General features: G+C 42.1%; 2 protein-coding genes across 3 annotated transcripts; both read left to right on the top strand.

Annotated features, from left to right (window-relative positions):
* Positions 1-8,791: 8,791 nt before the first annotated feature.
* UFL1 (UFM1 specific ligase 1) lies at positions 8,792-52,008 on the top strand. The gene is made up of 19 exons (XM_037894496.2): positions 8,792-9,095; positions 10,284-10,429; positions 17,967-17,995; positions 18,765-18,862; positions 20,416-20,530; positions 22,851-22,981; positions 23,699-23,757; positions 32,497-32,643; positions 33,465-33,640; positions 34,261-34,440; positions 39,051-39,171; positions 41,600-41,722; positions 44,326-44,446; positions 45,101-45,267; positions 46,422-46,552; positions 46,722-46,802; positions 47,521-47,606; positions 48,061-48,241; positions 49,673-52,008. Exons 1-19 carry the CDS (start codon positions 9,019-9,021, stop codon positions 49,886-49,888), a joined length of 2,385 nt encoding a protein of 794 aa, XP_037750424.1. The 5' UTR covers positions 8,792-9,018; the 3' UTR covers positions 49,889-52,008.
* Positions 52,009-53,234: 1,226 nt separating this feature from the next.
* Positions 53,235-100,813, top strand: FHL5 (four and a half LIM domains 5). 2 transcript variants are annotated; one of them, XM_007052793.4, is made up of 6 exons: positions 53,235-56,236; positions 81,273-81,445; positions 86,008-86,182; positions 89,719-89,888; positions 92,025-92,211; positions 98,481-100,813. In XM_007052793.4, the coding sequence occupies exons 2-6, from the start codon at positions 81,293-81,295 to the stop codon at positions 98,630-98,632; spliced, it is 837 nt and encodes a 278-aa protein (XP_007052855.1). In that variant the 5' UTR covers positions 53,235-56,236; positions 81,273-81,292; the 3' UTR covers positions 98,633-100,813. The 2 variants fall into 2 exon arrangements, with proteins under 2 accessions (XP_007052855.1, XP_043398603.1); XM_043542668.1 differs by having other exon boundaries at positions 81,278-81,445.
* The last annotated feature ends 43,366 nt before the right edge of the window (positions 100,814-144,179 follow it).

The raw sequence follows: 144,179 nt of genomic DNA on the forward strand, positions 1-144,179 counted from the left end.
CCTTTAGTGTACTCAAGGCCTCAGTTGACAAATCTGATCTGCTTTCTAATCCCTTTTCAAGAGACTGGCATTACAATGCTATGGTAATCCCAAGTCCACTGCTGGTCTAAGACTATAAATGACATTTCAACTGTAACACAAATTTAAAATCAAAACCAATGAACTGAAACAGCATTTAAAAACTATTGGGGAAAAGTATTCTTAGAACATAAATGTCTGAATTACATTGTGTGTGTGTGTGTGTGTGTGTGTGTAACTCAACTTTAAATTATATAAAAAAGAGAACCACACTTCTGTGTCATCTTTACAAGCTGCATGTATTTCTATTAGTTTTAGTTGCTACCCTAGTCCTTGCTTGATGTTGGATTTTGTGACTTTTACTTCTGAACATACCATTTTAAATAGTTGAACTATTACCTTCCATAGTATAAATGTATGTTCATTTCAGCAACAGCACACATATATTGTTTGTAATATTATCTGAATGCTTGTGTTTTGTGTGAATAAAGCCTTTATAAATTTTTCAATGCTCTGTTTCATTGCAGCTAGTATCTAAGGGTAAGAAATATTTGATGTTTGCTGTAATGTAATCAAAGTTGTATCTCACCATAGTGACATGTTATGCCACAAATGATAGACTGGTCTTGCTTCTTACATAAGTCAAATATTCAGTTGCATGGCACGATGTGGGTAGTGTTGTATTTGTTTTGATGGAACAAAGGGTTAAAGTGTTAACATGACCCAGTCACTGTCCAACGTTAGACAGAGTTAAGCAAAGCTTGGGGTTCAATGTACAGAGAACACAGCCTGCTCATTACCATGGCAAACACACCGTTAAAAATCTTTTAAAATTTTTAGTAAAGATACAGAAAAGAAGGAAAAACAGTAAAAGCATTTGAAATATAAAATGTTAAATAAGGCTTTAATTAGCTTAGGGAGTCTTTAAAAGAAAACAATTCTACTGTTTGGCAGCCTTTTAGATGATAATAACTGTCCCTTTGGGAAAGAGAGAAAAAGTTAGTTAAGAGAGGCTGGAGCTTCTTTTGTTGCTGTTCTTGTTAAAGACCAATCCTGTTGCCTAGAAGCCCGAACTAGACAAACATGCACAAAAGGGGAAAGCAAAGAACAGCAAAGACAAAAAATTCAACTTCTGTTTCTTGTGTTGACTTTCACTTGCAACTTCACAGATGGGAAAAAATAATGAAACCTGGCAAACTTGTACCAGTGTTGGGCTGTTTGGGCATTGCTTCCTGGTCACAGGTAGGGTTGCCAACTTTCTAATTGCACAAAATTGAACACCTTGCCCCATCCCTGCCCAGAGGCCCCACCCCTTCTCTGAGGCCCTGCTCCCCACTCATTCCAGCCCCCCTCCCTCCATCACTCACTTTCCCCCAGCCTCACTCACTTTCACTGGGCTGGGGCAGGGGGCTGGGATGCAGGAGGGGGTGCAGACTCTGGGGTGGGGCCAGAAATGAGGGTGTGTAAGGGGACTCCAGGCTGGGGCAGGAGGTTGGGCTGTGGGAGGGGGTGTGGGATGCAGGCTCCAGGAGGGAGTTTGGGTGCAGGAGGGAGTTCCAACCTGGGGCAGGGGGTTGGGGTGCAGGTGGGGGTGCAGGCTCTGGGAGGGAGTTAGGGTGCTGGAGCAGGTTCCGACCTGGGATAGGGAGTTCGAGGTGTGGGCTCTGCCTGGGCCGTGCTTACCTCAGGCGGTCCCCAGTTGGCAGTGCAGTGGGGCTAAGGCAGGGTTCTGCCTGCCCTGGCTCCGCGCTGCTCCTGGAAGCAGCCGGCATGTCTAGCTCCAGGCAGAGGCACCGTCAGGCAGCTCTGCGTGGTGGGACACTGCCCATGCCCACAGGCGCCACCCCCTCCCATTGTCCCCAACCAATGAGAGCTGTGGAAGCGGCTCTCAGGGTGGGGGCAGCGCGCAGAGCTTCCCTGATCGCCCCTGCCCCTAGGGGCCGATGAGACATGCTGGCCGCTTCTGGGAGCTGTGCAGAGCCAGGGCAGGTAGGGAGCCTGCCTTACCCAACCAGACTTTTAATGGCTCGGTCAGTGGTGCTGACTGGAGCCGCCAGGGTCCCTTTTGACCAGGCATCCTGGTCAAAAGCCAGATGCCTGGCAACCCTAGTCACAGGCTTACAGCAGCATTGCAAAATATACAACATTGGCCAGCTAAGAAAGACTCTTATTAGACAGAAGGCAAAAGGAGAGAGATAGGAAAAAAGAAAGAAAGTGGGAAAGAAAAAAGACACTTTGGCAGGTGGGAGATGGGGTTTGACCCAGTCTCACATCCCAGACGGGGCTGGATTTAGCTGGAGTCAGTGTAGGTGGAGGTAGTGATATCATCTAGGTTCCTCTCTTTCTGGCCTCCTGTGGTCAGGACATCTCTCAGGATCAGAATAATGAAGGCCTAACTTTGTTACAGTAGATCCCAGGGTGCCAGGAGATGATGAAGGTTGTAGCCATGATGGTAAAGCTTGCTGCAGCAGTTGTTGGCAGAGAGCTGTTGCTTCTTCTTGATTTTCTCTCAGTCTTTTCTTTTAAGACCCCAAAAGAGAGTGATGGGTGGAATAGCCCATCCCCTCATTATTTTGTTTATCAGTTAGGTCTAATTTTCAACACACCAATTTGGGTTAATTGATTTCAGGTCCCATACTTCTCTTGCTTACGAGGCAAGCTCTTAACACAGTCTTTGAGTTACATCAGTTGGCCTTTTGGGGGGACTAACTGAATCTTTGTCTCCCTTTTGCACCTTTTCCCTTCAACATTTGTTGTAAGTTATTGTAACGTTTTATGAACTTTCACTCACTTTTTACAATTAAGCTCACAATTAGAGTAAATTTGTAGGACCAATTATTACAACAGTAGCTAATCTTTGATTCTGTTCAATTTGTCGTACTAATATGTCAGTTCATTTGACTTAAAACTGAATAAGAGGCTGAAAATGTTCAAAAATATGTCTCTCCTCCCCTCACATATTTTGCATGATATTCAAAGATTGGGTGAAACAAATGATTATAGTAAACCCCAGGTAGTATATTTCATAGTCTTCCTGAAGGAAGATCAAAGAGGCTTAATTCAACATACAGTGTGGGAGTTTATTCATTAAAATGCTTCAATATATTCAGTTTTCCAATTCAAATGGAGAAAAACATCATTCGCAAACAGGATAGAATTTGGTCTTCAATATTTTGAGATAGAAAAGAATAAATAATCCCTATTAGATGTAGCTACAAAATAAATTAATTGTTTAAAATAGTCATAGAGATATAAATAGGGTTATACTTTCAATTATAGGTGTCTAAATTGCATACATAAACCATGTATTTGTGCACAAATCAGACTACTGCGCATGGAATTAGCATTTTACCCGGTACAATGTACAAATACAATTTCACATTTGTATGTGCTGTTGCAGGGATTGTACAATCATTAAAGCTTTGACCTAGAAAGGCATCATTATTAGAAAAGCCACATTCCCTGCTAAGGAAGGACTGAATCTGTTGTTGTTGTTTTTTTTTTTTTTTTCTATCCACAGATAGGTAGGAAATCTGACTAATTAATTGCAGGTTTGCTGTTTAGTAACCAAAGAAGTTATGTTGAAAAGGCTGCCCGAGGTTGAACTAAGTGCTGTCTCATTAGCATTCAGCACAGCTGCTAGCTCATGAACGAAAGAGAAAAGCCAGAACATAAGAGGGGAAAAGTACAGTGAAAAGGAAAACATATTATTTATAATTTTGCCTTGATGAAGAACAGTGATGAAGAAAGGGACTGCATCTATTCATGACACACTCAGCCAGTGGAGTATGGTTGCATTAGGTGGAGGTATTAATGCATGTTCCATATCCCAATTAATATTTTTAAAAGCCTACTCAGAGCACACATGAACACCATTTGTAGCACGCTCTGTATGCACAATCAGCACTGCCATCCTTTACATATTACGTTGACATTACTGATAAAATTTTTCCTTATCATCCTATGGACTTTTTCTTGCTAATGAATTAATCATCCATTTTACGACGTACAGTGGATATGTCAAGTCACACACAAACATTTCAGCTTATATTTCCTAGCTGTTCAACAGCCAAAATGTTACACACTAGTATTAATAACTCTTGTTCGTAACAGGTTCAATGCTTGGGTCAAGCTACTTCCTTTCCCTCCATATAACCGTAAGTAACTATTGTTACTTCTCATTTCTTGACAAATGAATGGCAGGATGGGTTGAAATTAGTTGAGCATAAGTGGTTTTGTGTTTGTTAGCTTTTGTGCATAAATTATTTTAGTAGCACCCACATTATGCTAGACACTGTCCATATACACACAGTCTGTCCTGAAGAGGTCTTTCCCCCTTCTTCATTCTTCCGAAAGCTCACACTCTTGGTCTTGTTTTCTAACAGTTTGCTCAGTGGAGAATGAGACATTGGGACATTCTTCTTGGATCATAAATTATCTCAAACAGCCCCTATGGTTTGTTTGCATCACTGTACTGCATCATTTTAATTATTTTTATGTAGTCCTTTTCAGTAATAAGAACATGAAAAAAGGGAACTACTCTGAGGAATATAAAAGCACAGCTAAAGTGTGTGTGAATGCAGCAAACAGAAGGGAAGGTGGAAGAATGCAAACACACCTGATTTTGGATAGCTTCTGCATGGGTGTGGAAGGAAGAAGTAGCTTCCTCCTATGTAAGGTTGGCCAGAATTATAGTGAATGTTCCCCTGTAAATCCAAGGACGCCTCCTAGTTGTCAAAGTATGGAAAATAGGGGCCATGATCCTGCCCCTCTTTCTATCCAACCCAGCACAGCTGGCCAACCATGAAGAGATGTGTACACTGCATCCCTTTAAGGAACACCACAATGGACAATTTTGGGTGTAGCATTAGTCTATCCCTGACTATTAGACTAGCTGTATGGTAATTAGTGTAGCAAGTGTTTTAGCTCTTTACAAGATGTGATTGTTCAATAGACTTATTATTGGCTATTAATTGTATAATTTCTTTTTCAGGTTGGCAGCCAGCAGTTACACTGTGCAGTTCTTCAGGGATTGTTCCTATGATAAATAATGCCTCAGTACCTCAGAGCAGCAGCAGCAGCAGCAAAAGTGATGACATGTTCCTTTAACTCATGCTTGGTTGATGAACTAGAAGAACTTTCAACTCCTATAAGAATGGAATTTAGAGTAGTCACTATGAACTTTTCTGGGTATTATAATACGAAACTTTCAAATGTATTTCATGTCACACGTATAGTATTGATTCATTTTGACAGCACTAATATCCCCCATCATTTGTTTTCATTGTTCATAATAAAGATGGGGATTTGATGCTCCCAAAGTGAATCAATAGGATACTGTTTGTGGATCACATAGCACATTACAAACTTGCATTCATCATGAAATATGACCATCAATCCATATTACAATATTAATATAAAGAACTTTGAATCAATTACTTCCATTAAATCCATATAAATCTTTGTTTTGAGTGTACATTGCCTGAAACAATTGAATAAGGCAAATTTTGTGACATTCATGACTCTGGAATCAGTAAAGCTCAGAATAATAGAGAGAAATGAAATGTGTACCCAATAAACATTATTTATATCCTGTGTACCTACTGATATGTCTCAGTTTCCAAGCAGCCTCTAATAATATCAGAGTTCAATTCACTGTGATTCTACTGTGTATATATGAGATAATTAAAGAAATTGTTTACTACTTTTTCTTAACCACAAATAATTTTACTTGATTTGAATAACACCTTGACTTGTATAGTAGAAATACCTATGTTTATATAAATAACATTTAAATGTAGAAACTGTCAGGGGACAAACTGTGTATACACAGAGTTGTTGTAGGCATGTTTATCCCAGGATATTAGAAAGACAAGGTAGGTGACCTAATATCTTTTACTGGACCAATTTCTGTTGGTGAGACAGAGATACTTTCGAGCTTACACAGAGTTCTTCTTCAGGTCTGGGAAACCTACTCAGCATGTCAGCTACATTTAAGGCATGCACACACATATACAAAAAGACATTTCTTGTTTAAAAAAAACTATCTTTGAGTGGCAAAGAGTCCTGTGGCACCTTATAGACTAACAGACTTATTGGAGCATAAGCTTTTGTGGGTGAATACCCACTTCGTCGGATGCATGTAGTGGAAATTTCCAGAGGCAGGTATAAATATGCAAGCAAGAATCAGGCTAGGGATAACCAGGTTAGTTCAATCAGGGAGGATGAGGCCCTCTTCTAGCAGTTGAGGTGTGAACACCAAGGGAGGAGAAACTGCTTTTGTTTGGTGAGCCATTCACAGTCTTTGTTTAATCCTGAGCTGATGGTGTCAAATTTGCAAATGAACTGAAGCTCAGCAGTTTCTCTTTGAAGTCTGGTCCTGAAGTTTTTTTGCTGCAGGACCGCTACCTTTAAATCTGCTATTGTGTGTCCAGGGAGGTTGAAGTGTTCTCCTACAGGTTTTTGTATATTGCCATTCCTAATATCTGATTTGTGTCCATTTATCCTTTTACGTAGGGACTGTCCAGTTTGGCCGATGTACATAGCAGAGGGGCATTGCTGGCACATGATGGCGTATAGTACATTGGTGGACGTGCGAAGAATGAACCGGTGATGGTGTGGCTGATCTGGTTAGGTCCTGTGATGGTGTCGCTGGTGTAGATATGTGGGCTGAGTTGGCATTGAGGTTTGTTGCATGGATTGGTTCCTGAGTTAGAGTTACTATGGTGTGGTGTGTAGTTGCTGGTGAGAATATGCTTCAGGTCCGCAGGTTGTCTGTGGGCGAGGACTGGCCTGCCTCCCAAAGCCTGTGAAAGTGAGGGATTGTTGTCCAGGATGGGTTGTAGATCACTGATGGTGCACTGGAGAGGTTTTAGCTGAGGACTGCATGTGATGGCCAGTGGAGTTCTGTTGGTTTCTTTCTTAGGCTTCTGGGTACATGTCTGGCTCTGTTGATCTGTTTCCTTATTTCCTCGTGTGGGTATTGTAGTTTTGAGAATGCTTGGTGAAGATCTTGTAAGTGTTGGTCTCTGTCTGAGGGGTTGGAGCAAATGCGGTTGTACCTCAGCGCTTGGCTGTAGACAATGGATCGTGTGGAGTGTCTGGGATGGAAGCTGGAGGCATGAAGGTAGGCATAGTGGTCGGTGGGTTTTTGATATAGGGTGGTGTTAACGTGACCATCACGGTGCAAATAAGTGATGGTCACGTTAACACCACCCTATACCGAAAACCCAGATCAGCCACACCATCACCGGTTCGTTCACCTGCACGTCCACCAATGTAATATAAGCCATCATGTGCCAGCAATGCCCCTCTGCTATGTACATTGGCCAAACTGGACAGTCCCTATGTAAATGGACACAAATCAGATATTAGGAATGGCAATATACAAAAACCTGTAGGAGAACACTTCAACCTCCCTGGACACACAATAGCAGATTTAAAGGTAGCGGTCCTGCAGCAAAAAAACTTCAGGACCAGACTTCAAAGAGAAATTGCGGAGCTTCAGTTCATTTGCAAATTTGACACCATCAGCTCAGGATTAAACAAAGACTGTGAATGGCTCACCAAACAAAAGCAGTTTCTCCTCCCTTGGTGTTCACACCTCAACTGCTAGAAGAGGGCCTCATCCTCCCTGATTGAACTAACCTGGTTATCCCTAGCCTGATTCTTGCTTGCATATTTATACCTGCCTCTGGAAATTTCCACTACATGCATCCGACGAAGTGGGTATTCACCCACAAAAGCTTATGCTCCAATACGTCTGTTAGTCTATAAGGTGCCACAGGACTCTTTGCCGCTTTTACAGATCCAGACTAACACGGCTACCCCTCTGATGCTATCTTTGAGTGCTGACTCAACTGTACAACCTGCTATTTAGGAATTTTTTAAAGTACTTATAAATCTCAATTATGTATGTTTATTTGCTTCCCCTGTCCCTCTCCTTATTTCCTCATTGCTTGGCATTTCTTCTTCTGCCTTTCCAAGACAGGGCTTGTTTGCACAGGGAAATTGACCAGCAAAGCTACAGGGACACAAGCTATACTGGAGCAAGTCACTTTCCCATACCTGAAGAAGTGTTCTGTGTAGTTCAAAAGCTTGCCTCTCTCACCAACAGAAGTTGGGCCAATAAATGATATTACTTCACCCACCTTGTCTCTCTGATATCCTGGGACCAACAAGGCCACAGCACCACTGCATACTTTTATTCCAGATACAAGGGGCAGTTCTGCTGGTCAATTTCTCAATGCAAACACACAGCCCAGTCCCACATCACCATGCTCTGAAGGGAGAGTACTCTTCCTACTGAGCCCAGACTGCTGCTCTCTGCGCTCAAGCCGAAGAAGCGAGCAAATCCCAATCGCTCAACCTGAGCCAAGGCTTTTCTAGACTAGGGGTAAATGTGGTTTCTTTAAATGGGCTAGGGTAAGGTTTGTCTACACTTGAAAGGTCATTCGGATTAAGGTGGGGCGTGAATTTAGCTATTCCTGGATGACTCCAGTTTAATTCCATCCTGCACCTGAGAAACCTTCCCCACCAAGTGGCATTTCCTTGCCAGCGCCACGTTCCTATGACAAGTGTCACCCGTGGCGGATGGTCGCCAGCCTGCAGGTACCGACGGGACGTGGCAGGTCGGGGGCTGGCAGCGGGGAGGAGGCTCCCACCTGGGGCCATGACTTGCCCCAGGCAAGCTGGATAGGAGCCGGCCCTAGGCTGAGGGCTGGAGGGTTTAGTGGGGGTGGGTATTTAACAAGGCTCCTGTCCCGTTTCAGGCCCACGCGGGATCGAAGCCCCGCAAGTCCAGGGCTGGGCGGGCGCAGGGGAGCCCGTCTCCCACTCGGGGTCAGGAAGGGGAGCCGCTTTCCCTGCGCAACTGCTTCTCCTCTCTAGGGGGCGCTGTGGGGAGGCGAAGGCGATCGTTGACGCGCCGCAGCGGTCTGTCCCTGCTCCCGGCCCGTAGCCCGGCGGCTAGGCTGACGTGTGGCGGCGGCGGCGGTAGCGATGGCGGCCGCCTGGGAGGAGATCCGGAGACTGGCTGCCGACTTCCAGCGGGCGCAGTTCGCCGAAGCAGCGCAGAGGTGACGGGACTGGGGTGCCTGCCCCCCCCCCCCCGCCGGGCAACCGAGAGGAGGCGCCCGGCCACGCCCCCCCCCGGAGGCGGCGGCCCGCGGAACCCCCGAGCGCTGGGAGGGGGCTGGGCAGCGCCGGGCGCTGCGTGTTGGACAGTTGTGGGGAGGTCCGGTGTCCAGGGCTCTGTGGGGCGCGGCGGCGGCGGCGGGGGTGGGGGATGCAGCACTCCGCCCGGTGGGGTGGGGGTGGCGAAGTGTCCAGCACGCCGCGGCCCGGATCCTAACAAGGTTGCTGTAGCTGAAAGTGGAGTAGAAAATACTTTTTCCTTTCTCTGATTTCAGAGTAGCAGCCGTGTTAGTCTGTAGCCGCAAAAAGAACAGGACGACTTGTGGCACCTTAGAGACTAACACATTTATTTGAGCATAAGCTTTCCTGAGCTGTAGCTCAAATAAATGTGTTAGTCTCTAAGGTGCCACAAGTCCTCCTGTTCTTTTTCCTTTCTCTGTGGCCAGTGGGCCCTGCGCAGTCACTGCAGAGTCAGGGGTTCTTTGGGCCTGGCACCTCGGAGGGGAGAAAACCCATTTTTGAAATAGGAAAGCAGTGATTGTAAAACTACAGAAATGGGCAAGTGAAAATGTTAACTCACATTTTAAAGTTGATGGGGTTTCAAACTGACAGCGCCCCTCTGAGTTCCTGCGTCCTATTTATCCACATTAGCAGATCAGCTAAATATTTAATCTTTTAGTAGTGCTTTGTCTTTATTTGTCTTGACAAACCATTTTACTTTGTATAAGGGGGGCAATCATTTACTCGTTTAACTAATTTTAAAAATCAAGTTCCAAAGTAACAAACTACACTCATAGGGCCTCATCCTGAAAAGCTGACAAAGAGTTTAACTTTGCTGATGTGAGTGGTCTCATTGAAACATTGACTATTCATGAGAGCAAGAAAAGTAACTTAATATTACTCACATGAATAAAGTTTAATCTTTTGTAGGAACGTATGCAGGTACTAAGACCATGTTTTTAAAATGAAAAGAGAATTAGGATTTTGTATGGAATTGACATTGAAAGTTGTGTGCAGAGAACAGCAAAATAATATTTCAGATTGTAAAACTTGAAAAGCTTCAGTTATTTATCCTAAAATTAGCAAATTCTCATTTTAAATGACCTTGTTACTCTTTATAATGTCCGCAGGCTGTCTGAACGTAACTGCATAGAGATTGTTGCTAAACTGATTGCTGAAAAGCAGCTGGACGTAGTGCATACGCTTGATGGAAAGGAGTATATCACTCCAGCACAGATTAGCAGAGAAATACAGGATGAGCTTCATGTTTGTGGTGGTAAGAGTTACATTTGTTTTTTTTCACTTCAAGTAAATTATTAGCAAGATCATAGAAAATAATTTGGGGATTTGAAGATTGCCGTTGTCCTTCAATAAACTTAATATGGCTTAAGTTTGCATTTCCCTGTTGCTTCATTGAGGATTAATTCCTCTACCCTTGTCTCCCTTCCAAACTCCGGCCACTGGCTGGTTGTGAACCTGAATTGTCAATGTTACCTTATTTTCTAGTATTAAGAATATAGGACAAGGATGTTACAACGCACAAAAAGAAATCTTTTAGCGCACTTAATATATTGCTAGTATTATGATATATATAGAATATAAGCCAAAATATGTGCTTTGATATTTTATGGGAATTAATATTGTTTGTATTTTGTATGTATAGTAAATAAAATAGTGATTTTTATAAATTCAATAAATGTAGTGCTCTGTTTAATGATTGTTAATGACTCTGTTGCTATCACATTAAAAGTGTGATTAAGACTGAAGAAATTCATTGTACTTTTGTAGGCATTTAAGGCCTGATCTTGTAGTACAAAATAAGCATGTGCATATGGGTGGTTTTGTTTTGTACTGAATATTATTGCTTTACAGTCAGAAATGATCTAAACATGATTGGTATATTTAGACAGTTTTCAAAGACAACTAAAAGAAGGTTGTTGAATCAGGCAAATCACTCAACTAACCAAACATTTTCCTCTGTGGAGGAATAAATGTATGTGCAGTTATAATCAGAAAAGTGGATCTAAAACATTCCATGATGAAGTTTGAGTCACCTCACAAGTAGATTATTTTTGAGAAGCGTGTATCTGTTAGAAAACCTACGGTAATATAACTATCAATTTAAAACCAATATAATTATACCAGTGAAAACCTCTAATATAGATGCATAATAGCCATGGGAATTGTAATTTAAACCAATTTAAGAACATCTGTATTGGACGTTTGCACTGGTGTAACTAGATTTGATGTTAAATTGACTTAGTTTCATCAGTGCAAATTTTCTGAAATAGAAGAGGCCTGAGAACGAGGCCTGCAACCTTGACTCAGAATCTGAAAATCGTATTTGTTTTTACCTCTTACAACATCGCTAGCAATAAAAATGTCTCAGTCAGAATTTAGAATCAATTTTGTTGATGTAGAAAGTAGAATCATATCCAGCATGTTCTTCCATGTCTATATGATATATCAACGAACAGTAGTAAAAGCTTTTCTGTATTAGGTATGGTTTAGATGCACAGGGAGCATATATGGCTTAAACTACCCATTTGTCTGTAGCAAATGGGTAATTTAACCTACAGATTTCTACTAACATAACTATCAGTCAGAGGTGCAAAGAGGCACAATCTCTGACCAACAGGTGTGTCAACATAAGCCACTAATGCAGACACAGTTATACCAGTAAAACTACACTTTTAAACAGTATAGCATGTTTTATCTGGGGGGAGTGGTTTTACTATTCCAATACAAAGCTTTGCTTTCCCAGTATAGCTGCGTCCACCCTAGGTGCTCTTTGCTGATTTAGTATACTCTGTTGGATAAGCATTCCTACTGTAGACATGGCCTAAATTAGAATGCGAAGAAACATATGGTACCTCTAGTTCAGGGGTGGCCAACCTGAGCCTGAGAAGGAGCCAGAAATTACCAATGTACATTGCCAAAGAGCCACAGTAATACGTCAGTAATACGCCACTCATCAGCTTCCCTCCCAACCCCCCCAGTGCTCCCAGCGCCTCCTTCCCACCCATCGGCAGCCCCACCGATCAGCGCCTCCCCCTCTGTCCCCATACCTGCCGATCAGCTGTTTCGTGGCGTGCAGGAGGCTCTGGGGTGGAGGGGGGGAGGAGCGAGGGCACGGCAGACTCGGGTGGGGGCGGGAAGGGGTGGGGTGGGGGCAGAGCCTGTGGCAGAGTTGTTGGATCATATTAAAGAAGTTCTGTATTAAAATCACAAATGAGTTTGATTCCCCATAGTTTAAATTCCAGGGTATTACTAATTAAGAGGTCTCTTGGTTTTTGGTACTGTTTCTCTCCCTCTGTGTATGAAACTTGCAAGCTGCTAATTGTGTTAGTACATTCTAAGACAGAGTCTGTTCTCAAAGCAATTCACAGAGACTCAAAGCAATACTCTAACAACAGAAACAGCACCCAGAGACTCCCCGCCCTTTTGTTGTATTAACAATTGTGATTAAAATAGAGATAGAGGATGTATGTGGATGGATGCTTGGTGTGGATAATAACTGAATGATCAGGGAGGTGCCAGCCTAAGAATGCAGTGTCCATCGGCTGAAGAAGGCGTCAAGTGGAAATAACCAGAGGACCCCCGGAGGGCAGACTGGAATCCACCCAACAGCCTCAAGAATGGGAGAACCAAAGAACAAGATAACATCTTGGAGCCGTCAGGAATGTGCTATCTGCTGATTGATTCAGCAACAGCATGATGCAGCAATTCCCATAGACTGGCATAGGAAGAAATTCCTATAAAAATAGACTCTAAAAAGTGAGAACTTTGGGGTCTGATTCTGCAAAGCAACTTCCAGGAGCATCACATGAGCATCTGACAAGGCCCTGCTCCCTCCTCATGTCCAGGCCACCTGGCCAGTGGCTTGGCATGAGCAACTCTAAGGCTGGTAACTGTGATAACAACTTTGCAGAATCTGTGTGTGTGTGTGTGTGTATGAATGAATGAATGAATGTGTGAATAAATATGAGATTGAATGGAATGTTATAGCTGTAACTAACTGCTTACTATGATTCTTTCTGTATTCACAATAAATGTGGTATTTTGCCTTTTTCCCTTTAATAAGATCCTGCTGGTTTTTATTTTATTGATATAACAGAGTCGGGGGTTGAGCAGTGAGCACCCCTCAGCACATTGGAAAGTTGGCGCCTGTAACTCCAGCCCCAGAGTCGGTGCCTATACAAGGAGCTACATACTAACTTCTGAAGGGCCACATGTGGCTCCAGAGCTACAGGTTGGCCATCCCTGCTCTAGTTAATCTAAAATCTTTCCCTCGTGTGTGAAGTTCATATCATCATATCGTTTGGAAAATAAGTTAACACACCTGCCACATTCATGCACTATAGCTGATTTTTTCCAAAGATTACCTTAATGTGTGCTGCATCAGTGTGTCCGCTTGGCAAAAGTTCAAAGTTGTTACTTTGATAGCAGTTTCTGGCACGTGTGGAAAGAATTGGTGGTTTCAAGTCCATCCCTAGTAGACTGGTGTTCCTCTTCTAGTAGTGTTCCTATGGGTGCTCCACTCTAGGTGCAGTTGCATCCCCTGCGTCTTTGATTAAAGATTTTTCTAATAGGGTCCATTTGGCCTGTGCATACATGTTACTCAGCCTCGTGCTCCATCCCGTTGCTATATGGCACTGTGCGGGCTAACCGTTCTCAGTTCTTTCTCAACTGTCCTGGCTTACGACAAAGCCTTAGCTAGTTGTTCAAGTTGAGTTTTGGCCGTGGGTGCTGGGAGTGCTGCTGCACCCCCTGGTTTGAAGTGGTTTCCACTATATACAGGGTTTACAGTTTGATTCAATGGCTCTTAGCACCCCCATTATACAAATTGTTCCAGCACCTCTGGTTTTGGCTCAGCTGTGTTCTCTTAGCTTTTGTACTTAGTCTATTAAAGTAATTAGTTGTATTTTAAAAAAAAAAAAAAAAAAAGGTGTTATATAGCTTTTAGATCATTCTCCTGCTCCCTGGGATCTTTTGCCCTTTCCAAGGTTATGCTTAGTTCTCCTGGATTCAGGGGTTGCCTGTCATGCTGGGAGGCAATCCCAGTGAGTGATGGACACTCCCGCTGCATCCATTGCCTTGGGGAATCTCATAATTCCCAAAAGTGCAACTTCTGTCTGGCATTAAAATCTAGAGCCAGAAAGAACAGGGAGATAAACTTTGACTCCTTATGATGGAGAACTTGCTGCGTCTGGCCTCTGACCCAGGTCAGGAGCTCTTCAACCTCCTCCCCCTTGCATAAACCAGTCTCCGAGTAAGTCGGGTGCCTCTTCTGTCTCTGAACTACACTCCTCGAGGGCATCTAAGAGGAAGACCCACGATTCCTCTCATAAGTCTTCCAATGACTGTGCTCCAAGTTCTCCAGGTAGGGAACCTACATCAAAGAAATCGAATACATCAGCTCCCTCGGATCCCATCAGTCTCAGACATGGTATCCCCGAGGCTGCTGATTTCTCAAGTACCGAGAGCTCCGCTAAGTGAAGAAACCCTAAAATATCGGGTTCCGAGAGACCTTTGATACTAGTAGGAGACCGCAGCGGCAAGAAGAGTTCTACAATGGTACTGGAAAAGATTGGTTGGGCTCTGTCTGGATTCCGCCCAGAGCATTTGATACTCACAGTACCATCACTACTGTTACTTCGGCACAAGCCCTGGACGCAATACCAACAATGCTGTCAGTACTGTAAGATACCTGGTTTCCCCAAGACCTCAGAGCGTCCAAGACTCCTGATTCACCGTTGCTCAACGCCGATATCTTTTTGGCACCAAGAACTTCCAGATCTCTGGACACCTACTCGGTACTGATGATGGTATCTCAAGCGGCTTCTGTTCTCTCACCATTACCAAGGACTTAAAGGAGGAGGATTCAGAGAAAAATTTTGCCTCAGCCTCCCAAATATCCGTTCAAGGCTCTCCACTCCGCCCCATGAGGATTCTTTTTCTGAGGAGCCTGAGCTCACTCATGACAGATGTCCACAGCTACTATCCCGCTGGGGTGAGCACCTGTGGATTCCACCACCCATGCCATATGTGCCACCCTTTTGGCCATACTGGAATCCCTGGGTGGCTTATTGCCACCAATTGTCTAGATCCTAAAGTTCAGCCCTTCATAGAGAGAGACAACCCTCCTATCCTCCCTTTACTGGTCTCAGGAAGAGACCTTTGAGGAATAGGAGGCCAGGGCTGATGATGAGGTTTCTCCAGCCGCGAACATCTTTCTTCATCCCAGGATGAAGCTCCAGCATCGCTGGCCAAAGATTTTTAAGCAGTTTCAGGATCTCATCAAGAGCATCGTGGATTCTTTACAGATCCCTCTTGAGGAGATTGAAGCAGTAGTTCTGAACCAGGGGTACACAGAGGTCTTCCAGGGGGTACAGTAACTCATCTAGAGATTTGCCTAGTTTTACAAGAGGCTACATAAAAAGCGCTAGCAAAATAGTGCAAACTAAAATTTCATACAGCAAATGACTTGTTTATCCTTTTCTGTATACTGTACACTGAAATGTAAGTACAATATTTATATTCCAATTGATTTATTTTATAATTATATGGTAAAAATGAGAAAGTAAGCAATTTTTCAGTAACTCTGTGCTGTGATACTCTTGTATTTTTGTCTGCTTTTGTAAGCAATTATTGTTTAAGTGAGGTGAAACTTGGGGGTACATTAGACAAATCAGACTCCTCAAAGTAGTCTGGAAAGGTTGAGGGTCGCTGCATTGAAGAACCACATCGGAAGCTGCTTGACGTCCTCCATATAGCCTCTTATGCCCACGTTGCCCTGCCAGTCAACAAGGCACTCCTGGATCCTACAAAGGTTATCTGGCATACTCTGGCCTCAGTTTCTCCCACGTGCAAAAGGGCAGTCAAAAAATATTTCCCTCTAAGGAGTCATATTTTTTTTTCTCACCCATCTCTTAATTCCTTGGCAGTTGAGGCAGTTAACAAACGTGGTAGGCAGAACTACACTAAATCTACACTCTATGATAAAAATCATAAGCATCTCAACCTTCTTTGTAGAAAATCTGATTCTTCGACTACTTTATAGTTTAGAATCGCCAACTACATCTACACAAATTATACCAAGCTAAACTCCTTTATTGACCATCTGCCGACAGAACACAGAGAGCAGTTCCAATCAATTATTGCAGAAAGCCAACTCCTCACAGGATATTTCTGGAGGTTTCTCTCAACGCTGCCAACACTGCTACTTATTCTATTTCTACAGCAATAGTTATGAGGAGGGTCCCTTGGCTTCCCAAAGGAGATCCAGAATACGATAGAAGACCTTCCTTTTGACGGCATTAAGTTGTTTGCTGGTAATACAGACGAATCCCTGCATACATTAAAAGATTGCAGAGCCACTTTACAATCTCCAGGGAGCTACACACCTGCTCTGAAGAGAAAATTTACTAGGTCCCAGAAAGCACAGAGATCCATCCTGCACAGTTCCTGAGTTAGCAGAGGCCATAAAACCTCACCACAAGAGGCAGAGATTTCAGAGACGGAAACCATCCACCTCCCAGCCTTCAACTTCACAACCATCCACTTCAAAGGATCAATTTTGATGGGATGGTTGAGGTCCTGAGCTGCCATCCTCTTTCTTTTCAGCTATAACGTTTCACGTGCTTTCCTCCTTTCGGCAACTCTTTTCACCATAACTACTGACAAGTGGGTTTTAGAGATCATTTACACAGGGTACTCCATCCACTTCAATTCTCTTCCACTCACAACCCTCCTTCCCTCTTCAGGGACTCCTCCCATGAGAACCTGCTATGGCAGGAAATAGACTCTCTTCTACACTTGTGTACTATAGAATCAGGTTTCACACAGCTCAGAGGGAAGGGGTTTTATTCCAGGTATTTCCTGGTTCTGATAAAAAATGATGGTTGGAGACCCATCCTAGATTTAAGACTACTCAACACATTTGTGAAGGCACAGAAATTCAGAATGGTGACACTTGCAGTGATGATCCTATCACTCCTATCGTAGTATGTAAAGGCACAACTTGGACTTCTATGCATACATTTGCTGTAATAATTTGTGACGCTGCTTCTGATACCGTGTTTGGCTCAGCTGTACTTTCTTCCGTACTGAATGAGACTCTGAAGCTCCCTCCTCCTTAAAGGGGAACTGCTTGGTGGTCAGCTAGAGTGGAGCATTCATGGGGACGCTACTCAAAGAAGAAGAAATGGTTATTCACCCTGTGCAGTAACTGTGGTTCTTTGAGGTGTGTGCTCCACTACCCATTCTCCTTCCCCTCTGTCATGGGGCTTTGTGGAGGTTAGCCTGAACAATGCTATATAGCAACAGCGTGGGGAATGAGGCTGAGTAACATGCATGTGCAGGCCGAATGGACACTGCTATGAGCAATCTCCTATCAAAAGCACAGGGTGCAAGTGCACCTAGAGTGGAGCACTCATAGAGGGACAGGACACATCTTGAAGAACCACAGTTACTGCACAGGGTGAGTAACCATTTCTTCATGTTTTGTTGGCATCATAACATGACAGTTTCAGCACAGAGGTAAAGGGGGGAGAGTCTCAACAATACTTCTACCTTTGTAGACTCTATGTTAACGTTGTCTTTAGGCATATAGGGTGTCATGGGGAATCTTGCACTGTTGCTGCCATTGTGTGGATTTTTTCCTCTGATTTAAACAGATTTCAGCTTTAAATGCTGTCAGTCACACTCCTTGTGATCACTTAAAAAAAATGAAATTGGCTGTGCTGCATTGTAAACCTGTTCAAAGCTTTTGATGTACTAAATACTTAAATTATATTTGTATTTTTTCAAAGGTCGAGTAAACATTGTTGACTTACAACAGGTAATTTTTTGTTATAAAAATACATATACTTTTTGTTTCTGTGTTTCTCTATTTATACTGCATCAGTCAGTCTCAAAGTAAGTTACTATGCTGATATTGAAGTGCTGTATAGCAGTGGTTGCAAAACTGGTGGCACTTCTCACTAACTTTGACTACTTTGTCCATATGTGTATCACTTCACAAATGTTGTATTCATGTTTACTCTGATTTTGAGATAAATAAGTACTCTGTAGTACTGTGACACTCTTTAAAATTGCCCCTAAAAAAAGAAGCAGGTTTTTTTTGATGATTTGAATATCTCTGCTTTCTTAAACTGAGAAGTACAGGCGGATAAGAAAGGTCTGCCTTTGCTAAAATTTAGAGCTATTGGGTCATGCAGTGAAATATAATAAACTTTGCATGCCTCTCTGGGTCCTCGCTCTTTCTTCCTTAATCGCTTGTCTCCACTAATCTCTATCCCCCAGTAATCTTCTGTGACTAATTTTTCCTTCTGTCTCAAGCAAAATTGCTTGAAATCAGAAAACTTTCTAGAAGACAAAGTGTTTCTTTACAGAGCTTTACAAAAATCTTACTTTTCTAGGACCCTTTAACCTAGTTATTGGAAGAGATGTTTTAAAAGCACAAACGCTTCTGTTCCAAGCCACAGACTTACTTGCACATAAATATGATAGAGCAAATAAAAAGCAGATATCCTTTTGAAAGTATGTCGTAATGTCTGAAAGTTAGTTTGAATTTAAGGGACTGATGGATTTTTTTTTTTTTTTTCCAGATAATAAATGTCGACCTGGTCCATATTGAAAGCCGAGCTAATGACATTGTTAAATCAGACAGAACTATTCAGCTGGTGCTGGGACAGTTTATAAATGAGTGAGTATCTTCAGGAGAAATGTACAGTAACTCCTCACTTAGTCATCCCGGTTAATGTTGTTTCGTTGTTACATTGCTGATCGATTAGGGAACATGCTCGTTTAAAGTTGCGAAATGCTCCCTTATATCGTCTTTGGCAGCTGCCTGCTTTGTCCACTGCTTGCAGAAAGAGCAGCCTGTTGCAGCTAGCTGGTGGGGGCTTGGAACCAGGGTGGACCGACAGCCTCCCTATCAACTCCCTCCTCCCCTAAGTTCCCTGTGCGGCAGCTACCCAGCAGGCTACCAATTGCCAGCAGTTCAGCTGTCCCTCCCCCCCACTGCCATGTGCTGTTCCTGCCCTCTGCCTTGGAGCTGCTCCCTGATCCTCCTGCTTTCTTCGGGGGGGCGAGGGGGGAAGAGGGGTCCTAATGTCAGGGTGTCCCCCTCTCCCTTGCTCCTGCACCCCGCTTACCCCATCTTAGGGGGACACAGGACAGGGCTCAGGATGGAGGGAGCTTCCTGGCAGCAGTTGTGGTCTTAGCTTACTCATTAACAAGGCAGTGTACTTAAGAGTGGTTCAGGTACTTAAAAGGGAAATGCGCATCTCTCTCTCAGGCACACACTGTGTCTCCCTCTCTGTCTGCTATGCTGTCTCCCCGCCCTCCATTCCTGCTGCCTTGTAGAGTGTGAGGCTACATTAACAACTAGTTAACCCCTTGAGGGCTCAGCCAATTGCTAGTTCATCATTTAGCAATATTCCCTGGGAAATATCCCATCCTCTGACTTCACTACCTCAACCAAGCTTCACAATCATCATTGCTGTGTACAGTATTAAATTGTTTGTTTAAAACTTATACTGTGTGTATACATATGTGCGTGTATATATTAAAAAAAAAAAAAACTACAGTCTTTTGCCTGGCAAAAAAAAAAATTCCCTGGAACCTAACCCCCCATTTACATTAATTCTTATGGGGAAATTGGATTCGCTTAACATTGTTCTGCTTAAAGTCGCATTTTTCAGGAACATAACTACAGCGTTAAGTGAGGAGTTACAGTATACAGTGGTCAAGAGATACAACTTTAGATGTTATAGGTGCAATATAACTATAGTCTTCTATTATTTATTATGCTTCAGAACTTATTTTTGGGGCAGAGAATAGACTTCCATGGACCAGAACCAATGACATGCTGTGGACCCTCGTCTCCCATAAAAATCCATGTTCAGGTTCCTTGGAGAGAAAAAAATGTGTGTGTTTGTTTTTTATGAGGGGGTTGTGAAATTACTTCTTATTGTTCCTTGTAAGGAAATAAATGAACAGGTTGCAAACTAGTGGGTTGGTTAGCAGAATTTTAAAAATACAACCTTTTCCCTGTAATAGTTGTATTGAGCAAGATGAATTACCACAGCCCATCTATTTCTGTTTTATAGTAAGTTCCCATGTATTTATGTATACCCTGGAAAAATGTTTACTCTGAACAAATAAATTTAATGAGGCAGGATAACTGTACGTAAAGAGATGCAAGTTGAATTGGGAATGTCATGCTAATGTCTTTTCTTCCTGGTTTTACATAAGGAGTTACCTAGACCAATTAGCAGAAGAAATAAACGATAAACTACAGGAAACTGGTCAGGTGACAATATCTGAACTCTGCAAGGCATACGACCTTCCAGGAGACTTCCTGATACAGGTTACTGCATGTTATCTACCCTTTCATATAGAAACATTGAATTCTGATTTGAAGAAATATTTCCCTTTTATAGCAACTTTATTATCCAGGCAACAAAGATGATAGTTATATGAAGTCTTGGGTAGTGTCCTAAGCGGGTTAGTATTAAATCTCTCAGGTTTGCATTTTAGCGGCTATGAACCGATTTAGGTTAAAATTTGCCAGTACAGATTTCAGTATCTGAACTGAGCTAGGTTTCCTCTCAGCCATTGTGATCCTTTAGGAAAAAGGAACGAACATACTTTAAGAGTGTAATCAAAGGATTTGAAAAACTGCCTTCAGGTGAAAGACTCAAGGGGATCAATCTAGTTAGCTTATAAAAGAGAAGATTCAGGGCTGAACTTGATCACAATCTATAAGTACCTACCTGGGGAACAGAAATATGATAATAGGAGTGCCCTTCAATCTAGAGGAGAAAAATATAACAAGAACCACGGGCTGGAAGTTGAAACTAGACAAATTTAGACGATATATTAAGATCCACGTTTTTCACTGTAAGAGTAATTCAGCATTGGAACAACTTACCAAGAGTTGTGCAGTATATCCTTTATCCCTGGAAATTTTTAAATTAAGAATTAGGATGTTTTTTCAACACAGGCATAGGACTTCCCTTTCAATGAGGACTTCCTTTGAACAAGAGCTTTTCTCATTGAAAGGGAAGTCCTATGGCCTGTGTTATGCAGGAATTCAGACTAGATGATCACAACCTTCATATCTTCATAAATGATCTGGAGGATGGTGTGGATTGCACTCTCAGCAAATTTGCGGATGATACTAAACTGGGAGGAGTGGTAGATACGCTGGAGGGGAGGGATAGGATACAGAAGGACCTAGACAAATTGGAGGTTTGGGCCAAAAGAAATCTGATGAGGTTCAATAAGGATAAGTGCAGGGTCCTGCACTTAGGATAGAAGAATCCAATGCACCGCTACAGACTAGGGACCGAATGGCTAGGCAGCAGTTCTGCGGAAAAGGACCTAAGGGTGACAGTGGACGAGAAGCTGGATATGAGTCAACAGTGTGCCCTTGTTGCCAAGAAGGCCAATGGCATTTTGGGATGTACAACTAGGGGCATAGCCAGTAGATCGAGGGACGTGATCGTTCCCCTCTATTCGACATTGGTGAGGCCTCATCTGGAGTACTGTGGCCAGTTTTGGGCCCCACACTACAAGAAGGATGTGGAAAAATTGGAGAGAGTCCAGCGAAGGGCAACAAAAATGATTAGGGGTCTGGAACACATGACTTATGAGGAGAGGCTGAGGGAACTGGGATTGTTTAGTCTGCAGAAGAGAAGAATGAGGGGGGATTTGATAGCTGCTTTCAGCTACCTGAGAAGGTGGTTCCAAAGAGGATCGTTCTAGACTATTCTCAGTGGTAGAAGAGGACAGGACAAGGAGTAATGGTCTCAAGTTGCAGTGGGGGAGGTTTAGGTTGGATATTAGGAAAAACTTTTTCACTAGGAGGGTGGTGAAACATTGGAATGCGTTACCTAGGGAGTAGGTAGAATCTCCTTCCTTAGAAGTTTTTAAGGTCAGGCTTGACAAAGCCCTGGCTGGGATGATTTAGTTGGGGATTGGTCCTGCTTTGAGCTGGGGGTTGAACTAGATGACCTCCTGAGGTCCCTTCCAATCCTGATATTCTATGATTCTAATGGTCCCTTCTGGCTTTAATGTCTCTGGCATGATGATCTTCTAAACACATTGTCCAGAATATATACACAGTTTCTTTTTTTGTCCCAGACAATCTGAATGTTTTAAGTTACTAATTTGAATGCAGATTCCAATCTCTTTTTTCTTTTGTCTGGGGTTTTTTATTTCTTGCTGTTAACTTATACTCTGACATCTCAGAAGAGTGGGTCAGGGACTTCCTTTGTCACAGACACAAAGGATTTAACATGAACGTGCAACCTTAGAAGTCCAAGGCCAAATGGGTTTCTTTCACAATGTGTTCGTTCTTCATTCACCTGTAAAGATTGTAATATGTGTGGGAGGGGGAACAGTCATTAAATAATTGAGGTCATTGTATGTATTATTGAGAAAGCTACTTTAACCTGGCGATTGCAGTTGGGTCAAAATAGCATGACCTCAAACATGCAATCTGTATGTTTTTTTATAGTATCTTAATATTCAGTAATTATTACCATTTTAAATACATTCTTATTTCTGAATATGTTGATTATTTAGACAAATTAACTTTCTAATCTACAGTTTAAATATATTTTCTTCTTTGCTGTGTAACTGTAAACTCTCGTCCCAGCATTTGTCATAACTTCTGTTCACAGGCATTGTCCCCCCGTCTCGGTAGAATTATTCATGGCCAGATAGATCAGGACAACAAAGGAGTGATTTTTACGGAGGCATTTGTAGCCCGGCATCGAGCACGCATTCGTGGTCTGTTCAGTGCAATTACTAGGTAAGCCCTAACACAAATATCTATATGTAGAAATGTGATTTACAGCATTATTTATGCATCTGATTTATTTGTAATATACAAAAAAGAAAATAAAGGCATATGTATGAGACTTTTGCAGTTACAATTCATTTTACAGTGAGAGAATTTTGTGTACTTTTTTGGAGAAACATGTAACGTGAGCCCAGTCCTCTGCTGATGTACAAAGGTACTTGAGCAAGAGGAAAGGCTTATCCCTAGAAAAGGGAAGACTAGTTAGCTAAAATGAGCTAAATTACAGTGGGAAAATATTTTGAAAAACTGGCTAACACTGCTGGTCATGAATTCACTGTGAATTCTTAATTTTCTGGAAAGTGTCCCCCTCTCTGACATAATTACAGATTAATATCCACCAACCACACTTCATTTTTCAGAAATTTGGGTATCCGTTCAATAGCTATCTTAATGCTCTATCTTGAGCATGAACTTAGTTAGCAGAAGTTTGTGTGTGTGTGTGTATGATATTTACAGTAGTACTAATACAGTTTTAAACCAATATGAATTTATTAATGTCATAAATTGTTTAAATATGGCAGTAACAGTCTGGCTAATACACTTTGATCGGTTTTTCGGAAAATTCCTTTCTTGGGGGAAAAGTCCAGAGGTACTTGTTTGTAGATTCTACTTCAATTTGGGAGTCTCCAGGCCTGTTTCCATGTTGATCCTTTTTATTCTTTATAGGCCTACTCCTGTAACTAACTTGATCACTCGGTATGGATTCCAGGAACAACTGCTTTACTGTGAGTTTTTCAGATTTTGTTTCATGTATTTAGATTCTTTATTGTTGGAATCAATCATTTCAATTAAACCTTTTAGTATTTAGTATTGTTTTTGAAATAAATAGCAATAGGTCTCCTTTCTAGTTTAACAAGTAGTAGACTTCTTGTGCTGTCTACAGCTCAGAAAAATGTCTATCTGCAGCAATGAAAGCTCATTGATGGAATACCTCTAAGGGAGTGGAATGATGCAAGAAGTGCAGTGTTCATTTTTGTCTTCTGTTTCATTATGTGCTCTCAGCTACTGGTATTTTTATCAATGGAGCATGCAAAAGGACACGGATTTCACATAGCTGAATGACTTTAACTGCACAGGATTTTTACTTATTGACTTTATTTTGATATTGCTGAGGCAGAGTTTTTGTTATGCTCATAACTAGGTCTTAATAAGCTGGGAGATAAATTGCACGCTTATTTGTTTATTTTTTCTTTTATTTAAAAAAGAGCCTTACAAAATTACAATCCATGAAGATTTCCTTTTGTAGTCCTTGATTTGCTCTCACCTCAACTACTGCAACTCTTTGACTATCCAGCTCTCATGTCTCCTCTATTCTATACAAAATGCTACCTCAAAGATCATCTGTCTTGTCTGTGGACTGACCACGTCCTCCTATGTTCATTTGCAGGCTTCTCATCTCTTATATAAAAGTTAATCTCCTTTTCTTTGCCTTCAGGGCCCCACATGACTTTGTTCTATTAATGTTCCTGTCTTCCCTTTCTTCTTTCATTCTACATGGTTAACTGCTCCTTTAGGCTCTCCCACTGACATCTGAATCTAATTCCCTTATGCCTGCAATCCTCTCGCTGACCCTGACCCCAGGATTCTTCCACTGTCTTTCCTTAAAACTAAACAAGCCAAATAACCTTAGCCCAGCCACAACAGAAAATGAGCAGCTCTAACTCTAGTGATAAACACTAAATGTACTGAAAAATGGGGGGGAGAGGGTGTTTATAAATAGCATTAGAAAGCCATGAGCTTGTTCATTGCCTTCCATTTCCTTTTACTTTGAATGCTGTCTTTTTAGGCCCCAGTTCTGCAATGAGAACCTGTGGGCCCAGAGCTTGACCTGTGTAGTTCCCTTTGCAGATTTGGAGCAGGGACTTTGTCTTCATACCTATGTGGAGATCAAAGTGGTATCTTAATGCAGGAATTAGGGTACCAAGCCCAAGTAATTTTATCCCAAAATTGCTAAGGCTTCTGTCTAGACCAGTGGTTCTCAAACTTTTGTACTGGTGACCCCTTTCAAATAGCAAGCCTCTGAGTGTGACCCCTCCTTATAAATTAAAAACTTTTTTAATATATTTAACACCATTATAAATGCTGGATGCAAAGCACGGTTTGGGGTGGAGGCTGACAGCTTGTGACTCCCCATGTAATAACCTCGCAACCCCCGAGGGGTCCCAACCCACAGTTTGAGAACCCCTAGTCTAGACTGAGAAAGAAAGGCTGAATTAATCATTATTTCTTGTGATATAATTCAGAAATTTGACAGTGTTGCCACATGAGGATTCTTACCATACAAAAGGTACTTCTGGGGCAATTCTGTGCCTAAAAATTCTGTGTGCAATATTTTAAAATTATGCATATTTTATTTGTCAGAATAACACAATATAATTACACCATTTTCCATTAATGTAGTAATTTATTTCAAAATACTTGTCAGCAAGTATGTCTAACAACACAGACAACAAAAAGTTTCCCTGAGGAGCAGAGAGTTAAAGAAACTCCTATGACAATCCAGTTCCTGCTTCTCAGACTTTTGTTGGGTGCCTCAGTCTGGGTGTGTCACATGTGTCAGCTAGGCACATCTTGGGGGGAAAACTCTGCCCCTTTGGTCTCAGACACCCACACCCCCTCCCCACCGGACCCCAGCTGCAGGGTGCCTCCCTAGCCCAGACACCACACCTCCTACCCCCCTCAGAGCCCAGCCGCAGGGCACCTCCCAATCCAGAGCCCTACCGTAGGGCAACCCCCAACGCTACAGCTGTGGGGTGTGCCCCTAGCCCATTCACCCACATCTCCAATCCCCCAGTGCCCTGCTGTATCCCTTTGACCCCAGAACCCAGGGATCTAGAGAGAGAAACAGCCTGATGCTGGGTCCTGGGCTTGTATGGAGTTTCCTACACACTGCCTTCTTCCTTCACAATGTGCTGGGAACTGCAGGTGCCTGGAACTCTTTCTCCTTGTCCCTCCTCCCTCCCCAGCAGTGTCCTGTATTTGTGAGCTGCAGAGCAGGGCTTTGCTGGGTCTAGTGACCCCTAGTGCTGGCAAGCAGCTCTGCAGCACCAGTTCTGCAAGGGAAAGTGAAATTCTGCACATAACATTAATTCTGCACAAATTCTGCATTGCGTGGTGGCACAGAATTCCCCCATGAATAATAAAGATGTCATAAGTTATACAAGCAAGAGAACTCGGTTATATAATTAGTCTATAAAGAAATTAAGAAAAACAATAAACAGTGTTTAGTTTAATTCGTTTCTTCAGTTGTGTCCTTTTTGAGAGTCTCCAACAGAGGATTGTATCTTCTATAACTGTCAGAGTGTAGGAGACACTCTCCTCTAGGCAAGCAAAAAGAGAAACTAATTAGTTCCAAAATGAATAGATGGAGCCTATCTAATTATCCTAGGTAATCCAGGTAGTTTATTGGTGGCAAAGGGCAAAGTTCAAAAGTAGGTGATGTGAGAGATGTGGCAGTGTCCTGCAATATCCTGAACAAACCTTTTTGAATTACATTGAAGTATTTAGGAGTTGATTGTATTAAAAATGAAAATGTTTATGTATTATAGTGGGCTGTATGTAACTTCTATGGGGGGGAGACATGACTAATGTAAACCCTTGGAAGTGTTATGTTCTTCAGAGGACTATTTGAAACAATGTACCAGAAAAGAATGAATTTTAAAAGTTGTGGGTTTCCCAGGAAATTTCTAGGGGCAGGTGTATGCAATTATACTCCTTTCAACTATGCAGGAGCTCAGCCTTTGGAAGCTTTGCCCTGAGGAGGGGACCTTTGCTGATTAATTAGCTTTTAACATGAGGACAAGATCGGAGGCCCAAACTGTATAAAGAAAGGACACTTAGATTCAAGGGCGTGCTGGTTCTGAGCCAAGGCGATTATAAACTTGTAACCACAGAAAGCGCCCTTGATGGGGCATGAAGGACTGACTGATACCAGAGTCCTTGTTAGAGTTGAGGTGATCTCTGGTAAACTTCTCTGTGTGTGTGTGTGGGTTCTTTTATTGTTTTCGTATGTTTTCTCTAACGCATTCACTTTAAGAATAAATGTTTATTTAGGAAAAACTGTGAGCAATTACACTGTTCGTTGACTCTGGGAAGAAAAGCAAAGCAGGCCTGCTTAAGCAGTCTGACTTGCTGGGGAATTCACATTATAGACAGGGAACTGTGAAGCCTGGAAACACCTCAGTCAGGAGGGAGTGAGATGTGTGTCTCTGCACGTAAGAGATGATGGCTGAGGAGCTGGGAGCCTGAGAGTAGGTGCCCTTGGTGGAGCATAGTGTGGGAATACAGGTGCAGTTTCCCTGAACTGTGGCAGGTAAATGCTGTTTAGATTATCATAGTGAGGGAAAAAATTATAATTGGAAAAAGGTGTAAGTGATCTTACAAATTCTGTGTATTTCAATAACTGGAAGAGACCTTTAGTTCAGTTGCTTAAAGAAGCCCCTCAGCTATTATTCACTCTAAATCTATATGTGGCTTTTTAGCCCACCAACTGACCCAAAGTGGTTTGAAGGAGGCAAATTAATAAAAATTAAAAATCTTAAATTCAAATTAAATCCCACAATCTCTGTTTTAACTTAGTCAATGTATATATGCTGTCCAGGAATGCATTGTCCATCTGTGCAGAGTTAAGCAGGAAAATCTGTTAAACCTTATGTTGCAATAATATTTGTATCCAATGCAATTTCATTATGTAGGTAAAATTGATTTCAATAATTGTTCATATAACACTTAGCAGCTGTTATGCAAGACTTTTTAGCCACTAAAGTTTGATTTTTGCTTCTGACAGCCACCTGCAGATCAACACTGGGGCTAACTGAGTTTGTTGCTGCTTCTCTCTTTGTTCAGTGAGCAGCATTTGTTCTTCATGTTGTTCCAATGTTCGTTCCTATACTCTGTTTCTTGGCTCATTTTCATGAATTTCAAAGAGCTTTTTATTCATTTTGATAATTTCTTTTAAACTTTAAAAGTAAAAGCTTTTTCTTTAATTTTGTCCATTTTCTGAATATCATTTCAGTTTCACAAATGTTTTAGTACTTGAAAACATTTTCCAAATTTAGTATAAATACAGGCTGTCTCAGTGATTAGGGCTGTCAATTAATCGCAGTTAATTCACACGATTAACTCAAAAAAATTAATCACAGTTTTAATCGCACTGTTAAACAATAGAATACCAATTCAAATTTATTAAATATTTTGGATGTTTTTCTATATTTTCATATATATCTTGTATTCTCTGTAGTAATTGAAATCAAAGTGTATATTTTGATTACAAATATTTTCACTGTAAAATGATGAACTGAAAAATACTATTTTTTGTTTATCTCATACAAGTGCTGCAATGCAATCTCTTTATCATGAAAGTGCAACTTACAAATGTACATGTTTTTTACATAACTGCACTCAAAAATAAAACAATGTAAAACTTCAGAGCCTACAAGTCCACTCAGTCCTACCTCTTGTTCAGCCAATCGCTAAGACAAACAAGTTTGTTTACATTTACAGGAAGTAGTGCTGCCCTCTTCTTATTTACAGTGTCACCAGAAAGTGAGAACAGTGCCTTCCAAAATCTGAGAGGGACCAGATAGGGAGCATGCTTTCAGAAGTCTTAAAAGAGCAACGCTCTGATGCGGAAACTACAGAATCCAAACCACCAAAAAAAGAAAATCAACCTTCTGCTGGTGGCATCTGACTCAAATGATGAAAATTCACATGTGTTGATCCTCACTGCTTTGTGTGGTTATTGAGCAGAACCTGTCGTCAGCATGGACGCATGTCCTGTGGAATGGTAGGTTGAAGCATGAAGGGACGTATGAATCTTTAGCGCATCTGGCATGTAAATTTCTTGTGACTCAGGCTACAACAGTGCTATGAGAGAGCCTGTTCTCACTTTCAGGTGACCTTGTAAACAAGAAGCAGGCAGCATTACCTCCTGCAAATGTAAACAAACTTGTTTGTCTGAGTGATTGGCTGAATAGGAAGTAGGACTGAGTGGACTTGCAAGCTCTAAAATTTTACTTTTTGTTTTTGAATGCTGTTTTTGTGCATAATTCTATATTCATAAGTTCTGCTTTCATGATAAAGAGATTGCACTACAGTACTTGTATTAAGTGAATTGAAAAATATTATTTCATTTGTTTTATTACAGTGCAAATACTTGTAATAAAAAATAAATATAAAGTGAGCACTGTACACTTTGTATTCCATGTTGTAATTGAAATCAATATATTTAAAATGTAGAAAACATCAAAAAATTTTAAATAAATGGTATTACTAATGTTTACCCTTGCGAATAATCGCTATTAATTTTTTTAATAGTTTGACAGCCCTAAATATGACCATATATTATAATTAATTATACTTAATTATATCTATTTTAATCAGTTTATGTACAGTTTAATTATTTTTATTTATATATAGTACCTGTAGCAATATAAACTTTAAAAGCTTGATGTGTTTAAATTTCCTGGCTTCTTTCATTAAAAATCCTTTAGAAATTTCCTTCATGTTTCTAAGTCTGGTGAATAAGTTGTATAATTCCCCATTTAATAATTAGTCCAGCAGACACTGAAGTATTAAATAATGAAAATAACCGTCTTTGATCCTATAATATTGCCATGCCATTGTTCACCTTAAGATGACATCAGGCTGTTTATAATAAGAATGCTTATATTTAGAAATGTAAAATAGTTTCAGTTAAGGAAGTAATAAATTTACAAAGCTTAATAGAAAGCATCAGGTTCCCTCACTTCTGAGCACTGTAGCCCTAATCGAAAGACCATTGCAGTCCATGGATAAACTCTCATTAACATCAGTGGTCTTTGGATAAGATCTTATGGGACCTAAATTATTTTCACTTTTATTTAAAACTCTTTTTTGTAAATATTTCATTGTTTTTGTTGTTCTAGCATCCAAAGGGTCCAAACAGGATGAAGGCTCTTTTGTGCTGTAAAATCTCCTATAAAGGCACAGTCCTTGTCCTGTAGGAATCTTGTAATTTTTAGAAATATCATTTTTAACCAGTAATTTTTACATCTATTTTGAGAGCTTCACTTCCACGCCTGTCTGTAAAGCACCTGGCACACTGTTAGTTTTCTACCAATAATAATACTTCTAGTTTGGCTATATTTTAATTTTTGTGTCAAAATCTTGTAAATAAAGCTTTCTTCCATGAACTTTGAATGGAAGTAAGATTGAGAATGTAAAATGAGTAATAAAATCAATGCAGTGCACATTCAATATGCTGTATTGTTTCTGTATGTTAGGTAGTATGGCTATGTAGAGTTTGTTTTCAAAAGTAGATAGTGTAAACCTCTGTTTTTTATGTTGTTATAAGTACTTACTTTTTTTATAATCTTCCAAAGTTGCCTGTTAAGCGCTGTCTAGACTAGGTAATTGAACCGTTGCTGAAAATGGTTTTTTGCAGTGTTTGTCCCTGCACCAGTATGGAAAACAGCCTAGACTGGCCAAAACTATTTCTTTGTTTTTTTTCTACAAAAATTTTCCACTGTTGCTACCAGTTGCTTAGCTTTATTCGTCTCAGTCCTAGCTGGTTGTGTATATGGTCTTGTGTAAATAGGGAAGTTATTCTGGAATATAATAGGGTGTGAATTTAAAGTGCAAGCTACTTCAGAATAATATCCCACATGGGCACTCGTATTTCAGAATAACGGTATCCACATAGGGAGTTACTCCCACATAGCTGTTGCAGACTAGGTTATTCTGCAATAGCTATTCCAGTCAATTTTGCCAGGTTCACAAGCTCTAAATGTCAAGATGCTGTCGTTCCCACTTTGGCAGTGTTTATTACTGCCCCTAATATTTTATTGTCCCATCCTGAGAGATTCAGTTCGCATGGCCACACACCCGTAGCTTATACTGTTGAGATGGGCATACCATGAGTACTTGCATGATGACGACTTTCTCAGATGGCAGTTTCTATAGTGTGTCCCCCAACCCTCTTTTCTGTTTCAGTCCTGCGGATGATACACATCACTTGTTTATCCTTTTTGTGGATGGAAGGGGAAAAGCAATTTATCACCTGTTTGCTCGCCTGTCCATTTCTGTATTGTAGAGCTCCTGTTACAAATTCCCTAGTCATGACTTAGATTTAGTGGGTTTTTGCCATAGGGAAGGGTCTCTCTGTTTCTTTCTGGTTGTGTTCCCCTTGCTTTCTGTTCCCGTTCTTGTTAGCCAGTTAATGAAGGAAGAGCTGTGATATGTGTTCCCACTTCGTGTTTTACTCCAGGGATAAACCCATGGCTAATCTGTCTTTTCTTTAATGAAGAACTCAACACATTCTGTAAAACAAAACCTAGGATAAAAAATTCCATTAGAACAGTGGTTCTCACACTCTGGGTCAGGACCTCCAAAGTCAGTTGCAGCCTTGTTTTAATGGGGTCGCCAGGGCTGGCATTAGACTTGCTGGGGGCCAAAGCCCAAACTTTACCACTTGGGGCCAAAGCCAAATCCCAAGGACTTCAGCCCTGGGTGGCAGGGCTCAGGTAACAGTTTTCCCCCACCTGGGGCTGAAGCCCTTGAGCTTCTGCTTTGGCCCCCCACCTCGGCCTGGGGCAGTGGGGCTTGGGCAGGCTCAGGCTTTGCCCCCCCCCCCCCCCCCCAGGATCGTGTAGTAATTTTTGTTGTCAGAGGGAGGTCGCGATGCAATAAAGTTTGAGAATCCCAGCAATAGAACCATAAAAAGCAGCAGAGCTTGATGCCTCCTTCATTTATAGAGTTTTATATAAGCAATGGCTTGTAAAGGGAGCAGTAACAGAATGCAGAAGGATTATGGGACCTGAACCTTTAATGCAACTTGAATATATTGAAAATAATATGTTTTGTGTTAAGTTGGCCATAATAATTTAGTACCAGTGGTTGCCAATGTGTCCTTTGTTAGCAGTGTGTATTCATATCAGTGGGCTGCTGATTCTTGGTGTCAAGGGGTTAATTGGAACTTTTGAAGATCAGGTATAGTCACCAACAGGGGGACAGGCTTTCGCATCTGACTTGTTATAGGCATCCATTGTTGCCATGATTTTAAAATGTTAAGATCACAACATTTTCAGCCTTGGTTCTGAAAAGTTAACACCCATCCAATGGGAAAGTTAGTAAAATCATAATGTATTTCATTTGCTACTAGAGAAGAGCAGCATTGTGACCAACTTTCTAGGTATGTTTTCAATAAAAAAAAGTAGTCTGATACTGTCACAGCAGCTTTCTCCCTTGGAACTGTACATTTGGCAGGAAATTATCAGAATTAAAAATTGTGGGAGCTTAGAATCGCTTCACTAAAACAAGTACTGGTAGTTTTGTGATTGGTTTCTTTCAGTTAGCAACTGGTAGTAAAAAGAGGCGGGGCGGAAATACAAGAAGAAAGAATGAAAATAGGAGGGAAATAATTCCAAAATTTTTGATGATGTATGTATTTTACTGAAGCTGTTGCTTCATTTATTTTATTCTTTCAGCTGTGTTAGAAGAACTTGTTAACACTGGACGTCTAAAAGGCACAGTGGTTGGTGGAAGGCAGGATAAGGCTGTGTTTGTTCCAGACATCTATGCCAGAACACAGAGCAACTGGGTGGACTCCTTTTTCAAGCAAAATGGTTACCTAGGTAACTGATCTTTATTCCTTATGAATAAAAGGTCGTTTTGGAAATTGATCTAGGTAACTAAAAGAGCCAAGAGAATCCAGTGTCTGAGACTTATAAGAATAATTGAAGTGCTACTACTGTAGTTAGTATTTCTTTGGTAAAGGCTTGTTACTGTCTTCCAAAATACATGCATACAGTATATATCTGCATAATTGCAGTGCCTAGATTTGCAAGCTGTTCTGTGTTTGTACTTTCCCACATAGAAAGCTCAGTTGAGCTAAAGTCCTGCACGTTACTTTAATTATGAGCGAACGCTTTGAATGTTTTAAACGCCAACAGATACATTTACAGGGTATCTTAATTTATCAGGGGGATAGTTGATGACACTTCTGTTGTTCTGATGACACAAATGTGGATCAAGTGTAAACCAGTGCATCTAGGTCTGCAGAAAGATTACCCCAGTGCCTCTGCCGCAGCTTGAAAAAGAAGCTGCAGAATGAAAACTGACCAGCTTTTATACCTTTAAATTGAATGAGTTGTGGCAACATGGGTATTTTTCACCCTGGCTGAGTAGACTTAGCCTATATGCTACTTATGTTTAGGTTACATTTCTCAGATACTCTCCTTACATGTACAAAGTAAGGTTTGAAATTGTATTACTGGGGTTCATGGGCATCCAATCAGTGGAATAGTTTCTAAGTACAATGTTTTTTTCATGAGGCACTGTTGTCTCTTCAAGACTTTTAGTATCTTCCCTGTGTGTGTATTTGTTCTTGGAAATGTTGATTTCTTGAAGGCCCAATGAATGCGTAAAACTTAACAAACTTCTTACGATTTTACAGAATTTGATGCGTTGTCCAGACTTGGCATCCCAGACCCTGTGAACTACATAAAGAAAAGATACAAGTCCACAAAACTCCTATTTCTGAAAGCAGCCTGTGTTGGTCAGGAAATTGTGGATCAGGTAGAGGCTTCGGTAGATGAAGCCATCAGCTCTGGAACATGGGTGGATATAGCGGTATGCTTCCCCCCCCACCCCCCAGTGGAATGTATTTCTTCCGTTTTTTGTCCGATGTTATCCAGTAATGTTACTTTAAAGCAGAATTTTCAATTCACTTAGATCTAATAACCAGGGAAACACACAACTGCTGCTTCACCATTTTTCTTAATCAGTACAGAGCCATTGCTCCAGTACTGTATTAGGGAACACTTTACTTCTGGAGGTGCTGTTTGTCAGATGAGATTTTTAAAACAGACTGTTTGTTATACTTTTCACCAAAATAGGGGGATGTTAGACATTGTGTTCTAGCTAAATTCTTATTTTAGCAATAATATGCTGCCTTATTTTCTGTCCTAGTCTATTGGGATGCACTTTTTAGTTGCCGTCTTCCATTACAGAGGCAGCTGTATATCATTGCTGGGTGAAATTAATTAGTGTTCGTAAACCACTTTGGGATCTTTCATGATTAAAGATCCATTTAAAATAGAAGGACACATCTAGCTCAGATGTAGCACAGTATATTTTAAACTGTTACCATATATTTGTAAGTCCTAATACATGTAAAAGTGGCCTTTTCTGTTCTTCATAATGTAATATTATGTGCAGTAGATATAAATGATTTTGTTTTTTAATCTTAGACTCTTCTGCCCAGTTCATTATCCATAGAAGATTCTGGAATTTTGCTTCAGCAAGTGATGAGATCTTTCAACAAACATTTGTCAACTATAATCTTCAGTGACACTATTGTAGTCAGCGAGAAATTTATAAACAGTTGTACTGATCTGTTCATGGAGCTGATGCACCACAAAGCCGAAAAGGTATATTGTCCTTGTCAAGGTTCCTTCCCCACTCTGAACTCTAGGGTACAAACGTGGGGACCTGCATGAAAACCTCCTAAGCTTACTTTTACCAGCTTAGGTGAAAACTTCCCCAAGGTACAAATTTAATTTTACCCTTTGCCCTTGGATTTCCACTGCCACCTCCAAACTTTATCTGGGTTTACTGGGAAACGTAGTTTAGACACGTCTTTTCCCCCCCAAAATCCTCCCAACCCTTGCACCCCACTTCCTGGGGAAGGTTTGGTAAAAATCCTCACCAATTTGCATAGGTGACCAGAGACCCAAACCCTTGGATCTTAGAACAATGAAAAAGCATTCAGTTTTCTTACAAGAAGACTTTTAATAGAAGTAAAGGAATCACCTCTGTAAAATCAGGATGGTAGATACCCTATAGGGTAATTAGATTTAAAACATAGAGAATCCCTCTAGGCAAAACCTTAAGTTACAAAAAAGACACACAGACAGGAATAGTCATTCTATTCAGCACAGTTCTTTTCTCAACCATTTAAAGAAATCATAATCTTAATACCTAGCTAGATTACTTACTAAAAGTTCTAAGACTCCATTCCTGTTCTGTCCCCGGCAAAAGCATCACCCAGACCTTTGTTTTTCTCCCTCCTCCCAGCTTTTGAAAGTATCTTGTCTCCTCATTGGTCATTTTGGTCAGGTGCCAGCGAGGTTACCTTTAGCTTCTTAACCCTTTATAGGTGAGAGGATTTTTCCTCTGGCCAGGAGGGATTTTAAAGGGGTTTACCCTTCCCTTTATATTTATGACAGTCCTGTATATCTGGATGTGTGTATATGTGTTTCTGTTTTTAACTATATTTGAATTTCCTAGTCTGCAATTTTTTATCCTTTATATTTCTTGTGATTTAGGTCTGAAAACTTATTCGTGTAAAAATGGCATCATCTGATTCCGTGTGTGTGTGTGTTGTCTTTCAAAGCAAATCTTGTGTAAAGTAAAAATGTTTTCTCCAGTGCGTTCTCTCTCAAGCTTCAGATCTGAAAGTGTGTTCTTTCTACCTAACATATCGCCAGTATAAAGAATTTAAGTTCTGTTGATGTTGTCAGTAAAGCATCTGGCTAATTTTGAGATCTGAAGTAATGACACGAGGAAAATTTATTTTAGGACCAGGTTCTGTTGTTGGATGCATTTGTGCAGCTCTCCCTGAAGTCCTAAGTGGTAAATTAAGTGGATATGATTAAGAATACATGCTGAAGGAAATCTCGGCAACTGAAGGTGCCATTTTTACATAGCCAGTTTTATGATCTTGACCACATAATGTTCCTAAAGCACTAGATAAATATAAAATTATCATTCATTATTGAACTTTTTGTAAGGGTGAGTTGAAAGATCTGTTACTCGACCTGATTTAAAGCATCTATCAGATCAGTCCATAGACATCAAAGTTGCACAGCTGCACTGTACATCTCAGCATGTTTTACAGCCTCAGCCTTATTCTGATATCACCCACATCCAGAGTAAATGAGAACTTCATTGAAATCACTGGCATAAAACTGGTATGTGGGATCAGGCCCTATTTTAGTTTTTGTTGAAATTTATATGGTTTATAAATAAAGGAAAATGACCACTTCCTTTGTTTAGAAATTCAAGTGTGTCCTTATTAATAAGTTGAGGAAATACAAGAAAAACCTGAAAACTATATTTTTACAGTGTTTCAAGGTCAGTAATTGATTTGTTTTTACTACACAAATTTGAGAAATACTTCCATGCACACTTAAAATATCAGATAATACCTAAATTCCTAGTTCTGCTAGTGTAAGATCAGGGAAATCAAAAGATGTTGACCAAGGCTGCTTTAGTGAATGATTTGTCTGGGAAATTTCTAAGTATCTCATACAATAATAAAGAGATGATTTTAAGTAGGGCTGACAAGCAATTACAAAAATTAATCTCACGATTAATTGCGCAATTAAACAATAATAGAATACCATTTATTTAAATATTTTTGGATGTTTTCTACATTTTCAAATATATTGATTTCAGTTACAACACAAAGTGTGCAGTTCTCACTTTATATTTATTTTTATTACAAATATTTGTACTGTAAAAGACAAGAATATTTTTCAATTCACCTAATACAAGTACTGTAGTGCAGTCTCTTTATCATGAATTTGAACTTACAAATGTAGAATTGTGTACAAAAAAACCTGCTTTTAAAAATAAAACAATGTAAAATTTTAGAGCCTACAAGTCTAATCATGCCTACTTCTTGTTCAACCAATCTCTTAGACAAACAAGTTTGTTTTATATTTGCAGAAGATAATGCTGCCCTCTTCTTGTTTACAGTGTCACCTGAAGATGAGAACAGACATTTGCATGGCACTGTTGTACCCAGCGTCACAAGATATTTACATGCCAGATGCGCTAAAGATTCATATGTCCTGTAATGCTTCAACCACCATTCCAGGGGACATGCGTCCATGCTGATGACAGGTTCTGCTCAATAACAATCCAAAGCAGTGCAGACTGATGCATGTTCATTTTCATCACCTGAGTCAGATGCCACCAGATTCTTCAATCTTGGGTCAAGTGCTGTAGCTCTCTTTAGAAATTTCACATTGGTATCTTCTTTGCATTTTGTCAAATTTCAAGCGAAAGTGTTCTTAAAACGAACATTTGCTGGGTCATCAGGTGAGACTACTATAACATGAAATATATGGCAAAATGCAGGAGAAACAGAGCAGGAGACTTACAAGTCTCCCCCAAGGAGTTCCATCATAAATGTAATTTAATGCATTATATTTTAACAAGAGTCATCAGCATGGACACGTGGAACCATGGCCGAAGCATGAAGAGCTATATGAATCTTTAGCACATCTGGCACATAAATATCTTGCAACGCCAGCTACAAAAGTGCCATGCAAATGCCTGTTCTCACTTTCAGGTGACGTAATTAAGAAGTGGTCATTGTTATCTCCCATAAATGTAAACAAACTTGTTTCTCTTAGCGATTGGCTGCACAAGAAGTAGGACCGAGTGGACTTGTAGGATCTAAAGTTTTACATTGTTTTGTTTTTGAGTGCAGTTATGTAACAAAAAATACTATATTTGTAAGTTGCACTTTCACGATAAAGAAATTGCACTACAGTACTTGTGTGAGGTGAATTGAAAAATACTATTTCTTTTATCATTTTACAGTGCAAATATTTGTAATCAAAAATAATATTAAGTGAGCACTGTACACTTGGTATTCTGTGTTGTAATTGAAATCAATATATTTTAAAATGTCGAAAAACATCCAAAATATTTAATAAATTTCAATTAGTATTCTATTGTTTAACAGTGCGATTAATCGTGATTGGTTTTTTTTGAGATAATCATGTGAGTTAACTGCAATTAATCGACAGCCCTAATTTTAAGTGACTTTTTGCCGTGTTACTTCAACACTCTGGTTTGTTTAATAGAAAGTTTCACTTTATGAAAAACTTCTTGTATTTTCCCATGCTATTTATTGACCAATTTTTAAAAAGTATGTTTGTTCTCAGTTTTGCTTGTGTAAGCGCTTATTTTTCCATAAGCAATTTTAACCACACAGAGAAAAGCAAGAGTAAATTGAAACCCTTCCAGCCATCCTGATTTGTCCAGGACTATCCCCATATTCTTAAATCAGTCTGAGTAAAAGAGTCCCAAACAGTGTCCCAGCTCCTCTGTTGGACCAGCATATACTCCCTTCCCCCCATTAATCTCTTACTTCTGGGGGCCCTCCTTCCCAGCTGCTGGGCTGGATGGCTGCTTGTTCCCTCCACCCGCTCTCAGTGCCTTGGACTGCCGTCTGCTTTCACCAGTGTCTCTTATAGCAAATCTTAGAGCAGCTGGTGCCAAGCAGCATCAGATCCCCCATCTTAATGCAGTGAAAAGCAGGATACTAAACCGAGAGGGTTTAGAAGGCCAGTTTTCCCATTGATCTTGTAACCACAAAAAGAGAAACCAGGGATTAGGGAGGCAGAGAGATGTCATGTGTTTTTTCCATGGTGTAAAGATGTGATGAGGAACCGGCCTCACCTATTGGGCAGATATAAAGAGTTCAGGATATTCATGTGCACTGTTACCTTAAATTCAGTAAAATGCACACACAAACCTCTGGTGACTGAGGACCCCTCCCCCCCCGTGAACCCCAGACTCTTTGGAGAGTTATGTTTTGGAAGATAATGTTGGTAATAGAATTAGGTTACAAAATTCAGTGCTGTAATTCTACCCAAACTATTTCAATAATTGTAGGTGACATACTTAAACACTGTTTAGGCTTCAGGATTTATGAAAATATTTGAGACGCGCACTGTCTTTAAGTTTCTTGACTGAATACATTACTGTAAAATAAATGTAATTTTTTACTCGATTTGTTTTACAGTTCTGTTGTTCATTGATTACCTTTGTCACATTAAGCTTGCAGGACAGGTTGTTGGGTTTGGAGGAGGAAAATAAGTGTCTTTTTCCTGTGCTGCATGTAGAACACATTCTGTGATTAAGACAATATGTTTTAAAATATCTAGACTGCATGAATGGTGCTTTATTAGTCACATTCTGCATTTATATTTTGAAATTAAATGAATTCTCTTCATTCCAGGAAATGAAAAATAACCCTGTTAATTTACTCACCGAAGAGGATCTGAAACAGGCTTCTATTTTAGAAAATTCATCTGCTAACAAAAAAGACAGAAAGGATGAAAGAAGGAAGAAAGCAACAGGTAAGGTATTCAGAATTTTTTTTTATTTATATAAGAGCACCTGTCTTCCCTTGGCTATACTTATTTATAAAAGTACTCCCATTTACAACTCTACCGGTTTCACCTAACCCTCTAACTGACGATAGTTAGTCAAAAAGTAAGCAATGAAAAATCCCCACCCCCACTCACCATCCTCCTCCTTCCTACTTTCCAAATGGCAGGGGAAATTGATGGGCTTTGCAGTGTACTCCAAAAGTCATCAAATCCAGACCCTTTCAGATGAAGCTGGAGTGAGTTTTAAAGTCAGAGTCTATTATGCTGCTAGATCATAATTATTTGAAGGTTCACAAGGTTGTTGGTTTTTAATACTTCTGGGCCAAATTCATACTGGGTCTAAGCATGCATAGTTCTATTTAGTAATAAAATTTCTTACAATAGATCTCAATTTGCTCCAGAATGTAAATATATATAAAATCCTTCTGAATCTTTAGTTTTCAGTAATCTTTAATCAGGGTAAACATAATGCAATAAGTCCTAAAGACTTTAATAGGGTGATTCAGAAATTTGTTTCAGTCCCTCAGTTTTGTGTTCTATTACAAGCAACAGAATCAAAATACTGATATATTTAGCTTAATTGGATACACAGTATAACCATATCTTTAAATAGAACATTAGTTTCTACTCTAAAGAGATCAGGACTGAGTTGGCATGGAAACCAAACTTATTCTCACCACAATAGACAGCAGATCTTTCTAGGGCATAGTTAAAGAGGAGCTTGAACTTTAATAGAACTGTCATAAATAGAATGACTTCCAGCCTTGCTGGTGTTTTACTCTTCATAAGCATAAACTATGTGTGTGTGTAAATATAGGCATGTGCATACATACATAATATATCTTGCACCCTGGCAAATTGGCTTCAGTGATGTGGTGTTTTCTTTTTGGCCATTATGTAGCATGCATGACAATGACCCACATCACCATGGTTTAAGGTTCCAGATAGTATTGTTACATGTACTGGAAATAATGACAGATACCACTTATCAGCTGTTTCGATGCTCTTAATGGTGGACAGTTTAATATGTATGAAAGTCTAAAATATATCCATGGTGTGTCTTTGCATCGAAACTGAAAACAGACAATAAAATAACATTAATGGTAGTTTTTTTACAGGTCCATTAAAAAAAAAAAAGGCTGGAAAAACGTGCAGTGTTATAGTTCCTCTAACCAGGCTTTCATTGGATTTACAACCCATTCACCCTGTCATCTGTAAATTACAGCCTGCATGCTGTCTTGTTTGTGCTCTCCACAGATCAGATCTTGGTTGCACATGTCAACAATATAAGCAGCTTGTTTTGTGTGCTGACCCACAGTGTGAAAGATAGGATGCAAATCATTAAAGAGCTTCTTTTAAAAAAGCTTTTTATCATTTCTGCTTATTGTACAACCGATTCCTGCTCAACTTAATTGAGTCACAGTTCAAATAAACCTACGAAAAGCCTGTTTTTTTTTTTTCTAGGAAGTTACAAGGTACCAGGGGCTTACCTAAATATACAGCTGTTCCTAACCTACAGTTTAAGTATCACAGGTATCCCTACTATGGTCCCAGGACATGACTGAGCAGCAGGGCTGGGGAATTCATATTAAATAGCCAGCAAGTTGTATGGTACATTTGAATATTGCCTTTGTATGTTTTTTGTTGAGCAATAATAGAATTAATCCATTGTTTAGCCACTTGAGAATGTAATTATTTTTACATTAAAATTTGAGGCCTAAGACTTCAAAGTTATTTCTTATATGGAATCCAAATATTACAGAGAATTTTTGCAAATGAAAGAAGCAGAAAAAAGGGCAGAGGAACTTATACAGTGGAAAGGGAACATACTGAAAATTGAGGTGCTATCAGCAATTGGGTAAATGCTTATAGTGCAGGATTCTGTCCTCGTAATGTAGAGTGTTCATGTTAATGACATGTTAAATACAACTGCAGACATTTTGTTCAGTAGTTTAATGGTTCAGCAGCACTGACCTGCATTAATAAAAATCTTATTTTCAGCCATCAGGTTACCTTTCTTGTGTTTTGAGCAATGGTATCTGGTTTTGTTGTCTATCAGGAACGGTTATTTTACTAATGTTGTTTACATGTTATATATAATCTGATATGCGGAGTAGTCACATGTTTAGAAAATTCAGTTTATTTTAGTAATGAAGTGACAATTAATAAAAGTTGTGAATCAGTATGTTTCTTTGTTTTCATGTTCTTTAGTGACAGTTTGATATTTAAATAATCTGCAATATGTAATGTAGGTTCCATTCATGATAGGTTGATAAGATTATTTCACTAGTATCTTTAAGAGATAGTTCGGCCTCATTTGTTACCATAACTCTGGAAAAACATCACATTAAGGGACAATGCTTCTCTATGTACTAAATACATAATTTGTCACCAGAGGGCAGTGGAAGTGTGAGAGGAGGTGGTGGTGGAAATGCCAGAGAGATCAGGATTAAGAAAACTAAGAAGAAAGGAAGAAAAGATGCTGAGAGTGATGAGGAATCACAAGCAAGTAGCACAAGTTTGTAATTTTGTTTTAGGCAGTATCTACTTACACTGGCGTGCTTTATCTTCTGCTTTTATAAGTCTTTCTGTGTTTCTCCCCATTATAGCTATCTGCCCAGATAAAATATCAAAATAGTGTGTTGATCAGGTTAAATTGTATAAATGAAAATGTATTTCAATATAAATTGTGGTATTTCAATAGGCATTCATAGTGAACATTTCAGAGTAACAGCCATGTTAGTCTGTATTCGTAAAAAGAAAAGGAGTACTTGTAGCACCTTAGAGACTAACCAGTTTATTTGAGCATGAGCTTTCGTGAGCTACAGCTCACTTCATCGGATGCATAGCATATCGTCTGCAGTTTCCACGATATGCTATGCATCCGATGAAGTGAGCTGTAGCTCACGAAAGCTCATGCTCAAATAAACTGGTTAGTCTCTAAGGTGCCACAAGTACTCCTTTTCTTTTTATAGTGAACATTGTAAGCAACTCTTAAAGAAATCAAAGTAAAGAGAATTAGAGCAGAATTTTTACTAAATTCAGAAAATATAGAAAATAAACAACCTTGATTTCAAGATGCAGATCATACTTAATCTTTAAATATCTGCTGAATAATGTATGATAAACCCAGCAATTCTTACCTAATTCCAAGGTTTAACTAGCTTAAATTAGGAAATCCTAGTGATGACTAGAAATAACTGATCCTTTTTTCCCTTAAAAAGGAAAACCTCCAGCCAAAAGTTTTAACTTTGATTCAGTGACCTATAGTGGTTGCAACTGAAAAATGAGCACAGTTACAAAACTTTTGTTCTTTTCTAAATGAAGGGGGAAACTTGCTGTGCTATAAATGTTGGTAAATTCTAACTTTTTAAAGGTGACTGTTATAATTGAAATATGAATGAAAACAATCTCTCAGAAGTTTTATGGTTAATCCTGCTAATTCCTTTTGTATAAGTCTCTTGAATCCCTAACAGTAACTAAAAACAATTTCAATAGATTTGGATAGTTCACATAAGTATGTTTATATTATAGCTGCTAGAATGCTTCTGTATCTGTGCTGCTATAGCCCCATAGTGTAGACACCTCTTCATCAGCAAAGGGGGTTTTTCTATCAATATAGTTAATCCACCTCTCCAAGAGACAATTAATGGAAGAATTTTTCCATCAACTTAGCTGCATCTACACAGGGGGTTAGATCGACCTAAATACAACACTCAGGGTGTGAAATTTTCATAGTCCTGAGTGACATAGCTAGATCATTTTTAAATGTAGACCAGACCATAGTGCAGAGGTGGCCAAACTGTGGCTCGTGAACCACAAGTGGCTCTTTTACCATTAAAGTGCGGTTCGCAAGCCTCCTCCGCCCTTCCTCCCCCATTCTCCACCTACCAGACTGGGGTGGGGGCGGCGGGGAATGCTCAGGACCTCTGCCTTGCAGTGGGTGGTGAGGTAGGAACTTCTGTCCAGCAGGAAGGAGGGTCTTGGGGCTTCAGGCCGCACCAGCTCTGGGCAGGTGTGCTCTGACTCTCGAACTTCTGAAAATTGTCATATGTGGCTCGGAGGGCCAGTAAGTTTTTCCACCCCTACCATAGTGCAGTAATTCTTCAGACTGCTCATTTACTGGGTGAAAAATACTATCAAGGTGGGTTTTTTAAGTATAAGCCTCCATAGTTTTGTTTAAAATCAATCATTGCATATATTAATATGTTGTAATAAATATGTTGAGTTTAATAGCATTTGGTGAGTGCTGTTTGGCAAACTTTTATTTACTGAGCTCTTTTTCCGATGCTCAACCAGCTTGACTAACAGAAACCCCAATATAAATTCAAATCTAACCATTTCCTCACTTCCATGTCCTTAAAAAGTAGCTCCACCTCACCTGTTCATCCAGTCTTGTCTTTTATTTCTTCATCACCTCTACCCCATCACTCTCAATGTTGCCATTCTTGATGCTTCATTTATTTGTTTCTTCTTCAAGCAGGTCTGCATCTCTCTTTATGTTGCGCCTTACACATGAAATCCCTTTCCTACTCTGCTTCTCCAAGTCACTCTCTTGCACTCCTTTTAATCCCCCTGAAAACTCTTTTCTTCTGCAATGTCCACAATTAAGGTAATGCTAAATTAAAAAGAAAAAATACAAAACCTCCAAAATATGTGTAAGTATAAGTGGAGTATCCATGTGATTGTATTGCTATAAACCCCCATTCCGTCCGTAATGGTTCTTGTACTCATTCATTGTGTTTTGAAATTTAGGTGAGAACCTGGCCTAAAGGGTGCTCTGTCATTTTATGTCTTGCTTTTGAGTGCTATAAACAAAAAATCTCTGCTCCAAGTAACAAATATGAGAAAAATCTAGAACTGACATTTTTATCTTTTGTGGATAATTTATTAAATATACAGTAGTAGTTTTCAAGTCATCCGAACAGAAAAATCAGTCTTTTTATTTGTGAGAGAGTTGTAACTGCATCGGTAGCAAAAGTCATATGGCTTAGCATTCACTGCTAATCCATTTCATGTTGGGGTTAGAGCTACCTGACATTGCAATATCCTGTTCCACAGGGTATCTGTAACTAAAAACATCTCAATGTTCTGCCATTAAAATGCTCATGACCATTACAGGTAGGAATAAGCATCTGGAGATTCCTTTCATGTCACAGGAAGAGATTCAAGATGTTTTAAGGAGCCATATACAGGACTGCCCTGAAGAGCTTATTACAGAACTTGCCGAACATTTAATACGGTAAGTGCACTAATTCATCTTGGTAAAATTAGGTGTTTAATGATTCATTCTAAATGAATCTCCTCCTGCTTGCTTTGACTAGAAGAATAGTACTTTTGAGAGAGAGAGAGCAAGAGCAGAATTGTAGTGCTTGCTAGTTGGTGTGGCTAGTCTAATATTGCAAACCTCCTCGTATATCAGAAATCTGTGCTGATACGACATTCTAGGAAATGCTGCTTCTGTACTGTGAGAATGACCTGAGAAAAACCCCATACCATTTTAAGTGCATCTTAACGGTCTTATCTGAAATCAGTTCAGTGACCATTTGGAACAGTTTATAAATAGCATTGTCACTAGACATCTTATACCCTTTTTTCCCCTCTTGTTTGGATTTAGGACAAGTTTTATAGGCCTGTGAAATTGAAAACATTGACAAGGACTTAACTATATCATAACAAATTGTGTTGCTATAAGTACCAGAAATACATAATATGTGTACATTTTAATAATCTATCATCACTTATGTGTTGTTACTTTTAGATACACTTTTATCGCATTCTGGAATGTACATGTGGAACAGGAGTATAACAACCTTCTCATTAATAATGAATGTATTTGGATAAACCCTACTTTTTTAAATAGTTTTAAGATCTTCCTTTTTTTTCCTGTTCTGAGGTCCCTAACAAAGAGCTACCAGGAGGTGGTACGTTCAGTGTTCATGTCTTCAACCTCTTCTTCGTCTGGAGCTAGCAGGAGGCGGACCATCAAGGATTTGCAGGAAGAGGTTTCAAATTTGTACAATAATATCAGATTATTTGAAAAGGGAACAAAGCATTTTACAGGTACAACAAATATTTCCTTAAAAAAAAAAATATGAACACCTCAGTACTAGAAAGGTGATGACATTTGAATATATTAAGAAAAGAGTGACAAATTATTAAGGATGAAAAACTACGCTGTCATTGAGTAGAATCTGTTTTAGCTAAATCTAGTTGTATTTAAATGATGTAAATGCCAAGGAGGGAGCGGAATTACAGTGGTACTGTAAGGATGTAATATGTATCTATGGGAAGTTGAGGATGAAACTAAGAACCGGGAAATTATGCTGAATATGAGGAAAAGTATCCTGATTGTGACATTTGTTTGATTATGGAATAGTCTCCCAAGTGAAGTAGCAGAACCCTCATCACTTGAATCACTTAAAACATGGATGAACAAATCACTAGGCAATATACTGTCGTCAACACTTCTGAAATTTCTTCACATTATGGACAACATCTTAATTTAGAGGGTCTCCCTTGCCATTCACACTTGCATAGCATCACCGTGGCAACTACAGTTCTTGCTTACATGTAAAAAGTAGCATTAGAGGAAACATGAAATATTTCTAACTGTCTCTAAAGCAGTAAGTTGTCTGCCTTTGTAACATATATTAATCATGCTGTCTCTTTTTGCCTTTCATTACATTTACCCCTAGTATCTGTTCCTCTTCATCCTGCATGTGTCTCTCTGCACCTCCTTCCTGCACTTTCTGTTTAGTTCTCCGAAGGTGCTGCCTCTTTGCCTTGTCCCTGGAACCCTGCTGCTTTAGTCCCTATTCTCCTGCTCTTTGGGATAGTTCTCTCGTGCGGTGGCTGGCAGCTCCAGTCTCATTTGTGGTTCAGGAGCTGTCCTCAGGCACCAGTTTCTTCTCCTCCTTCTGTAGCTGCATCCCCTAGTAGTATCAGCTGCTCTGACTCCTCCATTCCAGTTGCATTTTTCAGGCCTCCAGGCTCATGCTTGCCGTGAGGAACATTGGACCCCTATAGAAGCAGCTGGAAACAAGGAGAGCGTGCACCACATGTCCAGCTACCTTTCTGTGGACCACCAGTAGTCCTTAGACCACTGCATGGGAGCCACTGCTGTAGGGAAATCTGAACTGTCATGTGGGTGGATTAGACAACATAATAAGTTACTTTCTTACTCTGCTTTTACTCACAGAAATTATATCTTACAGATGAAACACAAACGAATCTTGCCAAACACATGCTGAAGACCGTTTGTACAGACATCACAAATCTTATTTTCAACTTCCTTGCTGCCGATGTAATGATGGCAGCAGAAGATTGTACTGCCATTACAAGTGAGGTATGTAGATACCACTTTTATTCCTCTTTAAGGCAGTTTCATTTTAATAATTGCAATATTAATACTCTTTCCTAACTCTTTGTAACAGCTTTTCAGTTATAAAGTATTGACATGAAGATAAACCTGAAATTTATTTGTAAAACAATATTACGTTTTTTTTTTCCGATAGGTCAGGAAAAAGATTTTAGGTAAATTACCTGAAGAAACCAGAGGTCCTTTAACTAAGCTACATACTTCTCTGAATGGCAAGGTAAATTTCTCCAAAAACTTCCAGAGTTCTGATTATCCATTCTACTAATGTAATGCTAGTTAAAGATTCTGATAGGTGATTACTGTTGCTGGGAAGGCTGCATACAAATATCCTCAATCTGAATTCTTGTAAATCAATAAGAATAAGTAAATCTTAATCCCATAAACATTTTTAAGGGGCTACAGGGTAATCTCAATTTATCATGTTGGCAGTAGACATAAAAATGCAGTTTCTTAACCTTTATTTAGAACACTTAATATTTCATGTATTCTCCCCCTAAAATTCTTGAGCCCTTACCTCTATAGGCATTTAGCCATCGTAATCATTAAATTGTGGACTATAGCAGCTGTAAAACAAAACTGGAAAGAACCAGTTACTGCCTAATGTTTTCTTAAGAAAAGTAGATAATATTGCAATACCTTGTAGAAGATATCCTATTGTATACTTTTTTCCACAATGTATTAGCATTAGAAATGGATTGCATTCAGTTACTTAATTTTATACCGTTTACTATTTAAATATATAAACTTTTTTAAAGGTTTAGTAACATTTTATTTTAAACAAAATCCTTTCCCCTGTCTTATATTGTTGATTATTTTACATCTCTATGATCTGAATGCCATAATTTTGAACAGGGAAAAACGATGTGCTATAAACTAGGGTTTTTAGCCACTAGCACAAATTAAGTGTCTATACCTGGGTCTAATTTTTTTTATAGAGTTTAGAAGACTTTCTTTTGTGCCTTGATTCTTCAGCAGATGCTTGTGATATCATGGTGAAAAAAGGGGACAAAAAGAAGGAAAGGTAACTTTTAAATTGTATAGCATTATATCTGCACACATTTTAGATAATTAACTTGGTAGCAGTGGAACATGTAGGTAAATAAAGGGTGAAGGGGGAGATAAATTCAGGGGTCTTCTTTTTAGACAAAGTTTAGGCATCTTTCCAAACATCAGATATTTAATTTGCAGAGAGCGTACCAAGTTTGAAGCTAATTTTTCTGATAGTGGAGATGGCTGCTTTATATCATTTTTTACAGAGATGTAATTTTAAAAGTTCAGGATGGCATTTTTCAAGAGCTTTGAGCTTGGCCTATGGCGAGCACTTCTGAAAATGCCACCCATTAATACTAAGAATCGGTCTGTTGGGAGGAAAAAAGTTAATATCCATCAAATCTAAATACATATTATAAATTCCAACCAGATAAAGAACAAAATAGAAAAAAAATGTTTTCTCTATGCACTTTTTGTTTTCTTAGGCAAATTCTGTTTCAGCATAGACAGGCTCTGATTGAACAGCTGAAAGTTACAGAAGATCCAGCTCTTGTTTTACACCTGACATCGATCCTGTTGTTTCAGTTTTCAACACAGTGCATGCTTCATGCACCAGGAAGATGTGTACCACAAATCATTACTTTCCTAACTACTAAGATCCCAGAGGTATTTTACTTACGAAATAGCATCCTGTAGTGTCTGACTGTTTTAAGGAAAGCATGTAACTGTCCAGCACTGAATAGTTCTAGGTATAGAATATAAAGTTATAGAATCTATAGGCATAGAATATAAAACATATAAATATATAGATATAAAATATCTATAGGTGTAGAATATAAAAGTTCTCTATTTTATCTGACTCAGTTTGTTTATTGGCGTTAGCACTCTAGCACAGGGATCAGCAACCTTTGGCACGCGGCCCGCCAGGGTAAGCCCCCTGGCGAGCCAGGCTGGTTTGTTTACCTGCCGCGTCCGCAGATTCAGCCAATCGCGGCTCCCACTGGCTGCAGTTTGCCATTCCAGGCCAATGTGGGCTGCGGGAAGCAGCAGCCAGCATGTCCCTCGGCCCGCGCCGCTTCCCGCAGCCCCCATTGGCCTGGAACGGTGAACTGCGGCCAGTGGGAGCCGCGATTGGCCGAACCTGCAGACGCGGTAGGTAAACAAACTGGCCCGGCCTGTCAGGGGGCTTATCCTGGCGGGCCATGTGCCAAAGGTTGCCGATCCCTGCTCTAGCACTTCCATGTGGCTTCATCTGTCACACGTCATCTGTAAATTATAGTGATCTGTGAGGATGATTCAGAGCTATGAGGTGTCTCTATGTCCAACTCTTGATTGTAGTTTAAAGGTTGTAATTTCACTGAGCCGTTGATGGGATCGTTCCATGGGATCAACAACGTAAATGTTCACCAGAGTCTACAGCAGGGATGGGCAAACTTTTGGCACAAGGGCCATATCTGGGTATGGAAATTGTATGGTAGGCCATGAATGCTCATGAAATTGGGGGTTGGGTGCAGGAGGGAATGCGGACTCCGGCGGTGGGTGCGGGCTCTGGGGTGCAGGAAGGTGGGACTGAGGGATTCGGAGGGACATACCACTGCTTCTGGGAGCCGCGAGGAGCAACCCCTGGAGCTTGAGGGGTAGATGAAAACCTCTGAAAGGCTGGATGTGGCCGTCGAGCCGTAGTTTGCCCACCCCTGGTCTGCAGGTATCTGCAAACTTCATTGGATTCACTTTCCAACGGCGGCTCATTGAACAGGTCCTCTAACCGTTACCTCTCCCCAAAGAAGTGAGAGTAAATCCTGACTTCTTTCAATTAAATTTTAAAGAAAATCCAAGGTATACCCAAAAATGTGCTTCAAACTGCTGTTAATCACCGCATAGCACTCCCTCCTCCAGTGGCTAAACATGCTGTTTCTGTAGTATAGATGCCTGTTCATTACTATAGACATTTAATTTTTGATATGCTATAAAATATTCATGTGACAATTTAGATTGTAAAATGTCTTGATGGAAAAATATTGGCTGACTTTAATCTCAGAGTCAGCTGTGCTCCTTTAAATAACCTTAACCCATTTCTTTAATATCTTCCCCCCTCAGGATCAACATTCTCTTCTGGTCAAATACCAGGGATTAGTGGTGAAACAGTTGATCAGTCAGAATTATAAGATTGGACAAGGGGATGATGACACAGTGGATGATAACCTAGGGGAGAAAGAAAGTGCAGACGCTATTCGAAAAGAACTCCAAGAAATCACCGCCTCTCTCAAAGATCTTGTTCTCAGACCCAGAAAATCTTCTGTAACAGAGGAGTGAAGGTCTAATTAAATTTAAATCCAGGGAACAGTCAGAATATTTTTTTCTGAAAGGAGAAAGAAGTTCACTGTGTTGGGGTCGTGGAGAATGGTTGAGATAGCCTTGGCTTCCAAAACTTTGCATCTAGAATTGCAGCCTGAAGGATAACAGGCAGTGATGGTTACGAATTTCGTTTTTATGTTCTTTTAAAAAAAATATTACCATAGTGCATGCATTGTTACAGAAGACATTAATAGCAACACTTACATTGGCTATGTAATTAAAATTCTAAGATGGAGGCTTTATGTAGTATCTCAGGAAATATTTCCTCTTTGAAATGGTTAAGAATTCTTATACGTATATCCATAAGTTTATAATTTGCTTTTCAGTTGTGAATTCTCGCCCCCCCCCCCGCCCCTTTTTTTTTACCTGTTTAGTAATTATCAAAATGTAAATGTTTGTCTGGATTCCATAGCTACATTTTTAAATGAAGGTTATAGGTATGTAATAGCATGAAATGAGAGGTCATCTTTACTTTTTTGATCTCATGAGGTGAAACTTTTTCAGGAGTGCATATCCTCCCTCCCTCCTCACCCCCCAGCAGTGCAGAGGTTGAAAATAAAATGGTCAGGCACACCTGCACAAAATAGTAAAAATATCTGATCAGTTCAAGTAAGGTTATTAACCAAGGAGGTTATGATGCTGAATTAAGGATGAATTTCTAGAACCTTTTTCAATGAATTCCAGTGAATTCTGTGCACGCTATTATTTTTCATTTCATGTCCCTTAGCGAATGATTTGTCATAAAACTGTTAAGGGATGCAAGTGACCTGCATTGGGTTTTTGTTGGTTGGGTTTTTTTGAGGGAGTGAGGTGGGGGATTTCTGTAGTTAGTATACAAGTTAGCTTGTTCATTTAACTGAAGGGCACTCTTACTACAACACCGTTTCAGATATGATTCCTAGAGAGGTTTCTTAAGGAGCAAACATCCCTTATATATGCCGTTGTTATTTGAGAGAGTTTGGTTCAGAATTCTGTTCACTTTACAGTATGTTTCTTAAAAGAAATTCTGAAAATGTTAACCATTTTGGATATCTGCTACAGTGTTTTTTCTAGTGTTAACCTATTCCCAGAGGTATTTGATATTATTTAGCAATATTTTTGTCATGTCCATTGTAATTTACATCATCATTTATACATGGGGTGTATTATATGTCTTAGAGAAAATGTGTAAAGTATACCAACGAGAATCCTTTCAATATTCGTTAATTACATAATTTTTGTGTGTCTGTATTTTTTTTTGTTTTTGTTTTGGAGCCAGTGCAATTTTAATTTATCAGATCAGTTTCAGCTTGTTATTACTGGAGTATGCAATGATTATATATACTTGTAATGTTACCTAGTTGCTTGCATAAAATCAAGTCTGAATAGCAAGGTAATAGATATTGCTGTCCAGTGAAAATAATAGTTGTTCTAAGTAATCTCTCTCTTGTCAAAACTGTTTTGGCACTGAGAAAAACCTACTGTAGGGATGTTACCAAGTGGCATTGTCTGTTAAATTCCTGCAGGTCGTGTGCAGTGGTGTACACTGGGTGGAAGTCAACCAAAAATGTCCTCAAAACTGTAATTGCAACAAAAGAAAGGTTACTTGAGATTTGAGCTTTTGTCCCAATGCATTTAGGCTTGTTTTTAGAATGGAGTTTAAAAAACAGAATCACGTATACAAAATCACTAAATTACTGTACTAAATTCAATAATACCTTTACAAAACAGCAGTGATTCTGTACAGACCATAATACAAAAGAGCAGCTCTACTGTCTGCCTTCCACACTTAGAGGCAGAGACAGTTGTGTTCATCATCCTAGCTGGAAGCCCCCATGCAACCATGTCACCTGAAAAGAAGGGCCAGAGAAAAGGAAAAGGGGAAAATATTCTGACTGCTTTAACTTTGTTTAAAAAAAAAAAAAAGATGGTTTGCTTACAGTAAACCTACTTAGTCTCTTATTGAATCAAAATAATTCTAATTTTCCTATATTAAATCTCCACACTTTTAAATGGCATTGATTTTGTAAATAATACTCTACAGTCTGATCTTCTTTATGCAAATATGATTATTTTAATAAAGTTAATGATTAAGTGGATAAAATAGTTTCTGCTGTTGACTTAACCACTGATATATTGATTGGATTTGCACTTGTTGCTTAAAGTGCAGTTGTTAATGTGCTCCATTTGATTTGTTATACTTGCAATTTTGAGTGCATCTCTTTTGCTTAACACTGTTTATAAGTCTCCTACATAATGCAACAGATTTTTTAAATTACAGGCCACATGATGAGAATAATACAAGATTATTTAAAAAGGCTAGGAAAGAAGTACTAACACTCCAGTAGTGGTCTCTTCCTGGAATGTTCAGTGGCTAATTTCAGCATGAGTAACCTTCACCAGTGTATCCATGCCAGAAAAAACAAGTATTGGCTGGCTGGCTGGCTGTCAAGTGCAGAGGTTAACATTCCTAGTTAAAGGGGTCTTAATTATGAGAGAGAGAAATGGAATATTGTTTCCCCAAACACTTTGCTAATGAATTTTTTTCCCATGTATGATGGACTTAGGAAAGGATTCCTATTCATCTACCTCTTATCCTAATGATCGGATGTTCAGTTCACAAAGTAAGGCTGCCTGTTTCTTTTTCAGATAAATGTACATTGTAGCTTCATTTAAATTACTCTGTAGAAAAGGGCTGGAAAGCAGCATTACTATGGCCAACCTGCCCCCTCATTCCACTCACTAACAATACAATGCTCCATAAAATTCTTGTATATAGTCTCTTCCAAAGTTTCTTTAAAAAAAGAAAGTGTGCAATTACTCAGGGTAACTCTTGAGGTTAGCCTTTGACAAGTGGTGCATTTGAAGACTATTTAATATGTTGTGTACTCACAACTTAAATGACTTGCACGAGTGCAGTCTAAGATTGGTGGTGTAATCTAACAGAGGCTGTCCGGAGTTTCTGATAGGTATTTAGAACTTCTGTTAAAGCTTTCTGTATACCTTTTGGTTAATGTTTTAAATGGCTTCATGTTTTTGATTTTAACATTTTTTTCACAGTAAAGGTCTGTGGGAGCTGTAGACTTTTTGAAGGAAGTTTACTCCTGTCATGGAAAGCATGGTTGTAACTGAAACATACAAGTGATGGTCATCTGAAGTTTTGGGATTATTAAAATGCTTTATTGTGAGAGCAGAAATCTTTCTCTCTGATATTTTAAATAACTGCTCATTTTTTGTAAGTGTAATTTGAAGAATACATTCAAAAAGGCCAAAGATCAATGTAGTAGTGAAATGGGATTTTAAATTTATTTTTATGAATTATCAGGGATTTAAACCTTGGTTAAAAAGAGAAATTTGAGTGAACTGACCTGAGCGAAATGAAAGTGGGGGGAAGAGAGCTCTTCAAGAGGCTCATGTTAGTGACAAACACCATGCTGATATTAGTGAGGGTAGAAGTGGAAGTTTAGGTCAAATCAGGGTGGTCTGGTTACACCCGTGAAGTAGGTTGCTTTGAAGGGCTATGTGTGGCAATAGCTCATTTTGGGTTCCGAGGAAAGGGCAGCTGGTTTTTAATCTCCATATTATCCTCCAATTCAGTGGTCTCCAAACTTTTTTGGTCGCACACCCCCAGGAAAAAAAAAGATGGCCGCAGGCGTGCCACCGAAGAAAAGAAAAGGGAGGGGTTGCTCTGTAGAAGAGCTGCCGCAGGCACGCTTCTGCTGCCGCTGCACAATCGAAGGTAGAAGAGCTGCCGGTGGCGTGCCGGCGACGCTCCTCCTGCCGCGCACCCCCAGGGATCGTCTTGCACGCACCCCACTTTGGAGACCACTGCTCTAATTAACCCCTTATTAGTGAAGGTTTTCACTTTGCTTTAAATGCTTAAAGCAAATCTGGCAGGTTATACAGACATAGTATCCATTCTGCAAGTTCCTTCCGAGAATCGGGGAAGAACACTTCCATTTGAAGTTTGGAGAAGGTAACATGCAGGGGAAAGTGAGCATATATTTCATACTTTCCCTGAAAAGAACATACTGCTTGTGTAATGTGCATACCACACAGAAGGCGGCAAGTCCACGTGGTATGGGCTTTAACCAGGCCACAGCTTTGAGTCAAATTACATCCAAGTTTCCTGTCAGGGTATAGCCCAGGGGTCCGTTGCCAATTATTGGGGTGTTTGCACCACAGGGGAGCCAATGTGTGGTTTTCTGGGCACCTCCCCCCCCCCGCCAGTAGCATCCCTCCCCCTTTGTGAGTTGAGGCGAGAGGGGACCTTGACGCCCACCAGCACCACTATAGCAGGGTACTCCCCCCAGGATAGTGTCCTAGCCCCTGGTTCACATTTGATCCCGAGGATGTTAGATACATCTTGTAAGGAGATGCCCTTGGGATGCCCATTGTTTTACCTTTTGGTATCTGGAGCCTAGATCAGCCAGTTCCTGCACTGAGCACTTGCGACAAGGAGAGGGCAGCATGAGGTTGGCTGCCTCCACTCCATCCCCATATGGGCTACCTAGGAGTTCATCCAGCCCGACACCGAGATTATCCAAGAAAAAGTTGGCACCTATATGAGTTGCACCTTAATCTGTAAAGCCACCATTTGATGAACTGGTGGCTGAAGGACCGGCAGCTGGAGGAGCCCAGGCGTTGGGTGCCTTCCCATCCCACACCTGCAGACACCCAGCATCTTCTGTGATCCCACATTCATGCCCCCCTTGTGCTTCTCCTCAGGCCTGACCCTGGAGCCCCTACCATCGCTCCCATCAGTACTGCCCACCTGAGATCATGTGGCCATACTAGGGGGAGTCTGCTGAACCCCAAACACATGCAGAGGGGGTTAGAACACTGGAGCTCTTCCGGTGGGCCCTAACTGTTCATGACTTCACCCTGTTGTGCCTGACCATTGTTTTACAATACTCCAAGCTGATCTAAAATGGACTGCATCAGCACAACAGGACAAGCTAAATACAGCTAATGACTCGGATAACTAATAGGAGAGAACTTAATTTCACCGAGTCGATGAGACACTATGTTTTCACAGATTTAATAAAGCAGTCAGTCACCGGGCAATGGACCTGATAAAAATCTTTGCAGTAGTGATCAAGAGAATGATTAAAGAGTTTAACTAATTGAAATGAATTAGGCATAGATCACCTAGAGAATTTATTGCCTGGAATTGGCAAATTTTACCAAAGTCTTCTGACTGCCTAGTACAAATAGCCAACGTAATATGTATCTAAACAGAGTAACAGAATTCTTTCTTTTGGCAATGACATAAACAGCGCTTCTGTCCACTTGACATGCAAGGCTTGATTCAGCACTGAAATATGTTGGTTGCTGGTGGTGTAATCCTGGGAATATAATGGTGGAAAGTCAGCATTGCCTTGGGTCTGCAGTGGCTCAAGCCACAACCAGCCATTCTTGTTTTAAGTTGCTTAATTTCAGCCTATAGTTTCAACTGGATATAATAATTCACTGAAGGCCTGCACAAGGCCCTATGCAATGAGTAAGCCGTTCTGTAGTCCCATGTGGTGGATAGAGTGACCATAGCCCAAGCACTGGAGAGGTTACCTCTGCTCCAATTCTAATGAGGCCAGCACTGAGATGAGCCTTGGGAGAGGTCCAGAGAGAAGCCATTCACTTCCACTGATGTGGATCCAGTCGCCAGGAACCCCTGCCTAGAGGGACAGCAGCAACCCTTCCAGTCTATAAACTGGACTAGCAGCAAGAAGTGGTGTTGTATGGAGTCTCAAAGTCTTTCCCTAAATTGGAAGAGTAGAATTTTAACCTCTCCCTTCTACCCCTACCCACAGACCCCATGCAGAATACCCCAAAGACTGTGTAATCAGGGTTTTTAATGTTAGTTCTGAGTTTTATCAAATGTCTTGGATGCACTTTTCAAAGAATATGTTCACAAACTATCTGAGGATGAACATGTTCAGTCTTTCTCCCCCCACTCCTACTAAATTTTTACTAAAGCTCCTCGTTCTTTCTGGCTAGATCTTTGAAACTCTGTCTCTGAAACATGCTCCTTTAAGGACCTCCTATGTGGTACGTTTTTGTCTATCATTTGTAAACACAATACGACAAAGAATGATTTTGGTTCAGTGACAAGGGAACTAGCTATTTGCATGTCATGAGGTCTAAGGGAAACAAACTGACCCTCAACCTTCTTCTGCAGAGCCAAAATCTGATGGGATCCTCAAATAGCTCTGGCAGATTATTCTGTTTATTTTGGATTTAATGAATGCTTATTTCTGTGAAAGCTAATCTATTTTCCCCCTTTATTATGCTACACAAGTCATAAGAAGCAGCAGCTTGAAAGCAAATGTGAGTATTGTAGTAACTCCTTTCCCTTATTTACCTTTCCACTGTTTTATCTGATAGTTTTTAAATATTTAGGTCGATATACCAGGTAACTAATTTAAAGTTTATGAACAACTAAGCAAGAACCTTTTCTCTTTGGTCATAGATTAATTGACTTTTTTGTTCAGTTTCTAGTAGTGTTTTGTTTTAATTACTTTTATATAAATGATGGGATTTGTGACAGAGACATGAAAGTACATTTTTCTTAAGAATAGTACTACATTTTCCTTTAGATTGGCTGAGCCCATATACTTTAGATGCATCTTCCTAGGACTGCCTACGGAATTCCATGAACATATTCAAACAATCTTGGTTGTATGTGCCATGAAGCACTCCCAAGATTGTTGCTGGTTTAACTGTTATCAATTTATTAATTTTTAAAAATTAGATAACTAGGATTTACTGTGCTAACTCCAAGAAACCAACCAATAAACTGTAGATGCTGTTTTCTTCTATACTTACATACAGTATGATGGGGGCTAATTTAGCTACAACTAATCAGGAGAAAGATCTTGGAGTCATCGTGTATAGTTCTCTGAAGATGTTCATGCAGTGTGCAGCGGCAGTCAAAAAAGCAAACGGGATGTTCGGAATCATTAAAAAAGGGAGAGAGAATAAGACGGAGAATATCTTATTGCCCTTATATAAATCCATGGTACGCCCACATCTTGAATACTGCGTACAGATGTGGTCCCCTCATCTCAAAAAAGATATACTGGCTTTAGAAAAGGGCAACTAAAATGATTAGGGGTTTGGAACGGGTCCCATATGAGGAGAGATTAAAGAGGCTAGGATTTTCAGCATGGAAAAGAGACTAAGGGGGGGATATGATAGAGGTATATAAAATCAGGAGTGGTGTGGAGAAAGTGATGAAGGAAAAGTTATTTACTTGTTCCCATAATATAAGAACTAGAGGTCACCAAATGAAATTAATGGGTAGCAGGTTTAAAACAAATAAAAGGAAGTTCTTCTTCACACAGCGCACAGTCAACCTGTGGAACTCCTTGCCTGAGGAGGTTGTGAAGGCTAGGACTATAACAGGGTTTAAAAGAGAACTGGATACATTCATGGGGGTTGAGTCCATTAATGGCTATTAGCCTGGATGGGCAAGGAATGGTGTCCCTAGCCTCTGTTTGTCAAAGGGTGGAGATGGATGGCAGGAGAGAGATCACTAGATCATTACCTGTTATGTTCACACCCTCTAGGGCACCTGGCATTGGCCACTGTCGGTAGACAGGATACTGGGCTGGATGGACCTTTGGTCTGACCCAGTATGGCCATGCTTATGTTCTACTAGCCAACTTTCATAGTACCTGCCAGTGAGAGCAAGCGCTCAAATGTACCTTTATGATGAGGTAGATCACTTTTTTAGATCCAAAGTTACTTTCATCACATATAGTGGAATGTTCTTGTTGTATATTTAATGTAAAATGAACTCTAAAATTTAGAGTTTAGACAAAGTTTAGACATGATATAAATCTACATCAAACATTATTTCATCCTTTTTCCTCCACTATTATGTTATGTCTGAGTCTCAGCTTTTTAAAGTTCTCTGCCACAGATTTGGGACTTGAAGTGTTAAGAACTATATTGAAAGGACGTGCCAGTGCTTAGTAAAAAGTGTTCTTTTCACACTGTCTGTTCACACTGTCACATTAAAAAGCTTTATGGATAATGAGATTAAAATTTTCCGTAATTTAAGGTCAACAACTTATATTAATCGCTGTACTATCAGATTTTATGTATGTAGTACATTCAGTCAATTTTTCTTTTACTAATGAGCTCCAAAATCATACTTTGATAAAACTGTCAAACACAATTTAGATTGTAATCAAATGACTTTTCTAAAATACACTATTTTTGTAGCTTTCCTTATTTTCAGCAGATCTGTTACGTGCCTAAAGCTTAACACAGAACCTCTTATATTAAGAAAACAACTTTGTGCTGTCTGTTTTGTTCACATCTAATATTCATTCCCACATTTGTCTTCATTATGTATGATTACTTGACATTTCTTGAAGTATTTTAACAGAACAGGCTGGAACAGATTTATATATTAACGTTATCACATTGCTGACAATCTTGCCATATAATTTTATTGCACTGTCACAAAAGTCACTTTGATTTAAGATTGCATAATTTGTAGAAATTTAAGATGGCATGTGAACCTTCTTGAAAGAGTAAAGGGAAATGAAATAATATGCTGTTTGAAAGAGACCCATGGTGTCTCAACGTTATTTGCAGGCAGACAAGTTTAAAGATTTTATTGATTGATTGGTGGACATTGTAAGGTTCAGAGTCAGTTGTCCTTTTGGCCACAGTTTTCCTTTTTCTGATAAATCCAGTTTTCTTTTCAATTTCTTGGCTTTTACTTTTATGGTTGAATTTTACTTCTCATAAAAGTTGAAGTCTAACAGCATTGGCTAACTGTGGATAAAAAGAGGGAAAAATGCAAACTCTCCAGAAGAGTTCTTCCAATAATGTAAAGTTTTAAGTCAAGGGGTGAAATCCTAGCCCCATTCAAATCAATACAAAACTCCCATTGACTTCAATAGGGCCAAGATTTCATCTGAGGGTTGGGGCCAAGAGCCTTAGGAATGGGATCATCCTTAATTCTTGTAGACACTTCCCTGCTGGTTGGCTGAGAGATGAGATTGTGTAGAACTCCGATTGAATCAATTCCCTTCCAGTCTAGCTATCCTATGGAGCCCCAAACACTGAGTTTGCAGAGTGGAATGATGCATTGCATCTTATGTTCTACTTGTCTCTCTCTCTGGTGGCGGCGGGGGGGGGGGGGGGGCGGGGGACTGGGCATCCAAAAATATTTAGGTGGCTTTTGAAAATCTCAGCCCATATATTTAAACTTTACCTTCTTGAAAAATCCTATAGAATTGAAGAGGGGTAAAATTATTAAGATTTCACAGAAATGTAATAGGGCAGCATAGAAGTTACTCCACAAATAGAGGGAATTTAATGGAGAATTATATAAACTATCCCACAGAATTCTATAGCAGGGATATAGTCTTCTATGAAATTGTACAGTGTGGTCCAAAAAAGTAGTGGCTGAATCTCCCCATTGTTTCCAGTTTCCTTTTCTTAGAGCTAAAGCTTTTATTTGACTCTAGTTAATATGACTTCTTCAAAACTTTTCTTCTATTTGCATCTTGCTTTGTCCCACCTTTCGCAGGCCTCTGCCCTTGAGTTGTGTTGTTTTTTAATTTTCCCCCATCAGGTTCTTCATCACTTCAGTGTTCCTTCCTACTCCCCACACCAGCTAAAATTCTAGACCTTGTCATTTCAGTAGGTTTTCTGAAATACAGCAGTGTTGTCCTGTGGTTTATAACTCTTTAAGCAACTTAATAGTTACCACTAAAATGGTGCTTGTAACTCTCCATTTACTCTCGCAGTGCAAGGGTACTTCTCTCTCCACCACCTGTGGAATGCATTTTTACTTTTGTGTTTTAATTTGTTCTAGGTCCATCTGAATTTGTTTTATATCCATCTAAGTATGAATAAGTTCTTCTGGTTCCATTAGGTATGGGACTCTGGTTCTCCTTTCTCATTTGATCTCTTAGTTGAGGCATTGTGTATTAATTGTCTATGTTCTGATTAAATTTGCTGAATTAAGGTCAAATGCCTGCCATAATTAAATTTCTGTACCTGAATTCTGTACTTTTCTCCCCAAATCCAACTATCACCACCCCACAGTTGCTGTGCACATGGGGCTATGGTATGTATCCTGTTATGCAGCTCCAGTGTAGCAATATTCTTAAAATAAATATGGGGTCAAGAGCAAAATTACACCCTGCTGTAAGCCCACATATTTAGTTACATTTATCCAAGGGCCAAACTTCACCATTTGCTTTGTGAAAAGCTGGTGGAAATGATGTTTCACCATTGAATAAAATCAGGAATATCAGTGTTTTGCATATGATACACATACTCTTAAAGTAGCAAATGCTGATGTGCACAACTCTATTCCCATGTCCACTTAGGATTACTATTAAGAGGCAACAGGATGAGTAGGATTTCCAGCACCTCCGCAGGACAGGAAGCTCAGTTGACTGAGTTTCTTACACTATTTTCTGTGGTAACGAGGTTAGGTCATGTAGTACAGGAAAGAAACATATTTTGAACTTAGGTTCTCAAAGGTAAGTCCTTTCAAGGCAGTTTGTTCCATGTACCAGAGTGGAATGCAGAGTATTATATTCCTATTTGGGAAAAAATATTTCTTTTGATCTACATTTCAGAAAGACTCTGGGAATGGGTGCCTCATTAAGAAGCAGAAAAATAGTGCTTTAGGCCCCCTTCTACACTGGTGGTGGTTTTAAATCTCCCATCATTGTTTTAGCTCTGGGTGAACCTTCTATTTCTACCAGTCTGTCTCTCTGGGCTGATACCAAAAAAAATAAAAAGCACCTTCTCTTCTTCTTCGAGTGATTGCTCATGTGTATTCCACAATAGGAGTGCGTGCTCGCCACGTGCACCGGTGCTGGAAGTTTTTCCCCTAGCAGTACCTCCAGGGGGAGCACCCCCGGCGACTCCTGGAGTGGCGCCTGCTTGGCGCAGTATAAGGGGAGCTGCGTGCTCCCCCCACCCTCAGTTCCTTTTTGCTCCCAGTGAAGGTGCGTTGGAACTACTCTGCTCCAGCTTTGCTGTAGCTTGTCCCCAGAACTGTTCATTCGTTCAGCGTTAGTACCTGTAGTTAGTTAGCTGTTTAGTTCGTCACTAAGCCTGGGCCAGGGCATGCACCGGGGTTTAAGTCGTGCAGCTCTTGTAGGCGTTCTATTCCATATCAGTGAAAGATGCAAGATTTGCAAGTCGTTTAAGCCTCAGACCAAGAGAAAGGGACATTAGGCTCTGGCCCATCCTGATGGAGTCGGTGCTGACCCCTGACCCCGGCACACCACTCTGAACCAGCACCACGGTGTCAGTACGTGGCGACCCTCCGTTGCCATCGACCAGTCGGCACCGCTTCCCATCCACAGGACATGCCAAGAGCGCCAGGAAGACTCCCGCTTCCCAGCAGCACAAAGGGAAGTCTGGGACAGAGGCTAGGCCCATGTCGGGCAGTCCTCGATCCCCACCAGGCCCCAGGCCTCCGACTCACATTGAACGGAGTAGCCCGGCTCCTTCAGAACAGGCCTCTTCGGATGACATCCACGCCTGAAGCCCTCCAGGTGGCCCGGGACGTTATGTCCAAGCCGATGCCTGGAGCGCCGCTGATGTCGGCCCTGCACTCCAGAGGCAAGCCGCCACTGGGATCTCCGCAGTTGCCTCCAGCCCGGTACCAGTCTCCGTCAAGGGAACATTCCCGACGCCGATCACCACCCAGCGATCACTCGGTGCAGAGTCCTAGTGGATCGCCCTCGACGCTGACCAGACCTGGCTGGGTTCCGTCCAGCCAGGACTCGTGGCACCGCTCGTACTTAAGGAGTGAATATTGGCTGGACTGTGGTGGGTGTTGCCATCGGTCCTCATCTCGGAGAGGGTACCGCAGTCGATCACGGCACGGTCGTCGATGCTGTTCCCGCTTGGACTCCCACTCCAAGTCTCCGCCAAGACATCACAGCCCCTGGCATCGATCGCCGGCGTTTCGCCGTCGCAGGTCAGCCTGTCAAGGCCGTTCACGGAGCAGCTGTTACTGCTGGTACCAGTCCTCCACGTCAAGATTGCAGTCCCGGGGCTGTTGTGGATCCCAGCACCCCCGCTTCTCTCGGTCCAGAGACAGCAGCAGATCTTATGCCAGCCCAGTCTCCATTCGTAGCCGTCCTTCAATGGGCCAGGCCAGCCAACCCGAACAGCCAGCCCCGCCCGTGCCACAGCAGGTGCAGTGGCACTGAGCATCGTGGCCGGCCCAATGGTACCAGTGGGCACCGTGGCCTCCGGCGCAGTCCCCAGCAGGAGCTCGCTTGGTGGCCAGAGCTTCGGAGGCACCATCAGCCTCCCTCTCCAGACCCCCGAGAAAGGAGGCAGTGGAACATGCATCCTCGGCACCATGCCCGGAGTCCAACCAGGTGGTGGACCCTCTGGTGCTGGCCGATACCCAGAGCACCGCACCGGCCTCTTCGCCCTGCCCAGAGGAGGCAATTATGGCCCCGCTCCCCTCCATCCAGCAGGAGGACTTCAGGGCCCACCAAGAACTCTTAAAAAGGGTGGCAGCAAGCCTCCACCTCCATGCAGAGGAGATGGAGGAGCCATCAGACTCCCTGTTTAATGTGTTGTCCTCATCGGCACTGGGTAGGGTGGTCTTGCCTCTCCATGAAGGGGTGGCTAAGATTTCAAATGCCCTGTGGCAAACTCCGGCCTTATTGGCCCCCATCTCTAAAAAGGCGGAATGCAAATACTTTGTACCCACTCAGGGGCATGAGTACCTGTATACCCACCCGGCGCCCAACTCCCTGGTGGTCGAGTTGGTCAACCACAGGGAATGGCAGGGTCAGCCATCCCCGACCCCAAAGAACAAAGACTCTCGGAGACTGGACTCTTTCAGAAGGAAAGTTTATTTGTCTTTGAGCTTCCAGTTACGAGTGGCAAACCATCAGGCTCTCCTGGGCCGGTACGAATTCAATCTGTGGGGCTCCCTGTCCAAGTTTGAGGACTCCCTCCAGAAGCATGATAGGAAGGAGTTCAAGACTCTAGTGGAGGAAGGGGCAGCGGCCGCTAAGGCGTCCCTGCAGGCAGCCTCGGATGCTGTGGACACAGCCACACCATCGATGGCCTCCGCGGTGTCCATGAGACAGGCGTCATGGCTCCTGCTCTCTGGGCTGTCCAGCGAGGCGCAGTCTTCCATGCAGAATCTCCCATTTGATGGGAAACCTCTGTTTGCGAAGGAAAGAGATACAAGGCTGCATGGCATGAAAGACTCCTGAACGACCCTCCAGACTCGGGGCCTCTATGTCCTGGCTCTGGCAAAACCTAAGTTCAAGCCGCAGCAGACTCCCACCCAGGCTGCCCTCCCGAAGTATGAGGCTGTCCATAAGAAGCAGCGGGTCTATAAGAGACGCCCTCAGAGGAAGTCTGGGCCTGCCCCCCCAAGCCTGGGTCCTCCAAGGGCAAGCAGGAGGGGAAAAGGCATTTTTGACGGGATGCTCGGACATACCTCACCAGTCCTCCTCAGGGATCCATACCCAATAAAGCTTCCCTTCTCCAACTGGTTTTGTGCTTTCCTCCCGTAATGGTTGCAGCTAACCTCGGATCGATGGGTCTTCAACAACATCTCCCGGGGTTACACCCTCCAGTTTACTTCCTCCCCACCTAACCACCCCCCACCCCAGTCCTCCTTGGGGGGGCCCCTCGCACGTAGCTCTGCTCAAGCAGGAGGTGAGGCGGCTCCTAGGTCTAGGAGCAATAGAGGTGGTGCCTGAGGAGTTCATGAGCAAGGGGTATTACTCCCGTTATTTCCTTATCCCGAAGGCCAAAGTGGGGCACAGGCCCATCCTGGACCTCCAAGGTCTGAACCAGTACAGGGTGAAGCTCAAGTTCCGCATGGTCTCCCTGGTCTCCATCATCCCCTCCCTGGATCCCGGGGACTGGTACACTGCCCTCGATCTACAAGACGCGTACTTCCACATCCACATATTTGAGGGGCACAGGCGCTTCCTCCGTTTCGTGGTGGGACAGAGTCATTACCAATTCACGGTCCTCCCATTTGGTCTGTCCACTGCCCCCAGGGTGTTTACAAAATGCATGTCGGTGGTAGCCTACCTCAGGCGGCAGAAGGGTCCAGATGTTTCCCTATCTGGACGACTGGCTTGTCAAGGGCACATCCCGGTCGCAGGTGAGGGATCACGTGGCGCTCCTCCTGTCCACGTGCACTGCCTTGGGCCTGTTAGTAAACAACACCAAGTCCATGTTAGTCCTGGTCCAACGCATAGAGTTTATTGGGGCGCTCCTGGATGCAGTGTTGGCCAGGGCCCCTCTCCCGCCAGACAGATTCGAGACCCTGAAAAGTCTCATCGATTCGGTCACAAGGTTCCCGGTGACAACAGCCAGGATTTGCCTACAACGCTTGGGTCACATGTTGGTGTGCACGTATGTGATCCGTCACGCCAGACTCAGGATGAGGCCTCTCCAGCTCTGGTTGGCCTCAAAGTTCTCCCAGGCCACAGGCAGGATGGACAAGGTCCTCACCATGCCAGAGTCTGTGATCACCTCCCTACAGTGGTGGTCCACCCTGAACAACATGCTCCAAGGGGTCCCATTCAGGGACAGGGCCCCGTCGTTGGAGCTGGTGTCCGATGCATCAGACCTGGGTTGGGGGGCCCATGTGGGGAACTTTCAGACCCAAGGCCTGTGATCGGCTCAAGACCTGACCTGACCTTACATATAAACGTCAAGATGCGGCTGGCGTGTATGGCCTTCCGCTCACACCTGGAGGGCAAGGTAGTCAGGGTCCTCACAGACAACACAGCCTCAATGTTCTATATCAACAGGCAAGGCGGGGCCTGATCCTCTGCTGCAAAGCCCTTAGGCTGTGGGACTTCTGTATATTCCATGACATCCACCTGAAGGCCTTCCACCTACCGGGTGCCCAGAACGAGAGGGCGGATCGCTTGAGCAGGGACTTTTCCTCGCAATACGAGTGGTCCCTCAACCCAGAAGTGGCCCATCGGCTCTTCCGAAGGTGCAGAACTCCCCAGGTGGACCTGTTCGCAACTCGGCAGAACTGGCTATGCCCCCAGTTCTGCTCTGGGCGGGTAGGGGAGGGGCGCTATCTCCGATGCCTTTCTCCTGTCCTGGTCAGGCCGGCTTCTCTATGCCTTTCCCGCTTTCCCTCTAATCGGCAGGGTCCTGGAGAAGATAAAGACAGACAAGGTCCAGGTCCTCCTGATTGCCCCAGCGTGGCCCAGGCAGCATTGGTACGGGACCCTCACGGGCCTGGCGGTAGCTCCGCCATGGCCGTTGCTACTCCACCCGGACCTGCTCCCTCAGGACCAGGGCTGCCTCCTCCACCCCAACCTGGTGGCTCTTCACCTCGCAGCGTGGCTGCTCAGTGGTTCGGTGGAGAGGAAAGGACGTACTCAGAGCAGGTTCAGTGCATCCTCCTCGAAAGTAGATAACCCTTCACTCGCCACGCTTATTTGGTGAAGTGGTCCCAGTTTTCTAGGTGGACGGCAGACCAGGGTGTCTCCCCGGTGACCGCCCCAATCCATCTTATCCTTGATTATCTCCTCCACCTGAGGGCCCAGGGCCTGGCACCCTCGTCAGTCAAGGTGCACCTGGCAGCCATGTCGGCCTTCCATCTGCCGGTGCAAGGGCACATGGTATTTTCCCATGCTATGACTGGCTGGTTCCTTAAGAGTTTGGACCATCTTTTTCCATATTCTAGACCCCCAGTCCCGCAGTGGGACCTAAACCTGGTGTTGGCTCATCTCACGGGGCCCCTGTTTGAACCACTGGCCACGTGCTCCTGGTCTCACCTCTCGTGGAAGGTGGCCTTCCTGGTTGCAATCATGTCGGCCAGGCGAGTCTCGGAGCTCAGGGCCCTGACCTCTGAGCCGCCGTACATGGTCTTTCATAAAGACAAGGTCCAACTCCGCCCACGCCCCGCGTTCCTCCTGAAGGTGGTCTCCGCCTACCGCATGGGTCAGGACATTTTTCTACTGGTCCTCTGCCCCAAACCTCACACGTCCAGTGAGGAGTGCCATCTCCACATGCTCGACATGCGGCAGGCTCTGGCTCTCTACCTCGAGCAGACCAGGCCCTTCAGAAAGTCCTCGCAACTGTTCGTTGCCGCAGCTGAGTCCGCGAGGGGCCAGCCGATTTCCACTCAGCGGCTTTCCAATCGGATCACTTCGTGTATCCGTTCCTGTTATGAGTTGGTGAGTGTCCCCCCCGCCACCCACTGTGAGGGCACACTCGTCTCAGGTGCAGGCCTCGTCGGCTGCCTTTGTGGTCTACGTCCCCATCCAGGACATTTGTACGGCTGCCACGTGGTCTTCGGTTCACACATTCACATCGAACTATGCAATCATTCCCCAAACCAGGGATGACGCCGGGTTTGGCAGGGCTGTCCTCCGTCCTGGGAACTTGTAAACTCCTACCGACCTCCAACAGATAGCTTGGAATCACCTATTGTGGAATACACATGAGCAATCACTCGAAGAAGAAAAAACAGTTACCTTTTCCATAACTGGTGTTCTTTGAGATGTGTTGCTCATATCTATTCCACATCCCACCCTCCTTCCCCTCTGTCGGAGTTGTCTGGCAAGTAGGAACTGAGGGTGGGGGAAGCACGCAGCTCCCCTTATATCGTGCCAGGCAGGCGCCACTCCAGGGGTTGTGGGGAGTGCTCCCCCCTACGGGTACTGCTAGGGGAAAAGCTTTCAGCACCAGTGCATGTTGCAAGCACGCACACCTATTGTGGAATAGACATGAGCAACACATCTCGAACACCAGTTATGGAAAAGGTAACAGTCTTTTTTTTCTCATTGGAGCAATGCAGCTCAGTCTTTGCTCTGTCCCTGTATAGTCACATGCCAAAAATAAATTAATTCTGTAATCATTAGAGAGGGAGGGACTAGTAATTACTGCAGTGTTAGTTGTGTTGTGATAGGATGCAGGGTTCCAGTTGGGATTGAGACCCCATTGTGCTTGGTGTGCTATACTGAAACGTAGGAAAACATGGTCCTTAATATGAAGAGTTTACAAAGTAAGGCCAAATTCAGCAAATGCTCACATATATCATTTGACTCCTATAAAGTCAATGGGTTTACTCACATCAGTAAAGCTACATGTTCATAAGGGTTTCCAGGATCAGGGCCTAATTTTCCACAAGGCACATCAAGTGAGTGTAACGTACAGTCAGAAGGGTTGGCAGGAGATTGCGGTTAATAATCATAGGAGTGCATGTTTACCTCAGCTTGAATTCCCACCCAAAAAGTTATTTTTGTTTAATTGCTTGTGGAGTTTTTTCTTGAAAATCCTGGGTTTCTCTCATCTCTGTTAATCTCTAGTTTTTCACCCTTCTTGGTGTGGAGTCCCATAACCAGTCAATTCAATAATGGGAGAGTGGAACACAGAGAGTCTCTCCAAAGCACTCCCCATGCAGAACAGACCTGCCATGGCCCACCTAGCAATCTGTTTATAAACTGTGTGAAATATATATATGGGCTGTTGATTAATCACAGTTAACTCGTGATTAACTCATGTGATTAACTCAAAAAAGAATTGCGTTTAAAAAAATTAATTGCGATCAATCACAGTTTTAATCGCCCTGTTAAACAATAGAATACCAATTGAAATTTTTAAATATTTTGGATGTTTTTCTACATTTTCATATATATTGTATTCTGTGTTATAATTGAAATCAGCGTATATTATTTTGATTACCATTTTTACAGTTCAAATATTTATAAACAAAAGTGTTTTTCAGTTCACCTCATACAAGTACTGAGGTGCAATCTCTTTGTTGTGAAAGTGCAACTTACAAATGTAGATTTTTTTTGTTACATAACTGCACTCAAAAACAAAACTGTGTAAAACTTCAGAGCCTACAAGTCCACTCAGTCCTACTTCTTGTTCAGCCAATTGCTAAGACAAACCTTGCAATGCCAGCTACAACAATGCCATGAGAACACCTGTTCTCACTTTAAGGTGACATTGTGAACAAGAAGCGGGTAGCATTATCCCTGCAAATGTAAACAAACTTGTTTGTCTGAGTGATTGGCTGAACAAGAAGTAGGACTGAGTAGACTTGTAGGCTCTACAATTTTACATTTGTTTCATTTTTGAAATGCAGGTTTTTTGTACATACTTCTACATTTGTAAGTTCAGCTTTCATGATAGAGATTGCACTACAGTACCTGTATTAGGTGAATTGAAAAATATTATTTCTTGTAATCAAATAAATATAAAGTGAGCACTGTACACTTTGTATTCTGTGCTGTAATTGAACTCAATATATTTTAAAATGTAGAAAACATCAAAAATATTTAAATGGTATTTTATTATTGCTTAACGGTGCGATTAATCGTGATTACATTTTTTAAATCACTTGACAGCCCTAATATATATAGTTTGTTCATGTGTGCCACACACAGCTTTTCTGGCCCATTTAACTCTCCTCTCCACCACATACAGGACAGGATCCTATGACCGACTATTCTTATATTCACCTAGATAAGCCAGTCTTTGCCACTGTTTATTTCCTGAGATGTCACCTCACTGGTTGCAACCATCTAACTGGGACTGAAATCACAAAGCTTTGTACCTGATTCATTTTTATTTGCAAAATATCTTTTTTTTTTTTAAGCAAACCGTTTCTTTTTTCCTGAGAAAACTAGGTCAAGCTATCATAATGCAGCAGGGAGGGGAAAAATGAGTAAAAAGACCAGACAACTCCAGTACACTAGGTGTTTTTGGTTTTGTTCTTTAGCTTTGTTTTTGTAGAGAATTACTTTCTATTTTTTGTACTTCATGGTGATTGGTTTTTTTTCTATGGGGTAACCAAAGTGACTTTCAGCTCTGACTTGCTTTAAGATATGCATGATGTTTCTTATCTTTTTTTCTTATTGTTGTTTTCAAAGCTGCTTTGCAGTGTGGCATTGGTTTTTAGAGAACCACCTCGGAAAAAAGTGAATCTTATAGTCACTTGCTTACTTTTTAAAAAGGGTTTTAACTAGCTTTGCACTCTCTGTTCTCGGGAGATAGGGTACTTTTCATCTTCCTTTTTATTCCAGAGCTAAAATGAAGATTTTTGTCTCTGTAGCAGACGTTGCTGCACAGTGAAAGACACGGCTTATTTGGGGGTAAGGTTTTAAAGGTTGCATTCCCCTTCAGTGCCATCTACTGAGGTTCTGTTGCTTCTCATCAGTGGCAAAGGCTGTTTCACTTCATTGCCTGTAAACTTGTTGCTCCTCTCTGTATCTGAGGCGTTTTCTATTTTCTCCCCAAGAAGGCTTCCAATCCTGAAGGCAAGGCTGATTCTTATTTTGGCAGATGTGTTCCTGCCAAGTAGCATTAGGACCTTGTTAACAAGCTGCCATTTCCTCAGTGGGGTTTTCCTGGTTTGTGCTGGCATTTTTTACCTTTCTTTATACCATTCTCACAATGGATTGTACAATGGACAGTCAGGTCACTGATATTGCTTATACTTTTTTAGAAGTGGGACTTCTTTGGGTGAAGGGGTTGTTCTTACAAAGATTTCTGGATATTTCTCTGATTTATGTACTATGGGTGAAATTCTAGCCCCACTGAGATCAGTGGCAAAACTCCCAGGTCAGGATTTCACCCAATAAGTCTTCATGTGCAACTTTTGCCTCGGTTTGATCTCTGGTTAAATGCTTTTGCTTTAGTAATTCCTAAATTTTGTGGGAGCTTTTCTTTGATTCGTCTCAGAAGCTTGGTCTGATGATACCAATGGACTATTGATAAAGGATTACTCATGTAAAACTTTCAATTGGGCCCAAAATTGTTAACCTTTCCCACTCCCTCTTCTTTATATCCTGGAGTTCAATTTGATAGATATAAAAGTTGCATTGTTTTCTCCAAATCAATATGATGCATGAATTTTTTTATTCTTTTTAGCCATCTGTGAGCCAAATAAACACCCATTTGCTACTGGGTACTCATCTCAAAATATCAGTTGCCTTATCTGATCTCTTCAGGTATGTCTACACAGCAAAGAAAAACCTGCAGCTGGCCCATTTCAGCCATGGTTTTTCTTTGCTGTGTAGACATACACCTAGACTGCAAAGTAAAGCTTGCCAGAAAATGTTTTTTTTTACATAGGAATTTTTCACTTTTCATTAAACAAAAAAACCTGAAAACCAAAAATGTTCTGATTTTGGCAACGAAAAATAAAAAATTTCAGCTGAAAGATAAAAGATATTTTTGCCCAAAAAGTTTTCATTATTGAATTTTTCATTTTCCATTTTCCAATGAAGACACTTTCCATTAAGATTTTTGTTTAGTCAAAAATCCAAATTTCCAAAGGAGAAAAGTGACAGAAAAATTTCAACGGCCCTACGACAAAAGGTCGTCTTTCTTCCAAGAATATCGAAAGCATGATTTTTTTTATCTAAAAGTATTTAAATTTCAGAAGAGGAATTCTGGAGAAATTTCCCCCATTGGCAGGTTATTGCAGAGCAGGTTACTGCCAGATAGTTTCTTGCATTTGGGGGGCGGGGGGGGATCGTTTTAGCCATTGTTGAAGACCAAATACTGGACCTGATGGATGTTATGGCAAGTCCTACTTTCTTCTGGCAGATTTTGAGCCAGTGTTGCTTAAGTGTTAGATCTGTTGCCCTAATGGATACTTTGGTATCTAACATGAGTGAGTTTAGTGCAGACTGACTTTTTTCCATCATTGCTCATGAAAACCTCTTTATTGCTCAGTGTTCCGTCTCTGGAAAAGTTGAGAGCTGAAGCAGAGCTCTGAATAGATTGCCTCTTGCTGGAGCAAAGTCACTGAAATAATGCTCGGGTGAACTGAATTTGTTTAGAATTTGAGAGTAGCAAATAGGGGGAGGGCTTCAAAACTTTTTCAAACTGTATCCATTTTAAAGAAAATTCTTTGTCCTGATAAAATGAGCCAACCAGCCAGAAATTCTTCTTCCAGCAACGAGGCCTAAACCCTTAGTCTAAGGCCATATTTAGTGTATAACTGGCAAAAGACATATCTGTGGATGATATTCCACCTGAAATAACAATGCAGACTGTAGTGAAACTAGAGATGAAAAATGGGGGAGTTCTGCATGAAAAATTTTGATTGTGTCAAAAACCCAAAATTTTTTGGCTCAAACCAGCCAAAACCAAAAAAATTTCAGTTTGGGGGATTTTTGGTTTTTTTGATGAAAAATTGCACATTTTCAAGGAAAGCAAGTGGACACTTTCCACTAAATTTTCACTGAATCGAAAACCCAATTCTCCATTGAAGGAAAAAGTTTTGAGGAACGTTTTCACCTCAGCCTACTTACACCTCCTTATTCATTTGAAATAAAAGAGATTTTCAGACCTTTAGATTCTTGAAAAATTGTCAGTGTATGCAAACATCCATTCTAGTTAAAAATTGACAATGAAAAAGTAGTCTTCCTCTGGGTTATGTAATAAATTAGGTATTGACATTCAAATGGAATGCAATTGAGTTTTTAAAAAACAGATTTTCTTTGTGAATGATCAGTGCCATAACCTTCTACGTTTCAGTAAACTACCACACAACCTGCTTCTTTAACAACAGGATACCAATGGGATTGCCTTTCCTCCTAAAAGAATCAAGTCCACACTATGGACTAAAGGCCGGATTTTCAAAGGTATTTAGGTGCCTAAAGATCCAGATAGGTGCCCAGTGGGATTTTCAGAAGTGCCTAAGCAGGTTAGATGCCTGCTGAAAATGTGACCTTAAGACCCTGGTCCTGTAGCGCACTAAGCAAGTGCTTAACTTTAAGTCAGGGAAATCAATAGGACTACTTACATCTGTAAAGTTGAGTATATACTTAAGCACTTTGCTGCATCAGGGCCAAAGTAGGTTGCACAAGTCCTATTTTTGTTATAGGAATAGCGCTCTCTCTCTCACACACACACACACACACACACACACACACACACACACACCTGCCTCCCCAAAAGAAAAAAATAGTTGAGTTTTGTACAAGTGATTTTTTTAATATTTCACTTACCACCTTCATGTCAGATTTTATCCTGGAACTATGTTTTATGATTTTCAAAACACAGTACGGACCCTTATCTACAGAGATACAATAATAGATGATTGAAGCACTTTTATTATTTCATTTACCTGTTGATGGTCATAAATCATAAATGTGCTATATAATGAATGCCCATGCTAGAAAATGTGACCGATACATAAAGTAGGCAAGACAAGCTATAGATAAATGAAAGCAATGAAATAAGATTGAACATTAAATTATGCAAGTCTTTCCTTGTTTTATTGCTGCTGTTTAAGATATTGGGAGTACAGCTGAGTGAAAATTTTGTAGATGAAGTTTATTCATTGAAAAATGCAGTTTTGGTCACCCTTAAACTATCTGCGAATTTGAAACAAATTTACCAAATAGTTTTGATGACTATGTCAACAACAACAACAAATGTAAACTTGAGATTGAGAGATCCAGCCCAGAATAGGCTGATGGTTAAGGCCCTCACCTGTGAGGGAGGAGACCTGGGATTAAATGGGGGTCTCCCACATCCCAAGTGAGTGCCCTAACCATTGAGATAAAGGCTATTATGGGGGCTTCTTAGAATCAGAGAATATCAGGGTTGGAAGGGACCTCAGGAGGTCATCTAGTCCAACCCCCTGCTCAAAGCAGGACCGATCCCCAATTAAATCATCCCAGCCAGGGCTTTCTCAAGCCTGACCTTAAAAACTTCTAAGGAAGGAGATTCCACCACCTCCCTAGGTAACGCATTCCAGTGTTTCAACACCCTCGTAGTGAAAAAGTTTTTCCTAATATCCAACCTAAATCTCCCCCACTGCAACTTGAGACCATTACTCCTTGTTCTGTCATCTGCTACCACTGAGAACAGTCTAGAGCCATCCTCTTTGGAACCCCCTTTCAGGTAGTTGAAAGCAGCTATCAAATCCCCCCTCATTCTTCTCTTCTGCAGACTAAACATCCCCAGTTCCCTCAGCCTCTCCTCATAACTCATGTGTTCCAGTCCCCTAATCATTTTTGTTGCCCTCCGCTGGACTCTTTCCAATTTTTCTATATCCTTCTTGTAGTGTGGGGCCCAAAACTGGACACAGTACTCCAGATGAGGCCTCACCAATGTCGAATAGAGGGGAACGATCACGTCCCTTGATCTGCTGGCAATGCCCCTACTTATACATCCCAAAATGTCATTGGCCTTCTTGGCAACAAGGGCACACTGTTGACTCATATCCAACTTCTCGTCCACTGTCACCCTTAGGTCCTTTTCTGCAGAACTGCTGCTGAGCCATTCGGTCCCTAGTCTGTAGCGGTGCATTGGATTCTTCCGTCCTAAGTGCAGGACCCTGCACTTGTCCTTGTTGAACCTCATCAGATTTCTTTTGGCCCAATCCTCCAATTTGTCTAGGTCTCTCTGTATCCTATCCCTACTCTCCCGTGTATCTACCACTCCTCCCAGTTTAGTGTCATCTGCAAACTTGCTGAGGGTGCAATCCACACCATCCTCCAGATCATTTATGAAGATATTGAACAAAACCGGCCCCAGGACCAACCCCTGGGGCACTCCACTTGATACCGGCTGCCAACTAGACATGGAGCCATTGATCACTACCCGTTGAGCCCAACAATCTAGCCAGCTTTCTATCCACCTTCTTCATTGTTCCTCCTCTCCCACCCCTGTTCTATGAATCTAGCCCTTTAAAAATGCCCAGGAACTAAATGTTTTGTCCAACCTAAAATGGACATTTTGGTGATTTTCAATTCACCAAAAACTGTATGCACACTCCTAAAAATAGAGATCACTTATTTAATATCAATTGAAATCCTCAATATTATTTGCACAGCAGGTAAAATTCGTATTGGATAGGCTGGTGAAATCTCTAAAGGAAGTATTAAGGGAACAATGGCTTGTTGCACAGGCAATGAGAGGCAGGCTACTCCATCCTGCCTTCTCACTCGTAGGGAGAACGGTTGTAGGTACATTGGCCACCCATGGCTTGTCTCTGCTGTGGTTTCAGTGTAGCTGCAGTCCTGAAAACTTTTAACATCGACATGTTTACACTAGTTCCACTTGTTCTAGCTGGAAACTGGGATAAACAATACCTGTGCAAATTTCACTGAATTGGTGTAAACACTAGGGGTTGTGTCTGGTTCAGCCACACCAGGGGCTGAGATCACGTGTACAGACAAGGCCTAAAGAAATACAAATTAAGAAGAAAGTAATGGAGCTAATGAAGTGTTAACTCCTCCATTTAGACCAAGAGTTCTTTCCTTTTCCACTTACACTCAGCCTGAAATATGTGCTGCTTCTAGTTTTCATTTCTTCTCATGCTACGTTTGGAAAAGCATGGACCTAGAATCCATGCACAGAGCATAACTCAGGAGTACAGCTGCTTGACATGTCCAGATTTTGAGTTTTAAACAAGTTTCTTTTTCAAACACTTGGTTTTCAATTTTAAAAAATTAAGTGAAATGGTGGAGGTTTTTTTGGGAGGGAAGTTTTTGGTTTTGGTTTGTCAATATATTGATATTTTTCTATGTTTTGAAAAACCAGTAAACATTTTCAAAATTCCCTTCCATTTCTTTTAACTTTTTTTTTTTTTTTGGAGCAGCTCTGCTGAAGAGGAAATAACTCCTTTCTAGACAGACAATAAGTCTACAAAGAATGGGAGAGGTTCAAGTTAACCTCTGAAATTAGGAAAGGACAAGCAAAATCCTTTGCCTGCTCCTTGCAGTAGGTTTTTAGAAACCTTAACTTCAAGAGGATGACGTTTGCTTCAAGGTGGGGTATCCCTCAACACCCCAAATTTGCTGATGACTTTTGCAACAATTCTTTGAGCTGGTGAAATGCTCAGAGACCTTCATCTAGAGAATAAGGAAAATAAACTCAGGATGAATATGCAAAAGAGAAAAATTATGTTTCAAGCAAGTATGCAAGAAAACACACAATCCCCTGGAAATGATGTAGATAAATTATGTTGTCTGGGTTGTCTCACACACGTCCAGACATGGCCCTCATAAGAGGTTTTTTTCCCCTCTCAAGAGTGTTGTTATGATGATTAATGCCACCATTACTCTTTTTTGTTTGTACCTGTTCAGAGCTGAGTAGAGAACCCTGCTTCATGCATTGTATTTGTTGTTTGTTTGTTTTTTAAGATGTAATTCAAGGGCAACCTGATGAAGGCAGATTAGAAAATAATCCTTTAGGGGAGCATAAAACAAATTAAACTATCATCATGTATGTACATTAATTTCTATATAATTAGGAATAAGGTACAAAATCCAAAAACATCATGTACTCTAAACAGAAACAATATATTTACAAGAAACATCAAAGTAATATCAGACATTAAAATGGTAACTTGTCCCTGCACTACTTACACAATGACAGAAGAGAATAAGATACCTTTATAGTTGATTCTACTCTGACCAGATTTGTGTAGTCCTCAAAAAACTTCAGGTTAGTGAATGTCACTTCTCTGTAACTTTATATGTTTTTTGGACTTTTAAGTCTGCACCCTTTACATAGAACGTTTCCACTATGTGGAAATTCCCAGGCACATTTGCATGAGTTGTGTTCTACCTTCTGGTGAAACTGTTGGCAGAACAGCCTGCCCATGTTGTGTCCTGCTTTCATCTGCTTTATAATTTGTACTCCGACTACATTCTCCACTCTAACCCCAAAGACACCAATGCTGCAACCTTGTGAGTTACCATGGTAACTCCTCTGATTCCGCATTTAGCATATACTAGAGCTACTGTTCTTATTACAGTCACTTACGTTATATGTGCCTATTGTATAGATTAAAATGAACTGCATTTTATCTTTGTCCCCATAATAGCTAGAAAACAAAATATTTTTCCCAAGAAATACATAACTCAACATTTTACTGTGTCAAGGAAACAAGTAACCAGAGGATGGAATGCTGGAGTCAGCGTTTCATTCCATGAGAGTGCAAAACATCAGTTCTCCGGAGAATGCCGATCTGACCTCCCAAAACACAAAGCCTAGCTTCCAACTAACTTCAAGTAAACAAATTACTGTCGAGATTAAGATCAAAGCACCAGAAAAATATTCCATTTCAACTACATGATGCTCATAACATTATTTATTTATTGGGCTGAGGCAAGCGATGGTTCAGGGAGACAGGATTTAGTTGTTTTTTTTATGTTGTCTTACGGTAAAAGTACTTCACAAAGATCATCCACATCTTTGTCATGAGATCTGAAAAGTCTGTCATTCTTTGTCATACCATTCCTGCTTCGGGTCCAAACATGGTATCAGTTTATCATGGGCCATATCCTGAAGTCCTTACCCAGGCAAACTCTTAGTGACATCAATGAGAGTTTTGTTTGAGGAAAAGCTGTAAGATGTGGCCCCTGCTGCTTAATTATTGTCGTTGTGTTTAGGGGATATGTTGCCTTCAGCATTTGCCCAAGCAGATATGGGTTCACCCATAAAGTCTCTCCACTGCTTATGGAGAAAGGATGGTCCAGTGGTTAGGGCACTGGTATTAGACTTAAAGAGATTTGGGTTCAAGTCCCTCCTTCTCCATGGCCTTTGTGTGTGATCAGAAGCAGATTACAGCCACTCTGTGCCTCAGTTTCCCATGTGTAAAATAGGGATAAGAGTAATTGACTACCAGACAGGCATAATGTGATAAATATATTAAAATACTATGTGATGGGTACCATATAAGTACCTTAGAGAGAAATTTACAGCGTAGATTAACCCTAAAAATCTAGTGAACCACTCCTTGAAGAAAACTAAAGCGGGGTGGGGGGGATTTTACTTTTTACAGTAACGTAATAGCTGAATGCCATTTATTTGAACAGATGTGTATTCATATCATTTTGTGCATGACTGAAATTGTCTATGCACATTGTGCTTCACAAAGCACTGCAAGTGTGCATTAATAGCTCATCAGTGCATGCCCTGTTGTTTCTTTGTTAGCTGATGGACTGACTTAGCAGAAACAAATCAGAAATATAGTCAAGTAAGGGTGTACTTCAAAGGATGTGTATAGCTGTGACTCAAACAAAAACAAGTAACAAACTACCCCTCTGACTGAGGTTCAAACCGATCCCATGTCCTTGGGAGTAGAGTCCTGCCATTCCACAGGCATGTCTCCTCCCAAGTAAGTGTGCAAGAAGTCAGGGAAGATCACCTAAATTTAACTAACCTTTGCCTTAATGAGGACTCTGTCATGGCCCTGCACCCAGTTACCATGGTGTGCATGTTTCTGTGTGTCAGTCTTTAGTGGTATGAGTACATAAGATGATCGACTTTATATACTCCTGTACTTAAGTTCATTTTTAGTAAAGCATAACAATATCCTATGTGATTCCTATTAATATTAATGGAAGTCATGCATGTGAACCAACAGAAGAATAGGCATAAAAGGTCAGAATTTCGTAAAGCAGGGTAAATATTACCTTTGCATGTCTACGTTTCCACCGACACATCCAATAAAGGTACATGCAAAGGGAGCCTTTGTGCATAAGATGGCCATTTAGATCCATTTGTTTGTGCAAATGCCCAATACACCTATACGGTTTCAGTAATTGTTAGTGCAAGGAGAACTAAGATCTAGGGCGATACTTTATGAAAACCATACTCAAAGTATTTAACCTGTTGTTAAGTTTAGTGATCCAGGCAAGTTGTCTTCCTTTTCTTACATGTTACATAGTTTTAGCTTTGAGAGTTAAGTATTCCTCTACTCATAAACCCTTTTGATCAGGAAGCTTCAGCTATGATTTTTCTTGGGACTTTATTACCTTCTGGCCTAAATTAGCTCTAAATCCTCTCATTGTCAAACTAAATACCTAAATAAAAATTCAACTGCACTTTGAGCCAGATCCACAAGACCTATGTTGATTTATAGCAGCCCAGGGTCTGGTAAATGATATTAATAACAATAATGTCTTTGCTGTGAGTACTATCTATATTTCATATGTTGGGATCACATTAATGGTGCAGAGCACAACATATTTCATGTTTGGTTGGAGGGGAGTGTAAGTTGAGATCAGTTTTGAGTGAATCTGTGTTGATGTATATCCAGAGGTGGTGGTAAATAAACTCCCTCCATTATCTACAGAATCATTCCCACTTCCCCAAATTTATGTTTGCTATAGTATTGTTAGGATAATAGGCTGCACTACATGCAAAAGCAGATGACATATCTTAAAAAATTGCAACATGGCAGTTTTTACAGTTGAACTATTGCTTGCTGTGCTAAAAGAGGATGTTGATGGGACCCAAGTATGTGGAAGTCCAGCTTCAGACTCCTGTTATATGATAATCCAAGGACAGGAAACAGAATAAATCTGTAATATTATTAAGGAAGCGCTTGATTCCCACTGATATGAGTTATAGATGATTTGACTTTTTTTATTGCACACTGTCCTGTCTAGTGCAATGATTTAGTGGTGTTAGAAAAATAGTAAATCAATTCAGCTAAAAATGTTTTCAATTCTCAGGGACAACAAGTTTTCCACAGCTTGTGCCAAATGAACAAGCCATTATTTTTGGTCTAAGATAAGCATTCCATCTTCTTCCCTTGCCCCTTCTTCACAACCCTTGGGGAACAGAATAAAAACAGAGTCCTTGACTTTGAGTTTACTAGTGGGTATAGACAGTAGTTATGCATTCTTGTAGTTTAAAATATTCTTTTGGATTATGTCTAACAGCCCTCAAGAAGGGAGAAAAAAGCAATAGCACTTCTTTAAACTGTAGTGTGGATTTGAGCTGCACAGTGGGTGCATGAGAAAGTATAGGAGTGAGCACCATGGCATAGAATAGATCCAGTTCTAATGTTAACTGTTTCCCCAAATGTTATTTCTTTTTGTTCTTTCTTTGTTACTTTCACCCTTTGCATTTTGTTCATCTAAGCCAGTGGTTCCCAAACTTTAACAGCCCGCGAACCCCTTTCACTAAATTGTGAAATCTCATGAACCCCCTCCTAAAAATGAATATTTCCGGGGATTTAAGTTTAAATTTCCTCAGTGTGATGGATGCACTTTCTTTGCTCTGCATAGCTCTTGGAATTCGGGAACCACTGGAGAAAGATAAAGTCTGGTCTGGTTCAGCATCAAGTCTGTTTCTGTATTTGGTTTTCAGATGTGCATACTAGGAAAACGTTTTCTCGATTAAGTATGTTGTTGAAAATGGTAACAAAACTGCAGCAGCTTTTTCTGCCAGAAGGGAGTGCTCGTTTCTTAAACTCAGCCAAAAGTTGATCAATGACAGATTTCTGAAACTCCTTTTCAGTTCGTAATTACAGGAGATCTCAATCAATTTCTCTTTTTCCTCAGTGTTCAACATCTGTGTTGAGAAAGTGGTATCATCAAAAGGGTTGTGAATCCAGTCATTATCGCCTGACATAGCTGGAAAGTATTCCCTGAAAGTTGTGCAAAGTCCTTTTAGGTGTGCAATTATATTGGTTTTAGTGCATTGATCCGCTCTCCCTGAGGGTCAGGCTGTCAGCCCCGCGCGGAGCGCTGGAGTTTGGGGTGCCGGCTCCCCCGCTCATGGGGGCAGGGCTCAGGCTGCCAGCCCCAGCTGCCCTGCCCCGCTCTCCTTGGGCTCAGGCTGTCTGCCCTGCAACCAGGTCCCACCTGCTGCCTCCAATGCCCAGGATCCTCTGGCCGCTGTTAGTAAAATTTTACTGGCAAACCCCCTGTAAAGTTCTGCGAACCCCAGTTTGGGAACCACTGATCTAAGCTGTAACTTACTCCTCACTTCACTCGTGCAAGAGCTCAGTTTCGGCTGCCCGAAGTCAATGAGATGTAAATACTTTGAGACCTAGTTTTCTTAAATCCGCTGTAACTCTTTATGATTGTTGACATTAACTGCAGAATGGCCCTTACTCATGAGCTAATCAAATGTGCAATTCAACAAGTCTAGCAGATGTCTGAGTTTTGCTTCACTGTGAACTTTTTGGAGTCTCTTTCCCTCATTCCCAGGAACCATGACCCAATTTTAGTAAAATATTGCTGATCCAACTAGTAATAACAAGACTGAAATAAGACTCCTTCCCCACAAGCCTCCAAAGGTTTCAGAGTTTCAGATACCAAAGCTTCTATGCTTATTCAAACCCCCTTTGGCTTGTAAAACTGAGGGAAGAGAAGTGCATGAGATTGGGCTCTCAGAAGATTTATGGTATTTCCTGCATCTGGTTGACATGGAAATATTAGTTTTCTCACAGTATTCTGACACTTCCAGGTCATGTTCTGGGTGGAACCTGGCAATACAGATGCATGTAAGAAAAACGGAAGACTTTTCTTCCAACAACAAAAATAAACTTGGTTTGATTCAAGGTTTATGTTGGTTATACCTGGTTTATCCCTCTCTCTCCCCTCTCAAGATATCCAAGGGAAGAAGGCTGCTCAAATCTCCCTGCACAGTCACTGATTTTAGTATTATAGCGATAATCTTCACAGTGGCCAGCTAACCTGCAGTTCCTTGTCCATCTTCTATCTGTACATGGGGTTTTCCAAAAGGAAGACACATTGCAGAAAGAAAGGAACTGACAAGGAGATTAGGGACATTCTGATGTTGGGCTGGGAAACTCTGAAAACTCATAGCACAAACCTACTTTCTCTTTGGCTTATTGTCTACATAGTCATTTTGATTTGAGAGTATAGCTTTTATCCACATTGTGTGAATTTTCTAGATAATCTACTCCTCACAATGCAGTACATAAAAACATTTTATCCAATATGGTTTGGTGGTTGGGGGGAACCTCACAAACTTAGTTACTTTCTGTATGAGGCTTTGTGTCTTTATGGTCCACCTATTTTCTTCTTAATTAAATCTTCTGACTATGGCTAGTGTGGGGATAAACTCACTTTCAAATTTGATTTTCCTGATATAATTCTGACATCCCAAATTACATTCAATATGCAGGAGTGTGTTCCACCTTTTTGTGTCTCCTTGATTTTCTTTTGACTAATACCACTGAGCAAATGCAAAGGTTTATTCATTTTCTGCAAGAATAGTTCTCTCTTAGGAGTAAAGGGGAGTGGGGTAAGAAATTTAAATTGATTTCTTTCCACTCGTCTTGCCTGATCCATCTTGGCACTAACAGCAGAGGATGTGAAGGCAACAAATTTCAGGCACCAGGATTATCAGTATAAATACTAACCGACTAAACTGAAGCAATCTTCTTGTTTGGAGTTATGAAGACAACCACTTCCTGAATATTACACATTGCTAAAGACTGCCATTTTTGTTCCCGGCTTCCAACATTAGGAATCCCAAGCATTGCAAGTAACCGAGGCAATCGCTTCCCTAAGTTGCACCAGTAATATATTACTATCCAGAGAATGATATTGTTTGGGCCTGAACTGTTTCATTCCTGTTATTTGTTAATTTTCCTTTCTCCCAGAACAGCTGAAGAACCAAAAAATGACAAGTAATCACTGCCATTACTGCATGGAATCCCTTCTTGGCAGGAAGTATGTATTTAGAGAAGAGAATTCTTACTGTGTTACATGTTATGATGGCCTATTCGCTAACTCCTGTGAAGAATGCAAAAAGCCCATTGAATGTGATGCCAAGGTAAGCATTTAGTTCATTTTTCTGTATTTATTGAGATTGTTAAATCACAGAGCATGAAATCCGCCTCTTTGGGGGTGGGTTCTACCCAAGGCTCTCTGTGCCACAGAAGTCTTCAGAATCCCTGCACAGGTCTGAAGACCTGGACTTAGTTGTTGTACAAAGGGGAGCTGGAGCCTCTGCATCCCTGCACACCAGGGAGGGGGGCTCTATGCTGACTGGAAATATGCTGCTGCAGAAGGAAGTTTTGGGGTCAGGGACCAGAGGACCTACACTTATGTGGATGCAGTGGTGGAGAAGTCTTGAATAGAGTCTGTAGTGTAGCGGTGATCTATGGTCTACCCCCATATTAATAAGTTGATTCCATCCCTCACTGCCACTTAGTTTCCTGCATAAAGACTGCACAGTTTGGTGGGTGGGACTGGCGAGAGGGTCCACCCACTAAGCAACAGAACTACTTAATTCACTTCCACAATATTTTGTAGTATCGTCAACTTCTGATGAAAAGCATTACCTTACTTAACAATTTTAGGGTTTTATACCTCTGTCCTTTATTGTAGGACCTGAGTGCCTTCCTTATAAAATCAGTTAGCAATGCCAAAGTCCCTAGTGGACCTCCTAGAGTCTCTGGCTCTTCTCCCTTTTGGAGAGTATAAAAACTCTGGGGTTGTGTGTTTGCTTGTTGTGAGTGTTGTTCCTGTTGTGGCAGAAAGAATGGTTATTGTAGAGAGATATCTTGGGTGTTGTTTAAATTTACCTTTCGCTTTAGCGCTCTCAGTAGTTGCAATCTCTCACTCTCTCCCTGCTCTACCCTCTCTTCCTGTCCCTGTAATTCAACAGATAAGATCACAGGAAACTTTAAAATAAATACGTCCAAGAGATGTCAAGTGAAAAACAACTTCACTTTGTCTGTAAATCATTTCTATTGCAAATGTTTAGTCAACACACAGGAGTTCAGCTGGAAGGCAACAATATTTATCATTTTTATGTAATGCTGTCTGTCTTTGTAGACAAGATGCCTTCAGAGGGCGTATTTTGATTAAAATACCTTACTTGCAGTATGACAGCTTAATTTCTTATTTATCTCACAACGCCTGGCTTGTGAAATCTCCATGATAGACGCAATCAGACAGAACAAACTTCAGCTTTCTGGACTTTGCTTTCCTTGAATCTAGGCCCCTTGTAGGACTGTCATTAGAACTGTGAGAGCCCAAGTAGATGCAGTTAGCTGGCATCTGTCAGCTTTTTTCTTTGGCTCTGACTCACAACCCTGCATTTCACTTTGAATTTCATATTCAGATGAACCCAGAAACTTCGACTATCAAAACATCTGTGTTTCACACGGTTTGAAAACTCAGTCAGAAATTTGCCCAGGCTCACTTGTACCATAAACCAGGTTTGCTCACAAAGTTTGGAAAAATAGGGTGGTGTTCTGCTTAGCAGGAGATCTGAGTTTAGGAATCGCATCCGGATTAGTGGTGCAAGTTTAGTGCATAACAATATTTAATTACAGAGATGGACCCAAGCTACAATATTTGGAGCCAGATCTGGGTTTGTGGTTCTGATCGTTATAGGAATAAAGTCAAGCTGCAATCTCCTAATCCAGATCTTCCTCATAATTAGGTGTGCTTGGATCTGGAACAGTGTTGGTTTGCCATAAAGTAACTTGAGATCTGGATCCACCTCATCTGGTGACATTTGGGTCCAGGGTTTTAGGCCCAGTTTTAAATAACAACATAAAGCACTGCAAAAACATTAATCCTCTCAACTTATCCATAACCAGCGCTTAATTTGTGCCACGGCTTGCCGGAGCTGAGCCCCAGAACCTCTAGGTTTGCCGTGTCACTTATGAAAGTAAAAAGATGGCTTGAGCCCCAGCACCTCTTTCATTACAAATTTAAGCACTGCCCTTAACAGAGGTAAGTAACTATTATTCCCAATTTACAGCTGAAGAAATTAAGGCTGAGATTTGGGTACACCTATGCTGGAGCTGCAAGATATAAATTTCAGCTCAGGGAGACATACCTGTGCTAGGTCTGATTGAGCTAGTGCACTAAAACTAGAAGTGTAGCTGTAGAGGCATGAGTGGCTAGCCATCCCAAGTACAATCCCATCCAAGACCACAGATAGGTACTCAGGGAGATAGCCCTTCATGCTCTTTGTGCCACCGTGGCTATACTTCTATTTTTAGCATGCTTGCTGGATCATAGCTAGTGTGAGTACGTCTCCTCAAGCTGGAATTTACACATTCCAGCTCTAATGTAGACATACCTTTAGAGAGCGGTCCAGACCCAAAGAGGAATCAGTGTCTGATCCGCGTTTGAGCTCAGGAATTCCCAGACCGTGCACTTAGCATATATCGTGTTCTCAGGGCCCAGTTAATCCTTTGTGGAAGCTGACCTTGGCACAGGGCTTGGGGTTGAGTTGAAGTTTCTTTACTTCAGCTTTAAGCCTGTCCTACCCTGGGCTGTCTTGGTGATGGTTTAGCCTCAAGTACAGGGTAGAACTGCCTGAACTTGTGATTCCTGTCTGTAGCCCTAAAAGGCCACTGCAGCAGCTCAGACTAGCCAGGGCACAGTAGAAGCCCAGCCAACATCTCTGTCTCTGCATCAGTGCCTCAGCATTTCCCCTATGCCAAAGGTATCTGCAACGGATGATCTAGGGGTGTTCTATCAGCCTGCGGAAGCACCCTACATTGGGGGGAAATCCCTAGAGGTCTGGTTCTGATGGCTTTATGGCCCAGTTACATCAGCAGAGCCCACTCAAAGGACCAGAAGATAAAGGGAGGGTAATGGTGGGCAGGGCCCTCCGTCTTCAGGGAAGGGGTCAATGGCCCTTGTGGAGGTTAAAGATAGGGCCCAGCTGTGTTTCATATGGAAATTATCAAGGAAAAACTGCTGATTTGGGGTGAGAACTGTCCCAAAACTCTGACCTGCATTTTCAACAGCAAATTCTTCTATGTGGCCAAGAAAGCCTGTGTTTTGAAGCCCAACCAACCTGCCTAATCTAAAATTTAAATTTAAAACAAACTAAGCAGCAGGATCTTTTCATACTAATGATTTTGTCCCCTAGATGAATGGTTGAATCATCTCCCTAGGACTATGGAGTGTCTACATTACAAGCACTTCAGCGGCACAGCTGCAGCTATGCCACTGTAGCGCTATAGTGTACAGAGTGCTATAGAGACAAAAGGGGTTTTTTTCAATTGCTGTAGTAAATCCACAGGGAGGTAGCTAGGTGGATGGAAGAATTCTATTCCAGGACTTAGGTTGCCTTAACAGAAAGTTTCTTAGCAGTGCGAATTTTTCACACTTCTGAGCTACATAGCTAAGTTGGTCTAAGTTTTAGGCATAGAGCAGGCCTGAGAGACAGGAAAAACCAAGATGAAAATATAATAGGAGTGAAATGAAATGCGTACAACAGTCAGCTAAAAACATTGCCCCCTTAGGTTGACAGTTGGTTGTTCCTCACAGAATTAAGGGGTCAGCTCTCTGCCTTCTTCTCTCCTTTGTATATTTTTTTTGCCTCAGGCTACTCTTTGACAACAGTTTTTGTTTTATAGGCACTCAGAGAGAGAGGTAGTTTCAGCACCTCTTAAAATCAAGTCTTATGTATTTTATTTCCCCTTTTATTACTTTAAGGGGGACTGACAAGGGCAATGAAAGGGATAGAATTTGTGCCCTTTTGTGCTTCTTTCATTAGAAAGAAGACCTGGAAGGATTTGGTTTATTTCTTATAGTATAGTATTTTTTATGGTATATTTCTTATTTCTTATATGTTGGTGTTTAGTTGTTTGTGGGTTTTTTTGCTTGTTTTTTTAACCTTAGAAATATCAGGAGTGTTAAACCATATCTTCCTTGTTTTTAACGAAACAAAGTGAAAAGCTTGTATTTATCTTTTTAGATTTCTCAGCGCTTAAGCATGTTGAATTATTAAAAGAAAGTCTTTCCTTGGAGCTTTTTAGAGGGTGATTGAGTTAAATGGGTGTTAACAAAAAACAAAAGCAAAGGGTTTAATAGTCTGAGTAAAAATCACTTCGCCCCTCAGTTAAACAGATTTCACCTGCTTGCTACATGTGAGGCCATAACCCTTTCAGTTCTTCAGTTGTCCATAGAGTCTTCCAGGGGAAAAAAGGTTTAAAAAAAAAAAAAGACCTGATTTTTTTCATGTAGAGACCATGCCAAAAAAAAAAAAAAAACCTGGTGGCTTTTATTAAAAGCCCATTTGTTTCCCAGGAAGGTTGCCTTTAAAATACAAAGTCATCCTTTAAATTAAACAAAAAATACTTCTTAAGTGTGGGGGCATGGAGTATCAACTATAGCCTGAGCCAGAGTAGCTCTTTGTGGCCAGTAGAAGTGGACTGCAGAATATCCCGACAGTCTTTCCACTCTGGGTAGATTTTGTTTGTCATCTTTGACAATTACCCTCCAGCCAGTGGCACAAGCCACTGGTCCAATCACTCTCCAAGTGTTTTTTATTTAGCTTTATATATTAAAAAAAAAAAGGCAGGGGGGCTGTGGGGGTAAACAAATGCTTTCCATTAACATGTATTTACTCTCTCAAAGGATCTCGCCTATAAAGGCCACCACTGGCATGAAGCGTGCTTCAAGTGTGCCAAATGCAATCACTCTTTAGTGGAAAATCCTTTTGCTGCCAAGGATGAGCTCTTGCTGTGTACTCAGTGTTATTCTAATGAGTATTCATCAAAGTGCTTTCATTGTCAGAAGGCCATTATGCCCGGTAAGATAACCAGGACTCTTTGCTACCTCAGTGAAATGGTTATATTGCACTTGGATAGTTAAGCTACAAAGTATAATTTCTTGGCTTTCAGTACAGCATGCAGGGGATTATCTCCCCTCATTTAATCCTTCTGCATGCTCATCTTCTGTGATCTAACATTGCATGTGTAATTATATTACACCCCACAAGGAATAATATTACAGTCTTGAAACAGAATCAGATTTGCTCACATAGACTCAATGACATTGCCTACACTGGCAATTTTCAGGAAAATTACAATTAGACTTGCTACACTGGGGGTGCTAGTATGGGCATAGGGAACGCAACTATCTGTATTTTTCCATTATGTCATCTAGACCTTCAGGGATCAGACTTGGTTACAGGGGGTTTTTTGGATGGAAATTTTTGTTTGTTGAAAAATGGCTTCTTCAAAGATGAAACTGTTCTTTAAAAAAATTGTCAAGATGTTTTGTTTTTGTGATGTTTTCTATGATTAGTTTAACTTGAATTTATATCAGATTAAATTTCTTAAAATTATCAACATTTTTAATTTACCAAACATTGGGTTTAGTTTAGTTTTGTTTTTTTACTGAAAACAGTTTCAAAAATGATTTCAGTAAAAATGACAGCTTTGTGGGGGGAAAAAATCATAAAAAACACAGGAAATTAGTCTTATTTTGAACCCTGTGAAACTTAGACCTCTTTGGAATTAAAATTTTGTCACTAAATCACTTTCTGGTTTTTGTAACCAGCTCTGTTCGGGATTTGCCATGGTGGTGTTTCTGCATCAGTCGGGTAGATTCAATCCTAACGCAATAGTGGGAGATTCCCTGAAAATATCGTGCAACTGAACAGACCATGGCAGCCCATATGCGGCAAGATGAACTGGCTTGTCTAGGGCATTGTGTCTCAACCTTTTTGATAGCAGGGACAGCTTGCTCCCTTCCTAAACTGTGTTAGGGAAATCTTGGGGACTGGTCCTTGAGAACACTGGTCTAGGACATTAACAAACAGGATCTGTCAAACATTAAGAGAACCCAATGGGAAAGGAGGGTTGGCTAATTTTTCAGGAGACCTTGGTTCCAAAATACTTAGGCCTGGTCTACACATAGTTTTTTGTATTGGTATGGCTCTTTTGGTTAGGGATGTAATTTTTTTTTAACTGGTAAAACCCAGAGTGTGGATGAAGTTATACTACTGTAAAGGTGCTATGGTTCATTCCCCTTCCCTTACAGACATAAGCTATACCAAGGCCTGGTCTACACTAAAAAGTTAAGTTGGAGTATCTACATAGGTCAGAGATGAACAAAATCCACACCTGTGACCAACATACCTAGGCAAAGCTAGGCCCCAGTGTAGACACAGTGAGGTCAACAGAAGACTTCTGTCAACTTAGCTACCATCCTTCAGGAAGGTGGTGTTCGGGAAGGCTATGTCTATACTATCACTTATGTTGGCGAAACTTGTATCGCTTGGCTATGAAGAAACACCCCCCCTAAGCAACATACGTTTCACCGGCATAAGCGCTCGTCTGCGCAGTGATATGTTGGCAGGAGAACTTCTCCCGCCAACATAGTTACCAACAATCCTTTAGGTGGATTTATTATGTTGAAGGGAGAGCTCTCTCCCATCAGTATACAGTGGCTACACGAGCGATTTTACCGTTGCATGGCTGCATTGGTTCAGCTGTACCGCTATAAGCTTACTAGTGTAGACATGGCCTTACAGTGACAGAAAAGTCACTGTAAGGCCTGTTAGTGTAGGCTGCACTACACTGTTAGTGTAGGCTGCATCTACACTTCTGGGTTGTATTGGCATACAGTGATGTAGCTACCAGTATAGTCTCCCTAGTGTAGACATACCCCAAAATAAGCACATTTTATGCCAGTATAATCGCATCTATACAGGGGTTTTATACCGCTTTAACTACACCAGTATAAATAAATGACTAGGGTGATGTCTGAACACTTTTCTGCACTATAATGTAGTTACAGTGCTGTAGCTAAGCCTCTGTGACCCTGTAGTGTAGACACACATAACAGAGACAGAAGGAGTTTTTTCTGTTGGTGTACTAACTCCACCTCCCTGAGCAGCAGTAGCCCCATTGACAGATGTATTCTTCCATCAGCCTAGCCATGTGTACACCAATGGGTAGGTTGGCATAGCTACATCTCCCAGGGGCATGTAATTTTTACACCCCCTGAGTGATGTAGCTATGTTGATTTACATTTTAGGTGTAGTCCAGGGCTGACTTTAGTGGCCTTGCCATGATTGTCCTTTATTATTGCTTATTTCTCCACACTACAAACTACCCTATAGTTTTGCATAAAGAAATGGCAAGAGTGTAATCAGTCTCTGCTCCATTTGGGAATAGTAGAGAAAAGTTAAAGTACACTGGCACGGTGACAAGCTGAAGCTTGCCTGTTTATACCATTAACATCTCTTATTTTTCTGATTACTAACTTCAGGATAAGCCCCAATTGCCAGGGTTACCAAGTCCTGTTCTCTTACCCACTCTGGTGAGTGCTGAGTGCTCAGGGGAAACTCCAACCCAATGATGTTAAAGCAAAACTGACTCAGCAGCTTCTCCCCGCATCCAGAATGTGGGCACTCTCCTCCCTGCAGGATCACCTGCTGTTGGAGCACGCAGCCTCCTCCTCCCCTGCAATGGGGAATAATTAGAGGTCCCGGATCTCTCAGCACTGAGGCACTGCCAGAGGAGAAGGGGGAAATTGCAATGTGGAGTCACTGAAAGAAGCACTATAGTACATGGGTGTATACAGGTTATGACTTTGTAGATGAATTGGGCGTGGGAGGCAATGGTAATCAAGGGCTCAAAGGGAAGGGTTTTGGCAGATCTGACTCAACAAACAAAGTGCAAAACTCCGAGCTTCCAAATCTCTTTTGATAGATATTTATATAGGCAGCTTCCTTTAGGGATTGCCTCAGTACCTGAGATGTACCACACCATCATGCCCTGGACCTTTGACAATCTGTATAGGGTAGAAGTAATCATTAGTGATCTGTGGTGAAAATGATCAGCAACTCTAAGATACTGTGTTATTTTCTGCATCGTGCCAAAGAAATTAAATTGAATTTGAAGAGAAACTAATGCCGGCTGGATTGAATGAAATTACTTATGCAGGACTTGTATTCATTAGCAAAGGAGTTTGTCCTGCCATAAGAAAGTTGCAGGAAATTTGTGTAAGTGAAAAGACCTCAAGAGTAGGAGAATTCATGGGCATGTTTAAATATCTAAGCAAATTAATCCCCAGTTTGTGAAAGTGACATGCTCAATCCAGTGTGCTGCTCGACCACAGGATAGAAGGGCACTGGGATGACCACAAGAGAAAAGCTTTTGGGAATTAATACAGTGTCACAGAAGAACCTGTCCTAAAATATTTTGATACAAGAAAAAAATCTAAAATCTCAGTTTATGCAAGTTCACCTGGATGGGGGATGAGTGGGAGGAGCTGTCCTTCTGCAAGATGATCACTTACCTTCAGTGGGACTCACATGCTTGTTTTGTTTTTCAGGTTCTCGTAAAATGGAATTTAAAGGGAGTTGCTGGCATGAAACCTGTTTTGTTTGTCAATACTGCCGGCAACCATTAGGAACAAAGCCTTTGATCACCAAAGACAATGAGAATTATTGTGTGCCATGTTTTGAGAAGCAGTTTGCTCACCACTGCTACTCCTGCAAGAAGGTAATTAATCAAACATAACCAAAGGGAAGATTTAGAACACTGTGTGACACTACTACACTCTTTTTAATGCAATTCTGGACAAGGTAGCTCAATGTCAAAAGGCATGCACAGTAGGACACTATAGGCAGAGTTTGATTACAGAAACTACAAGGTTAAAATAACCTCTGTAAATGCCATACATTATACGCACCTAGAGGTTTTACAGCTGAACCTACATGAAACAGCAGGAAGTGCAGAGCGTAGCCACATGGCATACAAGTGACCTTTTCACAGGATGGCACCAAGGGAGTTAATCTAAATACAAAGATAAAGTTGATAGTTTCATATCCGAGCATAGGAGGACAACTGGTGTAGCAGAATGGAAGTTCACACTGTGTGCTTTGCTCTGCTAAAGAGTGTAAGAACATTTTATGATAATGTTTACTTATTCTGTCTACTGCTTACTTCGTTAATATAAAATATTTTTGAAAATGTTTTAAAAGTTGCCCAAGAGCTGCTCAGGGGTTGAAAATGAGCCTGTAATGAACAGAATTCTCATAGCATCCCAACCTCAGGTCCTCATTGCTTCTGCTGTTAATTATTGGTATTACAGTAACACCCTAGAGCTCCCAATCCAGAAGTAGCTCCATTGTTTCAGCACCATACAAACCCAAGTTAGGATATGTCTGCCCTGCATCTGGGAGGTATGATTCCCAACCAATGTAGATAGACTTGACTAGCTCTTCTTAAACTAGTGTGCTACAAATAGTAGTGAAGACTTTGGAGCACAGGTAGTGGTTCAGGCTAGCCATAGGAGCTTAGACAGGCTTGGACTTGGGCAACTAGCACAAGCTGCACCCATGCCATAATGTGCACAGTGCTATCTTTAGCAGCCTAGCTTGAGCAGAGCTAGTGTAAGTCTTTCTGTCTGTGCTGGGCATCACCCTTCTCTGTTGCAGTGTAGACCTATTCCGAGAGACATGGGAGGTCCATGAACCCCCCATTTGGGGAGGCTATCCCCCGGCTCCATCCCTTATTCCCCTCTTCCCCTGCTGGATCTCCGAGTCCCCCACTGTGGCTGGAGGAGCCCTGCCCCAGCCACCCCACGTCTCAGCCACTGCCCGTCCCAGGCCACCAGCCAACCTGCCCTGATCTGCCGGCTGGCCCAAGCTCTGGCCCTCCTGCCTGCAGCCCATCCCAGCTGGCCTGTGCACTGGCCCTCCAGCTGACCAGCCCCAGCTACCCTGATCCCGCCCAGCTGCCCCGGGCTGTCAGCCAGTCCGCCCCCACCGCCCCACCCCGAGCTCTAGCCCACGCGTCAGCTCAGCCACCCTAGATCTCACCGGCTTCAGGGGAGAGGCTGGGCAAGGGCAGGAAGAGGAGCAGCGTGGGCGGGGCCACGGGGGAAGAGAGGAACATGGGAGCGGGGCCTCGGGGCGGAGCACAGGTGGGGCCACAGCCTAGCCGTCTGGGGAGGCTTAGCCTCCCCTGGCCTACTATATCCACCACCCATGCTTTGGAGATATTCCCTGCCCTGAAGAGTTTATACTCTAAATACAAAAGGGATGGTCCAGTGGTTATGGTACTAGCCTGGGAGTTGGAGAACTTGGATTCTATTGCCTGCTGTTCCACAGATTTCTTGTGTGGCCTTGGACAAGTCACTTAGTGTCTGTGTAAAATGGGGATAACAGCTCTCCCCTACCTCACACGCTCTTGTGATAATAAATGCACTAGAAATGGTGAGGTGCACAGATACTACTGCAATTGGGGCCCATATAAGTACCTGCAATGGAACCAACATGAATAACTTATGCAGCTGCATGTTCATATCAATCAGTCCCAGTCAAGATTAAAAATCAAACTGAAAACAATTGAGTGTGAGTGTGTGTGTGTGTGTGTGTGTGTGTGTGTGTGTCTCTCTCTCTCTTTCTCTCTCTCTCTCTCTCTCTCTCTCTCTCTCTCTCTCTCTAAATAAATAAAAATGGCAGAGAGAAAAGAAATAAGAGGATTTATTTAAAAAATACCACACACCTTGGGAATTCCTAGTTTAGACTAGAGCTCAAATGTTATCTGAATGTTTGGTTTTGCAGCTGATTGCTATCGATTGTTGTTCATGCTTTCATTCCTTTGTTTGTTTGCTTTTTGTTGCTGCATCAGATGATAACTACTGGTGGAGTGACGTACCACGACCAGCCATGGCACAAAGAATGTTTTCTGTGTGCTGCATGTAAGAAGCAGCTGTCTGGGGAACGGTTTATTTCCAAAGATGACCATCCATACTGCCTAGACTGCTTCCGAAAGCTTTATGCAAAGACGTGTGCGGCCTGCAACAAACCCATTACTGGTGAGTCTAACCGTTTAAAGTAGACCAGCCACTAAAAAGTTATCAGTGCTGTCTCAGGTCAGATGTCTATTAACTAACACAAAATATTCCACTTGTAATTAAATAATTGCACTTACTGTGAATTTTAATTATCAGTTTGCTTAAAAAACACTTCCTGGGTATGACTACACTGTTAGTAGAACTTGTGTTACCAGCCCCGGGGTTTGTTATCCTAGGGTTTGAGGTTAATTTAGATTAGAAATTATTGAACCCTGAGCCCCAGTCTGGGGCTCCAACTCTACATGACATCATATGGGTCCGCCTATATCCCAGACTTCCTAACGCTCTCCCAAAATGCGGCCACTCTAGTCCTTCATTCATGGTGCAGTGTATGAAAACTTGACTGTCCACCAAAATTAACTGTTTAGAGGACAAAGCAATTCGGCCTATGGGATTATGGAATACTTTTGGTGGACTCACAGAACACAAGTCCAGCAAGGGCTACCCTGCAAAGCAGTAGGGTGTGAACCCTGGGTCCCAGCTTGACTCACGCTAAGACTGTCTGCCCCCATAAGGTCCTGGGATCCTGGGTCTAAGCCCTGTTTTAGCATGATTTGTGTGTGGACAAAAGGGGAGTTATGCTTGAGCCTGAGTTCAAACCCTGGGCTTACATTGCAGAGTAGAGATACACACTGATAACTGATTTTTTAGACAAGGGACATGCAGTAGATTTATTCTACAAGGATTTCAGTAAGGCATTTGATACGATTCCACATGGGAAATTATTAGTTAAATTGGACAAGATGGGGATTAATCCAACTGAAAGTTGGATAAGGAACTGGGTAAAGGGGAGACTACAATGGGTCATACTGAAAGCTGAACTGTCAGCCTTCCAAGGGGAGCAGTGGGGGCAAAAAACCTAACCGGCCTCAAGACTGCCTACAATGATACATAGCTGATCTGCAACTGCTAGTAGTAAATATCCCCAATGGTCAGTGATGGGTGACTACATTGAGAAGGCTTTGAGTTACTACAGAGAATTGTTTCCTAGGTGCCTGGCTGGTGCATCTTGCCGAAATGCTCAGGCAAGACCCTGAGGGCTTTTTGCCTTCCTCTGTAGCATGGGCTATTGGTCACTTGCACATTTCAACTAGAGTAAATGGTAGATTTACACAGACCATCCTTTCCTCCCTATTTAGTGGAGGAGTAAGAAAAACGATCATTTCTAAGGGTACATCTACCCTCCATTTTTAACCCTGCAGCTTGAGCCCCACAAGCCCAAGTCAGTTGACCAGGGCTCTGAGACCCAGCGCCACAAGTTGTTCTTTGCAGTGTAGACATAGCCATAGAGATTATCATTTTTCTTACTCCTCTGCTAAATAGGGAGGAATCATAGAATCATAGAATATCAGGGTTGGAAGGGACCTCAGGAGGTCATCTAGTCCAACCCCCAGCTCAAAGCAGGACCAATCCCCAATTAAATCATCCCAGCCAGGCTTTGTCAAGCCTGACCTTAAAAACTTCTAAGGAAGGAGATTCTACCACCTCCCTAGGTAACGCATTCCAATGTTTCACCACCCTCCTAGTGAAAAAGTTTTTCCTAATATCCAACCTAAACCTCCCCCACTGCAACTTGAGACCACTACTCCTTGTCCTGTCCTCTTCTACCACTGAGAATAGTCTAGAACCATCCTCTCTGGAACCACCTCTCAGGTAGTTGAAAGCAGCTATCAAATCCCCCCTCATTCTTCTCTTCTGCAGACTAAACAATCCCAGTTCCCTCAGCCTCTCCTCATAAGTCATGTGTTCCAGTCCCCTAATCATTTTTGTTGCCCTTCGCTGGACTCTCTCCAATTTATCCACATCCTTCTTGTAGTGTGGGGCCCAAAACTGGACACAGTACTCCAGATGAGGCCTCACCAATGTCGAATAGAGGGGGACGATCACGTCCCTCGATCTGCTTGCTATGCCTCTACTTATGCATCCCAAAATGCCATTCGCCTTCTTGGCAACAAGGGCACACTGCTGACTCATATCCAGCTTCTCGTCCACTGTCACCCCTAGGTCCTTTTCCGCAGAACTGCTGCCTAGTCATTCGGTCCCTAGTATGTAGCGGTGCATTGGGTTCTTCCGTCCTAAGTGCAGGACCCTGCACTTATCCTTATTGAACCTCATCAGATTTCTTTTGGCCCAATCCTCCAATTTGTCTAGGTCCCTCTGTATCCTATCCCTGCCCTCCAGCGTATCTACCACTCCTCCTAGTTTAGTGTCATCCGCAAATTTGCTGAGAGTGCAATCCACACCATCCTCCAGATCATTTATGAAGATATTGAACGAAACTGGCCCCAGGACTGACCCCAGGGGCACTCCACTTGACACCGACTGCCAACTAGACATGGAGCCATTGATCACCATCCGTTGATCCCGACAATCTAGCCAACTTTCTACCCACCTTATAGTGCATTCATCCAGCCCATACTTCTTTAACTTGCTGACAAGAATACTGTGGGAGACCGTGTCAAAAGCTTTGCTAAAGTCAAGAAACAATACATCCACTGCTTTCCCTTCATCCACAGAACCAGTAATCTCATCATAGAAGGCGATTAGATTAGTCAGGCATGACCTTCCCTTGGTGAATCCATTCTGACTGTTCCTGATCACTTTCCTCTCATGTAAGTGCTTCAGGATTGATTCTTTGAGGACCTGCTCCATGATTTTTCCGGGGACTGAGGTGAGGCTGACTGGCCTGTAGGAAAGGATGGTCTTGTGGTTAAAGCACTGGACTGAGACATGGGAGATTTTGATTCTGTTCCTGGTTCTGACAGGCTTCCTGTGTGATATTGGGTAAGCCACTTATTCTCTCTAGGCCTCAACTGCCCATTTGCAAAATTAGGATAGTAATAACCCTTTCCTCTCAGGGGTGTTGTAAGGATAAATTAATTCATGTTTGTAAGGTACTGAGGTGGCCATATAAGTACCTACATATATACACACAGGGGCAGATCCTTAGCTAGTGTAAATTATCATAGCTCCATTGACTTCAATGATGGGAAGACTATTTCAGTGAAGCCAGGGCAATGTACATCAGCTGAAGATCTGTCCCATGGTGTCTTGTGACAGAAAAGGGGCCCTCCTGTATTCATCCTCCAATGCACTCAAAAAGAAGAAACAAAATCTATTTGATTCTTTGTTATAAAACTTACCCCATTGAAGGGACAGTCTGTAGGCTCACAGCCATATGAAAGTGAGCTCCATGAACCAAATTCTGTTCTTAGCTAAGTAAATGCAACCCCATCCAGTTAAACCTCCTTACTACTAAACAGAGTGACACAGATGTAAATGAAGACAGAATCTAGCTCCCCTCCATATTACATGCACTATATCTTGTTGGAACATATAAATCACGTGTCATTCAGTACAAGCTAAGCATTACATTATTTTTATGTACTAAAAGAGCTTCTCTTATGGTTTATGTAAATGTCTTGTATATTCTTGGCCCTGGTCTACACTAGGACTTTAGGTCGAATTTAGCAGCGTTAAATCGATGTAAACCTGCACCTGTCCACACAATGAAGCCCTTTATTTCGACTTAAAGAGCTCTTAAAATCGATTTCCTTACTCCACCCCTGACAAGTGGATTAGCGCTTAAATCAGCCTTGCCGAGTCAAATTTGGGGTACTGTGGACACAATTCGACGGTATTGGCCTCCGGGAGCTATCCCAGAGTGCTCCATTGTGACTGCTCTGGACAGCACTCTCAACTCAGATGCACGATTGTTTGCCATTGCTCTGACGCAGGGAGGGGCGACTGACGACACGGCTTACAGGGTTGGCTTACAGGGAGCTAAAATCAACAAAGGGGGTGGCTTTACATCAAGGAGTATTTCAGGCAGGACTTCATGGAGGGTTCCAATAAGAAATGGTGCACCTAAGTTATTGTTCTTATTGGAACAAGGAGGTTAGTCTGGCCTCTGATTGCTACATGGCTAGATTTACCTCGCTGCACCTTCTCTGTGAGTGACTGCAGTGTGACCTAGAGGAATGAGTCCCCTAGACGGGGGGCGAGGGGGGGGTTGCAAATGAGTACAAAACAAATCTGGTCTATTTCTTGTTTTGATACACTCCATCTATCTTTTACATCTTTGGCTGGCAGCAGATGATGCAGAAGGACTGCATGTCATCCACATCTCATGGCTGCTCGGCAGAAGATGGTACAATAGGACTGCTAGCCATCCTCATCTCTTGCCTGCCCGGCAGAAGATGATGCAATAGGACTGCTAGCAATCCGTATCACCTGCCTGCTCACCATACGATGGTTCAATAGGACTGACTGCAGGACTAAAGAGAATGACTTGATCAAGTCACTCCAAATTTAGTCCCTGCGCCCATGTCTGCCCAGGCGTTCCTGATCGACCTCACACAGGCGACCAGGAGCACCTCGGACATGACGATGACGGCTGCCAGTCCTATTGCACCGTCTGCTGCCACAAGGCAATGGGTTGCTGCTGCTGTGTAGCAATGCAGTACCGCGTCTGCCAGCACCCAGGAGACATACGGTGACAGTGAGCAGAGCGGGCTCCATGCTTGCCGTGATATGGCGTCTGCACAGGTAACTCACGTAAAAAGGCGTAAAACGATTGTCTGCTGTTGCTTTCACGGAGGGAGGGAACGGGGGCCTGACGATATGTACCCAGAGCCACCCGCGACAATATTTTAGCCCCATCAGGCATTGGGATCTCAACCCAGAATTCCAATGGGCAGTGGAGACTGCGGGAACGGTGGGATAGCTACCCACAGTGCAACACTCCGGAAGTCGACTCTAGCCTCGGTACTGTGGAAGCGCTCCGCCGAGTTAATGCACTTAGAGCATTTTCTGTGGGGACACACATACTCGAATATATAAAACCGATTTCTAAAAAACCGACTTCTATAAATTCGACCTAATTTCATAGTGTAGACATACGCTTGGAGTGGAAAAAGCTGCAAAGTGAAGATGAGTGACTCAGGTCCCGAAGGATACATGAAGAGACACTTAATAGTATCCTACCTCTAGTAGGCACACAAACATATCAGACATTATTTCAGTAATCAGGTTTTTTTAGACATAAAACTAGTACAATTGTAGGTTAATTAGATTTAACTGTTCTGTGCAGCTAAGGCACATTTATCAAATTAAGAGATCTTGCCACTCATGGAAAACTTGTATCATGATTTGGCCCTGTGTGCTTAAATCATTAATAATTCAATGTCAGGTTAACACTCTGACTGTTCTGAGACCATTAGTTGAGACTATTAATAGTGAATCTATTACTCCTCTAGCCCAATGATGAAGTGTAATGGAGCCAGCTAATTACAGATGTCTGATCCTCATATATATAAATCAAGGAAAGTGAGGGAAATTCAGTCACCTATGATAAGATTACAAGGTGGGGGGCACGAACAGATTCAGGAATATCTGAGACAGAAAAAATCTTAATTAACATTAACTTATAGAGTTCCACAATCACACCAGTATACCTGAGGGTATGCTTTTTCTGGGAGCTTGTGTTTCACATAGCTCAAATCTAGTGACTTTCAGTTTGAGGGCTGGAGTATGAAAATCCCTAAATCTCAGAGATACTAAATTGAAATGTCTGAATATCACTTGGTTTTGCACTTGAACCACACAACCCACACATTACCCACGATTTCTACCATAGATGACTCATGACTCCCCATACTGGGGGGCAAAATCTAAAGGGGAGGACATGTGAACACCCCACATGTCTCCTCCCCTGCCCTGTACCCAGCCCAGGGCCACTGCACTCTCCCTGCCCATGTTACCTGAAGGGAGAGGGGGCTCTGTCCCTCTCCCACTGCACCTCCCCCTGGCATGTTTGGCTGCTGTCCCTGGCAGGTGGGCCCAAGCACTTAACCCCACATGCCTCCTGTACATGTTGCCTCTGACTTCTATGGCCGTTTGCTGGAAGCTGGGTGCAGGGTAGTTGGAAAGATTTGTAAACCTTAGTGGATGTTTTGATGAGCCAGGTCCATGTTTAGAGGTCGTAGTGGGATATGAAAACAGCCAGGTGTCTCACAGTTGGGGCTTTGTTGCAAACGTTTTTCCCATCTCTAATTTTTAGTTCCTACGATGCATATGTTGGGCAAATCTATTTCTACAGGCTATTTCAAACTATAGGATGCTTGTAGACGTCAGTGTGAAAGAAGACGACATGCTACATTCAAAAACAATCTATTTCTGATCTCTTCTAAAATATATTGAATTCCCCTTTTTTCTAATTTCTTTTTCAGCTCTTGGAGGTGCCAAATTTATCTCATTTGAAGAGCGCCAGTGGCACAGTGACTGCTTTAATTGTGTGAAATGTTCCATTTCGCTGGTGGGACAAGGATTCCTCACGCAGCAAGATGACATCCTCTGTCGTGAATGTGGCTCTGCTGCATAGTTAGAGAGAGACACGTTCTTCTTGCATGCTGTAACCAAGTACTTCCTTACCTTGCAGTCAGAAATTCATTTAAAGGCCATAAGAGTTATTTAGTCATTCAAGTTGCTTTCCAACAGCAGTTCAGGTCTATCACAGTGCTCAGCTGCTACATGCATGCCTTATATCTTGTAAAAAGATTTTTACACAGTTCTGGTTAAGAAAACATTTCCAAAGAAATTTCTATATATATTTTAATGGAAATACAGTATGTTTGTCCTGGTAAAACAGTGCACTCTGCTGTTGGGAGCTTTAGAATTTGATATTACATAATCCAAGAATGACTATGAAAAATCTATATTTGGAAGACATAATAGATTACCTCAATGAAGAAAACTTATACTAGTACTCTACTGATGCAGACACTCAGGTGTGAAGTGGTGGTGGTGTATTCTCCACTGGGCCACAATATTTAATCAGAACAATGTTTCACAGTCTTAGAAAGTCATCAAACATTACATGTTAAGCATGGCAAAAGAAGTAATAATATTTCTTTTATATTGTTGTGCAGATAGGAGTTCGATAGATATCTCTGGCATCTCATTACATATGTCCTTTATTAGTTGCTACTTATGCTCTTCAAGTCTTAAAACACAAGTACACTTTCACAATTACACAATAACACAAGGTTCATAATATCGCAGCTAGGCCCTCAGTTCACTTCACTTTGTTCTTATATCTCACTGACTGACTGGCAATGCCCCACCCCTTATATACTCCCAAGGGCATGGCTGACAACATTCTAGGAGGTTCAAGGAAAATGTAGTTCTCCGAAAGTCTGGAAGGTTCCATGAGATTCTACAAAGGTCCAGAAGAGTCTAGAAGGTTAGTGAATCCACATATGAAATATCTGAAACATTTTACTTCAAACATTCTATTTTTCCTTTTGTTTCTAACAACAAAAACAGCACCCACCCAAGCCTGGTGCCCCCCAAGCCTGGGTTGCCTGCACCTAAATCTGGTGCTGCCTACCACTGAGAGTTGGTTTATGCTCTGAAGCATCAAAGCCTATATCCATTCTTAACAAACAAACACATAAAAATCTGTTCCAAGACTAGTGATTTGCAGAGCTGAACTACAGCCCCTTTACCAAAATTAGCCAGTTTTAGTTAAACTTTTTTTTTTTTTTTTTTGCTTCGTCAACTTTTCAGGACATAAATAAACAAAACTACACTTTAATCTGCCATCAAAATCAATTAGCTCCCTCAATCAGAGCGCTAATTTATAATTTACAACCAGCTAACGTCTTAAAACTGCAACTGCCTTGTCTGCACTAGGATTTTAGTACATATTAAACATACACCTTTTTTCCTAGTGTAGATATGGCTTGAGAGTCACCTTCATGTCTGCCAAGCCACCTCTCTCTCCTCTTGAAAACCCATTTTCCAGAAACCCAACCATCTTTCTCATCATGAATAGTTTCTCCTTGCTCTCACTTCTTTGAGCTGTGATCTAATATCTTTTCTTATGTGTTTGCCTTGTCTATATTAAGATTGTCAGTGCTTTAGAACAAGGAGCATGTCCAACTCATTTTGTTAAGAGCCATGTACATTTACCAGCATTATAGCAAGGATTTTTAATATTATTTTCATTACAATCGATAGGCCAACAGATCAATGTAGGTTTGTTCCTATATCTCATTTATGTCACTTTGAGAGGATTTCATCTGCTTGCTGAGCTTTTAAAGTAAAAGTGTCTACATTAAAGGCCATCTAGATTAGTGTTACAAATGGTTCTTCCCTTTGTTGTTCCACGCTTTCATGTAATTAAACTATCATTATACTGCGCCATTGAGAATGGTGCACTGAAATACTCAAGGGCAGGTTTTGTACCATTTACCATGCTCTTGATGTGTTTTAAAAAACATCTTACTCACATTAACTTCAGGAGCACATGTGTCCTTTTAGGCGCTGATCCAAAGTCTATTGCCGTTAATAGGAGTCTTTTCTTTGACCTCAGTTGCAGTAAGATCTCATTCCCTTATTTAATTGAAAGTGGTAATTACATTAAGAAGACATAAAAAGAAAAGTACACTATATGAAAATAGGCCAGTGCCAAACTGCAATAGCATAAAATCTATGTGGATAATAACTAACCACAAGCTCTCTGTTTTCTAGTCAATAAAATATTGATTTTTTTGCTTAATGTGGTGTTGGTTTAGATTTTTAGTCTCTTCTGCTAGGAGAGCTTTTATCAAAGTTTATTTTCTGATTTGCTTCTGGCTTTACTCTAGCTGCTTGCCTTTCCTTTCTTTTCTCATAGATCAGATACAGAATATTGATCAGAGTCAGGATACCATAAATAGAACTAGGTTGTGTAGCCTAAAAAAGGAATATAGCAATGGACATGTATGCAGAGAGATTCTAAAAATGTGCAATGACTGATTAGAAATTAGCCCACTGGTAAATGTCAACTGACCCCCAGAATCTCAAAATAAAAGTTGACAAATCACCTGATGTGACCATTGCCACTGGATATGGGATCTGCACATTATTTAGTTATGTTAATTCACTTTGTGGGTGGGGAAGGGGGGGGACTCTAATGATGTGGTTTAGGCCCATCTATTCAACCCCGTCTGAACAATGCTCTAGTTCAACCGCAAATTGATTCAGGGTGAAATTCTATGGCATGAGATATGCAGAAAATCACACTAGATCAGTGGTTCTCAAACTGTGGGTCCCAAAGTGGGTCCCACTTTGTGTTTTAATGGGGTCGCTAGGGCTGGTGTTAGACTTGCTGGGCCCCGGGGCCAAAGCCCAAGCCCCACTGCCCAGAGCTGAAGCCGAAGCCAGAGAGCTTCTGCCCTGGGTGGCGAGGCTCAGGTTACAGGCCTCCTACCTGGGGTTATGTAGTAATTTTCGTTGTCAGAAGGGTGTCGCTATGCAATGAAGTTTGAGAACCCCTGCACTAGATTATCACAGTGGTCCCTCTTTTCTGGCCCGATCATCTGTGAAACCAAATTTCTGCCATGACTCCTCCAATATTTTTTTAGAAATGTAAGTTAAATTGTTTAACTATTTTTCACAGAATATACCATTGTCAAGTCTGAAGATCTGAATGCTTTCACATTACATACATGAATGCTAAGAAACAACAAACTAAACTACAATGAGGAGTCCTTGTGGCACCTTAGAGACTAACAAATTTATCTGGGCATAAGCTTTCGTGGGCTGGAACCCACTTCATCAGATGCGTGGAGTGGAAAATACAGTAGCAGGTATAAATACACAGCACATGAAAAGATGGGAGTTGCCTTTTCCCCACGGGGAAAAATTAGCTGGTGCTCTGCACCCACCAGCAGCCAAGCTCCCGCTCCTTGCCTCCTTCTCCCTCCCCAGCGTGCCGTTTCTGCTCCTCCCCCTCCCTCCCAGTGCTTCCAGCCCCACCACCTAACAGCTGTTTGGCGGCACTTAGGACTTTCCAGGAGGGAGGAGGATGAGCGGGGACATGGTGCGCTCAGAGGAGGAGGCGAAGAAGTGGCGGGGCAGGGGTGGGGACTAGGGGGAAGAGGGTAGGGCCCACCGGGCAGAGGGGAAGTCGGCACCTATGATGTATTCTGATACACTATGCCCTGTTCACTTCAGTTCAGAAAACTTTATAGCTATAAGACAACCTAGCAGGGAAGGGGGGGGGGGGAAATTTGGAGGGTATACATTTTTCGCTCCTTTTGGGATATATAAAGGTGGCTTGAAATAGATTTAGTTCGTTGGTTTTGGTCTTTTTAAAGTATTTTTTTTCCCTTGCTTATTTTTTACATTAGAAATTCTGATCACATCTATCGAGAACTCTGTGGGTAACTAGAGAAGTTAGTGGGATTATAAATTCATAAGAAACTGTCAGCAGAGTAATTGCAAAGTGGAGACTATTCAGACTATAAAACTTGGGGGGGAGGACTGTTGTAGGGTTTTTTTATTATTTATTTGATTATGGACTGGGACTCAGGCTAGCTGGGCTTTGTTACCAGTTCTGCTACTGACCTGCTGGGTGACTTTGGGCAAGTCACTGCCCTGCTCTGTGCCTCAGTTTCCCCACCTGTAAAATGGGGACCTCCTTTGTAAAGCACTTTGAGATCTACTGATGAAAAGCTCTAGATAAGAGCTATGTATTATTATGAACATCTATTTTGCCTAATGCCTAATAAACACTTAGGGTATTTTTGTTAACGATTGGCCATCCCTTCACATGAGGGATGAGCAGGCTCCCAAAAGTCCTCCAGCAAAACTAGGAAAGACAAGACTTGATCATTCTAGTGCTTCAAAAAATGAAAACTTTCAACCTTCTTGACGCATCCTGGAATGGATGGAAAGGCATCACAAACATGAGATGAAGAGAGAGAGGCTTATTCTTATTTTTCACAATTAGTATTTTGGGTGTACAAGATTCATTTCTCCAGTGAAACCCTCACACTCACTGTCCACCCCCACGTCAGACTGGAAAAGCAGTGATAGCTCATGACAAACAAAACTGTATAGTGCCCATCACAACAGAACTGAATGGAGGCTTTGGGTGCTACCACAATATACACAATAATAATAATTATAAAAATATAAGTTAATGACTTCCTCTGGGCTACCCAGTTTGCCTTGGTTTTTCTATGTCTCTCATTTACATTGTATGATCTTTAGGGCAGAGATTGTATTTTTGTGTCCTGTACTGTGCTGAGCATAGTGTCAGCATCTAATATGATTTAAATAGCATCTTTTAAACAAAATTTGGCATCCCATGTGCATGGAGAAGTATAGCTTTTAATTGTGCTTTTGATTATGCTGAGGCAAGACTTGGTCACAAGCATCTCATGACCTAGGTGAATGTTCATAAAGAAATGGGTGTAGGCTAGTAATACTTCAACTTTAAGATCTGCTGGTGATGGCCTGATGTTGAGCCCTAGATTTGTAGTACCCAAGGGCATGTCTTCGTTGCAGAATTAACTCGGGTGTTGCCCCTAACCCAGCTCCCCTACACACACAAACCCTCCGGCCTAGTGTGTTGGTGTTTTATGCCTGGGCTAGCTGGGCTGCCCTGGGGTATAGGCTAAAGCCCCTGTGCTGAATTCACTCAGGTTGGTAACCCACCCACTTTATAGAGAGGAGACAGACTAAACAACTCAAGTGTGACTAGCCCAGCAGTGCCTTCTCATAATTACCCCCATGTGCCCAAAGGACAGAGGTTTTCCCACAAATCAATGGGAAGAATCATGGAGTGGCTCAACTTGCTGCAGCACAAGAAGCCTGGGATGTGCCCCCCTGAAGTCCTAGTGATACACACAGGTGAGTGCAGCTCCTTTGGGGACCCTAATTCTGAGATGGATTTATAGTGTGGCTGCTCACACCCAGGCTCGGCTAACCCAGGTGCTTAGTCCCTGATGCCAGTCACCCAGGTTAACTCTGCAGTGAAGACATACCCCAAATATCTTTAAGCCATTGTTGGGGGAAGACCCTCACCTGACCACTCCAAGCTTCAAGGAATTCAGTCAGAATCTGGGCTTAGAATTCAGAAAAGCCACTGGAAATCAGCTGCCATAAGTGTTCCCCTGTAACGCTCAGTCTGAGGAGGGTGAAGATGGAGCTGCTCCCTTCCCCCCAGCCTGGGAGAGATGGACAAGTGAAGAGCCATGGGGGTGCACTGGTGAGGTTGGGGAAGCAGAATCGATGGGGGAAAGGGAGCGGTGGCTGGAGAGGTTGGATAGGTGTGGGCGGGGGAGAGAACTGATGGGGAGTTGGAGACAAGACCTCCTGCAGCAGGGACCAAAATCAGTTTAAAAATTTGGGTATGTTTGGTAATGCTAATTCACACACTCTCTCTCTGGAGGAGGTGGAGATCAAAAGATAAAATGAAAACACAATAAAATCTTTTTTAAATCCCATCACTTTGGGGCCAGTCTGATGAATTTCAGGGTCTGAGTGATTTTTTTAACCTTTGGGGTTGGCAGTACTGCTTAGTACTTGAGAACACAGTCTTCATTTATTTAAAACAAAACAAAACAAAAACCACAAAGACAAAGCAAGAATTTAGTCAACCATTTTCCCAGGAAGGGTGACAGTCTTTGGAGCAGTAAGCTCTAGCTAGCAATCCAGATGGCCATAAAAGGTTGTTAGTATGAGGAATAGTACTGACCTCAACAGATACCAAATGTGTAACCCAAACGATGGGCCAGATTGTGCCCTGTGGGTCTCTGCGCACAGAGGGCCTCTGCGTGCTGATCTCTCTTTTCCAGCTCAAGAGGCAGGGTCAGCCAGCTCTGTTTATGGGCATAGAGATAAGGTTGCTTGGGTGACCTTTATGCATTCCTACACTTCCAAAGGTTGGGGTTTCTTTAAGTTTGATCTTAGCTCTTGAATTTCTGGGCTTTCTAATGGTGGAGGTTTTGTTTGCTTTATTTATTTCTTTTTTAAATCACAACAGCCTCATATATTATTTTAATCCTTAAATTACTGATCGGCAGTCTCAGCCTTACTGACTTTTTCCCCCCTGAGAATGTGTATTATTAAAGTGACAAGCTGGGTGAGGGAATATCTTTTATTGGACCAGCTTCTGTTGCGGAAAGACCCAAGCTCTCAAGCTACTCAGAGCTCTTCTTCAGTTGCCCACCACTTCCTATTATAAGACTCTTTTTTTTTCCAGTTGCTTATAACTTTGCCAAAATCTAACCACTGGGGCTGAAATTTCCCATGCTGAGTACCCGCCTCAGGCTGATGTGGGGGGAAATATTTCAGACAAAATGATTCAGCCCTTCTGAGAATGAGGCTACCAAAAAATACAATGATTTATCTGTGTTAAAAAAATTCTGATGATTTTTTTTTTTTTGGAAAAGCTCTTGTGCCCTGATGCTTTGGATCATGGACTTGAAATTTGCCAGGGGTTGGCCTTTGTGCCTTTTGCCAGGCCTGTGAAAATCCATACAAATTTGGCCAAGTAATAAGCCTTTGAAAAGTAGCAGTGCACACAGGCTCAGTAGAGACTTAGAAAATTAGCTAAAATCTCCAAAGATTCCATGCACAGTGAGCATGCTTGAACCTTCCACAGCTCCTATTGTTGACCTGACTGCACATGTGCCATCCCACAAAGCAAGTGAGCATGCTGCAGCCCAGGGCTATGGGATGAGCACTGTCCCTGTAATGGCTGCTCCAGGCTCTGCACCAGAATTGACATCAGGGAGCCTGTCTCTCCTGGACTCTCAGCAACTCTTTCTGCTGATGCCTAGGCAGCACAGAGAAAGAAGCCATCTGCTTCAAATTCAGAGAGAACAAAAGGCTGACTCAGGGGAGACAACCTTGTGCATACTCATTGCGATGCAGTCTTCAGTTACACAATCACATACTGTGTTTTCCACAGGACCCCTGGCTTATTCAGTGCAGTGGATGGACCTGCTCTGGGGATGAATCAGGGTTGTGTCGTGAAGGAGGCTGTGGGTCCCCTGTCTTGTTTGTTCCAGAGGTGGGAAGGCATGTACCTATTGCACACACTGGGAGGCATGGGTTGAAAGATGTGCAGTGAATGAGGCAGGGGATTGCAGGAAGAGAGGGGTTGCTCTCATGACGATGGCAGTCTCCTGCTTCGCTGGAGAACTAGATTATATCTCTGGCTCTGCCACAGAGGCCCAAATCCTCCAAGGTGTTTCGGCATCTAACTCTCACTGAAATGTTTTGACTTTGCAGCCTTAGTAATGTTCTTTAAACATGGTTAGTTGGTTGTAACTGAACAGGGTGATCTGGTCCCTTTAAGGGCTCAGGGCCAGCCAATCCTGTTCCATGACATGGCCCCTTTAAGGGAATAGGTGTTTAAGAGAGCAGCAGACCAAGCTGGAGGATGGTGCCCTGTGTTAAGCAGGGAGTTAACTCCTGAACAGGATAAAATCTAGCAGTTAGTTTCTTTCTTTTTTTTTTGGTCATGTCTTCGTGCTGCTTCCCACCACATCAGGCCCATGCGATTTCTGGATCATTGCACTCTACCACAGGCCACTAGAAGAGCAATTGCGCTCAAGCAACTGCACCGCAGGCAGATGCTTCACGCTTTGAGGAACTCTGCCACAATCCCAGGCAATAAGGCCAGCGATGTAGTCCCACTTGATCATCACTTCTCTAGACTGGTCAGTTCCAACGTGGACTTGATTGAGGCAGTGCCATATAGTCCTGATATAGGGCTGATCGGCACTGGGTGTCAGTGCTCGACTGAGGGGAGCGAGAGTGCACAGGCTACAGAGTCATTCTCTACTCCTGTTTGCCATAGCTGAACCCTAGTCTGTTTGGGTGACAATATTGGAGGTTTAAAGGTGACAAGAAAACTTTGTCGTGCCTTCAGCTAACTCAGCATTTGTATTATATCACATAGCGGACGGATCTGTGCATTGCCTTGAGTGCTTGATTCTACTAGCAACTTCCTGGCATATATCAGGAGAAGTAATATTTAAGGCATCCTGTAAGATAGCAGCAGGCGGTGTTAAGTACATGGTCTACCTTCTTTGAGTGAGGAGACTGTGCCCTCACTGCACAGAGGTATTCAGCAAAGGAGTAGCCAGTGCTGTTGATCACAGAGTGGCTGGATCTACACCCCACTTTGATGTAACCAGCTTGCTGAGAATGTTTCATATCCTAACCTTGGCTTTAGCTGTCTCAACAAAGGCTTTAAAGAACAGTGTGTGGTCGAGAGTCACACCAAACTATATGGGATTTATGGAATGAGTAAATTTCATCCCAAGCTAGCTGATATTGAGTTCACATTTGGCCTCTCAGTTTTTGAGATGGAGCGCATTGACTGGCATCTTATCTGTATTTGCATGCAGTTGGTTGGCTACATAGTACTTGCCTAGGATGTTAAATGCATTCATCAGAGTACTCTCTAATGTGCCAAACTGCTTGTGTTGTGTGTTGATGGACAGATCATTTGCATAAATAAAGTACCTAGTGCCAGGGTAGCTTGGCTGGTCACTGTATAGATGTTGAATAATGTAGGTGCTAAGACACTACCTTGAGGGAGGCTGTTCTTCTGTCATCTCCATCAGCTCTGTTTGAAACCAAAGTTCACAAAGAATCTTCTGTTCTCCAGTATGGTCTGTATTATGTAGATCTCCATCTGAAACAAAAGTTTTGTGAAGTCCGGGGTCTACATTACCGTGAGTGCCTTATGAAGGAGCCCACAATGATTGATTGCAGGAGCGGTGTTTAACTCATAGCTGCCTATGATAGAGTCAATCTCCTTTTATATCCATCTCTGATATGTTTTTGGGAAGTTCAGAAGCTGTCCAGTGCATGACCTACCCAGGTGAAAGCCAGGCTGTTTGTTGATAAGAAGTGGTTCAATAACTTGAGTAGTCACTCAAATAATTTTAAAATATCACACATGAGTGAGTTAGGGCAAAAGTTTTTTGGGTCAGATGGTTCCTTTCCTCATAAGGGCCACTATCTCAGCTTTTTGCCAAATTTTTGGTATCTTGACAGGTATTGAACACACTCAGGAGCTACTTGCATATGTGGGGGCTGAAATTTTTGATCTGCTCACTTTGAATGTCATCTAGGCCTGTTGATTTCCCTGTTTTCATCTTGGCCTGTTTCTAGGGCACTGATGCCAGTGTCCAATTTCTCCATGGAGAAGGGCACTGTAGGACTGAGATTGCTTGAAGTACCAAGGGGTTTTTGCCAAAGTGATGACCATTTGGTAGTGATCCACTTAACCTTCCCATTGAGTAGCATTTGATGGGCAATCTGATCAGCCAAGATGTTGAAATATCCACCTGTCTTTGTATTGCTGGGGAGTCTACATATCATCAACCACACTTTTTTACTCTTATGGGTCATATCCATGGATTCTCTTAAGTTCTGCCAGCATTTAAGGCATTCAGTTGTTAACTGATTCCAGGGGAGAGAAAAGGAGCTCTGTGAAACAGGGCTGGAACTTGGTTACTGGTTTGTTAGGAAAGTTGGCTTGACCTATAGCACAGCACCAAGAAGGAAAATTATGGAATTCCTTCACTGGAGGGAAGCAGCATGCAGCCCCACAAAGGAATGCTTTGGAATCTCTTAACTGGGGGAAGGTTTGGACCTGGGGAGCCAGAGGAGGCTATTTTTATATGGACTTAATAAATTGAACCCCAGGAAGGGGACTATTACTTTAACTACTTCAGGATGCAAACAAGTTATGGGGGGAACTAAAAGGGAACTGAGGATGGCACACCTGCAATGCCACAAAAAGGAGAGCTCCAAGGACTGCACTCTGCCACAGTAACTCTGTGTGTGTGTGTGTGTGTGTGTGTGTGTGTACGTGCGCACACATGTGTATTAAAATTCTGCCTCCTGCTTCAGTCCATATTTAGGTATAACTGCCAAACTTTTCAAAAGGGGAAATAATTTAAAGGATTTACATTAGCTATCCAGTCACTTTGCTAAGGAACAAAGTGATGAGGAGCTAAGTGGCCCTGTGATATATTTGTATTCTGTTTTGAATATACATCTGGTATATTCTATCAATTACCCACTAGATGGCACAAAACTGCTGCTGTCCAAGTGGTAAACAATGCAAAAATATGTTTTCTTCTTCCATTAAGCAACCGCAATGTTGCAAACCTGATACTGACAAGAAAACTTCATACAAACTTGCAGATGTGCAAATCAACATAGCTCTACTGGCTTCAACAAAGCTACACAGATTTACACAGTGGAGGATATAACCGGTCACTTTAATTTATTACAAACTGGCATCTTTGACTATTCAGTTATGTATGTAGAAATGTATTAACCCTCAGACGAATTGCCCTGATTTACACATTAGCAAAGTTGTGCTTAGAAACTAGGCTAATAGGTGTGCGACAGGGTGAACTCACCCCACATTGGAGGGAGAAGGATTAATGCCTCACAGTGAGTAGAGGAAGCCACGCCCCCACCTCCCCAATGGGTACTCTCCAAGTGTAGCAGCAGTATAAGAGGGAGCAGCCTGGCTCAGTCTGGGCTGACCACCGGAGAGGTAGGATGCTCCTTGCTGGTTCCTGCCTGGGAACCACTGGAGCCCCGGATCATAGAAGCCAGAGGCGCCGAGACCCACACAGACACCCAGCTACCTGTGGACACCCCAGGGAGGTCCAAGCTACAGGAAGTTGCACCAGCCAAAGAACCCAGAGACCCCCAAAGATGCACAGGTCACAGACCGGAGTGGCAAGGTAGGAAGTAGCCCGGGGAGGACAAGCCATTGTCCCGCGGCCAGTCAGCGTGTTGTGGACGAATCCCCACTGACTCAATGGTGGACTCACTCACCACTGCAAGGGCTCTGGGCTGGGACCCAGTGGAGCAGGGAAGGCCCGGGTCCCCCTACCTGGCCGACCCCTTGGGTGGTGGCCAATACCTCCCCCCTGTCCCCCCAAGCGGCTGCTTGACCATACAGCCCTGCTCAGAGGGCAACTTTATTGACTCTGGCCGTTAGGCCGTACAACCCCACCCAGAGGATGACTTTATTGCTCTGGCTGCTAGGCCATACAGCTGTGCCCAGAAGGTGACCCTATTAGCTCTGGCTGCTAGGCCATACAGCTGTGCCCAGAAGGTGACCCTATTAGCTCTGGCTGCTAGGCCATACAGCCCCATCCGGAGTGTGACTTTATGGACTCTGGCCACTGGGCCATACAGCCATGCCCGGAGGGGTATCTCCATTGATGCTGGCAGCTAGGTCATAAGCCATGCCCAGAAGGTGACCCTATTGGTTCCAACCGGTAGGCCATACAGCCCCTCCTGGAGTGTGACTTTATGGACTCTGGCTGCTAGGCCATACAGCCCAGAGGGGTATCTATCAACTCAGGCTGCTAGACCTGGATGCCGGTGAACCCAGTGGATCATTAATGACTCTGGACGCTATCCCTTATTGTCCTGTAGATGCAGGATATCTCTATTGACTCTGGCCACTAGGCCTTACTGCCCAGCAAACCCCGGGATACCCATATGGTCTCTGGCCATATGGACTAGGCCTTACTGCCCAGCAGAAAAGGGCTATCCACCAGATGTGGGTCACATGACCCTATTGCCATGTGGAGCAAGGAGATTCCATAGACTCTGGCCAGTAGGCCTTAAAGCCCTGTGGATCAGGGCATCTCTATGGACTCCTGCCCTTAGGTCTCACAGCCAGCTTGAAGACTGAGGGCAGCTTGAAGGATGGGGTGAACTCACCCTGCACTGGATGGCAGTCTACCCCACCCCATCACAGGATGCTAAAGAAAATCCTAAATTAGAGCCTGATTCTGCCACCCATACTCACATTGAGCAGGACCATATTGCTTGAGTAGTCCCACTGACTTCAAAAGAACTATTTCCTGAGTCTGGACCTACTCAGCATAAGTTAGATTTGGCCCACTAACTTGGGACCATTGACTTTTTATGGTAGGTTTGGTGGAAATATATAGTTGTGATACTGTTGTTTGTGCCTAGCTAATTGATTTTGTATTACTGAAAATAGAGTGAAGTCACTTCGTACAAGTGGTGCAAAACAATGGTCAATGGTGGAAATTCAACAATGACACCAGGCTGATTGCAAGCCCAAAGAAATACTGTTAAAACTGAAAAATAAATAAATCTGCAACCATGAGCCTCAGAGCCCAGGTCAGCTGATTCAGGCTCGTGATACAGGGTTAAAAATAGCAGTGTAGATGTTCCTTCTTGGGCTCTGAAACCCAGCGAGAGGGGTGAGTCTCAGAGCCCAAGTTTGGGGTTTGTCAGGCAATGTGGCGAGTTGTTTGGCAGAACCCAGATTGAAATTCAGAAGTTCACTGAACAAATCATTGTGATATAAATGTAGCATTAATAGCCATATTATAGCTACAACTGCTCTGCGCTGTTCCTACCCTGTTTGTCTCTTGCTCAGGGATGGGCAGGAAGGAAGTTGCTGGTGCCCTTAAAAGGATGCAGGTTACTTTTCTCCTTGCTGACCAGAGAGGCTAATCAGGTGCAAGTTGGAAGGATGGAACAAAGACCCTGCTCCTCCCTTCAGCTCTTTCCCCCCACTTGTTTGTAGTGAGGAGCATCCAGCAAACAGAGACTGGTGCTCCACACTGAATATAAGATCTAGACCAAGTCAAGTCTAGGTAAGGGATTTGCTCCCTTTTATTACCATGCTCAGGTGAGTAAGGCAAAGACATAGTGTACCCCTTCATGAACAGCCACAGAACAGCACTGGCATTGTTGTCATCAGTGATCTGGCCAAGAGCACAATTCAGGCTGTACTTTGACCAGCCAGCCAATGTAAATCTAGCATACCTTAAATGCAGTAGGGAACCTGCATCATCATACTGAACGTGAGAAAGAAATACACACACCTGCCACTGACACAGCATCCCTATTTCAGAGATTGCTTTACATATAGAGTGAGGCTAATGTACCCAGAAACCCAATTTATGTTACCTGATCTGTTTTCAGTTAAACCAGATTGTGTCATTGGTACAAACTCGTGTAGTACTATTGGAGAACCTCTAGCAGGTACCATCACAATCTCTTTCATGTTGTGATGGGGCATTGGCCCCACACTGGCCTCCAAGAGATTAATAGGGAGGCTGCAGAGAAAGCAACCAATAGGAGAGGGGCTACAAGGAACAACCAATTGGGGCCTGGCAGGCCCATATAAGAAGAGCTGCAGGGCACAGCAGGGTAGTTACTTCCTGGAGCTTAAGGAGGGAGAACTGGATGCCTGGCAGGCAGAAAGAAGCTAGCACCCTGGACAGAGCAGTGCTGCTAGCAGGGACTGGGGGAACTAAAGGGAGCTCCTGGCTGGCTGCTGGGATTTGCAGACTGAGACCGTGAGGCAAGGGTAAAGAGGGTGCTGAGGCTGCAGGGAAGTGACCAGACAATTGGCTACAGTTGCCACTGGAGAAGTGGCAGGAGAGTTGGACTGCAGCACTTCCTCCACCCCCCACCTCCCCTGGAAGGGGAAGCACAGATTGTGACATGTCTGGAGTGCTGTGTCATAAAGAGGATGCCGTGATCCTTGGAGTCATGTGGGTCCAGGAGCAGAAGTGACAGCGGGTGGTGCACAATCGGGAGGGTGTATTGACCTTTGGAACTAATCCCCAAGACAGCCATCAGGAGGCACCAGTGTGGTGAGTGGAACCTGTTGCACCTGCCAAGGTAGCACTCAGAACGTGGCATTCATTAGCTTGTTCAATTCCAATCTTCTAAAGAATGGATCCTGAAATTAATATTCAGAGAAAAAATAACCTAGGAAGTCACCCTTTCCATTGATTTTTGTCTATAGTATAAAGATTTCAAATGCTGGTGTTACTAAGGTCTGTCCACCTCCTGGTGAGCAATGTTATATAGGTTATTTTCAAACACTATGGGATACACAGGATTTGGGTCAGGGAATGGAGAGATGTCATCACTGATAGGAGTGGAAATTCTAATATAGTTCTACCTTGGCAGCACATTTCCAGTGTCAGTCTGGAGGGGCAATTCATGCATTTTATCAGGTAATTGGGAAACCGTTCAAACAGCATCTGCTCTTTGCCACTCATATTTTTATGTAGTGGAATGGCAATTTTGCTATTGGACAAAGTCGTATTGAACAACTGAGGATGACTCCTTTTAGCAATCTCTCTTTTATGAGATGGTGGTGTGGTAAGGAGAATTATCTGTACAGTGTTGTAAAAATGCAGATAAAATAGAACTTCCTTCATAATGCGCTTGGTGGTGGCTAGGATATCACTGGCTAACTGATGGAAGAAAAGAAAACCTCTTCTAAATATTAGTGAATGGTAATATAGGATATGAGAAGGAGTGGTAATGGAAAAATAAACTCACCAAGTATGAAAATAGTAAGACAGACTGAAAACAAATTATCTCATTTAGCTGGCTCCCATTTATTGATTAAAATTATCTTCACAAGCAGTAAAACCAAAGCATTCATGTAATTCATTTGGCTATCAAATATTAAACATGTAAACAGAGTTCCAGAAATGGTGAGCCCAGCAAGCTTGAAAGGCAATTGGGTAAAGCATAAAAAAAGACTGTGTTTATGCTGACAATTTTATGGAATAGTATTAACCACAAGGGCAACAAAAGTTTATTGCATTCAAATGCAATAGTACAATTTAATTATGGAAAGGAAATATTGACTGATTCATGTAACAAACTTATTATGTTTGGGATTTAATATTAACAAGATAGATTTGTTTCCAGAATGGATATTCTGGAAAAATCTGAAGACAAAGTCCCACCGCTTGTGTTACTACCACATGACCTTTTAAATTGTATTGTACAGGAGTGTCCCAAAGGCTATGTCTACCCTGCAGCTGGAGGTGTGATTGCAGCCCAGGTAGGTTTATTCACGCTAGTTTAATCTAAGAAGCACAGCTAAAAATAGCAGTGAAGACATGGTGGCACAGGCTTCAGCCTGGGCTGTCCACGCTCTCCCAGAACTGTGGGTACACGCTCGCAATCCTGCCACGTCTTCACTGCTATTTTGAGCCACGCGAGCCAGATTAAAGCTTGCATGCATGCCTAGCCAGCCAGCAATCACACCTGGAATTGCAGTGTAAATATATCCTAGGTGATAAGTGAATGCAGTGAAAGAACATGACTCTCTCTGCATTTTCTCCTTTCAAACTCTCGTGCATTTTCAATATGGTTAATAGTTGGTCAGATTAGAGATGTAAAGCAGTGACGGCTGGAGATGTTGATCTTTATAAACCATTCTAGTCCATTAAGATGGCTGTCAGAGAACCCAAAGGAAGGTGAGTGTCTTGTCTTATAATGGACAAGAAATAAATATGAATTTATAGCTTTTCACACAAAAAAAGGGCTATTCACCATCCTGTTATCACAAACTGCTTTTTAATTATTTCATTAATCAAAATATATTTTGGCTAGAGCATTTCCTCTGTTCCAGAGTAGACACGCAAATCAGTGCCTTTAGTTTTCTACTATTACACTTAATATAAAAGGCCTTTTCATCCTTTACAAATTCAGACCTTACTGAGTAGAGAGATGGGGAAAGTGGGCTATTAGATATGGTTAAATGTGTTGTAGTCTGCTTTCAGACAACGTTGTATGAACGTTGTACAACGTTGTATGAACGTTGTACAACGTTGTAGTCTGCTTTCATAGTGTTGGTACTTTTTGCCTCAGTGTCATGAATAGGCGGTGATAACCATCACTTTTGGTTGTCTCATGGAACCCACCTGCTACCCTCAACCCACTACAGCTAAGTCATGTCCACTTAATTGGGATTTCCACTTACAAATCACAAACAAAGGTGTGTGCCACTTTCTTTTCATGGCATGCAAGATGTCACAAAATCTTACCATTGTGACAGCTTTCCTTTGAAATCTAATGCCTTGGCATCCCTAAATATGACTTGACAGATGGCCTGGCAAAGAAATTACATGATGTTTGGGCTCTGTGTAAAGGAATCAATGTGCACTGGGGTTCCTGTCTCAGCGGAGCCCCTGACCGCTGGAGGAATGGGGCGGGGGAGCAGAAGAGAGGGAACAACCCACACACACACACACTAATCAAGCCAGGGCCAGGAAAGGGGGCATCATGAGTAGAGGGCCCCGCCTTCACGCTGTGGCAAGAGCCAATGGCCCAGATCAGGGAGCTTGGTCAACCCTGCAGCACAGGAGCCCTTGAGGGGGTCAGTGTGCAAGTTGGGCTCACTCTCCAACCCCTCCCTCACCCAACTGCCCCCCTCCCAGGGGCAGGACCTGAACTCCCTCCCCAATGCTCCCACCCATGGGGGCAGGACCTGTGCACCTCCACACGCTGTGGCCTCCTACCCACCCCTCAGGCAGGGAAGCTGGGAGGCCCCCCAATTGCCATAGTGCAGAGGGTCCCAAAATCCTTTTATCCAGCATCATGTGTAGTCCCAGCATAATGAGCACCATCTGACACTTTGCCACATGCTATTCCGTATAATTTAACGGAAATGGGAGTGGGGGGCAGACTAGAAAGGCGTGAGAGCAGGCATGAAGCCGGGATTAGCCCAGTTCATAGCGCAGACTCCACGAGTGTTCCAGCCCTGGAGCACCCACGGGGAAAAAAATAGTAGGTGCCCAGCACCCAAAGGCCACCCACTGATCAGCTGCTCCCCCTCCCCCCAGTGCCTCTCGCCTGCCACCAATCAGCTTTTGGGCAATGGACGGGAGGCACTGGGGGGGGGGAGAAGTGGGGGTAGGAAGAGGCAAAGCGAGGAAAGGTGTGCTCGGGGGTGAGGGGCAGAGCGGGGGTGGAAAGAGGTGGGGTAATGGTGGGGCATTGTGGGAAGCAGTGGAGTGGGGTAGGGCCTCAGGGCAGAGCGGGGCTGAAAGTGGGCACCAGTGGCCCAGTCTCAAATAACACGAGAAAGCAAAAGGCACAAAGGAAGGGCCAGTGGGACATTGGCAGGTGCCAACTCATGCCAAGGTCCCTAGGCTTCAGCCGAACACTGACCAATGCATAGCTGGACACCAGTCTGGCTCCCCTATGTTAGTACTGTTAAAAGTGGTGTTACGTTTGTAAGAATGTGTTTAGTCTTTATGAAATGCTTGTAGGATGTTGCAAATTTTAATCTCACTTACTACATCTGTACCCCATGTTATAAGGTTATATTAAGTATTTGCATTGTAATCCTCTGTAATTGTGTAAGTCCTCAAACAGGAAAGGTGCATTAATTAATGTAAAATGCTGGCTTCCTACAGAAGGCATTAGGTCCTACCCACCAAGAAGGCCCTACTGAAACCAAATGAGTCATTGTGAAATATCAAAGAACAAAGACTTTGTTGCTTGCTCCCCACACACACGCACCCACCCATGAAGGGGAGACATGCAGGTGGACTCGTTCCATGAACTTGAACTGTGGGAGAAGGGGAAAAAGTCCTTGACAAGAGGGACCTGCATGTTTATGCTGCTTGGACTTTGTGAGGGCAAGATAGAGTACCCAAGGGGACTGTCTGTGACTCCATGTTAAGACTGCTGTAGTGCCTGAGGAGTTCACATCTGATGGTTGGTGAAATCTAAGTATGGAACTCTCTACCAATTTGGGGTCTGTGTCCTGCTTCTTAACAGTCTGCCTGAGGTTGGTACCCACACTCCTGAGTTACTCTTGACAGCCAGATCCTCAAAAGTGCTTAACTCCTATTGAAATGAATGGGAGTTAGGCACCTAAATATCTCTAAGTAGCTGGCCAAAGTAGTCGGTGCAATGTCTATACCACCAAGCAATTCTGAACTAGAGGGATAGGGCTTGTCAAAATGTTTTGAAAGAATAGATTTTTTTTTCCAATTGAAAATTTGCCTTTTTTTCTAAAATAATAAAAAACTGTGCATTGTTTCTTTTTTTCACTCTAAAACATTCCTGTGCTTTTTTATTTATTGAAATCCAGATTTTCAGCACACGAGAAAAATTTGATAAACGTCATCCAAGCATAATCATCATTGCTTCCATAAGGATTTTTTTGGAGGGAAAAATAGGAAATAATTAAAAGGGTCAGTTTCACACACTTCATAACTAAAACAACTGCCAATGGCTTTGGGAAAATAGGCATTTATTTTTCATCCAGCTTTACATGTCACCTTCCCTGATGCTACTGTCCTGTGTCACTGACAAACAGCACAGCAAGAGCTCCTCCTGCCGGCAGTGTGCATACAAGCAAGAAGAGTACACTGATAGTATCAATTACCACCTGATCACTACCTCTTGCTCATGATCTCCTATGCTGAGAAACGTGAATCTTTGCAATGAGACAGCTGAACAGATGGGATTCACTCTTCTTCCTACACTGGCCCTGGCTGAGTTTTGACCCTTTAATTACCATTTTTGATAGCTGAATCTGATTTTCATATTTGTCTTCAGACTGGTTGCTGATTTCTGTGTCAGGAAGCTCACAGTTTGTCAGAGGTCCTAACAAATGCATCCGTCTCAACTACGGGGAGATTGACACTGCTGCAATCGATGCAGCAGGGATCAAGTTAGCCGGTCTAGTGAAGCCAGTACTCCAGCTCTCAGAGAAGAGTAAGGTAAGTTGACCAGAGAGCGTCTCCCATCAACTCAATGCAGTGAAGGCACCCCGGTACATCCACCTAAGCTATGTCGAATCCAGCTACGTTATTCATGTACCTGGAGTAGCATAACTTAGGTCGACTTACCCTGGTAGTCGCGACAAGCCCAAAGGAATACCAATGAACAGAAATAAAAGTAAAACTAGAGTCACAAATAGGAGAATAATGGCAATTCACTGCATCTTTTTATTATTATAGTAAGAAATTCAGTAGCTAGTATATGAAAGTAGGCATTTATTAGACCACTTAGGACATGTTACACTGGCTTAAAACTGGTGAATCACAGATAAGCCCAGTGTCTCTTATAAAATTTTAAAATCTTGGAGTGAAATTTTTTCCATTACAAGGAAAGTCCAGATTTTACTATTCCATAGGAGGAGGTCCACAATTCCATAGGAGGAGGTCACATTTTTCCAATAATGTGCAACACCAAGTCTTGCTGCTAATAATAAAAAAGAAATTAATGAATCTTTCTGTTTAAAATGTAGATCCTTTACTGGAGCAATAAGTAAGCAGATCAGGGGATCTTTAGGAAGCCAGCATTTTGTCATAAGATGAGCTATTTAATAATTTAATCTAATTCCTGGTCTAAACCACAAAAGCATAAACAAGATACGTGCCAAAAACATTTTTAAATATATAGGTAAATAAACAAAATAAACAATAGTGAAATCGGTCATTTCTGCCAACTATCAGCATAGCCATTTTTAGCATAGAAAAAAACAATATGAAGAATTAAAATGCAGCTCCAAAAGGATTTGAAATACAAAGCAGATGCCTAAAATATGAGTGCACACAAAATGTGACTACACATGTAGTGAAATCCACAAAATGGATAACTACCTGTGCAATGGGATGTTTGCATACACAATTACCAGGATCACAAGCTGGGAATCTGGAGTCTTCGACAGTGACTCAGGTTTAAAACACTCACACACAGAAAACCTTTTTGGAGATTCAGGTTTATTGTGGTGGGGTGGGGGTGGATGCTAGTTAACAAAACTGAGACATTCTTGGCTGTATTCTTTCCATCACAAAATCAATAAAGAAATCAACAAACAGGGTATGTCTTATGTTTCCTTACAGCACCACGTCCTGACTTCCAGTCAGCAAAACCTGTCTCAAGTTCTCTCCCCCTTCCCCGCCACCCCCAACTCTCCCAGTGGAACTAATCCAGCTTCTCTCTATTGTGTGAAGCCTAGCTAAGACAGGGTGACCAGATGGCCTGATTTCATAGTGACAGTCATGATATTCAGGACTTTGTCTCATATAGACACCTACTGCCCCCTCACTCCCCTCCCAATTTTTCACAGTTGCTATCTGTCACCCTAAGCTAGGATCATATGGACCTAATTGGCAGCCAGGTGGGAATGTCATGCTGAGCTGACTATGAATTTCTACTGGAACTCCTTCAAAGGGTACCACTGAAGCAGGGGCTCCAGGGACCACTGAAAGACACATGTATCCCACATCAGCACTTATGTGCCCAGTCTCTTCTTACACACAATTTAGACATGGTTTTCTGAAAGCATGGCCCTTCACAAGGTTATACTTTCTTTGTTACTGGGAATTTACAGTTATTTAAATCACTGGAGTGCACCCATATTGCAACAGGAATGCTATATAATAGGGGTTCTCAAACTGGGATTCCTGACCTGTCAGGAGGTTGTGAGGTTATTATGCTGGGGTCATGAATACATGCCTTCCAGCTAGCTAGTAAGTCTGCTGGGAAAAGAGATATTAACAAACATACAAATATTACTTTAAATATAAAAATGTGTTTTATAAGAGGGAGTCATACTCAGAGGGGTCGCCAGTACAAAAAAGTTTGAGAAGCACTGCTATATAGCAAAATGAATATAACAAAAACATTCAAGAATAAAAATAAAAATAGCAATTATAGCATTTAAGGTGTGCTCACTAGCTAGCCCCAAAATGCAAAAATATTACAAGCATGCACAATTGAATACTAGTTACACTTCTGAGTTCTTTGCTGCATGGAGATCAGACTGCCTGTTTTGTATGACATTAAATATCATGTGGAATTTTTCATAAGAGATGGTGTTCCCTATATCTCCTTGGCATGGATTTTTCCCCTCCCTGCCAAATGCAGCTGTGTTTTGTGCCATTTGAGTATTGTCCTTCACTGCAGTACTGTCTGCATTTCAGTTTACTCTCTCTGTCTAGGTGAAAAGAGCTTTAGCTTTATTTTATGCAATAAAGCACACTATAAAATATATCATCGTGTGTTTTGTTTCTTCAACCGACAAAAAGATAAAACAATAATGCTCCTACATTCTGACTATAATTTTACTCCATAAATAAGGTCTATATGTGATTATAGGACAATAAAAACTATCCAAAAGCAGTAAGAGTAAAATTTCAGTGCTTGGTACTGTCAGGATGATAACCCTGATATTCCATCTAGTTCTGTGCACTGTAGAAATATAATGGTGGTGCTCATTTTTTGGTCTAAAGTGTGGTGGTGTGAAATCAGCTAGTTTATTGTGAGTCTCACAATATTTGGTGTTTTTCTTAAAGCCTCCGTTATAGACTCGTGATTATTTGAAACTCACTTTTTTTTAAAAAAAAAAAAAAGCATATTTCTAGCCCTCCTGGAAGCAGAGAAAAGCTTGAATGTGTGACCCCTCAAAGCTAAATATAAAGAATAAAGAGATAGATAAAAAGAATCCAAAGTATATTACACAAAAAACCCTAGACTCATCATGTTTGGGGCCTACCTAGGACTGCCAATTTTGGTTGGCTATATTCCTGGAGATATCACATGACAATCTTTAATTCAAGATTAATCTTTAATTCCTGGAGACTCCAGGCCAACCCTGGAAGTTGGCACCTGTAGGCCTAGCTCATGATTTTTGAATGTTCAGGTTGGCAATACTAGGGTTGCCACTTTTCTAATTGCTGGTAACTGGTCCCCTGAGGCCCTGCCCCCTGCTCCACCTCTTCCCTCAACACCCTGCTCCAATGACTCACTCGTCTCCACCTCCCCCCATCACTTGCTGGATCTTCTCAAGGAACCTGCCTACAGGTAGGAGGTGGCCCCAGCTGAGCAGGGGCTAGCACATGTTAATGACCCAATGCCTCCCCCACCCCACGGCACCAGAACCAAAAGTCTGGTTACCATTTAGTGTTGCCAGGTCCCCTTTTCAACTGGAAATTCTGGGGACTCATGGCAACCCTAAATGGCCCTGAGACACAGAAGCCAAAAACTGGACTGTCCGGGTAAAACCCTGACCGGTAGCAACCCTACTGTAGCCACCATGATATTCATTTCAGTACATGCTCTGAGCTTCAGGGATTGTAATTATTTTGCATATCTAGAAAGAAAATTACAAACTAACAACAAAATTCTGGAAATGCTTTACTTTACAAATCACAGAGGTATCAAGCACTTAATAGTCTAAAAATAGGTTATTTACAAAAATCACAGCAATACACAGGCAAACATTTCTTCATTCCCTCTATTTTCAAAATGGTTTGAAAGCATGCAACCCAGTGATCCATCAAACTTTTTATAGACTAGTCTTGTCAGACTTAGTAAGTGCCATTCAAAATTCATGACTCAGAAGTCAAACTAATGAAAGTTTCAAAAAGAAAAATGAAAGTCGTTCTGCCTAAGGTTAATAATAACACAAACCCAGCTAAAACCTAAAGACTCAAGATTTTTGACAGTGCCTTTTTTTGTCTTTCATGTCAGTTAGGTGCTAAGACACCACAGTTTTGGGCCCATATAAGAACCAAGAAGGTTGGGTGCATTGTTAAGGCACTAGTCTGAAACTCAGAAGATCTGAATTCAATTTCTAGCTTTGTATAACCTTGGACAACTGTGCTTCAGCTACCCAGCTGTAAAATGGTGGTAACAGTGCTTCCTTTCTCCTACCCATTGTCTAGCTTGTCTATTTAAATATTGAGGTCTTCAGGACAGGAATTGTTTGTTACCATCTCATTGTACAGCAACTAACACAATGACACCTCGCCTCAGTTGAGACTTCTAGATGCTTCTGTAACACAATTAATAATGGAGGATTAGACTAGATATAAAATGTACCATCAGCAAAACTAGCTTGATTAGTAAAAGGAACTGAATCCCTGTTTAATTTGTACAATTGTTAAGGGTGCTTTAAAAAAATATATGGAGTTCTGGTTATCATTGTTGCATGGCATACAATATTGATTTCTTTACAAAGGTGAGACTTCTATTTATTTCAACTGACGTTTTTCCTGATTGAAAATTGCAGCTTTGGGCCCATCTTCTCCTCAACTCCAACACACACACACTCTCTCTCTCTCTCTGTCACTCATTTCTACGAGAGAGACAGCACAATGATCCTGTATTTATTTCAGTGCATGTATTCATCTCATACTCCGCAGTCAAGGAATTATGTTAATTACTGTTTATTCAACACTTTGAAAATGTTGAACTGCTATAGTGAATAACTACTAAGTATATTGTTAACTATAAACCTGTGCTTTTTTAATTTAAAATTTAAACCCAAATGCCTTTTAAATTACGAAAAAAGGGAAGTCAGTGAAAAGAGGTAAGTTTGTATGACATCATGATTACAATTCTGAGTTCTCCACAGTCAGAAAAGTCTTAACCATCCTTTCTCTAATGGTTCCGAGAACAATGACATCCCAGCATGTGCCACCAGTTAAACTGTTCTCATCACTGATTCACAGGAACCCATTCCTGACAGCCCTTATCAGCAACAGCTCAATGGGCTAGTGCTGACAGCGTGAAGTCACCCAGTCCCCAGTGGCATTTATGAGCTAGCTCATGCTCTTCCAGAGGAGCTACCTGAACACCCCTGTTTCAGTGAATGTCAACATTTTGCGGGGGGAGGATAAATTCAGCTGAAAAGCAAAGGAGAAAGGGTGGGGTATGTGTGAAAATAGATGATACACAGAAGCCTTTTTACCAAAGATTCCACACCCTCACTAGCCAAGGAGCCTAAAGGTGTGAGGACTATGACATATTTCAAAAGAAAAGTATTGCACATTTAATAAGCTTCTGCTTGAGGCTATATATTCTTGTTTTAATTGATGGTTTCCAGCATTCGAGAGGATTACTTATTGCTCTCAACCTTATCCCCTATCAAGTGGCCTTTGGTGAGAGTTCTAATGGGTATGCCACAAAAACAAATACCCCACTGAGTTCTGAGGAATATCAGCGTTTTCTGATTGCATAGCTTTCTTGTAGGAAATTACTGCTAAGGACCACTATGCTCAGCTGACAAAGAAAAATGGACAGCCCATTTGTTAAGGCCCTGGGAGTCTCGAGACCTTGACAAATGAAAATGAACTTACTGATTTGCCGCATGCAGTAGCTTGATAAAGCAGAATTACAAATGATTAAACAGTCAATTTCAAATACAGAGTCAGTCACACATTAGTTTACATTTCTTCCCAATAAGTATGCCCTTGTGTGGCCTTTGTCAGAATGTAAGTGGACTGTATTGTCACACTTAAAGGTGAACTAAAATCATTTCTAAAAATACAGAAATAAGTAAGAACTACAGTGTCAGACTTAAATAGTGGAAGCAAATGCATGAGGGGTAAGACTGACTGACTTCCTGTGGGCTTCTCTGAAGCTCACTTCTATTAGCAGTCAGCACAGATTCTTGACTGAGACATTTTTTAAAAAACTCTCCTGAAACAAATAGGTATCAGGAAAAGAAATATCAAATAATGGAAGTAGAGCCTTTGTGTCACAATAATATCCGACCACTTCAAAAACATATCCTCACAACAACCCTGTGAGGCTCGGAAGTATTAGCTATTAGCCCACTTTAAAATGAGGAAATGGGGTGTTAACTCTGAAACATAACGAAGCGGCTTTAAGTGTCTGTATTGTTCTCTATTTCACTGCTAGTCTGATGTTATCAGAAACATCTAACGCAGTCGTTCTCAACCTATTTACCATTGTCGGCCACATATGCAGCTCTCTCTGCATTATATGGGCCGCATCCACACAATATGAGACTACCTGTATGGCCCTGAGGATGTCACATGGGCCGCAACTGTGTACTGATTGGGCTCCAAGCAGCCCATGGCCACAGGTTGAGAACCACGGATCTAACTAATGTAATGAGCCATAATTGGATGCAGAAGTGGATTATAACTCTGGGGCTAGCTGATTACTTGAAAAAAGTTCAAATTTTCCTACCAAAAGTTTCACGGGGTCTCTAATTCTGCCTCCAAAAAGGAGGGAAAGAAGAGATTCACTGCCAAAAGCCTCAAACTGTCTCCTTGGTAACAGTAACCTGAAGCATTTAATACCGTCTCAGGTTCCAAAGCCCAAATTACTCCCTACCCAGATGATAAAAATCTCCATTTTCTTCTAGCCAATTTCTACAATGCTGCAGGAAGTGGTCTCTCTCTCTAACCTCTTGTGCATTTGCATTGCAATAGTTTTTAATTATATGGTCATACATGCTAGCTCTCAGATAATACCCTTTAATGTCATGCATTATTTTCTAAAGCACTTGCAAGGTGCATCTTGTAAGTTGTGCAGTGAATGAACCAAGATTCTACAGAAGTCCCTTCCCTCTTTACTGAATATTTGGTGTATAAATGGCTTTTATGGGAGTTCACTGTCAGGCAAAGAGAGAGTAATAAATATTTGAAGTAATGCTCAGTCTGAGGATGTAGAATGAACAATACCAAAAAAGCACCCTGCTCAAACGCTTTACAGGGCAGGTGAGTCTTGCACTAATATAGTGTGTGTTTATCTAGTGGACACCTGAGAAACACCATTGGAGCCTGCAGTGGAATGCCTGTAGGGCCACTCTTGCTGTGTAGGTAACATGCTATTATGACAACCACCCTTCTTCTCTGACCCACTGGCTTGAACTGGAGACCCTCAGTCCTAAAAGCATAAGCTGATATAGTTTGAGCTAAAGTTCCCTAGGTAGGGGGTTGTAAAAATTCATATCCTCTGCAGATGGTGCACAAAGGAGGCTATTGAAATACACACCAATGGAGTATTCTGTTAACACTACATGGGACAGCCTAGGGTGATGCAGGGAATTTTCTCTATTTTGTTGGTGTTTTTAAATTTTCGAAAATACTTTCTAAAAATTTGTCTGAAAAACAAAACATCCTGCTTCTTTGGGGGATGGAATTTATTTTCCCTTTACACAATACCATTACCAACTCTTGTGAATTTATCACACATCACTTGCAATTTAGTTTTTCTCTTAAAGCCCCAGCTCTAGGAGTCATGTTATTTCATGACAACCTTGGCTCTTAAAAATGTAAATTACTAGCAGACAAAAGCTAAGAGACATGACCCAAATGCACCCTAAAGGCTCAAAACCCAGAAGGAAATGAAAAAAACCAACATCCATTAGCTATTTATCAACATCTATATGATGGTAGTCCCTAACTACCTGAGAGGTGGTTCCAGAGAGGATGGTTCTAGACTATTCTCAGTGGTAGAAGAGGACAGGACAAGGAGTAATGGTCTCAAGTTGCAGTGGGGGAGGTTTAGGTTGGATATTAGGAAAAACTTTTTCACTAGGAGGGTGGTGAAACACTGGAATGCGTTACCTAGGGAGGTGGTAGAATCTCCTTCCTTAGAAGTTTTTAAGGTCAGGCTTGACAAAGCCCTGGCTGGGATGATTTGATTGGGGATTGGTCCTGCTTTGAGCAGGGGGTTGGACTAGATGACCTCCTGAGGTCCCTTCCAACCCTGATATTCTATGATTCTATGTGCGTGTCCTGGTGCCATTTGACAAGCTCTGAAATCCAGTTTGTTTTTTGTCTGGGAGGCGGAGCGGAGAGGTGGAGTAGGGGCACAGAGCCGCGAAAGAAGAGGCAGCGAAGGGGGCAGGGGCTTGAGGGAAAAGGCGGAGAAGGGGGTGGGGCCTTGAGGGAAGAGGCAGGGTAGGGCGGGGCCTTGCAGGTCAGGTTACCAGCCGTTAGAAAGGCAGCAACCCTACACTTAACCAAGAAGTTGAGCCAAAGAGTTTAGAGAGAGCTGAGTTTGAAAAAATGGGGAATGTCCTGCCAGGAGCTCCTGTTAACTGCAGATTTCTTAATTCACCTGCTGATCAGAACAATGGTCTCTGATGACTGAGAGGAGCAAAGAGAAAAGGGAAAGCAGGAATTCATAGGAGAAGTGGTAAGAGCTCACATATGGTACTGCAAGCCCCTTAGTTTCTCCCCCTTCCCCCATAAGAGTTCTGCTTCCTACTCCCACTTTTCCAGGAAGTTGGTGTGGGTGCCACATGCCACCCAGCCCCCATTTTTGTAGTAGGATGTGACTTATCAGAGGGCAGGTATACACGTAAAATGCTCCATCAGGGCAGCTGCATGGATGCACTAAGTTTAAAGACATAGCACTGAGGAGAGCAAGGGAGAGATGGTTCGTTCAGTTTGGAAAGAAATTCAAGTCCTTGGGCCAGTAGGAGGTGGCAGCCCTGGGGAGCAAACACATGTGCTGTCCTGATGAATAGGAGCTTTATAAATGCCTTTTTATAACCTAGTGCTAGCTGTGTGTGTACCATTGAGTGATCAGATGTCCCGATTGTCTAGGGACAGTCCCAATTTTGGGGTCTTTCTTATATAGGCTCCTATTACCCCCCACCCCCATCCCAATTTTTCACATTTGCTGTCTGGTCACCCTAGTGTACCAGCAGTTCCTTCTGTGAACTTACATGTAAGGCTGGGAGTGTCTCCTCAGTGAATGTTTTATATCTGAATTATATTTTTTAAAAAATGCTAAAACAGCATTAAGTTTGCAAAGGCAAGCATTCAAATGTTAGGAAGAATATATAGAGCCTACATCCCTGTATGGAGGAAGGAAAGAGCCTCATCATGCTAGTGAAGTATAGTCATGTTTGTGCGACTGATTGAAGAAGCAGTGGTTTAGGAAGAGAACCACACTCAGCTCTCCTCTCAGAGAAGAGGGATTCCCACCCAGACAGGATTCTGAAGGGAAGAAGCAAAAAGAGGAGAGGAATGGGGATACTGGAAAACCACCTCCCAAAACACGAGAGCAGAACTTCAAACCAAAACGGGGTAGAACTCAGACAAAGTGGAGCGATCTACAGGGAAAAAAAGGAGTGTGTCAGAAATAAGGGAAAGGTAAGAAATTGAAACCCAAAAGGGTCAGTGGAGAGAAGAGAACTCCAAGGAGAAAAAAAAACTGTCTACAGTTAGACTGGTTGCTTTAAAAAAAAAAAACTAGAAAAACAAATTTCACACCCCCACCTCCTGCCAATACTCTTTCACACCCACTCACAAGAGAAAATATATTAAACCCTGTCAGAGACAAGGGTTCCCCTAGGATATTGGGGAGGATTGTGGGTAGAGAGCCAACAGCATATGGAAACATTTAATGAGGCTCAGGGTAATGGCATCTCACACTCCCCTCCTCCATTTCCCATTCTTAATTGAATGGCAGTCCAGTGGGTACCAAGGCACACATGTTGATAACTACTTTTAGATTATCCTACTTGCCTACTTTTTTCCCCTCTCTCTCCTTCTCTCCCACAGGTTTCCTTTTTCTTCTATTTTCTGACAAGCGGATGACAGCGACACTTAAAATGGTTCTCTAGTACAGAAAGGCTTTACATGCCCAGAATTGGCTGCAATATGAAATTGGCAAAGAGTGTTTGCACATCTTATGGCTGCTGACACCTGTTAAGCTACAGTAATCCATGGATTTGAGAGAACGGGGGCAGCATGTTCTATATCAGTGAGTGTTTTAGAGGAAATGTCAAAAGGTCTGAGTCTGGAGGAAAAGCAAGATTTTTCCCCACTCCTCCCCCGTACCAAAGAAAAATTTTGTGCACGTCTCTATATTTTATAAAAAGTAAATGAAATTGCTGAGCTATTAGACCATAAGCTAAAACTTTGGAGTATTTTAAAAGTTGGGGAAATAAAATAGCAGTTAACTAATGTTCCTTTTATTTTTCCTTCAGCATGACTGCTGTTTTGGTAAGTGACCGCATTAGACACTCTTGAAGAGTTATCGCCTCAAAGTGAAAGCATCATGACTTCAAAGACAGCAAAATCACAAGCTGCTTCTTGACACTGCCCACCTTGAAACATAATGTCACTGTTCAATGACATTAAGGCCATTTGTGAGTCAACTAAAATCAATGTGACTAATGGCACTAGAGCAGAACATAGAGGTGGAACCTGGTGGGAGAGTTACTTAAGGAAAGAATAGCTGGAAACATCTCAGTGATTGGAATTTCTCTTTGCTTAAGCGGAGAATTGCACCCTCTGGAGTGTCTTTTTATGTGGCTCTCTATTACTGCTTTTATTTTCCAAAATCTTTCTGCAGTACGAAGAGTCATTAAGACTGGAAGAAATCCATGTTCTGTTAGGTCATCCAGCTCAGTTAAAACAGACTCAATGGACAATGCCTGCCTTTCAGGCAGAGGTACATAGTGATGCCCAAGACAGAAGCATTGGAAGCACCGTAAAAGTGGGGGGCCATCAGCACCCGAACCATGGCCTCACCCCTTCTCCCTGAGCCACTGCCCTCACACCGCCCCTTCTCCCCGAGGCCCTGCCCTTGTGCCGCCCCTTTCCACAAGGCCCCACTCCCGTGCCACCTCTTCCCCCCCAAGACTCCGTCCCCCTTCTTGCTTCTCTCCACCTCCTCTCCTCTGTCACTTGCTCTTATGGCCAGTAAAAAGTGGGAGGGCTATGGCCCCTTCCCCCACTTCCAGCACCCCAGCCCAAGATAATGGCAATCAGGGGTGAAAGTAACTTCAATTTCTGGGCAAGGTGGTGAGGGGGGGAGGCTCCAGACCCCCAGAAGGGGTGGGGCCAGTGTTTCTGGGACAATTTTTAGGGTGGGGTGCCGAGCTGCACTCCCCTTTGCCCCTGTCTGATCCCCTCACTGCCCCAGGCTGGGACCACAGCTAGGGACAGCTGCGAAGCCCTGGGCGTGGGCTGGCGGTCGGGACCCCAGCACGGAGCCACACTGTGAGCAAAGCCTATGGGTGGGGGTCTGGGGGCCACCCTCCCCCAGCCAGCCCTTCAGCGCTGCCCAGCCTGTGCCGCCCAGGGCTCCAGCAGCGATTTAAAGGGCCTGGGGCTCCAGCTGCTGCAACAGCAGTGGCCAGGAGCCCCGGGCCCTTTTAAATCAGGCTGCTGCTGCTTTTGCTCCCCCCGGCCCCCCCCCCCCCCGCAAAACCACCACCCCCCGGATGTCGTTAAAGTGCTGCTGCAGCTGTGTACCAGCCCGTACCAGGGGCCACTTTCTTACCGGTACACCGTACCAGCCCGTACCGGCCCACTTTCACCTCTGATGGCCATTGGAAGGAATGTTGGAGTGTTTCACAATATACTTCAAGACAGGAATAGCTGGCTGGTGCCCAAAGTTACACTGAGCAAGCCAATCTGCCAGGAAGCCAAAAGTCTGTCTGCACATCCCATGCTGAGAATGAAATGACAGCTTTCCAGTGAATGGATGCTGGGGACAACTTGTACACTTGGGAAGAGCACATCAAAAAGGCAACCATCGTTTGCGGAAGTTGTTTGGACATAAATAATCTAGTGCTCGCTGTGAAGCTATCAAGTTCTAAAACACAATAAAGCAGAGACTTTAAAGGAGGATGAGGATTTACTTAGTAGAAGAAAATATGCCGTCAGGACTGCAAAGTGCTTTTTAAACTGCTTTTAAAAAAAAAATCTCCTCAGGTAGTGAGTATATTCATCTTACGATAATGCAGAAAATAAAGAGCCTTAACAGAGAAGTTCTGCAGTTGGATGTCACGTGTACTGAAATCATAGATATTTCTGGCCAAGCAGATCAATTTAAAACCAACTGACAACATCAAATAAACTTGTCCTCTAGTCTGTCTTTCCAGATGAGAAAATAAATTGGACTGCAGAACCGTGCCTGTTCATAAACTTACAGTGTTCAGCTGGTGAAAAGAAGCCATTTACATTTTTCTTGAACGTTTATAGGTTCGGAGATTACAATAGCTGGCGAAACCAGCTCTGCATAGTTGGCTTGTCTTTTAGCTCATGGACTAGATGAACTTTTCCTGGCACAGCACTTAATTGGGTTTTGCTTGGATGGTTCTTCTGTAACATTGGGTGATCAATCCAGCATATTCACTAAACTGAAAGAAAAATTCCCTTGACTAATTGGACGGCACTGCTCAAATCACAAGTTGGAGCCATCAGTAGATGTCATGCAAAACTGCACAGCAATAAACCACTTCGCAAGTTTTATAAACAGATTGTCTGGGGATTTATAGCAAGTCAGCCAAAAATCAGAGAGGGCTTGCAAAGGCATTTGCTGAACTAGGGGTATGCATTTTAAAAAAAAAAAAAGCAGCAAGGAAGACATCTGGTATGACATGGATTAGCTCCAGCTTCAAAATTGTAAATGCTGCTTGGTATTCATATCCAGTTCTCTAGATGACACAAGTCAGAAGAAAGGCACCACTGCAGGTTGGCGGAAGAGCTATCCGCCAAGACTTCTTAAATCTAGGCTTGACATTGGATTCTCTGGAAGAATTGAAAGGTCACCGTGAGGCTTTGCGGGCAAGAGACCTAACACTGACAACTATATGTAAATTTATCCAAGACAAATTGATGCTTTTGAAGGGTGAAAAGAAAACATGGACTCTCATCAGCAACAAGCAGTTGCTAAGGAGGAACTACCTGGAGTTGGACTGCACAAATGCCAAAAAAGAAATGAATGTAGGAGAGTTGTACCAGGCTTTAATTAAGGCTATGCACATTAGGATAATAAACCCTAATACGCAACCACACCTGTGACCAAATAAGTTGCCATGCTTTCTTTGGAGAAGTGGACCAGCAAGACCTGTGTAATCTCTTCTGTGACAAGTGATCTAAAAGAAGACAGGACTCATCCCTTGGGAAGCAAACTGAGAAAACTGGTACATGCCATCAACTGTATTATATACAGTCAGTGGAACCAAACTTGCTCTTCAGCACATACTTCATGCATGCAAAAATATGGCAGACTTCCAGAGGCCTGGATGATCATATGACATTCTAGTCAAGAGGAAAAGAGGGAAGGTCTGGTTAAAAAGACCTGTGGGAAATGGTATAGCAAATGCTTCCCAGGACTTCTCTGCACCAACAGGAACAATTACACCCTTGCAAACTGGAGAGTGAATCTAGCCCACACTAGCCTGCCAGGATCTAACTTTTTGTGTTGCTCTACTGATGGATGTTAACAGTTCATTAGAGTGCTTTGAGCTATTCCTCTTTGAAGCTACAAAGCACATTAGTGTACTGTTTATGTGCATCAACAAGGTGCACCCAAGCAGGCAGACTACGGCAGGCTACTGCGGGCTAGATTCACACTCCAGCTTGCTGCAAGCTAAATATTTTTGTAAAGACAAGCCCTTAGCCATTGAAGCCTAGATTTTTCTCCTTCAAATTCTGATGTAACTAATGCTCCCCTGGAATCCTTGAATTAAGTAGAAAAACGAATATTGTAGATGATAAAGCATCCTTTAGCAATGGGAGTCTTCTGCACCTAACTACGTGGGTTTTCCATGTTTTAAATTGAATTTGGATCTTGCTGAATGGGTTCCTGGCATTCTAGCACTTGTGTTAACAACCTGACCAAGCAGCAGCATCATTACTGTAGCAATTTGTGCATAAGCAGAGAGGTTTTTTTATTTCATTCAACTCTAAAGAAATATAGATAAAAGCAGAATGTAAACTTTGTACTGTAATTGCAATCATGTAACCAGTTCCTTTGTATTTTTCATGTGTGTTGCACAAATACGTCCCACTTCAGCTATTTTTAACTTTATGGAAAGTTCAAATAAAGCAAATGGTGCTGAGGAAAGCAGACAGTGCTAAATGCCCACGCCAGGAACACTGTGTACCCTTTATCTGCTCCATATCTTGCTGTACCTCCAAGGGTTTGAATCATTTTGCATATTGTCTGACACCATTCTTTGTTTGCCCAGAGTCTGCCATGTAATCCTATAGCAGCTGTTCTAGTGACCCCTGCATTGCTTGCTACTGCTGTGCCAGACTTTAGGTGACTGAGAGAACCTATGTGATCCTGAATCTTTGAACTTAAATTTTCACAGGCATTTGTTTACTTGACAAAAACCTTTTGACACTTATTTGTAGGTGACCTGTGTAGGAATTGTTTGCTATTAATTCAGCTCCTTGCAGCTTCTGTCTCATGTGGCTGGACCTAGTCAGGCCCCAGGCAGTTTGAGGACAACAGTCACAGCGCTCCATACGTCTACTCAAGTTTAGCATTGCCTCCTGCTAAGCTGAACCCCAAAACAACATTCATGCTTATAGCCCATACCCTGGCAGCTTTGGTCATCCATACGGGTTTTACACAGCCCCTAACACCCTCGCTCTGTCTGCTCTCCAGTTCTCATTTGTCTCCTGCACAGTCTCCTTGTGCCTCAGCTTTACTGCTATCCATGGCTGCCTGGGCCCTAATGCTTCCCAAGGTTTTCCATGGCTGACTTTTCCTGAGAGCCACCACTCACCTGTTTCTTCAGCTTCTTATGACTGCCAGATTGGCTTGCATGCAAGCCAATCTCCAGAAGGTTGCCATTAAACTTTAGCATGAATGTATTATTATTTATGCTATCATAGCATCCAGGAGCCCTTGTTATGGACCACTGTGCTAGACATTATACAAATAAATAGTATGTTTATTCAGTAGTTTGTAAATTGTTCTGTGATCATTTAGGGTGAAAGGTGCTACATATGGGCCAGGGATGGTTTTGCCATTGTTGGCATTCCAAGCTAACTTCTGCCCAACTGGGAGTAGCTGTGCAAATGGAAAGCTCCTATGGCACTTTTGAAGAGAGTGTGCCAGCCAACATGCATCCTTAAGAAATAGGCTCTAATGTCCAAAGCTCTTTGTGAATGCATAATGGTTGCTTTGTTTGACCAGATGGTTATTGTAACTCCACATATTTAACTTATTTTAGCTTTGGAGAAAACTTGAAGACAACTGTATAAAACCAAATTCTGCTCCACACTTTCCTGTAGAAAAAAGTGTCATACTTCTAGCTTGTCTTGGATGAAAGCAAAATAATCAGTACTATGACACCAGAAAAGCATACGTGCCTTGGTGCAGTCACACAAGCCACACTGACAGGTAAGCTCGAAAAGAAATGATAAATCTCTTCCTGTATACTTTCTCCAGGGGTATATTAACAGAAAAATAACGTATGGTCACAACCATATGTTCTGGGGACATGGAAGACAGCAGATAAAAGCAACACATTTATTCTCCATGTGATATGCACTGCATATAATGCTAGTTGCACAGCACTATAAACATGCATAGGCAGCCAAATAAAATATCCTCACACATACATAATTACATACATACAAATAAAATGGCAGATTCCTGCAAGGTTAAAACAGGCAAACATATATAAATGAGTTAGTCTATGGCAGGGGTCGGCAACCTTCGGCACCCTGCCGCTTCCTGCAGCTCCCATTGGCCGGGAACAGCAAACTGCTGCCACTGGGAGCTGCTGGGGGCTGTGCCTGTGGATGGTCAATGTAAACAAAATGTCTCGCGGCCTGCCAGCGGATTACCCTGATGGGCGGCGGGCCAAAGGTTGCCGACTCCTGGTCTATGGTTTTAAAAAGTGACAGAGTTGTAGAAATCTGTCAGCTCTGAATGTCTTTTATGGCTATCCCAGGCTGACCCCGGGGATCTCTGCTTCTGTTTCCTAGCTGCAGCCTGTGAGACTTCAAACGAGATGACAAACTTTCTTAACAGCTACTTTTATTTCCTTTTTTCCAGAATTCAAGCTGATGGGACAAGCCCTTTTGCACATAACCTCTTCCTGAGTCTAAGGGGCCATTAATAAAGTGTTTGTATTGTGATGTTCCACAATGGCTTATTTCATTTTGATAGGCCTTCTTGATGGGCAGGAGACAATCCCTCCTGACTGGGTTCACAGTGCCCGAGCAATCATTTTTTATAGTTACAAGCAAAAACTTAAATATTACCTTATAGCATGTGATAAAGATGTTATAAGTGAGATTAATGAATGCAGCACTTACAAGCATATCATAAAGTCTAAACAATAAACACAGTGTTATAAGGCCAATACTCCTCTTAACCACAAATACATTGGTTTCCAGCAAATAATTTGTCAGTGCTCGGCTGAGGCCTAAAGCCATGGCAAGAGCTGGTATCTGGTCTGCCAGTGTCACAGTGCTCTAGCTCTGTGTTGCACAGAAGATGCATTCTGGGGGAAAGTAGGGGACATTTAGGCCCTTACAATTTTGGGCCCAGATCCTCTAAAAGTATTTAGGCAACCTTACTCCGGTTGAAATCAAAGGTATTTAGACTCCCAACTCTCAGGAATTAGGTACCTAAATACCTTTGAGGACCCGAGTATAGCGCTGGATGGGGGTCAGTGCAGGTCCGACCATAAATTACAGCAGCCCGGAGAGTTGATGCATGTTGCCATTGGCTGCCAATGGGCTATGTCGCAAATATTTTTGAAAGACTATTTGTTGTAACTGACCCTATGTAAATGAGTACATTTGATTTGTAGTGCTACTTCCTTAAAATTACAGTTAAACTCTTCTCCCACCTAGATCTTATTTTTTTCCATCTTTTCAAGTTACCTTTTTTCAGACTGCACAGCAACCATTCCGTTAGTCGCTTCCAAAGTTGTGCCCATCTCAGTGGGACCTGCCCAGTCGGATGTTTATTTCTCTGGCCCGTGTTGATTTTTGTTTGATTTTTTTTCACCCATATACCATTGCACTCACAAACACCTGAAAGACATGGTGCATGCTGGATACCACTTACTTTTTAGAGAGGGGTCTGCTTTAGAAATAACTGTAGGTGAATTCTGTTCACTACGTCCATCCAGCAAGAACTGAACATTTTTCTACCTCAGAGAAAAGCTTACCTTTTAATTTCTTAAATCAGATGCTCTTGGGGTAGAAAGGAAAATAAATTAATCGTGTAAGAGAACACTGCTATAAATACAGATATTGTGTTGTGTGTATGTGCTGATTTGGTGCAGTACATCCTCATTCACCCTCTACTTGGGAGTCAATAAACATTCTGAATTTTATAAAGAATGGATCTTGTAACAAAGTTGATGCTGCATACAGTCAGAGAGAGGTGCTTTTTGTGCTTTTTCATGAGCATGGAATGTCTTTCAAATCCTGCAATACTGTGTAATATAAGCAGTAAATATGAAAGATTTAGAAAATGTATTTTAGCACTCTAAACACAAAAACACACTTCAAGCTCCATCCCCCACGTGGCCATTTGTGTGCATTTTATTTAAGATTTTAATGTTACTCTGAAGAAAATGCAACAAATTAGAGGTTTCTCTCATTCATGTATCTTCCTTTGGGCCAAATCGCTCTCTATCCACTGCCAGGACTACAATGGGCTAAGGTGATAATCTAAGCAGTCCTTTGATGTCTACATATTTTTTTAAAGAAAAAAACCAAAGACAGTGTGTGTAAGTTGAGGAGGCAGATCCTGAAGAGGAAAAAATTTCTACTAAATATAATCATCTAAAGAGATGGTAGTGGCCGCCTGGCATTTATTTTCTCTCAAAGTGTTCTAAAATCAATTGCTTACTTCCTCAAAAAATCAGGTACCCTTACCAGTAGCGTGCCTGGCTGTGCAGACATGCTGGATGTCTTCAGTGTGATTTGAAACATGGCTAGGAAGGCCAGGGCCCTCAATGAGCTAAGAAGGAAGTATATGAAGCATTCCTGTGTACCTACACTACTTCGAGTGGAGTTTTGCTCCTTCACTCTCTTCAAAAAGTGTTGTAAGTCATGGGGGGAACCTGCTGGTGGTATACTGCTGCAGCCCCAGGCTCTACCAGCAGGAGGTGCTGTTGTGAATGACATGAGTGGTCTTGCTGTGCAGGAGCTAGTGTTAGACATCTCTTGGTTTGCCCCATGTTGGACATCCACTAGCATGATCTTTCTTCTCCTCTTCTCTGTGCCTGACTGTACTCTGCCACCATGCCTAGAAAAATAATAATTCCTAATGGCTTGACAGGCAGATGGGGATAGTTGATACTGTTTGTATATTTATAATTACCAGAAAATAGATGTAAAAAGTCGTATACATTGAATTGCATCTCTCTGCCCACCCACACCCTTCATATGTTGCTCGTTGTCTTATGCTGTAAAATTTTCAGTGCATTGTTCATATTTCTGTGTACAGCATGACACAGTGTGGCCAAGATCCTGGGTCTCTGGGAGGTATGTGTTACCTGCACAAAATTCTGTTACTCGCATACTCTAAGACATCCCACCTCCACCGAGTTCCTAGGGCTCAAGACGTAACTCGGTTAATTTAGGCACCCCCACCCTTTCCCAGTTCCTAGGGCTCCAGATGAAAGGCACCTAACTTTACCCTTCCATGGGCTCTGGACTCTACTGCTCCAGGTAAACACCCATTCCCTGTGGACTCAGAGCTTAATCTTTTGCGGGTTTTACAGGGTCTACCAGTGAAAGAGCTTTACACAATAATATCCTACTTAACCTGTATGAACAATCACCAGAACAGAATGCACACTCTACACATACAATGCTCACCACTCCCAATAAGACAGATGAACTTTTCTTGATGGCCAGTCACATGGGCAGCGCATGAAATATTCTGTGCCTCAGTTTTCGAAACAGTCCCCCAAACATGGCATGGTTTCTACATTTTTGTCAAAGATTTTCAGTCTATGCATGTGTTTCAGATATTACTGCCCAAAATAAGTGGTGCTATAAAACTGGGTTCTTTCTTCATCCCACAAAAACTCCCCTGTGCATCAGATGTTGTGGAGAAGGGGCTGTCAGATACAAAGTGAGACAGAGGGTCAGACCATTGTGTGTATCACAGTTCAGGGCAGCTGCACCTGTATGCCTTCTCCATGGTCCCTTAAGGGCACCCACTTTAAGCTCCCAGCTCTTTATATGTCACCTATTTTGGTGAGAGACAAGCATCTCTCTCCCTCCTGACTGGGGTTTTTCCAGGATGCACAGTCTCTGTCTATACTGGGATAGCCAGCAAGCCATCCATCTGCAGTATCCTTTCTCTCTAGAGGCTGTCAACAGCTGTAATTTCCCCACACTTGTAAGTTAGCACACAGCCCTTTATAAGCAAACATATTTACTCTTAAGGTGAAAGAATTACAGAGAAAACATTACAAATGTAGAGAAGAACCTATGCACTGGCTAAAAGTTTACCAGAGGTCACCCCTACTCCAGCCTTGGGCTCTGGTAAGTGTCAGTCCTTCAAAACCTACAACTGGGTTTGTTTGTTGCAAGTTTATAACTGTCTCAGACCAACCATAAATAGTTCAGTTTTTCCTTTATGTGGCTTGGGCCTTTGATCTTGGCCTCCTGTAACAGGTGATCAGCAGACACTGGCTCAATCCTCAAGGCACAGCTTCAAAAGGCTCAGTTTTGACATAGCTGGAGGTGGGGAATTTGCATTTATCTCCCCCTAGATATTTCCTAGACAATCCACTTAACTTATATAGTCCCAGAAGATCATTCTAGTCTGTCACATCATTCCTTATAGGCCTTTGATCATCCAGGCCTTACATCACATCTGCCGCCTAGCATGATTACACGCAATCCCAGCCCACATTAATACATAAATTTTGTATTTAGTATAATGGATCCCAAAAATACTTATACTGGAAAAACCTTACTGAATTAAGTTTAATGCCAAATCAGTCAGTATGTTCTGTACCGCTTAGGCCTTTGCCTGCTCCATGCCTATAACAAATTCAACATGGTCAAAACTTCCAGTGTGAAATTCACCGAATTGTGTCCCTGTAATTTAGCTGAAACTGTGGTTTAGCTGGGCTTTTGACCCAGGGAAAAGGCAAGGTTCCATCTCCTCTATAACACCTAACCATGCTGTATCCAGCCCAAGGACAATAGTGTTATAACTAGGTCTTTTGCCTCGCTTGTTATTGTGCTGTAGTTAGGGTCTCAGTGAAGTGAGTAACAAGGCCATATGATTCTCAGCCAAAAGGCCAGCAGGTGACTTTCTTCTCACTCTTCTGAGAAGTATATTGCACAGCATTACAGCTAGGGATGCGCTAATCGGATAAGTGTGCAGAATAGTACAAATGTTAGTGTTAAGCACCAAACCGAATACTGTCTACTGAATGTCCTTCAGACCATATGACTGATGACTAATAAGTGTCCTAGTAAGCAGACCTTGAAATACTGTCATGCTGTCCTGGAGCTGGTCAAGCTCCCCCATTGGACACTCACCAGGCTGCTGTGTTAGGGTCCCAACACTCTGGACTCATTGCTCAGACTCAGGAAGCTTAAGAGTACGTGTCCAGGTATTTCCTTTAGTTCTGGCTCTCTAGGCATGCTCTTGGGGTACAGATCCTCTGTCTTGCACCTCCTTCTGAGAGCTGAGACCTCATAGTCCAACTATCTACATCCTGAAAATGGTTCCAGCTACCCCAGACTCTCCAATAGTCTAAGCTAACCTTTCCCAGACTGCCAATCTTATGGGCATGCTGGCTTACAATTTACTTTTTCAGGAACATATGACCGTTGAAGCAAGCAGATACAGACTTTGCCAGAAGGATCAAAAAAAAGAAATCACTCTTTAGACAGCACACAAAATATATAGCTCCAACAAGAAAACACCTGTATGCCTTTCCCTTCTCAGTTTCCTCACTACTCTTTAGCACTCTCTGGGATTTGGCAGAGTTCTCGGGTGTCTAGGATACCCAACCTGCTGCTTACAGCTTCACCTCCAAATCATGGACCCTCTCTCTGACTCCTACAGTTAGTATCCTTCCATTCTTTCAAATGGGTGGTGAGAGACCGTTTCTTTTATAACCTCAGTCCCCTTTTGTCAGGGGACTCCCCAAACAGCTTCATGAGGGGAAATCAAAGTCCCCTACCAGGTGATCCATATGCTTAATTACCAGCCTACCTGGGTAGAACTAGTGTTCTTAGTTTGGCCATCTTCTTTAGCATATTCAGTATACTGTCCAGCTAGACCTTTTTTAAATGTCAGTGAATCTTGACAGTCCCTTCATTGAGCCCTTCCATGGCTACATCTCTCTCTCTCTCACACACACACCATTGATCACCCACTCTGCAAGTGTCTCTGCAAAGAAGTTAGCTCCTTGAGGTCAGTTAATACTCAGCACAAGATTAAACAGCTAAACACACAATATTTCATAAAAGTCATGCAGAAATCTCTTACATTCGCCACATCTGGTCATCCAGGCTGAGCTAGAGGATGTGTTGATCAGTTCCTTACTGCTGCACTCTCAGGTTTGAGTTCAATGGAAGAGGCACCTATGCAGCTGTCAGCAGAGATCATCTTAAATAGCTCTGATTTGGCTGCAAGATATACTGAGACAAGTCCAAATTAAGGCTACTGCTGTGCTCCCCTGATCTTGGGAGCAGATGGGGACAGGTTTGGTTAATTGGTTCCTGGCAAAGATACAGCACCTGCAGGGCTGCTCTAACCTATGCTGACGGAAACAACTCCCTAGAGGCTATTATGCAGTAGCTCAACAGATCCTTCGTTAACTGCACCTGGAAAGATACAAAGTCCTTTGTGAGATTTTTGACCTCTTACACTGTGGTCTATAAACCCTTGATTGGGCCCACGGAATCAGACCTGCCAAAACCCAATGTGCAATAGATGTAATGAAAGTTTTACCCAACTTCTAATGTTCTGTTCACATTTGCTGATTGCACATTTGAAAAAAAAAAACAATTTGCAATTGTCATCTGTGAATTTACATTCTCACCTTTTCAGATGTGTGGTGCTAATTAATTCAGAGTGATAGCACAATTGCTAAATATACTTGACATTCTGTACCCAGACTGTGGCTACAAATAGTTTCTACGCAGACACAAAAACCTGTTTAAGCTATTTTAAAGTTCTTACTCTCTGTAAAGAAAAAAAGATCAGGTGTTTGGGAAGGAAGGGTTGTGCCACTTATTTTTGAGAATTCTCCGTGCCTCACTGAAACAAGCTCCCTCGTGCTCATACCTGCCTGAGTTCCAGGGAGAGGTGATCTCAGTAGCTCCATGTTCAAGCTCAGATTCCCCCCAACTTTTTCTTGCATCAATTTCTATGGAAGATTTCCAGACAAAATACACTAACATCTAATCCAAAGACAGCACAACATGCAGCTGTACAACCAGACACCAGCAAGTAAGATTTGGCACCTCCAGCCAAGCGTCATAAAAACAGCCTCCAGTTTGTTCCATCTTCATCACACCAGGGCAACTCGAGAACTGAATGTTTATCTGAATGGTCAGAAGATGAAGCATGAAGTAGAACCAGTCTATCTAGGTGTGACCTTAGACTGCACACTGAGTTACCATGCCCCCCTGAAGAAGACAGCAGCTAAAGTTAAGATGTGCAACAACCTTCTTAGCAAACTGGCAGGTTCGTCATGGGGTGCTCGCGCTCCAACTCTGCGGATGTCAGCTCTTGCCATCTTGGTGGCAGAGTATTGCACATCAGTTTGCAGTCGATCGTCACACACTAAACTGGTGGATACGCAGTTACATGCTGCCATGAGTATCATCTCCGGCACTCTGTGTCTGACTGCACTCCCATGGCTTCCAGTTCTGAGCAATACTGCTCCTCCTCATATCAGACGAGAGGTTGGCACCGGCAAGTTATTTAAGAAAGTATGTGCCAACTCAAGCCTGCCGCTGGACAATGATCTTTTTAAACCACCAGCTGCACATTTGCTGTCACATCACCCATTATGGTCTCATCCGCCACACCAGGATGTTAGGGCGGAAACACTCTGTCAAGAGGAATGGATATCTGTTATAATCCCCAACCAGACCCTCATCGCTGACCCCACAATCTGCCTGCCTGGATTTGACCTGCCCACCAGTGGTCCCCATTCAATGGGTTCCAGACCGGGCATGGTCTCTGTGCAGCTGCCGCACAACACAGACAATGACACACATTGTCAATGAATGCCTGCTGACTAGAACTGCATCATGCCACTGAATATGCCATCACTTGGCTAGGTGACTATGCGAACGCTAAATCAAATAAATAAATAAAACTAGCAAGTGGGGAATGTGCTGCTGACAGCACCATCCTACATCACAAGTGTATTGAAAGACATAATTTTTGTTTGGAATGTGCCGTGAGGTCATAAGCTAGAAAGTAATAAGGAGGAAGTATAATCGTCATCGTTATTGAAATAAGGTGTAAATCTGAGGTTCTGACCATTTGTTATCATTAAAGACCCTATGGTGCTTTTCCCAAGAGTTGGAGTGTTAACATTCATGTACTGGCCAAATTATATTCTGTCTACCTAAAATTGCCCTGGTAGTTGCAATTACCATCCTACGTGAACAACAATCTGGATTTAGACAAGGGAGATTGTGCACAGACGCTATTTTCACTCTGAGACAGATTTTTGAGAACACAATTGAATTCCAAGGCAGTCTTGCCATCAATTTTGTGGACTTTCAAAAGGCATTTGATAGTGTAAACAGAGAAACAATGTGGAAAACTGTGGAACAATATGGAATTCCAATAAAATTAATTAACATTATGAAGGTATTCTACGCCAACTCAAAATGCTGCATTAAAATAGAAAATGGATTGAGTAAGCCATTCAGCATCAAGACAGGTATAAGGCAGGGGTGCATCCTGTCTCCTTTTTTGTTTATGCTAGCCATTGACTATGGATTAAAACAATGTGACAGTGATACATATGGCCTAAAATGGAACAATTCAAGACTATTTGATCTAGACTTTGCTGACAACATCATTCTTATCAGTGAGGATGCCAACGGACTACAAAAATGCACACACCAAATAAAAGAAGTAATGGAGAAGATAGGTTTGAGATACAATGCAAAGAAATGTAAAGTCATATTAATGGCGACTATAGGGACAGAAATCAAAATCGAAGAAGAGAAGGTGGACTATTTAACGTATCTTGGAAGTACCATCAGCCAAGATGGTACTAGTTCCAAGGAAATAAGAAGAAGAATCGGGAAGGCAAACGCTATATTTGGAAGACTCAAAAACATCTGGCAACTCAAAAACATCTCCCTCAAGACAAAACTGAATGTGTACAAAGCAACTGTTATCGCCATCACAACATCTAGCAGTGAGACATGGCAACTTACCAAGATAGATACGCAAAAGCTGGATGCATTTCATCACAAATGTGTGAGAATAATATTGGGAATAACATATAGAGATAGGAAGACGAACGAAGAAGTCAGAAAAATTACTGGACAGGGTACCCTCTCACAAATAATTTACAAAAGAAGACATCAGTGGTTGGGACATGTGCTGAGAATGGAAAAAGAATGCTTAGCAAATACCACCCTTGAATGGAAGCCACAAGAAACACAAGAAGAAAGAGAGGAAGACCACAAATAACATGGAAATGAACAGTTCTGAACGACATCAAAAAGCTCAACATAAAATGGGAAGATTTGGAGAAAAGGGCAGTTGACAGGTACTGATGGCAAATGTGGGTAGTCCAATGTGTAGCAAAGCACAGGACGGACTGTGGTCTCAGGTAAGTTGCAATTGGACGAAATGCTTTTCATTTTGCCCCAAATAGTTGCTTAAACTTGCTGTGAACTGTTAAATGGCTATTGCATTGCATCCTAGAAATGTCCATAAAAATACTACCGTAACCTCCTCAAACACTGAAGTGTGTAGGGCCAATACTTTAGAATGCTGTGGTACTTTATAAGCAGTGGATCCTTTAAAAAAAAATCTAACCAATTCCCAAAACAAAGAGCAAATTTGACAGGAATTTGCAACAGAACATAGCCACAAAGAAAGAAAGTGAAAAGACCAATGGAAGAATTATTTCATGTGTCTTGCTTACAACACGCCTGCTGATACATCCCAGAAAGAGAATTTTTTTTTTTTAGCAACAGTGCTATACTGTTGACTCATATTTAGCTTGTGATCCACTATAACCCTGATATCATTTTCCACTGTACTCCTTCCTAGGCAGTCATTTCCCATTTTGTTTGGGTGCAATTAATTGTTCCTTCCTAAGTGGACTACTTTGCATTTGTCCTGATTTGCATGAGTCCTTATTGAATTTCATCCTATTTACTTCAAACCATTTCTCCAGTTTGTCCAGATCATTTTGAATTTTAATCCTATCCTTCAAAGCATTTGCAACCGCTCCCAGCTTTGTATCTTCTGCAAACTTTATAAGTGTTCTCTCTATGCCATTATCTAAATAATTTATGAAGATATTGAACAGAACTGATCCCTGCATGAATCCACTTCATATTACCTTCAAGCTGGACTGTGAACCACTGGTAACTACTCTCTGGCAACAGTTTTCCAACCAGTTATGCACCCACTTTATAGTAGCTCCATCTGGGCTATATTCCCCTAGTTTGTTCATGAGAAGGTCATGCAAAACAGTATCAAACCCTTATTAAAGTCAAGATATACCACATCTACCACTTCCCTCCATCCACAAGGCTTGTTAGATCTTGTCTACACTACACTGTTTTGTCTACAAAAGTCAGGTTTCGTCGATAAAACAGTGGACGTGTACACACAACAATGCTCCTCCTGTCAATTTAACTCTCCTGCTATGCCAATATAATAAAACCACCTCAATGAGCGGCATAGAGCTTTTTGCAACAAAGTTAGAGCAACACCGTGTCAGTGTAGATATTGCACTTGTTTATGTTGCCCTAAAAAAGAAAAGGAGTACTTGTGGCACCTTAGAGACTAACCAATTTATTTGAGCATAAGCTTTCATGAGCTATAGCTCACAAAAGCTTATGCTCAGTAGCTCATGAAAGCTTATGCTCATATAAATTGGTTAGTCTCTAAGGTGCCACAAGTACTCCTTTTCTTTTTGTGAATACAGACTAACACGGCTGCTACTCTGAAAAATGTTGCCCTAAGGGTCCCATAATGCCCATCATGACTGCTCTGGTAAGCAGTTTCTACTCTGCTGCCCTGCGGACAGATACACAGGCATGCGCCTCTCCCCCTTTAAAGCCCTGGACATTTTAAAAATTCCTCTTCCTTTTTTTTCAGTGTGAACAGCTCACATCGCACCTTCCCAGCTGGCCATGCTGGCTTTCTCAGGAAATGGGCTCCTGCGTGAAGTACGCCAGAGTTGCTGGATCTGTTGTGTCTATGGGGAGAGGAGGCTGTGCAGTCGCAGCCCTGATCCAGCCATAGGAATTTTGACACTTACGATTGCTCGTGGCCTGGATGAGAAGGGGCACAAAAGGGACACACAGCAGTGCTGTGCTAAGATAAAGGAGCTGTGGCAGGCATATCAGAAGGCAAGGGAGGCCAACTGTTGCTCTGGAGCGGCACTGAAAACTTGCCACTTCTACAAGGACCCCACCTCCACCACCAAGAGCTCCGCGGATACTTTGGGGGACCAGAGGCAGCGGTCAATGGAGTCTTTGGAAAAATTTGTTAATGCACACCAAGATCTCCCAGGAATCCTCCATAGAGATCTCTAGGAAGCCCTCCTGCAAGTACTCTGCAATCCCTAGCTGAAG

The sequence above is a fragment of the Chelonia mydas genome, chromosome 3 (assembly GCF_015237465.2).
Source record: "Chelonia mydas isolate rCheMyd1 chromosome 3, rCheMyd1.pri.v2, whole genome shotgun sequence".
In the NCBI taxonomy this organism is placed as follows: Eukaryota; Metazoa; Chordata; order Testudines; family Cheloniidae; genus Chelonia; species Chelonia mydas.

Coding starts and splice junctions, on each gene's coding strand:
- UFL1 (XM_037894496.2), top strand. CDS start 9,019: ATGGCGGCCGCCTGGGAGGAGATCCGGAGACTGGCTGCCGACTTCCAG. Junction 45,268..46,421: donor GGGAACAAAGCATTTTACAG/GTACAACAAATA, acceptor TATATCTTACAG/ATGAAACACAAACGAATCTT. Junction 48,242..49,672: donor TAACTACTAAGATCCCAGAG/GTATTTTACTTA, acceptor TTCCCCCCTCAG/GATCAACATTCTCTTCTGGT.
- FHL5 (XM_007052793.4), top strand. CDS start 81,293: ATGACAAGTAATCACTGCCATTACTGCATGGAATCCCTTCTTGGCAGG. Junction 86,183..89,718: donor TCAGAAGGCCATTATGCCCG/GTAAGATAACCA, acceptor TTTGTTTTTCAG/GTTCTCGTAAAATGGAATTT. Junction 92,212..98,480: donor CTGCAACAAACCCATTACTG/GTGAGTCTAACC, acceptor TTTCTTTTTCAG/CTCTTGGAGGTGCCAAATTT.